General features: G+C 37.5%; 2 protein-coding genes across 2 annotated transcripts; both read right to left on the reverse strand.

Moving 5' to 3' along the window:
- Positions 1 to 16,326: 16,326 nt before the first annotated feature.
- Positions 16,327 to 70,607, reverse strand: LOC127631314 (TBC1 domain family member 22B-like). The gene is made up of 12 exons (XM_052109403.1): positions 70,364 to 70,607; positions 62,032 to 62,387; positions 61,381 to 61,548; positions 55,735 to 55,805; positions 51,787 to 51,915; positions 46,725 to 46,790; positions 45,485 to 45,599; positions 36,647 to 36,753; positions 34,301 to 34,376; positions 27,960 to 28,087; positions 20,847 to 20,942; positions 16,327 to 17,477 (listed from the first exon to the last, which is right to left on the reverse strand). Exons 1-12 carry the CDS (start codon positions 70,417 to 70,419, stop codon positions 17,349 to 17,351), a joined length of 1,497 nt encoding a protein of 498 aa, XP_051965363.1. The 5' UTR covers positions 70,420 to 70,607; the 3' UTR covers positions 16,327 to 17,348.
- Positions 70,608 to 95,161: 24,554 nt separating this feature from the next.
- On the reverse strand, positions 95,162 to 98,826 carry LOC127630738 (serine/threonine-protein kinase pim-1-like). The gene is made up of 6 exons (XM_052108476.1): positions 98,464 to 98,826; positions 98,201 to 98,307; positions 97,971 to 98,021; positions 97,512 to 97,878; positions 96,444 to 96,620; positions 95,162 to 96,329 (listed from the first exon to the last, which is right to left on the reverse strand). The coding sequence occupies exons 1-6, from the start codon at positions 98,534 to 98,536 to the stop codon at positions 96,142 to 96,144; spliced, it is 963 nt and encodes a 320-aa protein (XP_051964436.1). The 5' UTR covers positions 98,537 to 98,826; the 3' UTR covers positions 95,162 to 96,141.
- Positions 98,827 to 144,179: the final 45,353 nt, after the last annotated feature.

Raw genomic sequence — 144,179 nt, forward strand, 5'->3', positions numbered from 1 at the left:
GATCTGCAAAGCTGTCATTGCTGCACGTGGAGTTTATATATATATATATATATATATATATATATATATATATATATATATATATATATATATATATATATATTTTTTTTTTTTTTAAATTAGAACTCTTTGAAGTAGTTTAAGAAGATCTTATTTTTTTTTTTTAATTAATAGTAATTTTTCATGTTATCAATGTCCAGACTATGCATTGTGATCAGTTGAATGCAACTTTGTTGATTAATAGTACCAATTTCTTTCCATAAGAGCAAAATCTGTACATTATTCCAAACTTGTGGCCGCCAGTGTGCATGCAAGTATTACTGAATACAAATGAATCTAACATTCTTAATATAAAACAGAATAATAATAAGAAAGCAATCCTTAGTTCAAAATAGATTTCCTCTAAAAACCTTTTCAAGTTTTGACTTCAGTCTTACAGAGAGCTATCACCATCACAAACTTTCAAAAAGGTCTCCAAAGACTGTTTGAAGAACGCTTGTGGTGCAAAAACGGCATCTTCAGAGCGCAGATGGTGAAGAGCGAGATGACCACTTGTTTGCTTATGCGCCTGATGCCAGCGCTGCTTGAAGAAAGAAAATCAATCAGTGTGGCTGACTCATCCACCTCTCAAACACTCCAGCTCACTCGAACCTGTCACGTCATTTATCTAAACACAACCGACAGGGCCAGCCACACACATTTACACACCTGATACCACACTCACTCCGTTCAGCCTCTCTCTTCAAACCATTTATCAGCACATTAAGCCTTTTTTTAGGAAAAAGAAAATGTTTGACTAGTACTCGCTTTGAAACTCAAGCAAGCCTGGATGGGCTTAAAAGAATGCAGAAAACAGAAAATATGGAAAGTGCTTTAAAAGTGAGACTCCAAAATGCAAATACATACACAAAGTTGTTAAAATACACATTTAAATACAAAGGCACATTCTTTTTATATTCAATAGTCTGATTAAATATGCATTCAAGTTCCTCTGCTGCCTTTCTCATGTTTTATGGAGAGATTTGGGCCATGTGGGGGGGTTGGAAGGAAACTATCCAATTTTGAATTATGTTTAAAGCAGCAAAATCATCTTCATCGTAACTTGAGACAAAACTGCTTTGTTATAACCTTACATTACATTCATAAAGCATGTACAGAACTGGCCATAATCAATCAATGAGTAATCAATGAGATCAGAAAATATTCACTAACTATTCAAGCAGGGATGTGTTAAAGGTTAAAGGATAATTCACCAAAAATGTCAATTCTGTCGTCATTTACTGACCCTCATTTGTTCCAAACCTGGATGATTTTCTATCTTCATACAAAATATGTTATTTTTAAAAAGTGATTTTAGAAAAAGTGAATGGGGACTGGGGCTGTAATGCTCCAAATTTTACAAATAAGCACCATAAAATGCAGTACATTGGACTTGTGCACTGTAATCCAAGTCTTAAAGCCATAAAATAGCTTTGTGTGAGGAACAGGTCAAAACTTAGATGGTGAAGGGCCATTTTTGAATTTGTGCACTACAAAACAATCAAAGGTCTGCTTTGGCATACATTGTCATACTTTTGTTGTTGCTTAAAAATGGTTGGACTATTATGTGCAAACTATCACATCTCTGAAGGTGTGTTCAACATATGCGGACGACAAACTAAGTGTGAAAAATATCAACCCATCTGTGAGAACAAAGAAAAAACATATTGCAGATAACCCATATAACGCTTGCATAATAACTCTGGATCCATATGAAAACTGGTAGGAAGATTGTGGGCTTCTATAATATTTGCATAACATAAATAAACACCCAACTACCCTGTCTTGTCACATGACCTGACAGTGAGTTCATGAATAAGAGGTTGCATTCATGATATTTATTCAAGCTGAATGTGTGTTTGATGTTTGTTTGTTGAGCTGTGTGCATTGCGTGACATCTTCCAAATGGCACGGCCTCAGAGACTCTTCTGGAGAAAATCTTTGTATTATTTTGATTCATAAGGTAACACTTGTCATCAACATAGGGACTGTATGAGTCTAAAAGGTGACTGTTACACATTAAAAGGTATAGTTCACCCAAAAATGACAATTCTGTCATTATTTACTCACCCTCATGTTGTTACAAACAAGTACGACTTTCCTTTCCTCTGTGGAACACAAAAGGAGATGTTAGGCAGAATGTGAACCTCAGTGACTACTAGACAATTTGCATACTGTACTACTGTATATACTGCAGCAATAGCTTGCAGGGCCGTCGCCAAAATTCAAGGGGCTGGGACAAAATTGTTATGGGTGGGCCTCCCTGTTCCAATGAATAGTCTATACCTAAGAAACACAATGACTTTCACTTGAAGACATAATTTTCAGACTCTGTAAAGAACAGAGGACATTATTCTGTTAATAGCTCTGTTTCTTAATGTTCCTCGTCCTTTCAGACATGCTCAGTGACTACTCAAAGGCAACAATCAGACCATTATCCCCCATCTGCAGATAAGAGTAAAACAGAGCAAGAGACATGGCTGGAGAGAGAGAATGAGAGAGAGAGAGAGAGAGAGAGAGAGAGAGAGAGAGAGAGAGAGAGAGAGAGAACGTGGGCGGAACTGTCAGTCACTGATTAGCTACTGGATGGGAACAGGGAGGAAATGAGGATAGAGAGAGTGAAGCACAGAACCATCAATGACCTTTCAGTTTTTGCTTTTACTCTTCCTCAGAGAACGAGAGCACATACTCCATCCATTATTGATTCCCTGAATCAGCTTCCCTGAATAACAGCACTCTTTGGAAGGCACACAATAAAGGATCTGGAAGTATTGATGGGTCATTCCTGTTATGAAGAACCTTTATAAAAGTTACAGTACCAGCTCTGTACCTTAAAAAGTGAATGTGCTTATAATTTATGGGCATGTTTCAATGAAAGGTTATACTATAGACTTCCAGAAATTAGGGGTAGGAAAAAAACCTATTCTGTTACAAAGTCTCCCTGATGACAAATCAGTTTTCAATTAAAAATTAATAAATACACATTTGATACACATTAGATTAATGCTAATATAATGATTGATAGATTAATACTGGAAGCTATATTTTTGCAGAGCTCCACATTAACGGTTTGCTCATTTCTCGTTTTCATCTCTTTAATTCTTTAAAATTAGACCTTTAATTCTGCTGCTACTGCTATCAAAGTGCAACTTGTTCACTGTCAGACGTCAAATTATCTACTTTGGGTAATGTTCCTGTTAATATTCATAATCCACAGGTTTATTTGTGAGGTGTTGTGGATAGTATTACTATGAAATCATTCTGTAGATTCTATCTGACACTGCTTTAGTAAATAGTTTAGCAGTAAAAAGGCTCATCAAACTGTTGGATGCAGTGAACTACATGTTGCACCCCCATATTTATAAACTAACAGCTGTGCACTTTTGCAGAACCGATCACCACGTGAATTCAAGAGCTCTAGTTACATTGAAGTTTTATATGTCCGGGATGCGCATAAGCAGTTTTGTGCCCCTCTGTATTTGAGGGGCACAAATACAGAGGGTATTTGTGCCCCTCAAATTTTTTGTGCTTCTTACATTTCTTAGTTTAACAGTTTTGTGGGATAAGAGGTTTTAGTTATTTAGCCGTTAAATATCCATTAGGTACCCTGTTAAATGGCTGCGCTTATCATCCATATGTCCCTATGAAACAAGTCTGAATGGTAACATGGACATACAATGCAGCCTAATTATACTGAACATGGGTTCCATAACACTGACCGACCGGTCAACTAAAAAGTTGACTAATCAACTTGTAGTTTTAATTGTTAATTTTGCACACACCTACTTTTTACTTGCAAATTTTTTGCAGCCTAGGGAAACAATTGTCAATTCAGACACAACTGCGCGATTCAAGACAATCTAGGCGGCACGCTGCAAAGCAATTTGCATCACATATTCTGTGCGCGGAGCGATCCACAACGTGCACACCCAAAGTAAACTTTGGCCTTAACATGAAATCGCAGCACTTACAGAATTGCAATACTTTAAAAATTGCAATACAGTTCGAATCGTCATAAATGTTTTTATATTTGAATATTCTATTATTTAAATGAAGGTAATTAATGAGAAAGAGACGTTGTAAAATATATTTTTTAGTCATAAATGTTGCGTCGCCATGAAAAAAAAACAAGCTTCTATCATGTCCTGTGTTTTATATATATATATATATATATATAAACAAGCAATGCATGAAAACAAAATAGAATAGAATGAAAGCATTTAAGCTCATGCAAAGCGAAGAAAAAGAAACTGCTAATGAAGAAAGCTTACGCAGTTAACGTACAGGATACTCAACATATAATAGTTATAATTTTTATATTGTATCTCATGTCATGTTTTTGTACATATCCACATGCACATTAAACTATACTCATTTATACACACCAGTTTAAATGACGGAATGTCCCTTACCTCAGCAAGCATAGTCTTTCTCGGATGCAATGTTTGTTGTTTACAGAATAATGTAGCAGAGATTACATTGCAACGGGGATGCTGCCTTCTGATGAGCTGCACATATATGAGAGTAAAGTGGTATTTTTACTATTCAAATAATTATTGCAGAATGAATATTCGACTACTCGTGAACATTCCTAGTAAATATCATTGCGATATTGAATCGGGAGGCCTGTGGCAGTTCCCAGCCCTACCAGAAATATGCTCTGGTCAAGCTCAGGGAATTCAAATGTATAACTTATTATTATGTACAATATGACATGAAGATTAACAGAATGCATAACTGGATGGAACTTAATAGGAGGGAAATAAAGAAAATGAGATGGAACCTAACTGGATAGGAACAAAGAAATTAGAAGGGTGCATAACAGTATGAAACCAAACTAAATGGAAATAAAGAAGTTAACAGGATGGAAATAAACAAATTAACAGGATTAAACCTAACAGTATGGAAATAAATAAATTAGCACAATGGAAATAAATAAATGAACAGGATAGAACCTAATAGGATAGAAATAGGGGAATTAACTGGATGGAAACACAGAAATTAACAGAATGTAACCTAACTGGATAGATAAAGTAACAAGATGGAACCTAACAGGGTGGGTAAAGAAATAACAGGATGGAAATAAAGAAATTAACAGGGTGGAACCTAACAGGGTGGGTAAAGAAATAACAGGATGGAAATAAAGAAATTAACAGGGTGGAACCTAACAGGGTGGGTAAAGGACTAACAGGTTGGAAATAAAGAAATTAACAGGTTGGAAATAAAGAAAGTAACAAGATGGAACCTAACAGGGTGGGTAAAGGACTAACAGGTTGGAAATAAAGAAATTAACAGGGTGGAACCTAACAGGGTGGGTAAAGGACTAACAGGTTGGAAATAAAGAAATTAACAGGGTGGAACCTAACAGGGTGGGTAAAGAAATAACAGGTTGGAAATAAAGAAATTAACAGGGTGGAACCTAACAGGGTGGGTAAAGGACTAACAGGTTGGAAATAAAGAAATTAACAGGGTGGAACCTAACAGGGTGGGTAAAGGACTAACAGGTTGGAAATAAAGAAATTAACAGGATGGAACCTAACAGGGTGGGTAAAGAAATAACAGGTTGGAAATAAAAAAATTAACAGGGTGGAACCTAACAGGGTGGGTAAAGAAATAACAGGATGGAAATAAAGAAAAATTGTATGGATGCTAAAACAATAAAGACATTAACAGTATTAAAACAAACAGGAAGGAAATGAAGACATTTAAAAGTATGGAATCTAACAGGAGGGAAAAAAACAACATTGAAATAAAGAAATGAACAGGATCAAACATAACAATATGAAACCTAAGAGGATATAAAGAAATTAACAGGATGGAACCTAAAAGGATGGATTAAAAATTAACAGGATTTTTAACAGAATGGAAATGAAGACCTTAACAGGGTGGAATCTAACAGGATGGAAATAAAGAAATTAACAGTATAGAACCCAACACAATAGAAATAAATACTTTTCTTTCCCATTTCAGCACACGAGACAGAAAAAGCCATAAGTACCTCTGGCAATACCTAATCACTCAAAATCATTATTTGCACAATGACCCAGGTCCTGTCAAAGCCTTTTGGGTGGCAGTTCTTGAGCACTCTCCATGGGCAGCAATAATCAATATTTCAGCTGTAGATGTATCCATGAAGAGGCCTCCTGCTGATGAATAAGTGAATAGAAGAGCTACTCCTGCCTCCAGTTTCTCGCCATCACCGCTGACGGATGAGAGCTCCAGGGCCCGCAGAGCACAGGGGACGCAGGAGAGGTAATATTTAGACAGATCACAACGGTCCACCTGCAAATAGGGTTGTGTACGAGAGCAAACCAAGAGGAAAGACAGAAAGATGGAGAGTGACATGATGTAGAAAGCTTGTTTGCTTGCTTGGGGGAAAGTGGTGGGGAATTAAGCAGAACTAGTTTAGCAGATGGGAGAACTTTAACTTTTTACTTTCAAAAATATATACAAATCTGTAACGAAGCAAGAAGCAGGTCCACACACGCAATCCGTGGCTGCAGCTCTCCACATAAAGTTATACATATTAGTTATTACTGTATTTTGACTTCAAGCATAACTGGAATGCTATATTAACATCACCCAGGATTGGAACAATCTGTTTTATAGAAAGTTAATAAAATATAGTTTTATTAAACTAACCGTTCTAAAATAAGATTGGATGATCCACATTCAATGCAGATGTTAAAAAACCAATAAACAACCATAAACAGTCAACCGTTAAATTAATTAACTAAATGGCTTGTTGGGAGAATTGTTTAGTGTGGTTTATCATTGTAAATGATAAACAAAACAATAAGCAATGAGTACCTTGATTCACTGTCAAGGGGGTTAACTGCCTCCAATGATGCCTAGCAACACCCATTACTTATTGCGTTATTCTGTCATTGGGTGTGTTTGGTTGCGTGCCGTTGCCTTCCGTATGTTCTAAAATAGAGTCCCCTTAAGAAAAAGCAGCAGTTGACATCCAAAGGCCAAAACATTTCTCATAATTTAAAATGACTCATTTAAAAAACTTCCCTCGTCATTTCTCATGATGACAGCATACCAGAGGCCCAAAACACTTACCCTGTCATTCTGTCCGTGTCTAACCTCCACGTACTAGCACTCAGTAGACTGGACCAGGTTGTCTCTGTAGATTACTTGTCACCCAATATTGGGGTGTTGCTGAAATCACCTTTTTGTCCTTCGGTTTCCCCTACAAGGGTTCCGATGTTTGACAGGATGGCTAAAAATAATGTTTAAGTAAAGTTCAATACATTGTAAAACAGAAAATGTTCAGGAATGGTGACACAATATTGCCTATAAAATATTTGTTGAGAACAGGACATTGTATTTTATGACATAAAGGAATATTACGGGTTTAATGCAAGTTAAGCGCAATCAACAGCACTTGTGGTATAATGTTGTTTCCAACAAACATTAAATCGGTCATGAAGTGCTATTTTGTATAATTTTATTATCTTCCCTGAGGTCCACTGATAATGTAAGTTGTTTGCACCAAAACTGTTATAGTTTTGTAATAAATTATAATTTTCCACCCTGTCTGTGTCCCTTTGACTGAAACACATGGTTTTGGCCTCAGCGTCTCCTTTAAACTTCAATGTAAACGCCCACTGTTCTGAATGGTTATCGTCATGCAGCCCCTCAAATTCCGCCATATTTGAAACTCAATCGGAAAGTCATGACATATTAATTATTCATGAATGAAACTGTTTACTCACGGTTTTGCTGTCAAGTCCAAGTGTTTTTAACGGCCCCTTTCTTAAATAACAGTTCAACTGCAAAGTTTGATTCGTATTATGAATGGTTCACAAGCAGTCCACGCTGACATTAGCCGCACAAACACAGTCCATACATAGCACAGGGAAATGTGATGCACACACATAGGTGCACTGAGGCACAAATCACCAGAAACACATCCAAACGGTCAAAGATGTCCAGCTAGTGCTTGCTTATGTATACTGACAATTAAAAATAGTGCAGATGGGTGCAAGAAGAGCAAGATGCAGAGCTAACATTACTAAGATACTAACATTTTCTGTATAGTTATATCCAATTTTACAACTTCATTGAAATGGTAAAACAATCCTTGACGATTTAAACTTACAACTCAAATGATACTTAAGTTTTAACAGAAGAATAAATTACTACTTTTATAAAATTTGAAGCTTAAAGTTTTTGCCTTTAAACCTCCAAAAATTGGCGCCATTCACTTCTATTGTAAGTGCCTCACTGTAAACTCGATTTTTGAAAGAAAAGGTCAAGTCTAAATACATTTTGGTGGTAGTGCTGTTGATTGAGCTTAAATTGTACTGTATTAAACATCAAATACTCCTTTAGCTAAGAAGGTTATTTTCAGTTCATTAATTACTGTGCCGCATCAACCTCTTAAATTATCACAAAAAATCTATAGTTGCATAGATGTCGAATCTAACGGACATGCACAAGAGTAAAGAAATGTAGTCATTTTTAGATGCAACCAGTCAAAAAAAGACTGGTTGACTGGAGAGGCCTCATTTTTTTTACCCACTCTAGTAGGTGAATTGAACTACCGGTACCATGTCATACATACAAAAAGTAAGCATATGACAGTGTACTTATTATATACATACATGTTGTTAACCCTAAACCCAACCCGTAACGCAGTAATAACATCACATACATTGTATCAAATGTTTCATTTGTTTTTGTTTGGACATAATAGTTAAAGACACCTTAATTTAAAGAGGGAATTTTTTAACAGTGCATATTTGAAGACAGAAGTTTACATACACCTTAGCCAAATACATTCAACTAATACGTTTTTCACAGTATCTGACTAATCATAGAAAACATTCCCTGACTTTGGTCAGTTAGGATCACTACTTTATTTTAAGAATGTGAAATGTCAGAATAATAGTAGAGAGAATTATTTATTTCAGCTTTTATTCCTTTCATCCCATTCCCAGTGGGTAAGAAGTTTACATACACTTTGTTATTATTTGGTATAATTCCCTTTAAATTGTTTAACTTGGCTCATTCTTGGACAGACAGAACTGATGTAACGGAGTCAGGTTTGTAGGCCTCCTTACTTGTGCACACTTTTTCAGTTCTGCCAACACATTTTCTATCGGATTGAGGTCAGGGCTTTGTGATGGCCACTCAAATACCTTGACTTTGTTGTCCTTAAGCTTTTTTGCCACAACTTCAATGGTATGCTTGGGTTCACATAAGGAAGACCCATTTGTCACCAAGCTTTAACTTCCTGGCTGATGTCTTTGAAATGTTGCTTCAATATGTCCACATCATTTTCCTTCTTCATGACCCCATCTATTTTGTGAAGTGCACCAGTCCCTCCTGCAGCAAAGCACCCCCAAACGTGATGCTGACACATTTTTTATGGTGGTTTTGGAGCATTGGCTTCTTCCTTGCTGATCAGCCTTTCAGGGAATGTTGATATATTACTCATTTCACTGTGGATATAGATACTTGTCTACCTGTTTCCTCCAGCATCTTCACAAGGTCCTTTGCTGTTGTTCTGGGATTGATTTGCACTTTTTGCACCAAACTACGTTCATCTCTATGAGACAGAATGCATCTCCTTCCTGAGTGGTATGATGGCTGCCTGGTGCCATGGTGTTTATACTTGCGCACTATTGTTTGTACAGGTGAATGTGGTACCTTCAGGCATTTTGCTCCCAAGGATGAACCAGACTCGTGGAGGTCCACGTTTTTTTTCTGAGGTCTTGGATGATTTCTTTTGATTTTCACATGATGTCAAGCAAAGAGGCACTGAGTTTGAAGATAGGCCTTAAAATACATCCATAGGTACACCTCCCATTCAGTTTCTCCTATCAAATGCTAATTGTCTAAAGGCTTGACAGACATTTTCTGGGATTTTCCAAGCTGCTTAAAGGCACAGTTAACTTCGTGCATGTAAAATTCAAACCCACTGGAATTGTGATATAGTCCATTAAAAGTGAAACAATCTGTCTGTATACATTTGGTGGAAAAATTACTCATGTCATGCAAAAAGCAGATGTCCTAACCGACTTCCCAAAACTATAGTTTGCTCATATTAAATCCGTGGTGTGGTCAAAAAAATGAGTTTTCATGACTTCAACCTAAGTGTATATAAACTTCTGACCTCAACTGTAGCTTCAAAACTGTCTATTATGACATATCTTCCAAATTTTCACAGCATCCTGGCATGCACATCAGCAGTTCAAACTGAATAATATTTTTTTTAATGCTGCTTTGGTCAATCAACAGTCAACAGAATGTGAGCAGGAGACAACGAGGTCATTAACCCTGCCATTTGCTTAACAAGCGCTAATTACAGCTGACATTTCCACAGGGCATTTCTGAGAGTCAGCTGCCTGGACACATCGAGAGGACACGGTCATTCTTCATGTACACACACACACGCAGAAACCTGTGCATATATGTACATTTAAAGCTAAACATGATTTGGCTAATTTATGAGCCTTTTTTTTTTACTAGTGAGGACCACCTAAAATGTCCTCATTAATGGGGTTTCAACCAGTTTCTCTATATTAGTGAGTACATTTAAAAAAATGTGTCACTCACAAGCATAGACAAACCTGTACACACCACACACACACACGTTGGTGCGGCTATCCTTATGAGGACTCTCCATAGACATAATTATATTTAAAATGTATGAAAAATAGATTCTATCCCCTAAACCTATCATAACCCCTAACCCTTGTAAATGCCAGTTTGTAACTTAAAAAAAAAGTCCTCATAAACCACCCACACCCACACCCCCACACACAATATAAGTGGTTTTACACATTGTAGAGAAAGTCTAACCCACAGACATGCACTCAAACATACACAGACAGAAAAAAATCTAATTAAAACAGAGTACCATTTCTTTAATAGTATCCAAAAATCAAATATACAGCAAAAAAACTAACATTTCCTCTTTGTTTTAAGGCTAAAAGCATTGTGGACTACAGAAGCACTGATTAAGCAGAACAATCCAACGTAATGTCTGGAGGATTTTGGCATTTTTTCACAGAGAGGAAAACAAAGCAACAAAAAAAAAAAAATAAAAGATCAGATCTGGCAAGGGGATGCACCATGAAGCTGTTACAGCGAGTCATTTGCATTGCAAACTGGGAACACAATCAGGATGCCATGAGCCGCATAAACCACAGCATTGTTCTTCAACACTACACGACTACATTATCATAAAACTGCAACCCCCCTGAAAGAAATATTCTTCAGATGAAACTCGCCACATGTACAATGACTTACACAGAGAAAAGCGCCATTTCTATTTGCAGACTAAAGGCAAATATTTGATCCTAAAATCATAGAGTACTTTTAGAAAAATCAGAGGAGGAGGAGGAGGGCATATCTTCCAAACACAGCACTGATGGATGGAATGTATAAATTAAGACGGAATAATGCCAAGCAGACAGCAAAAAAAAAAAAAAAAAAAAGGAAGAAGGACAGTGGAAGGAGTAGGTTAGAAAAAAAAAAAAGAGGAAATCCCAAGACAAGTCATGGGAAGGAGACAAATAACTTAAGACATAGAGGACATGTCTATAAATAGACATGGAGCCTGTACCAGCAGGGCACATACTTTTCCTTCTCTTTCTTTTTCTTAAAAAAAGCAAAAGGAAACAAATGAAACAGCCAAACAAAAGCACTGAATACCTTTCGAATAACAAGCCCATCAATGACAGATGACTTGTTTTCTGTATCTCAACCAAAAGGGAAGAAAAAAGCAAAAGCAAAACAACAATTATTTGAATCCATGAATATAAAAAAGCTTTCGTGTTCTTGTTGAGAAGCCAAAAGCTTTAGCAATATAATAGTCAATCATATAATTTAGCTAATTATTTAAAAAAGGGAAATGTTAGGTGTAATAATGAAAAAAAACGCAGTACGACTGCACACACAGGAATCGGCATAATTAATAAATTGATGAAATACAATCAGATGTATTCCAGAAATCCAAACTTTTCAAAACTTTCATGTGAAATGATGCCCAGAACTGTTAAAATCAACATGAAATATGTATTTGCATCCAATTTTACTTCCGTAATGTAATATTTTTCCAGGAGAAACTGAATATTTAAGAAAAAAAGAATGTAGGATTGGACTTTATCCATCAGGAATGGATTGGACCGAGAAAGCAGGCATTAAATTGGTAACAATTAATTTTCAAATCTATCATTATTATTGCAGCAGACTTTTTTCAGACAGGCTGCAGTACCTACAACAGTAGCCTTAAATAATGACTAAAATGCCATTTCACTGTTGGTTAAAGATATATTCCAGGTTCAGTACAAGTTAAGCTCAATTGACAGCATTTGCAGCCTAATGATGATTACAATAAAAATGATTTCAACTTGCCCCACCTTAATAATAATATAAAAAAATTATTACAGCGTTTAGTGGTTGTGGCAACAAGGTTGTTATTTTTGATTTAAAGGAATATTTCGGGGTCCACACAAGTTAAGCTCAATTGACAGCATTCGTGGCATAATATTGACGACTACAAAAATGTATTTTGACTTGCCCCTTATTTTCAAAAAAAAAAAAAAAAATGGGTTAACATGAGGCACTTACAATGGAAGTGAATGGGGGCAAATTTTTGAATGTTAAAATACTCACTGTTTTAAAAGTATAGCCACAATATGCGTATAAACAACTTTTTCTGTGTAAAGTTATAGTCAATTTTACAACTTCGCTACCATGATGATGTAATGTCAATAAAGCCTAAAACCATAAAGTCTTTAAACCCTCCAAAGATTCCATTGTAAGTGCCTCACTCTCACCTTTTTTTAAAGAAATGGATGGATGTTGAAATGCAATTTTTGTGGTAATCAACATTATGCCAAAAATGCTGTCAATTGAGCTAAACTATCGAACCTAGAATACACAGATAAGATAACTACTTGACTACATTACACTAAATTCATGTAAACGTATTATGTTAAATATACGTTTACATGTTTACAAATTTGATTAAATCCAAATTTATTGCCTATGACCCAGATCCCGACTACAATAAACAAATGCTATCAATCGGCCCCAATATAATAGACGCTGTTGACCCCATCACCTACTTGGGCAGCCTGATAACAGTAAACGGGCAAGTTGCCTGCGAGGCCAACAGCCGAATACGTAAAGCCATGGCCAATTTTGTAGGCTTAAAATGCCTATGGAACCGCAAGGATATCAGAAACATAAGCAAGCGGCGGGTATACATGGCAACAGTACGTGCAACGTTGCTGTATGTATCGAAACATGGAGCATCAAGAAACAGGACCTCAAAAAAGAAATATTTCACCACCGCTGCCTGCGGTCTATCACGAAAGTTCGCCTTATAGACAGAATCACCAATGAGGAAATTCGGCGAAGATGCGGAATCCATCTACCACTATCAGAACTAATAACCAAACGGCGTTGGAAATGGCTTGGCCACGTGCTAAGAATGCCTGAGGATAGGCCAATCACAAAAAGCTTTCCCAAGCACAAACGACCCTCATTGGAAAACGGCCTCGAGGTGGCGTACTAACAACCACCAAACGCCATTTCCAAAGATCAGCAGAACAGTTTATTATGAAGCCGTTTAACTTTAGCAGGAAAGCATATGGAAGCACTTGGACCGAATATCACCATCAATGGAAGGAAATCACTCGTGAAGCGACACATATCCACCTCGGATGAAGCCGTCATTAAGCATAAGCATGTTTACGTCTTGTCGCTATACTTTGAAATGGTGTGTACTTTAACATTTATGGACTGGCCCTATTCACTTCCAATATAAGTGCCTTGCTGTAACCAAATTTGTTGCGAGTCTAAATTATTATTATCATTTTTGTGGAAATCATCATTATGCAGCAAATGCTATAAATTGAGCTTAAATTGTTTTGAACCTGAAATGTTCCTTTATCATTATTTTTCTCTCTCACACAATCTAGGTAAAAAGGACAATCGTTTCAGTGGCGAAGCAAGTTATTTTTGAAGAATGATTACAAAGACCTCTTTTTTTCCTTTGAAATAAAAGTGTTTGGAATTTCATGTTGATGCAGGCAGGAATAGGCGACAAATGTAATACAATCAATTGTGCTTGGAGAAGAAATCGAGACTTTATATAACATTTATAAAACTTTGAAATAAAGATGACCATAATCGTTCAAATGTTTGATGCATACATTCACTCCTAATTAAAAAGTACCCAACTCGGAGCTGTAACTAATTTGTAACTTTTACTCAAGATATGCCACATCACAAGGAGGTAAAATAAGAACATCTCATGAATAATTACTTCCATCTCTTCACCAGGGTCAGCGATTTCAACCCTCTAAAATAAGTCGCCCTTTAATTACCGCACTTTGAAAGGATGACGAGAGAGCCAATTATCATCTCTGGAGTGAACATCAGCTCATTAAATTCTGCAAAGACAAACTTAAGATATAAGAAAAGAAATACATTACAGTTCACTTCAAAAATAGAGTGCATTGTAACAGCAGGACTGTATGGTGCAGGTGGTTTCAAATGCCACTGACAGATGAACAGAGACAGCGAGCTGACAAATGTACATTATTCAAGCGTTTAACATCAGCAAACTAAGATAAAACAGTTCAATAGAATCACTTTTAACTGATTCTGATACCTCTTTCTAATCAACACACTCCATTTGCTTCAATAATTAAAGCAGAAAGACATTAATTTGTTATTCAGATTATCCGTGTGGGGTTTTGGTCCTTGCTGATTGCCAAGTTATAAGAAATGATTAGAGATTTTAATACAAAATATTTTCTTTTGTTAACTCATCAATTTATAAATGTCTCACTTTGGAAAGGAATGATGCAGAAGATTCAGATGAACTTTAACCAAAATGTATCAGCTGGAGTTACTAAATATACCGAGAGATGAAATGTAGGTTCAAAGGAAAGGGGAAGATTATCAGATCATCTACATCTGATTAGCATAAACATCTGCATACATCGGTCGCTGTGGGAGACTGAATGGACGTGCAGATTGCAGATGCCTTTTCACAGTGATCCGAGAGTATGTGTACTGTTCCTTCAACAAGATTTTAATTTGGGTTTGGACCAGAAATGAGATGCTCAAGAGTGCATTTGTTAGATATACATTAAACTCTGCCTACATTTTAGTACCACACAGAAAAATAAACAAAAATGTTCAGGTTATATATATATATATTATATATATATTAAAGGGATATTTCTCCCAAAAATGAAAATTCTCTCATCATTTACTCACCCTCATGACATCCCAGATGTGTATGGTTTTACTTTCTTCTGCAAAACACAAAAAAAGATTTTAAAAAAATATTTCAGCTCTTTAGGTTCATACAATGCAAGTGAATGGTGACCAAAACTTTGAAGGTCCAAAATGCAGTATAAAAGTAATCCATATCCCTCAAGTGGTTAAATCCATGTCCAGCGATATGATAGGTGTGGTTGAGAAACAGATCAATATTAAAGCCCTTTTTTTTTTTTTTTTCAAAATCTACACTTTCACTTTCACATTCACCCACCTACTGGTTAGGGCTGGTCAAAGGTGCCGATTGATAGTTAAAAAAAGGACTTAAAAATGGATCTGGTTCTCACCTACACCTACTGTTTCATATTGCTTCAGAAGATATGGATTTAACCACTGGAGTCATATGGATTGATTTTATGCCTCCTTTATGTCATTTCTTTTGACCTTATAAGTATGGTCACCATTCATTTGGATTGTGAGGAACAACAGAGCAGAGATATTCTTCTAAAACAATCTTAATTTGTGCTCTGCAAAAGAAAGAATGTCATACACATCTGAGATTGCAAGAGAGTGAGTAAACAATGAGAGAACACACATTTTTGGGTGAACTATCCCTTTAAGTCAGTAGTAGGTTTCCATTTTTAACACAGTTAAATGAAACTCCATTCCTGTGGTCTCAGCATGATGAACTCATCATTCTTAATGAGAGTAAACCTCAGGAAACTTGTCAAATAACATGTCTGGGTCATATTACACAACAATATAAAAAAAGAAATAAGAAATTATATTTGGGTTAAAGATCAAGAAGACTTTAAGATTCTTGGTGACAATTAATAACAATTAAGAATATTTCTCAAAGTGTATTATTTTTACATTGTTAACTGTAAATTGTAGTTTTACATCATGGTAGTATTTGTTGTATTGCCTTAATTATATGTTGATTTAAAAATATGAATTTATTACAGTAACCTTTTACTGTAATGCAACATTTAATGAGAATAATCGTTTTAAAAACGAACGGCCAAATGTATTATGGTAATGAGAATGTCATGAAACAATCTTCATTTTAAGTATTAATTGTCTTTAAACAAAGTTTCATTTCTTATTTGTTTCTTTTGATTTGGGGTTGGAATGTGACCTAGGCATGTCTTTAGGAGTTCGACTTAAAAACTAATATTAATATTTCATCACAGTTTGATTCAGCTGTCTGTGCTGAAACATTACGTCAGTAGTTGTCAAGCACCAAAGTTAAAACTCTTAAAAGTACCCACTTTCTAAGAAATAATTGTGCAACAGGTTCGAATGCATATAACACCACTTTAAAAGATTAGATTCTCATCTAAGATTGTTAAAAATTCACATTCTTTTGATTCTAATAAGCATAAAAACCCCAAAGAAAACCAAAACACATCGCTCAGGCTGTGCCGTATTGATTATTCGGATTGGTCCGACTGAAACGCTCAGTCTCTTGAGAATTGACCCTTTAAAGCTGCCATAGCTTCAATAATACAGTCTCTGAGTGATTACAGGTGGGAATCGACCCGTGTACCTACCTGTGGTACAATCAATGTTGCAATGAGCAAAGAGGCCAAGGAGATCACATTATGGTGTAATAACCCAAAACATGAGAGGGTTCCACCACATCAGAGGCAAAAAAAAAACAAACAAATGGGAAACTATGAGGGAAAAACAACCTACTATTAGATTTGAAGGATATTTTCTGTTTTTAGGTTCATACTTTTATATGTTCCTATAAAAGCTCTCTTTTCCTCGCCATCTCATTGTCAGATATCTCCCGAAATAATCTAAAATCAGATTATATGGAGTTCAAAATATCCAATTTGTTCGTGGTCATTTATTTGTCTCATCCTTGATCGTGAATTGTAACAGACGATGAAACAAATTTGAAGTCCTTGGAGAAAATTGTTGACCTCTGTCTTTGCCGTGTCAGATTAACCAGAGCAAAGAGGAAAGTTTTGACTGATTCCATTGTTTGGTCAGAACATTGTCTGGATTTGTAGAGTCACGGTGAGATCCAGTTAGGGATCTCATCTCTTGTAGTGGCTCGGAGCGTCAGCAAACATGTATTTGAGTCTGTAGGCCTCAGCCAGCAGCAAACCCACCTCTTCATTCCCCCAGTGGATTGTGGGAAGGTTCTGCAAGAGGATCAGCAAGTTCTGGAACAGCAAAAATGTACAGTATTTAAAAAGAATCATCTAGAGAATCATCTAGAGACTTGAGGCCACGTCCACACTAATACAGCACAGTTTTGGTTGCAATTGCATTGATTTTGCTGTTTACACCTTTCATCCAGACTTTTTCATCAAACGGATTAATTATAACAAACTAATTTGAGATAAACAGTATATTATGCCATTTGAAATCTTTTAACCCTGCTTTTCTTCAACATAAAAATGCCATTAGTGACTTTTAGACCAAATGATTGTTTTCTTTTGAAAACGCACTGATTTGAATGTTTATGCCTCTCATCTACAACACCCAAAACTGAGATTTCAAATGAAAACGTACTATTGTGAACGTCGCCTTATACCCTGTCTACACCGGATGCGTCAAAGTGTATGTTCTAAACCGTTAATTTGTCTTGTTGACAGGAGTAGCGCCAGTGTGTGCAGCGCAAAGTGGAACGGGGCATCCATCTACTGTCTGCAATGTGAGACACAACATGATGCGACGCATCCAGTGTAGATAGCATCATTGATTATAATTTATTTTGACTCAATGCACCACTCGCGTTCAGTGTGGACAGGGTGTTAGTCTTACCGTTTTAAACAGTTCTGTGCAGTGTCATTACCGTTAACGGTAACTGTTATAAAAACTCACATAACCCCAAAACAAATCAAAAACCAAAATAAGATTTATAACTTAAAAACTAAATATATGAATTTGAATTTTAGTTATTAGCAGTATATTATAGCATTTTACACCGTTTCACTCCACTTTTATTAAACATAAAAATAATATCACATGGCGATAACACCAAATATAACGGCGTTAGCGCATACACTTTAGCAACCCTAAAATGCTAGACCTACAATAGAAATACAAATATTAAGAAAAGAAATAACCCAGAGAGGCTGCAGGTAGCCGCCTACCACCTCAGAAAATACCGCGTGTCCTGGCGAATTTCTGTTCTTTGACATGCATTTTACTGTTCTCACTTAAAATTGTAGTAATCATGGCATGATTACAATGTTAGTATAATGTGATTCATGATTGGCACCCCTCTGGGGTCTATGTAAGTGGGTATTTTATGTAAGAGACTGTGATGTGTGTGTGTGGGGGGGGGCTGTTACCACCTACAGCTGCAGTAAGTGCACAATACCAGATCTATTGTAATCAGCTTTATTCTGTGTAAGATCAGATCTCAGGATCTTCAGTCGAGGAATTTGGTGCAGTATCATGTGAGCTGAAAAATCTATGATTTTCAAGTTGCTAACCAGAGTGCCTATTGAGCTCCTTTGAAAAACGGCACCACATATACAGTGCATACATATACACCAGCCTACACATATGGACCTATATTCAGCGTTGTGTGATTTTTAAAGACATTGAATGTGACTGAATAATCTATATATTTCCCAAGACATACACATATTTCATTACATTTAATACAAATTCTTAATCCATTCTCTGCTTGTACTTCTCTGAGCAAATCTGAAACTTTTGTACTGCAGCTCATATTACAGCCTCTTTAGGAAGAATCACTTCAGCTGTATTCCTCATTTGTAATTCGCTTTGGATTAAAGTGTTTTCTAAATTAACAAATGTAAAAGGCGGCGTAGTTTTGTTGCTATGTGGTTGCTAGGGAGCTCATTGCTAACTGGTCCAAGTAAAAAAATACAAATAAAAATAAACCACTATTATGTTCCTTGATATGGCTCAGGTCCCTCCTTCAATGTAAGTCTATGGGTTTCTTTTCACCCGTTTTTTGTGAAAATCATCAATCAGACTGCTTACAAAAGCATTTGCCCTTCTCTTCTCAACAAGTCACATGATCTGAGGTATCATTCAAGTCCATAGCAAAAATGGTGTTGGATAAGCTAAGCGCCAAATTTAATACTTAAAGGAATATTCCGGGTTCAATATGAGAAAATGGTTACAGTGAGGCACTTACAATGGAAGTGAATGGGGCTAATTTTTTGAAGGGTTTAAAAAGGCAGAAGTGTGAAGCTTGTAATTGTATAATGGCATTACATTAATTCTTTTGGTAAAACTTGTCTATGATTTGAGCTGTAAATTTAAATAGTAGTTTTTGTGAGATTACAGGCATTTTAAGTGTTAAGTCATCATGGAAACGAAGTTGCAAAATGTTACTTGACACAGGAAAGGTTAGTAAGCAATTTTATCAAACAAAGCATTTTAGCACATTTTGTTCATGTCTTGTTGCTGTATATTTGAAACAGTGAGTATTGTAACGTTTACAGACTGGGCCCATTCACTTCCATTGTGCTTCACTGTAACCCAGATATTCGTTTGTTTTTTTAAGGAAAAGAGGGACAAGTCAAAATACTTTTTTTTTGTAATCAAGACGGTCACAAATGCTGTCGATTAAGCTCAACTTAAATTGAACCCAAAATATGTCTTTGAGGCTAGGTGTTTTTTCAATTCCTTTGTTAAAAAACCCCTATGAATGAGCAAAAGCAACACTGATACTTTCCTTAGCAAACAAAAATAGTAGCCATCACAGATTAAGATGTCTGAAATATCCCCTGCATGTAAAACACCATAAATGGTACTAATGTTAATGAGTTGCGCACCAGAAGACAGCAACGACATCAACCAACATTCATGATGTTTGCAGAAAAACTCATGTACTCAATTAAAAAAAAAAAAATAAATATTCAACATAAGAAATGCATCATGCTAATGAAAAATAAATAAATAAATCAGTGATCTGATTTGCAATGCATAATGCATTGACAGCCCCAGTATAAATACAAGCTCTCAAATAATTATCCTTTGAACCAGGGGGGGCTGGGAATAGAAATCGGCCCTGGATTTTACATAGAAACCTCTTCAGCCAGTCGCGGCCCGTTCGGCAAAACACGGCAGCCCGTTTCTGCTTATCGCCGCACGTTTGGCCCCGTTTCACGGCTGGCCCACAGGGAAAAGTCCCTATTGCCAGTCCACCCCTGCATCGAACTACCCAATGTCCAACCTGATGAAGAAGCAAAAAATAAATGAGAGAATGAGAGATGGAGTTGAGCTTTAAAGATCCTTTGAAAGTCAGAGTGGGAGAAGTGAGAGAATGGGGGTGAATAACAGAACGTTCTCGTTTGGAGGGCGCTGAGGTGTGGTGAATCCACTGGCCTGTGAAATTCAGTTACAGAAGAGCCTGCTGCACTGGAGGGACAATTATTCTGATCGCCCCCGAGTAAGTGACGGCCCGCCACTTTCCAGTGATGCATGCATGTGTGGAAAGCGTCCAGCACACATGCACATGATCACATGTAACCCACATACGATTTTTCAGGTACAAAGCTCAGTGACCGTGTCGCACAAAACACATAGGGACATATCAGTACCTGAAAGTCCGACATGGAGAGGATCTCTTTGCGCCATTTGATGAGGAAGGCGGCGCACACGTAGAGGTGGAAATGGGAGAAGCCTTCTGACTCCGCCTAAAGATGCACAGAACAAACAGTGTTGAAAACATATCCTAGCATATTTAATTAAGTTAGCAGTTATTCAGCTTCAGCATTTTGTTTCAGAAACCAGATTTTACATGGACATCAAGTGGTGACCCAACACACAACAAAATTGTTTATTTGGTATATAAAGTAAAGCTAAAAAGTCCTAAAGTTATTGAAATGTGTGGAAAGTTCTATGAGCTGAAAATTAAAAATGTTGGTTTCTAAATGCCTCTTGAATCCTGGGAACATGTAAGATATTTGTTTCTATGACATCACTCATAACCGCAAAACTGCTTTGTTGTTGACAACACCAAATTATTTGAAAAAAATAATGAATTAATTCACCTCTTTACGTTGTCGCAAAAAGTTTAAGTACAAAGAAAACTCTTGAGGTGAACACACTATGAAAAACCCAACATAATGTTCATAACTTTGAGCTTATTAAGGATTTCAAGGACATACTACTCCATTGGCATACTGTATTGAAGGGACATTTGGATATTCGGATGTATCGCTGGTGCTACATTGACGGAATCTTTGTGATTTGAAATTCCAACTGTCAAACCGTTCAAACGCACCCACAAAAAGACATTTAAGCTGCTATCCCTCCCTCCCTCCATCTATCTATCTGATGTTCTTTCAGTCTGACTGTTGGGCTTGTAAATCCTTCAAACTTCAATCTTTTAAACCAATTGTACATTTTCAAGTCAACATAAAAGCTTGTAGTCTAGTTGGCATTTATGTGCATTTATTGGTTATTACAATAATGAAAGGCAGTAACATATTTTGAGGGTAGGCAGGGGATGATAACAGGACATGTCCAGGCCAAATTTGAACCTGCATTCTTGCAGTAGCAATGCAGCTCATAGTAGTCAAAGCGTTGTGCTCTACCGCAGCACCACGGCTCTGCAAAGCAAAACTGTTTACTTCCACCATGACAAATAAGTGTTTTAAGACAACACATTTTATTCATTAAATTATTCAGCTAACTCAGAGTCGAGTGCCCACACAGTAAACTCCTAATGTAGTTTTACCATCCATGTAATTTATAGGATTGGGAATTAGGTCATGTTAGTTTTTCCCAACGTTTCTAAATAAGACACCCATTCCGCCTCTCCGCTCCTTATCTGTCCTCTCCTCTCTGTTTACTTCCGCCATGACAAATAAGGGTTTTAAGACAACACATTTTATTCATTAAATTATTCAGCAAGCTCAGAGTTGAGCACCTACACAATAAGCTCCTAATGTAGTTTTACCATCCATGTAATTTATAGGATTGGGAATTAGGTAAAGTTAGTTATTCCCAACGTTTCTAAATAAGACACCACCCATTCTGCCTCTCTGCTCTTTATTTGTCCTCTCCTCTCTTCTGCATCCTTCTCTACTTCAGTACAATTTGGTACATTCAGCCACTTGAGAGAGGCAATGAGTGGTTATAAATAGGTTTGTTTACTTTTTTTGTTGGTCCCCCGTGAAGCATGGGGGGGGGGGTTAAAAAAAGGGAGAAGTTGGATTTTATAAGGACACAAAGAGACAGCAAAAACAAAGAAAAGGCAAGAAATGGAAAAAAACAGTTTTAGTCAATGTTGCTATGTTGGGTTCATCAGGAGGCTCAAAAAACAGAGCAACATTTTGATCGCACAAAAGACCCAGTGTTAACACTTTTCAACGTAATCAATCTACAAATGGATAACCATCTTTAAAGGAATAGTTTACACATTAAAGAAATAGTTTACTCAAGATTCAAAGCGCTAATAAATATGCAGTGGGCACCATATGCCTTCAGAAGAATTAGAAGTCGCTCACAAGGAAGGAAGAAAGAAATAAGGGGAAAAAAAAGGAATGAACAAACAAAAGAAAAAGATAGACCAATGTGTCAAAGGAGGGACAAAAGACAAGTAAGAAAGGAAGGAGGAAGGAAGGAGAAATGAATTAAGGAAGGACAAGAAATAAACAAACAAAGGAAGGAACATAGGAAGGAAAGAAAGAAATGAACAGAAGAAAGAAAGATCATAAGAGGAGTGAAGAGTTGGCAACAAAGCAGCAGAAGACAGAAGCAGCTCTGCTGAGAGCACATTGGACATGGAGTTCTACACAGCCAAGTGTTCCTCCTTCAGCTCTCAACAAAACCCATCACATTAATGGAGAGCATGTGAGATGCAGATGCTTTAGAACATCAGCCAGACATTAACATGACTTTCCTTTTTGTCTTGACGGCTCTCTCTTTCTTAATTTTTCATCTTCATCTCTCTCTCTTTCTGGCCAGAGCTCTTTGTGAAACTCTAACTGATCTAAAGTCTTTGTGCCAAACGTGCTATTACTGGAGAAACCAGATAAAAGAGCTCCAGCAGATGTTGGGGCTCTTTTCTCTCCCTTCAGCCTCATAAAAGGGGACAAAAAGTCTAATCTAATCATGCTCCTCTGACCCGCTGAATGCTGCCTTTCATTGGACATGCAACATGTGTTTGGTCACATCGTAACTCCAATGAATGTATTCATTAACAATTCCTCAGGAATATATTATTTAATATTTCAAGCTCAAAATGCAATCCTAATAGGAGTTTAATGCAAAATGACAATAAAAAGAACAGCAGTAATTTCAATATGAAATCAGTTCACCCAAAAAATAGAAAATCATGTTGTTCCTAAGTCATATTTTGTTATTTTTTACAAGGGAACACAAAAGGAGACCAAGTTGACCAACGCCACCACTACAGCTCCAAAAAGGGCAAAAAAAGCACAACAGAAAGAGCTGTGGAAAGATTCTTAAAAACGTAATACTTTTGTGTTCCACATAAAAATATAAAAACAGATTTGGAACAACATGCGGGTCAGTAAATAATGACCAAATGTTACTTTTTGAGTGAACTATTCCTTTAATGAATGTCCTTGGTCTTATTGTGCCTAAGGGGGTGGTCACACTAAGCTTTGAGCATGCACAGTTTTTTAAGACAACATAATGGACCAGGATATGATGTCATGCAGGGCGGCTTCTGGTGTAAATGTAAATAATACATTATAAACATTTAGAATTTTCTCCCATGAGGGTGCATTTCCAGTATCCCATGTTTGAATGAGAGTGAATGGAGCGTGAAGTCTAGTGTGACCACCCCTTATTTCATTAGTGCAAATTATTCTAAAAAAGATAAACTATTTGTTCTCAAAATATTTTATCAAAACTTTATCTGTCCCTAAAACAGGGGATTGGACAGACAATTTATGATGTCATGACATGGTGAAGGCTTATCTACTGAATATTAATTAGGTCATGCTCACATTGCAACCTTCATGATGCTGCCCAGGCAGTCACATAAACAAATTATTATTCATGAGCCAGTCATGTTCAGATATGACAACCCTTGCCAACCTGGCATTGAGATGTATTATACAAGGAGCTTCATGTTTGCTTACATTTATTTACATGACCTTTAAGTGTTTTGGTAAATATTTGAGAGCACACATTTCCTGACTTGCACACTAGAAATGTATAGATCTGGAGATCGGGCCTATTACAGTATTTGCTCATGTCTGAGACATCAAAACTCTAATCCTAACAATTTAAGATCAAATTTTTTTTAGAAGTCAAAGGTGAAAATTAGTTTAAAGAATGAACATTGGCTTTATACATTTAACATTAACCACTAACACAGCCAGTTTTTTACAATTCAATCAGATCCTGATGGATAAAATGAACCCCCACCCTACATTATTTTTCATAATACTGTGCATATTCAGTTTTTATCAGAGATGCATCCCATTACTGAAGTTTGCATTTAATATGCTCATTCAATAAATAAACACAATTAATAAACACAAGTCTAGGATTTAAGCCCTCTCCAACAATTTATATTAATCAAACTAAAGATATGCATCTCTGTCTCTGTAATCCATTGTTAAATTTGCATACGAAGAGCGGAGATGGCAGGACAGGTTTCATGTGGAAAAGCGTGGAGTTTAACCTTCAAAAAACGTGTCATTCCTCAGCTTCTCTTTCTGTGTTCAAATGACCTCATTCACAACTTCACCTCCTCTACCTCAGCTAGATGGACAAACGCTGCTTTTACTGCCTGCTCCGACCCTGTTGTGAAACGGCCTCAGGAAATTAAGACCCCAAAAAAATTGAGAATGGGGAAAGCAGTTAGAAGTTCACTGTCTACTGTTGTATGTCTTGAAAAGGATGGGTTACCCAAAAATGAAAATTCTGTCATCATTTACTCATCCTTCTGTTGTTCCAAACCTGTATGACTTTCTTTCATGGAGCACAATACGGGGCATACGATTTTCCATAGAATGCCCCTTTTATAATTGCTTAAAGGGGTAGTTGTGTAGGGTCACAGGACTGAAAATGCCCATCACCAACATCTGGCAGAAACTGACTGCTGACTCATAACAAACAGAAGCAAATTGCATGCAGTGGGGATCGCCACTCGCCATTTTCTCTCTCGGATTGCGGTTGTCATCTGACAACCAATCCCCTTTATCCAATAAAACCTAACCTGTGGGAATGGATCCATGTCAACCTGGCAAGAATGAGAGATGGAGTAGCATATAGACGGAGGCAGATATAAAGGACAAAGACATGGGCAAGGAGATATATCAAAGGAAGCCTCAGACATTGAGAGGACATGCAGACAGGACACGAAAGGAAATCAGCAGAAGGAAACATTTCAAAGGAATATTAATAAATGACAGGCATACGAGCTGCTCAGATCTTTTTTTTTTTTTTGCATTTTAACAGGAATAAAAAATGAAGTAGGAATGAAGCATATAACCTTCAAAAGACATGTTTCTCATAACTATAATGTTTTTTTTTTAAGTGTTTCATAATGCAACACATGTGAACAAGACAACAATGAATGTACAGTGGCCCAAAAATGATTTGTACACTTAAGACACAATTAAAAATGTATGAATTTCATTGCATTAAATAAAGAAATATCAAAAGTGGAAACAAATTATGCACTTTTTTCATAATTAACCAATTTTCTGAGACATTTTCTTTATCATGCTTTTTTTGCAATTACTGGATGTATGAAATCAGTCCCCCATTATCACACAGTTGTCCTAGCAGAGCAACCACAGGTGAACAATATAATTTTTTAATTTTTTATGTAAATTCATTGCTGGGTAAGATCCTCAAAAAAGTTATCCTCAAAAATTTATTAATTCTTCTTTTTCTTAGAACTTTTTCCGCAAGCGGCTCTCCATTTCCTGCAATCCAGAGCAACTTCCGGGTCAACTCAGATGGCAAGTGTGTCATCTTTAATACAGCCCATCCAATGTTTCATGGGACGGCCATGGTGACGCTTTTTTACTACTAATTACTTCTCTAAAATTGTAATCAGATTACTGACTTTACTGATGACTTCATTGAAAAAAGGAATTGCATTCCTAATTAATTTGAAGTTATTTTCTTAAAACACTTTATAATAGAATTATGTTAATATTATAATTTAATTAATACTATTATATTTTTTTTTTCACTCAACAAATTCAAATAATGTCAATATTTCCTCCTTGTTCATTGTCACACACAAGTTGTACACTTAGCACCCCACTCTTCAGCTATCAAAGAAGCACAAATAGATGCATATTTGAACATATTTGTTAATGTAGTATACATGTAAAATAAGTTTTACCTAAACAATATTATTTTAGAAATATGTGTAACCCAAGTAGTGTACTTAAGTAGTTACCTTAATTGAAAGTCAGTAACTGTAATCCGATTTATTTCAAATGTAATGTTTTACACTACTTCACTACTAAAACATAATAAGATTACAGTAATTCATTACTTTGAAATATTACACCCAACACTGTTGAAAAAAAAATTAAAAATACTTTTTGTGAAATATTTAGCATGAACAGTGTGTTTGTGCTATATTCCTTTAAAGAGTGTAACTTTTTCCATGGTAAAATACTTTCTCCTCACCTAGATTAATATGAAGAGACAACTACAAGTAAGCTTTTCAAAATTAAAGTTTGAGGGACCTATCTGAAGAGACACAACAACATTGACTCTACCAATGGTGTGAGCTTGGGGTGGGGCTCTATGTTTTCTTTTATTGACGGCAGACCGGGCGTATTCAGAAATCTGTTTTGACTTGTTTTAAATAAAATTTAGCAATACCATTTGGTGGCACAGAAATTACACTTCAGTTATAAAATTTAGATTTTGATATATAATGCAAAGTCTTTAATAAATGATCAAGTATGGCTTAAGTGCTAAACACTTTTTGGTTTATCCGTATACACTGAATACCGTCACAGCTGATAACACATCATCACAGTAACTTCTTAAAAGCCCTTATTTAGCCCCTGCAAGGGTTGATCCATGAACTATCACCATTGTGTCCAAGTTACTATGGATAAAAGCTTCAGAAAAATATATATTTTTTTACAAAGAAGCACATGCAAAGGCTTTTCTTAAAGGGATAGTCGACCCAAAAATGAAGAAAAACTATTTTCCTCATGTTGTTTCAAACCTATATGACTTACTTTCTTCTATAGAACACAAATGGAGATTGTAACAGGTAAAAGTTGGGCAAGGAGGGGGCGGGAACCGGCTGAATAAACAACATAAACCTTTTAATGCATAAATGAACATAAACAATGAACTTAAATATAAACACAGATACACATGCAACGCAGCTGCGTGCATCGCTCTCTCTTTCGAACCGGCTTCTCCGGCTGCCCCTTATCTCACTCTTCCACTGATCAGCTTATTCAGCACCGGCCATACTCGATCATCCTCCTCCTCCTCCTCACAGATATGTTGAACGGAATGTTAGGCTCAGTCACAATTCACTTTCATTGTATGGAAAAAAAGATTCAATGAAAGTGAAACTGAGATCTCCTCTTGTGTTCCACAGAAGTCAGTCATACAGGTTTGCAACAACAAGAGGGTGAGTAAACAATGACAGAATTATTTTTTTTGGATGGAATATCCCTTTAAATGGCTATGTTTTAATCATAACCCACTGGCTGAATTAGGCACAACAGTACCTGGTAGGTGTCCCACAGTCTAATGGTACAGCGTAATGGCAGCTCCCTCATCAGCAAATTGTTCATCCAGCGGAACGCAAATTGCAGGTACTCCACTTCACATTTCTGAAAGTGCACATGGACGTCCTCTGTGGATGTAGAGAAGAAGGGGGGTTTATATACATTTGATGGTTGTTTCTACAAAGTACAGTACAGTGAATAGCCTTTTGTAACCCATGCATGGCCCGACATTGTTTAAATAAGCATGCAGGACCCAAACTAAGACCATCAGGCTATTGTTAAATTCTCTGCACACCTGTTTCACTGAATTAACATTTTAGACCCCAACACGCGTGTAATTATATTCGATTGAAAGGAGAGAGAGAAAGTGAGAGAGATTTGCAGGGAAAGGAAAAGAAGGTCTGGCGTTGAGTTCATTGAGAGACAGATTTCTCTGATAAGCTCTCGTACGGTCTTTGAGCAATATGAATGCCGCTCTCAAAAACAGTCGTATTGACTAGACTGCTGATAGATATTTATGGAAAAACAGTGACAGCTCTCTGAAAGTACAGAAAACTGAACGCAAATTTATCCAAAAGGAAACCCTTACTGAGGCCATCAATAAAAGAAGCAAGAATACCATTTAAAAAAATGGTTTTAATAATGAATGATTTTCGCAATGTTTCAAAAGGGTTGCATCATAATGGATTGGGCTAAAGTCATCGGTGTGGTTTTTAACATTATTAGAATTTAATATTCTCTTTGCAATCCCAGTTCTTCAAAAACAATGTCAGTAAATAATTTCTCATTCAATTTTGTCACACCAAACAATTTACAACAATTCTACTGTTGAATTTTTGGCTTTCTCTTATAGGAATATTCTGCGTTCAATACAAGTTAAGCTCAATCAACAGCATTTGTTGCATAATGTTGATTACCACAAGAAATAATTGAAAAAACAAAAATACAAATGTGGTTACAGTACTATGAGAATGTACATTACAGTAGCAAAGCAAATGAGGCAAGTCCACAAATTTGAAAATACACACTAGTTGTCTGGAAAAACAGAAAAAAGACATTTTATCATAGGACAATATTCCATACAGATGTATGATTTTGTTTAAAAACTGTTTATGTTCACCAAAACGTATGCCTAAAATTCAGAATTGTTTGTAAAAAGTCTTAATGCTGCTTTATTCTCACTGCTTTTCTAGCTATAATCATGTTTTGTATATTAAGAGAAAACTGGCACACATTAGCAAAACAATAAAAGGGACTTTGCACAAAAAAAATTAAATAATAAAATCCTTAAGCACAGAGGAATTTAATAGCTAGTGGCAGTCGGCACATGGTGAAATGGTTCCGAGGTCAAATGTCCACTGTGAGGTGCTAAAAGCGAGTTAAATGCTCTCACAATGCAAGTGAAGTGTAGCCAGAACTTTGAAGGTCCAAAAGGGACATAAAGGCAGCGTAAAGGTAATCCATACAACTCCAGCGAATAAATCAATGTCTTCTGAAGTGATACAATAGGTGAGTGTGTGAGAAACAGATAAATATTAAAAAAAAGTCCTTTTTCACTGAAAATCTACACTTTCACTTTCTCATTCAGCCACAACTTGGTTAGGGCAAATCAAAGGTGGAGATTTATTGTAAAAAAAAAAAAAAAAAAAAATTTAATATGGATCTGTTTCCCAACATCACCAATTATATTGCATCTGAATATATGGATTTAACCACTTGAATTTGAAAGTTCTGGGCTGCATTTAAGAAAAGCATTGCAAGCTTAAGTTGAACATAGAGACCATTGGCACCGAATGGCACTTAGGCTCAAGTCCTGGCCATCATTCATTCACATTGTGAGGACCAGCAGTGCAGAGACTTCCTTCTGAAAATCTGTGTTTCTGTTTAGCAGAAGAAAGAATGTCATAAGCATCTAGGATGGCATGAGGGTGATTAAATGGTGGAAGAATTGTAATTTTTGGGTGAAAAACTTATAAATCCAGCACGGGCAAATCCACAGGTTTATTATGTTTAGGCTATGGTTAGATTTATGCTGCCAATCTAACATCTGTTCAGTTTTTTTAGTCTGAACAGAAAAAAAAAAAAACAAACAAAAAAAACACTTGAAATCTAATTTTATGTAGGTTAAAAATCAGATTTTTGTTAATGGGTCTCAGTCTGAACGGTCAAATTGGATCCAAAATAGTCTGAAATGGCCCTGTTAAACCTAACGTAACCGATAGTGTCAGAAAAACACAACTGCTGAAGCAAACACTTAATTTATGGTCCTTCTGTGACACTTTCGGCTCACATGTTGACACGCGTGACAAGTGAAGCCCTCGATCAGCTGCCACGCAATTTGTTCACACACGAATAAGCTTGTAAATGTATTTGGTGTCATAAGATAGCATTGTGTGAGGAACAAAGAGAAAAGTAAGTGTTCATAAACTGATAATCTGCTCAAATGTTTTACTCTGGATTTGTGTGATAGGTAATACAAGTCGTTGTTTTAACACCTCTAGTGTTATGAACAAGGCACATGAAAATTATTTTGTAAAAATCTGGGTAAATTATTGTGATTCTTTGAGACAGATTGCATATTTAAATTTAGTCTGTGGCTAATTTCCTTTAACCTTACATAGTGTTATCCATGTTGGCATCTATGTAATTTGGCTAGCGTTTAGCTTTTAGCTAGTGACAGTGGAACTCTTACAAAAATGCGTAGAGTTCAACTGGATGCACAGACTTTGAGGTCAACAACAAAAGATTTGGAAAGTGTTTTCTCCTCCCTTTTAAAAGGTGATCAGCATATTTATTTTCCTTAGATAACAATGCACAATTACGTGCTTAGTTGCATTTTATTATTCACATTCAGCATTGTGTTTCCCAATTGTTCCCAAACCTATCATAATAGACCTGGGGTCCAATATCGGGTGCGACCCACCAGTTGAGCACCACTGTGCTGGAGTATTTGTCTCACTTTCTTGTCCTCTGAAATCACAATTTGTCTCCCTACTCTCCGGTCACCCCATTCTTCTCTCTTCTCAGCTCACTTCCATTTGCTTTTACTCCATAATTGCAGTGGCTTATGGGGAACTGACTTCTCTCCTGCACTCCCTGGTGAGACTGTGGTCTCTGCTATTGCTCACGGTGCTTGAAGATGCTGATGGATGGGAGAGAGGGGCTGGGCAGCACACACTGAGATGCTAAATATGGGCTGTTCAGCTTATCACACCAAACACTCCGAACAGGGGATGAGACATCCAGATGGTATAAACACTGGCACAGAAAAACAAAGGCAGACTAGAGGCATAACACAAACGTGTGATTCCAGGAAACAGAAACGGCCAACACCTACAGGAAAAGTATTTTCCAAGGGGACAAACAGAACAATCACCCCCCAGCCAGAAAAACTATTCCTTGTCTTGAAAACGATTATTGTTTTGAAGGTTTTAAACCACTATTCATCATTCTGAACAACTAGTTTACCTGGTTTTGGAGGTAAAAAGTTAATTATCATTTAAGGAAATGGTTCTCGATTGGTGGGTCATGTGATTCATAACCCAACAATGGGCTGCAGGTTTGTTCTGGTAGGGTCACGGACAACAGGGATGAAAATAAGAACTTTAAATGCAAATAACAAAATTATTGTGCTTTGTTAGGATTGTAAAAAGGGTCATCAAAAAATGCATCCATATCTCTTTTTTTTTTTGTCTTTTGTTTTTGAGCATTTTCATTTATTGCTTGGAAGAAGCTAGCCTAATTACCCTGAAAAACAATAAACAAAACTATTCAACATAAAACAACCATGACAGCAATAAATATACTGTAGGTTCATTGCAACAAGGATAAAAATGGTTTGTGCCTATCACAATGTGTTTGTGCAGTGAATTATTGTCTGGTGGAACATGAAATCAGTGGAGACATTAGAGACAATTATGCATATTGTATATAGTTTAATACATTTCAATTTATGATTTTAAGGACATTTTTGCTTACTTTTGTGTATAAACAAGCTTATTCCAAAATCTGGCAACGTAACAAACCTGTGATTACATGACTTATTATTCGCTGCTTTTGACGTTGAAATGTAAACTGATATTAGCACAACACTTGCACACATGTTATATGCTGGTAATTACGACGGTAATGTTTACATGCAAAGTGAAACTGAGGGAAGAGGCTAAAACAATTCTGTGTGCTGTGTATTTGCTCAATTCGCTAAATAATACTGGATTATGTACATATATCGTAAAACCAGAGGTCAGGTTCGTCTTGAATTTTTTTTCCACCACTAAATAACATGGAAAGGAGTTTTGTCCTTGCCACAGTCGCTTTAGCTTGATCACTTCATCATCAGACATTGGCAGAATTTTCTAAAAAGCTGCTTTGAAACAGTGTGTATGAGCGAAACATAAAAACAAAAAAAAATCGTACAATCATATTGTGAAATTTGTGTATAACTACACACCTAGTAGGACTGTCCCGATACAGAAACTGGTATCGGAATGGGGTCCGATACCGTGCCCATTTACTTGTATTCTTGATTGTAAAAATGTGCCGTTACCAAAAAACGATACCAGATGACATACAAATGTAATTCCGTAAACATTCATCACAAAAAGATTATAATTATTATGTCATCGTGTGATTATTAAATCGCAAAGGTTGCAATTTAATGAGACAAATACATAGTTTGCATGTGCTGCACACCTTAAAGTTGAAGTATGTAATTCCTGCGTCACTAGTGCCACTAAACAGAATTGCAAAACTAAACAGTGTTCAAAACAACTTTCTGAATATGCCCCACGTCTGCTCCTATTCGAACTGTCAGACAGTCCTACCCCCAACTCACGACATTTGTTGAGTAACGTTGTTGGGGTTGGGCTTGGTCTAAGCGGTTCGCTCTAAACAAATAGAGGAATTTTATAATGCCACAGAAACACAGCGTTTAAAATGTACCTCTGAATGACTTGCTTATAGATGTTTCTTCATATTAAGCTGGGATAGAAGTATTTTAACACTGAGAACAGTGCTGCTTACATACAGTAAGACTCTTTATTTATTATTTAATTAAATCGCAGCCCTTGCTGTTTGACAATCGCTCTATCTCATATTGTGATTTCGCTTTTATTTCGAATAACCTTTTAAACCTAGAACGACCAGGCACCGGGCCCTCTAGGGGGTGGTGATCATGAAAAACAAAAATATGATGGTGCTTGCTTGATCTGCACAAATTAGGTGTCGATTTAACGCTTAGACTCTGATCTTTACACTGAATGTAGCTGATCTGACCAATTATAAATACAGTTTTTAAATTTGCAGATAAATTAGAAATGTTACATTTTTAAAAAATGTGCAAATTTGCGAGCACAACAATCATTAACAAAAACAGTAAAAAAAAACAGATAAAAAAAAAATACAAAAAATCACAGAGCCATGTGTCATATATGTTTGGAAAGGTCTTGCTTAGTAAAATATAAAGAGCAAATTTGATTCATTCAGAGACCAAACTACAGTGAGTATTAGCATGTGAAATCCACATTAATTTATACCAAAAATTACATTATATAATTTATACCACATTTTGGTTTATTGCTTCATGAAAAATACACATCGTAAAAGAAAACAACATATTGGAGCTGGCAATCCTGAATCAATCAAGCCCTCACTCGATGCCATACGATGTGTAAATCTAGAGATATAACTCAAAGTGTCTTGAGAGCTACCCTGGTTAGCGGCGATCACTATACCAACGGTGTTCTCTGGGAGCGTCTCACTGAAACAGGAACCTTCACCTCATAGAAGTGTCAGATCGTTCTCATTGGATCATTGAAAAAGTGTGTCAGATTTACTGATCTATACATATATATATATATATATAGATCAGTGGTCAGATTCCATATTTTGGCAATCCACGTGTCACGTTCAGCGGGCCCTCAACGCACATTTTTGGGGTTATGGCATATGGTATGGTAAAAGAAGCCTAAGTGCTCTGAAATGTATCATTTTGGACTAATTATTTTTACATTTTATCATTCATAGTTTTCAGTTATTCTGTTTTAATGAGCAATAAAACAATGGTTTGGAGAGATTTTAATCAGTCAAAATGTCTTTAGGGTGTAATGGGTAAATCGTCCAGCCTTATGTCACACCTGCATATATTCTAACTTGACATCAGTGACACTAGATGCCATTGGTTCATGAGCATCTCATCACATCAAGTTTGAAAAATGTAGAAGCACAAAATCAGTGAGTAAATAATTACAATTCATATTTTTGGGTGAACTACCACTTTCATTTAACAGCAAGTGAGAGAAAAGAATTGGTAACAATGGTGTTTGTGAACATGATCATCTTACCATCTATTCTGCTGACGAGCTCTTCCAGCGCCTTGACTTTAATCTGAATGCCAGGTTGGGCGAATGTGTAGTTGTCCTGATGAGACAAAACAAATGTGGTTTTTAGAAAACAGAATCATTTTTCTGTAACTCATTAAATGGGTCATATTGTACTTTTTTTTTTTTTTTTTACTCTTCAAATATTTTTCCCTGAGGTCCAAGAGGTTTAGCTCAGTTTTATTACAACCATGAGTTAAATTGGCCAGGAACGATTCAGAACATTGTTCCGACGTCTTTGTTTGTCAATCCATTCCATTTGAATTCAATGTCATATCGTAATTGTGAGATTCCGACTTGAAAAATGTACACTTCTTCATCGAACATGTATAAGAACATGTAGAAAATAGAACCAAATGGCAGCGGCCTCAACAGTTAAAATTAGTTTACACAATTTTCCTGTATAAAATGCCATTTTATTAAAGCAAGTTAACTGGTGCGCTTTCTATGTTCCTAATCATTGTTGGACAGATGAACAGTAGAATAAATATAGTGAGTAAATATTTTACTTAACTAACTACAAAGCCACACGTGGATCCATTTTGGTGTAACGAGCACTGTTATAGAAACAAATCATTTCTAAATTCCGAGGACATGAACAGTTCAGACACTAGTTGATCTACGAGTAAGTCATCTGATCAATACAGTAATTTCGTGATAACAGCATTGATCTAGTGAGCACGTTCCATCTGCATTTACAGTAGCTAGTATGGTCACTTAAAACAAAACCCTTAAAGGCTTTAAAACCCTTAAAATGATTGTTTTTTCATCTAGTAAATGCAAAGAAAGTGTGCCCTTGTTTAAGATATACATCCACTGATATGTAGAGACAATTTTTTTTTCATTATTATTAGACCTCTGCCGACTGGAAAGAGACTGCATATGTTAAAACAATATTAATAATACTAAATATAACATACTGAAATCTATGTTATTTATACAATATCTAAATATAATTTTAAATGTGTTTATGTGTATATAGCAATAGTTGTTTCTAATCTGCTTTCTCTGGGATGGTTAAGTCTTGGGTGGTCTTTCTGAGACCACTAGATCTTTTGATTTCCTCACATCCAGAATCCCAGTTTAACCCTTGTTACAACTCTGGATCTGTTTGTAATGAGACATCAGGTGCAAAGCTTGATGCGTCGCTAAATAGAATTCAATGCATTAGGGCATGTTTACGTGTGTGAAGGGGTCATTAGAGATTTGCTATCTTGGTGCCAGTTGATTAACTCCAGGAACAGGGGACGCCGTAATGTCATGTTATTTCATAATAATGTAGTTGTTTCTTTCCATCTCTTCTGTTGTGGGTCATTAAGAACCAGCGGCCGTCTGCTGTGTTTCAACTCGTGTTTAGCCCGAGGGGATGACTTCATGGAAAGACACATTCTGTGTTCTGATCTGTGCATGTTTTCTGGCTTCCAGCCCAGTTCTGTTCAGCCAATGAACACAGCACAGTGCAGCCCACGGGACAACCTGACGCTGGCCTGTGTCTGACCCTTGCTCCCGCCAGCAGACGAATGCCCCGACATGCTCGCCTCACTCTAATAGAATGTCTTTATCAAGGGAACGCCAGCTGAATCCCTCAAGCTTAAGCGTCCTAGCTTCAACTTCCTGTCTCAAAAGTTCTTTATGTCTCTGGCGGGACATTGTCTTGTCCTTCAGCACAAAAAAAGCAGTATTCATCTTACTTTTTAATTTTTTTGCATTGTTTTCAACTTTGCCGGCATCTACCAAAAAGGACAGAATGACCACTGTAGGGTTTAGTTTGACTAAAAAGACACAAAGAGAGAAATTGGCTTTAGGCTTCAAATCCTTGAGAGCTGCATTACATGTCTACTTTTCTATGTGTTTAATCCATGTTTATTTTATTCTCACATTTTTTTAATTCCATCTTTTTTCTTCTTTCAAACTGACGGACAGCATTTGAAATTATCCATACATTTTATATATATATCTGCAGTATATATATATATATATATATATATATATATATATATATATATATATATATACACACTCTATAATAATTTTCAGTTAATGTAATTGGCCAATTTAAAGCTTTAAAAGTGACCGAGACTATCATACTGCTTGATGTGTTCCATAAAAGACAGAAAGTCATACTGGTTTGGAACAACATGAGGGTAAGTAAAATATGACAGATTTTTCAATTTGGGGTGAACGGTTCCTTTTTTGGAACAGCCTTAGTATCTGGAACACCTTTGGTGCCTTAAAATGCTGCCTATGGAGGTAGCATACAAGGGTTTGGAACAGAGTGACTGTCTTTAGGGAACAAACACACACACAAACCTGTATGCCGTCCAGCAATTTGCTCATGCACCAAAAGCTGTCAGCTTCGATGTTTCGTTGCGTATCCAGGGGTAAGCTTGCCATTTCAAAATTTTCCACATCCTCCTCTGTGGAAAGAAACACACACATACACGGTCAGTCGTCATCAGATAAAACAAACACGCATGCCGCAGGTGCGCACAGCAGTCATCTCATATGCACAGACAACACAAAGCCATTAGATCATTAGCCGGCAAACTGCGTTCTTTATTCGCGCTCTTTCTCTGCAGGCATTTCCCTTGCAGCTATGACCTTTCTTGAGTCTTTAAACAGTATGTACTAAATGATGCTTATATGCATATAATGCCCAAGAGAGCCAGACCTGGCTGGGAGAGCCTAAACTGTACCACTCACCATAGGACTAACGTAGTCCTCACTTTCTCAATCTCTCTTTCTCTCGTCCTCTTTTCTTAATAAGGATGGAAGGAGGGATTGGGGAGGGGAGGGAAGGACAAGGAGCTATTTTGAAGACGCATTGAGTAAAGAGAGAGAGTGCTCTAGGCATGTTTGTATGCAGCTTGCACATTGCCAAAGCAATTCAGTCAATCACGCATCTGTTATTGCTGTACATGGGAGCAGAAATGTAGATAATAAGGTCAGGTGGAAGGTTGAAGACGCAATGAAGTAAACATGCTCACGAACAACAGAAGATACTGAACTGAAGAAGCCACTCAACACGTGCTGATGGGCACCTTGGCAACCACCAGCAAAGTCTGTTTTTAAGAATACAAAACTGAGGTTTTGGGAGGGTGATGCAGTCGTAGACAGAATAAGGCTGCATTTTACACACTTCTATGCATGTAATTCTCTATAATTTGCTTGAGTATGTAGTAAGTAGAGGTAAACTAATATATCAGTTTTACCAATTAATCCTGCCGACAGTTCGATGTATATGTTGTTATATTCTTCATATCTGGTGAACAATTTAAATATAGAGCCAGTTCTCCATCAATTCAAAATTAGAGTCCACGGTGTATTACGAGCTGGTTTACAGCGAAAAGTCTCGCATTATACACAAAATCTTATTTTTGTCTGATTATTGTTGGGATTTTGGTTGAGCAATCAACTACATCTGGGATTTTATTCATTTCTGACTTTTGTAGCCACTGTGTCTGTGCCCATCATAGTCAAGTAATTTTTATTTGTATAGTGCTTTTCACAACACACGAAGACTTAGAGTGATCATTGTGTAGTTTGATTAAATATGATTGTCAATTGTGTATAAAAATGTAATCAAATAATAATTTTAATTAGAGCCCCAGTGAGCAAGCCGAAGGTGACTGTGGCAAGGAACACTAAACTCCAGAAGATGTTGTTATTAATGAAGAAAAAAAATTACCTTGGGAGAAACCAGGCTCACTGTGGGGGCCAGTTCCCCTCTGGCTAACAGCATGAATATAATGCCAATATTAGTTATTTATGTGCAGTGCAAGTCATGGTTTAAAACGAATAAACTAAGTAAGTGTTAAGGGTCAGTGTTTAAACAAAGATTTTGCATGAACTGTAAGATTAATGACTAATGTCTTGTCTTGAAGTTAAGCCTGGATTAACTGCAGAAGTTCACATATATGCATTGTCCTTGTTAATTGGCTGATTAAGTGTTTTGTTGGCAAATAACTGATAGACCATGTATTCCATTATAAGAGTGTATTCCATCTTTAGACCAAGGTGATGCAGGCAGAAATCAGTGAGGTGCATCGCAGTTCAACCGGCAGGTCATTTCGGTGAGGTCTATCCTAAATCCAAGGTTCAGGCAATGGCATATGAAGTATCCCATGTCTTACGGTTGGAGTTGGCATCAGTTCATCCTCTGAAGTCCATTGTAATAGACTGAAGTGATGTCTGGCTGGCACCTGCTGCATTTACTCATCATAACTCAAGAGATACATAGCAGTCCGACACCAAGCAGGTTCAAAGCTTTGTACGTAGTTAACAAAAATGTTAAATAAATACTAAATTTAACAGTTATCCAATGCACTGATTATAAAATGGGGCTAATATGATCACAGTACAAAAGTACTTTTTAAAAACTATCGGCCGATTAATCGGTTATCGGCCTTTTCCACCACATTAGTTATCGTATCGGCAAAATCCACTACCAGTCGACCTCTGGAAGTAAGACAGTATGCCAGTATTGGGAAACATTACAACGTCATAAAATTGCTTCTGTCACATACTGTTTGCATTTACACACAAGCTTTACCACCTTAAAAATTTATTTTTATTTAAAAGCGATGTGTGTAATTTATTAGACGTAAAAATATTTTCTATTATCTCATTTTAATATGTCACACAACTATACGTAAGCTATTGGTAGATTGATTCCCCACAAAAGCTTAAATACTGGTGCTATCAAAACATTGCTCTGTTTGTTTAAGCATCCGATTCAGATTCCTCAATGGTTTCATTAATGATCTTTTGAGGAAGACATATTTTGAAATAAGAAATCCTCCTTAGAAACAGACTCCTAAGTGTTATTTGTTTGAGAATTGTACTACACTGGTCACAGTGTATGTTTCACACAGCTAATTTTGTAGTATTGTTGCAGCTGCACTGAATGGTAGTGCAGAAAACAATGTTAAGAGTATTTTAGTAAAGTTTTCCATCCGCATCAGTGGTAGAATGCACTTTCGAGAACCCTTCACAGAAATTAAAGTAATGCAAATCATTCCATCATTTGGTTAAAATTGGAAACGGTTCTGAATAAGAAATGGTTCTTGGTTCCCAACCCTAGGTGTTTGCTCACCAATGGCAAATGGGGGAGGAGTTTGGGAAACCAGTTTGAAAACGGTTTGCAGTTCTGTTCTTTGCAACAATGCTCTTCTACAGTATAGCGCAAGAGGTTTCAGGCAGTATTAGGTCAATATTACAGATGCACTTCTCAATCAGATATAGGATGCCATCTGAGCAAATACTACTTTAATGTATTAGGATTTGGGACATATCCAAATCTCCCATACTTTATCATACAGATAGAATACAAATTGGAATGTAGCACCAATCTCAGAATGACAATCTGAATCACATCAGCAAAACGACTCAAGTCATAATCAGATTCACTCAGTACATTTACACATTTGCACTTCAAAGTTTAATTTTAGAGGGACTAAAGCAACCATTCATCTTCTTAAAATCTCATGTAAAAGATTTAGTCTGACTGAAATCACACCAGTCCGATTTTTGTCAGACTAACAGACCTAGAAAACATCATTATAGCTAAGCAACTTACAGCATTGTATACACATTGATCGGACCACAATTGGCTTCCACATTGTGCATATGAACGGGCTGTAGCTCAATTATAATTGTTTATGTAAACTTACTGATTGAAACTATGAATCAGAGGGTAGTGGGCGAGGAAACGCTCTGCTCAAACTCTTCGAGGGGGAACTGCCAGTAAACCTCTGCATTGCAGTAGGAAGAACAGCTGATGTGGGAACGAGTGAGAGCCGGGATGGGATTCGAGAAGAAAAGACAGATGAAGAATGACAGGAAGAAAAAACGAAAAAGCAGAATAAATTGCCCTTTTTGACCACAAATGAAGCGTGGCATGCCCTGGTGGTCATGGGCCAGGCTGTATGTCACTGGCCACCGCACTTGAGAGACTCCTGATCCATTTAGCGCTCCACATTTCAACATCACTCCAAAGCTTTGCGCACACACACACACACACACACACACACACACACACACACACACACACACACACACACACACACACACACACACACACACACACACACACACACACACACACACACACACAAACACAAACACAGAATGCTGCTGTATAAAGCAGCTTTGGAGAATGAAGGGGAAATCCTGTTTGTGCCACAAAGAGAGGATTTGCCACCCTGTTCTCCAACCTGTAGGGAAAAAGGGGTCATTGTGCAGTGTCTGAGAGAGAAGTCCATTTCTACTAGATGACCTGAGAGAACATTCAATAAGTGACTTGTGGAACAAGGTCATACCTCTCTGTCCCTCATTGTCTTCCTATATGATCTGTAAAACCCTAATGGATGAGCCATATTTAAAGTCATATTTAAAATATCCATACAATTGTAAGCACAAATCTATTGACGCCTATATTATTGCAACAAAAGTGACCTTTTCCTTATTCATTCACACACATTTTAACCTAAAATCTTGAAAAAGAAGTCCATGGGCATGTTATGCATTAACTTATATATATATATAATATAAATATAGCAGAAAAGATTAAGTAATTTCAACACTGACTACGTTAGTTTAAGCATGAACTTAAATATATTAGGTAAATTCAAGATTTGTTTTTAATTCAAACATGTAAAATGAATGCTTTAGCTTTTAAGTAAATATTATGTACAACCCCAATTCCGAAAAAGCTGGGACAGTATGAAAATGCTAATAAAAACTAAAAGCAGTGATTTGTAAATTATACCCTTTGCAATATTGATAGCGCTACAACTACACATTATATGATGTTTTATCTTGTGAATTCAATTATGATTTTTTTTTTATAAAATGTACAGTAATTTCAGATCAGATGATTGCGAAAACTCCAAAAACGCTGGGTCAGTCGAGTGTTTACCACTGTGAAAGATCACCATTTCTTCTAATATCACTTATTAAGCATTTTGGCAGTGAGGAAACACGATTGTTAAGTTTAGAAAGTGGAATGTTCTCCCATTCATCCATTATACAGTTCTTCAACTGCACAATTGCATGGGGTATTTGTTGCCGAATGGTGTGCTACATAATGCGCCACACGTTCTCAATTGGAAACCAGTCAGGACTCCAGGCAGGCCAATCTAACACCCACACTCTCTGCTTACACAGCCAAGCTCTTGAAATCTGGACAGTCAGTGGTTTGAAGTTGTCCTGCTGGAAAATGCAGGGACGTCCCTGAAAAAGATGGTGCTGGCAGTATATGTTGCCCCAAAATTTTTGCATTAATGGTGCCCTCACAGATGTGCGAGTTACCCATGCCATGGGCACTGACACTGGCGCATGCAGACACTGGCTTTTGGACCTGACGCTAATAACAGCTTGGATGGTCCTTTTCCTCTTTGGCCTGGATAACACAATGGCTTTGTTTTTCAAAACCTATTTGAAACGTGGACTCAGACCAAAAAATTCAGTTCCACTGTTCTACTTTCCATCTATGATGCGACTGAGACCAGAGAAGTCAGCAGCTTCCATTTTTTAAAACAATGACATCTGAGGGATCAGAGATCACGAGCATTAAGAAATGGTTTTCGTCTTGCCCTTTACGCACAGAGATTTGACCAGATTCCTTGAATCTTTTAACTATATTGTGCACTGTAGAGGGTGAAATCCAGAACCCTTCCATTTGTCTTTGGGGAACATGGTTCTCAAAGTGCTGGATTATTTGCTGAAGCATCTGTTGGCAAATTGACAAGTCTCAAATGATGCTTGCTCTTGAAGGACTAGGCTGTTTTTGGAGGCTCCCTATATACTATGAGACGATTCCCTAACCTGTTTAACATCTCCCGTTTCATATCACCTTGTTAGTTCAACTCATCAAATGGTTATTAGTCTTAAATTGCCCGTCTCAAATTTTTGGAGCATGTTGCAATCAACTGATTTGAAATTACTGTACATTTTCAAAAAACTATGAAATTCACATGGAAAAAATTAATATAATGTGTAGTTGTAGTGCTTTCGATATAACAATAGGTGACTATAATGTACAAACTATCATGGCTTATTAATCAAATACAACACTAAACTACAATAAACTCCAGACTATCCTTCTAGCCAGACTGTCCACATAATCCTAAAACTGCACTGTAACGGCACAAATAATAGCCCATAAATCTAGGAAGGCAAAAAATAAAAAGGTGAGAATATCACACACCCTCTTCAGTCATAAAAATGAATGTGTGTGTGTGTGTGGGAGACAGATAGGGCATTGATGCTTTACAGAAGAGATTTCCCTGCTGTCCTCTTTGCCTGTCAGGGTAAATGTGATGATTTACCCTTTGAGAATTTTCTCTCTCTCTCACCATCTTTACTTCCAATCCTTCGGTGCATCAATACCAACACTTTAAACCGAAGGGCGCCATGACTCTCCTTCCTGCCGGCTACTCTTTAAAACACTACTCGCTGATATTGAGCTTTGTGTGAAGCGTTAATACTCTCTCTTCCGCTCTCTCTCTCTCTGAGGACGGCCTTTGCAGAAAGCTAAAAAGCTTGCAGAGGAGTCCTAGAAAGCTACTGAGCCATGCCGTTTAAGAGAAACAGCAAACGGAGTAAAAGTTGCAGAAACTGGCAAAAATGTCAGCTTTGAGAACAATCCTATTCCAGAATGTATATTACCTTGCTACACAGTATGCAAAAAGCAGTACATCGAATGAGTAGGATGTCCATATCCTCAGTATTCATGATAAATAGTCTAAACAGAATTGTAAAACACATTTCATCATTAATTGTAGCTAATAGGCCAAGTTTACGTCAATAACCTGAAAAGTATATTTTTATTCAATGTTAAATTTCACCAATCCCAGTTTACTGTAATATGCACTGGCAGAAATGACAAAACTCACCTTCAAACAATATAGCTACGAAACCATAAAGGTCCTTGAATATGAATCAATTCTTACAATCTCTCAATACTTATTTTGATTTTCATATTAATTTGGGTCAATTTCAGTAATAACGTCCATTTTGCTTACATACTAAAGCAATTGAATGATTCCCGATAAAAATTTCGATATCACAACAAAACGCTAACTAATTTGAGCAACACTGTTTCAAGTTCTCATGTAATTATTCAAGACAATTCAGTAATAAGAACAAAGAAACGAATTTGAAAGCAACAGAACAAATAAAAACAATAGAACAAAGATTCAAATTAATAACAGTGCTTTGAAGTTTTAAATGTTCAAGTAAACATTCAGAAATTGAAAATAGTAATGAAATGTTTGACCAACTGTTTACGTTGACTTTAGACAAAGTCGGTGTTTACATTTTCATGGGTTTTGAAGTGTATTTTATCATGAGTGCAAAACCGTTTTATCAACAAGCGCAAACGCAGTCATTCAAACAGCGCACAGATGCCGAAATGAGAAAATAGTCATCTTCAAGATTCTTGTCATTTATGTAGTTTCTCTCTCTACTCTCTTTTCCTTTTGGCTTGTTAATGAAATCAGCCAGTGGTTGCCTTGCAATCGACTGGTTGATCGTGATCGTCATGAGTAAAAGATCGTTCTTGCGATTTTGAGAACCGATACTGGGATCTTTAAAATGAATTTTGCAATTTATCTGAAAATCTTTTTTTAACCAGCCCAAGAGTCATGTAAATCATTTTGAGGCTGGTGATGTTACATTGATCTGTGCTCAGGTGCTTTACAGTTTCGCAATTGTCGTCAGTAAGCCGATTTGGGAATGTAACTATGCTACACACCTACAAAACATACTTTCAACATCAACAGTCGAAATATTGTTCACGAAAATAGTACATGCTATGGAAGTACTGGAATTCGGATGCAGCCCAGGTTAAGCCATTATCACATTAAACCCAGCGCATATTCTACAGCAGGGTGAAACTCGCAGTAGGGGAGATCACATTGCAGGCATGCACTTCTCTCTTTTATCTCCCGTTGACAGCATGTATGGATCATGAGTTCAGTTCAGATGCATTGATTGGCGGGTCGAGCCCCCACTGTGTGCTTGGCGCCCTCCACAAGCCTCTATAAACACTTAAATCCCACCGATCAATGCGGCTCATTCAACCTGCTGCATTGAATCGCTCACTCACTCTCACAGTGAATCGTAAACACATATTCTCACTGGCAAACAAATTAGAGGCAGACAGGCCCACAGAATGAGACGAAAGCTTCAATGTGAAAAATCTGCTTTTCAGTAAATGAGCTTAGCGAAGAACAGAGGGATTGGGAGAAGAAAGAGAGAACTGAAGGTAAGGTAAACAGCAAGCGAGGGAGAGACAGACAGAGAAGAGAAAGAGAAATCGATTGGTGATCCAGATAATCTGTGGGTATGTCCCGATGTTTGGACTGGTGACATTGCAGCAGCAGCGGCAGCACGGCAGAGAGATCGATGAGCCTCCTTTTGTTCTTCTGTAATCCTTAACTATCCATAAGTAATTAACCTTCAGATGAGAGGACAGGAAATAAATAAGGAAGGGAGGGAAAGACTGCTGGGAGGTGGGAGAATAGCAATGAGGACGAGAGCTGGAGAGTCTATTTGCCTCTCTGGTTGTTTGTCTCCTCCTCTCTCTTTGTCTGTCCATCTCCAAATTCCTTCTCTCACAGTTTGTCTTTCTCCTTTTCCCATCTAGCTCCTTTTCTATCTGCACTGCATGTCTGTATGTCTGCCTCTCCATCTGAGTCCCACGTGTTTTTTTACTTCGTCTCCCTCTCCATCTGTCTCTCTTTGTCTGTGTGTCTTTTCCTCTCCCTGTCTGTCACTCTCTCACCTTTGTCGGTTTCTCCCTTCTCTCCTTCCCCTAGTCTGTCTCCCTAACTCAGTTTTTGTAGCTTCTTTCAAATATAATCAATACTCTCTGTATTTTTGTGTCTGCATTTTTAGAATACATATTAATTTCACCTGATAGCATATTGTCAAGTTTGTTTACATCTATATAACCATTTTCCACCTCTGTCTGTCAGTTACAGGCCTGACTACTTGTCAAGTCATAGACATCAACACACTATTAGCTGAACAAACAGAACTTGTGTGCCCAAAGAAAAATCAAAACGATGAGAAATTTGTGTCAATTGGACTGATTGATACCAATGGAGCCAATGAAACACTGGCAGAATTTGTTTTCCTTACCTACGAATTCTGAGAGGAAGACCACAAAAAAGGGTGTGACTAGGTCATTAATGCCCTGCACGTATCCACTAGCGGGGTGACGGATAGCCCAGATGAACAGAATCCTCTCAAAGACCTGAAAAACAAGACAATCCCTCTGAATGTCTGCAAAATGATTTATTTTCCAATAGAACTGTAATTGTTGTTAATTCCTTTCAAGAATTACTGTTGTTGAATTCAGACTCTTGGCAAACCAACAGGTCCACTCATTCTGATGCGTGCATCTTCACACGCAGCTGCATTTCAAGTGTGTTTCTTCACTTTTATGGGCTACAAGTGCTCTGCAGAGACTTCTATGTGTTAAAAACACCACAGCACCCTCTGCTGGTAAGCATGCAATAACAAAAAGCTCTTTATATGTGCGTGTGTATATTTATATATATATACATACATACACATACACACACAACACACACACACACACACACACACACACACACAAACACACAAACATGCATATAATTATTAAATCATATTTCACTCGCATGAATATGAAGCAAGTTTTTAAGGACTATAGAAATATTTTACATTGAAATTATTTTCATGAGGATTGAAAAAAATGACATTACCTCCCAATTCAAATTACTGTAATGTGGGAAAAAATTATGATATATTATTTACATTATATAGTATTTATACACCATAGAAATATTTGCTGCACTGCCATTATTTTATGTTGAAACAATTATAAATGGTTGCATTATAGTATTTTATACTGTGGAAAAAATACCAGTATTACAATAAGTACTGTACATCAATAATGATAATCTAATGAGAAAATGGGAATTCTAAAAACTTAAGTAAATGTTAAAAGGAAACATTTTGATAATTTAACTTTGGGGGGAAATTAGCGTAATTGTCATGAAAATAATGTCACAATCTTAATAGCCCTAGGCTATTCTATGTTCTTTATGCTAAATCATTTTCCCCCTTGTGATTTTGGGGTGAAATATGACCTAGACATGTTAAGAGATTCAACCTCTAGCTTTGTAAACAAATTAAGTGCTTGGTGTGTGTGTGCATGTGTGTGTGCGTCGTGCGTGCATGCGTGCGTGACGTGAGTGAGTTAGAGATAGAGAGGGAGGGAGAGAGAGAGAGAGAGAGAGATCAGTCCTTTTGTATGATGCTGGTGGGTATCTGACACAGGTGCAGTGTGATGCAAGACTCAGGTGTTGACGAAAAGGAAGATATCATCACCCACCTCCTGCACCAGTGGCTGCTGGAACAAAGGAATCAAAGGGTTTGTCCTCGGGATATCGATGTGAATCTGCCCAAAAACACACACAAAAACACAACTGAACTCAAATACACACCCACACAAACACAATCCAGTTACCGACACGGTGTGTCAGAAACACAGGTGATCTGGGTGAAAAATAAGAGATTAAATCAATATGTCCCGCAGCACTAAATTGAGTTACATGTGCCTTTTCCCTTCCAGTAAATGGAGGAAAACCATCAGGGCCCAAACTGCACATGTATCGATCTGGTTTCGTAACAAGCTATACATGAAACCGGCAGGAATTCTCTTTGAAAATGAACAATGCTGCATCCACACAGGAGGCAACCCTTCCCTTTCATCTGGTTTACTCTTATTTTCTTTTGTCCTCGCTCCCTTGAACGTACACTGCAAGGTTTTCTTATTCTATATTTTTGTCTTGTTTTACAGTAAAAAATATCTAGACATCATTCAAACAAGATAGAATTACTTGAGAAGCAAAATAACATATGCTATGATATTAAGAGTTGTTTTTTTAGAGAAATCGATAAACATTTGGTGAGATCTATGCTTCAAACTAGAAAATGTATTTGCCTATGGGGTAAGAAGAGAAACACTGCAAAAAATGATTTTCAAGACAAGTATTTTTGTATTGTTTTCCAGTAAAAATATAAAAACATTCTTAAACGTGATTTATGTACTTGACAATAAACTGGCATAAGATTATAAGTCTTGTTTTGAGAGAAATGTAACTGAATTTAGTGAGATTTATGCTTAAAACAAGAAAAAACTGTTTGCTAATGCGGTAAGAAAAATAAAATTCACAAAATGTTGTCAGATTTCTCTTAGAACAAGCAAATAAATCACGTTTTAAGAAAGTTAAGATCATTTTACAGGAAAAAAAGACAATATATTTGAAAATTATTGAAAATATATTTTTTGCAGTGAACTTAATTTAAAGAGAAAATTCACTGTTTTTATTTTCTTAATACATGTCAAACAGATTTTTCTTGTTTAAAGTAGGACAGTCAATCGATTCAAATTTTTAATCGAATTAATTACATGATGTCCCGATCGCATTTAATCACATATACAAATATTTGCTGAGAAAGCCCCTCAAATAACAATAATTCAATACATAATGATGAAATAATTATACATAGTTATCTTTAAATATTTAGAATTATATATATATATATATATATATATATATATATATATATATATATATATATATATATATATATATATATATATATATATATATATATTCAGATAATTAAAATGCATTACATTCTTGTAGCAGAAGAGTTAATCATTAATAAGACAATACAAAAAGTGGCTTTAGAATACAATGTATTGTTTACTACCATATTATTGATCATAAGTCAATCATTGACATACAGTTCACAGCAATCCATTTCACAAGTGAATTTATCAATCAGTTTGAGATTTATTATGAGGGCTTGTTTAAGAACCTGTCAATTTACACCTGCGTCAGACATGCTTGTGTAGCATATCGGGTGCGTTGCGTCATAAACATGAAATGTTTAGGTCACTGTGTCAAGTTAAATATAGCTTAATACTTAGAACGCATATTGAGATCCCTTAGTTCGAATTTGCACTCCATCAAGTGTTTAGAACGCAAGAACGTAACAAATGTTTGTTTTGTGCTGTCTGGTTGTTTTCTTCACTGTATAAACTGCGCATTGCCACACAGCTGAAATTTCAATTACTGCCCTCTGGAGAAAACAGGTGGTACTACAAGCTTGCATTTCTCTGGAATATTCCTTATTAAAATCCGGGGACATTGCGATTAATTGCGTACATTTGTTTCATGCGTTATTTTTATTAAAATCAATCGCACTGAATTAACGTATTAAATCGACAGCCTTAGTTTAAAGTTATAAGCTCACTTTATATTAGTTAGATTTCTCTAAAAACAAGACTTAATATCTGATGTCATTTTGCTGCTCTATTAAATGTATCTTGATTTAAAGGGATAATGACCCAAAAATGTAAATTGTGTAATAATTGACACCCTCATATTGTTCCAAATGCAACTTTCTTTCTTATGTGGAACACAAAAGGGAATGTTTTATAGCTTAGTCTGTCTTATCAATACAATGGCAGGGGATGGTGCCTCACTTAAAATTTTAAAAAAGGACCCAAACGTATCTATGCGCCTTATGCAAAAATCTAAATATTCGTTAATCATGCAATTTCAAGCTTTTTCGCATAGTTCTCGGACGTCAAGATTTTGGCTGAAACGTGACTTAAATTTCACTTTGTTTCTCACCAAAACCTATCTTATGCCTTAAGAAGATTTGGAATATGACACACGAGTCAAATTGGCTACTTTTAGGATACTTTTGGGTCCTTTAAGCTTTAACGTGAGTTTCTATCAACTGTCTATGTGTTGAAATGATGGGCCGCAATGTTTGTTAAAACATCTCCTTTTGTATACTGCATAAAGAAACTTATACGGTTTGGAAAGATATGAGGGTGAGTAAATGATGACAATGTTCATTTAGGGCTAAACTATTACTTTAGAACAAGAAAATAAATGTCAATGGGTTAAGAAAAAAAACAAAAAACAATTCAATTCAGAGGGAAGTTTTCCTAACCTTTTCGGAATAAATAGTGTTTTCTTGTTTTACGCATGACCCTAACTTTTTTGAGTTCTCAACAAGAAAGCAAGACTTAATATCTATCCTTCAAGTAAAGTGTTTTCAGATAAAACAAGACAAAAATACGGAGTAAGACAATGATATTTGCAGTAATCTGGTTGCCTTTATCATCTTTCCTCTATTTCTAATTGTATCATATCCTCACAGAAATGGCTCTGCAGTAATGCAGGTCACTTGACGGCCACCGAAATGTAGTTCACTTGTATTCACTGCCGATCTGTGCCTTCTCAGATGTGACCAAACTAAAAGGTCATTTGGAGTTTTCCCGCAGACAGCTAGGGGCCAGTCCAATGGCTCTGTACAACCATATAAATCCTTATAAAGGTCTGTGTCCATTTTGTATTTCAGTAGACGAAATAAGGGGCTGGGAGCCAGCGAGCCTTGAGGAACATGACGAGAGGAGAGGATGTAAGGAATAGCAATTGACTACCAGCCCTGCACCATTAACCTGAGTTTTACAGCCCATATGAATATTGATTCCATCCCCCCCATTAATAACACGCAGTCCAAAATCTGGGTGTATTACTAAAGCATTCAGGTGTTACCTTAACTGCAGAAATGGGTGCTTGGGTTTTTCCAAATGAGTGTGGTGTGGTGCAGCCAGTGGTGAAAGAGTTGGGCTTTTGTTGCTTCATAGTTCATAGGTTCAAAATAAGGCTGCACGATTTGGCGAAAAGTAACAAAAGCACATTGCAATTATATTGACAAATACTGCAATTGTGATTAGAGCTGTGATATCATAAACATTAAACATCTTGTATAACTGTTTCTTAAAATATAATGTGGTACATACATAGGCATTAGACTGAAAATAACTCCTTTAAAACTCCAAACTACTGAGCAAAACCCATTCATAAAACACTCTACAGTAACTCAAACCTAACATATGCTCAGTGCTCCATGTACGTTCATGTTGACCTTAAAGATAATCAGTCATGATTAATAATTGACTATGTTGTTCCATTACAGATTCAGGTCACGGCAAACTTCCTTTATTATCCTGAACCAAAACAACACCTAAGCCTATTCTTTGAATATGTAATTGCGTAAATTAGTTCACACTCAAATACTAAATTGCATTACCAGTCAATGCAATCATTACCAGTCATGCATTAATGTAATTTTTCACCTGTTCCACTGAGTCTAAATATAGCTCATCCTTACAGCTGTTTATGCAGAACATTTTTCCTCTAGGATCAAAATTGTGTATATAGCTATCTACCTGCAAGTCAGAAAGATATCCAGTATTTGGCTGTGGGCTGTTGAGGATTAGAAATGGTTTCATTTAAAGAAGGTGATAAGATCAAACTGTAGCCAGACTTTTGACTATAGGCATAAAGTCTGGTCCACTTTGCAGTGTATTGTGGCAAAGAATCGCACAATTAGAAAGGAAGTGGCTGCCTAACTAACACGTAAAATGACCAATAACAGTTGTAGAGAAGTTAAGGGTAAATCTGCAATTGATGATACCACAATTATACACTGGTGTGCAACAAAGCAATAGATCATTCAAAAAATATATATGCAGCAGTCTTTGCAATAGCAAAAGAAAATAGTAGAAAGCGTGTGCACACTGGCCAGAATTTGCATTCATCAAAAAGTAATGAGTACTGATTATAACATGGATATAACTGTTAAATAAAGGCAGAAATAAATATCTTTCAAACATCTGATTCCATGAACTGTGCTAATTTTGTCAAAACTGGCGACTAGTTCTTCCTCATGAACAGTACATTTGCATGCACTTAAAAGTTCAATTCCAGTCAAACTAAAACAATAATTAGTCTATTTAAAATTTAAACGAAGAACTTATCATTAGCTCTTTTTATATTCAATTAAGAATCCACAATCGATCCCAGGGTTTGCTGAGTGACTCCAGCCAGGTTTCCTAAGAAACCAAATTGGCCCGTTGCTAGGGAGGTGAGTCACATGGGGTAAACTCCTCGTAGTCGCTATAATGTGGTTCGTTCCTTTTTGCAGTGTATTTTTAAGTTGAGCATAACAGAAAATAAGGAAAACAAGTTGTTATTTGTTTTTAAATATTGGATTTCTTGATGAATATGAAAGCAATTTTTTAATTTTTCCGACATTGGATTTAAAATTTTATATGAAAAGCAACAATGACTACACAAAATACCCACTGTAGCTTGATTAGAACTGTGCATATGAACGTACTGATTGTAGCAGTCTGGTGCCCAGCAAATAAGACTTTGTTTCCAAGCAGACTGATACAGAAATGTAGGCCATTTTTGTGTGCAATATTCGTCATACTGTCCTTGCTCCATGGGCGGTGAGTTGGCGCACCATCTGAGAAGGAAACTACTCTACTAGGAAAATGCAAAGCTGAGTGTTACCTGTCTGTATGTGTCCCTGTGGTTCTCATCTGTTCTGGAGTGGTAATACTGCTCAATGAAGCCAAAATACTCCTCCCTCTTTCTCTGGAGAACCAGATCCCGTCGTTCCTTATTAGCTGGAAGATAGCCCTGAGAAAAAGTACCGGAAAATAGGAAATCAGAAGGAAAATTAATTCAACATAATTAATTAATTTAACATAAGAAGTCTCAAAAGTGTGTCATTTTGCCCTATAAGCAAAACATTACCAATAAAAAAAGCAAACTAGAGATAAAAAAAAACAGTAATAAGTAAATATTGTCCAATTAATGCAAGAAAATGTACCGTGCTGTAGTTTCGATCTGTTTTGGCAGTGTATTTCATATATCCTCACTAATTTCATGCTATTTGCTTGTTTTTGTGCTGCTCATATAATGCACATTTAAAAAAGCATATAATAGGAGACAATCAAACTACAATTACTGTCCTTAGAAGATGTTTTCCATTCATGTTTGTAGCACCAACAATGTGTGGCGAGTTAAACGCTAAAATGTAATACTTAGGTTTAGGAGTTCCTTAAAAAAATTAGCAAAAGTAATAGTGCTGCTTGCCTTTGCAACTAAGGAACAGACAAAAATACAGAACATGAAGAAATCGCGAGTCTGGAACATTACACTTCCAATCATGTACTGAACTAACACGCAGGCAGGAAGTTACTGTGCAAGTACATAGAAAATAACATCAGACAAGACAGCAAGTTCAGGGTATTTGTTAAGCAGACGTGAAGGCGTGAATGCTGTCACAGAGATTTGTCATTATACTCCATTAGGTTTCTGAAAACTGTGTTTTTAAAATGTCTTCCCCTCTTATTCTTTCTAAACTCAATATAATGAGCATGCACACGGAGCTGCAAACTGCTTGAAATACATTAATAATAATGTACATTATGAATCCGCCTCTCCATTCCGTTCACGCCTGTTGCTTTAGGCGAGTAATAAGTGCAAGATCTTGCAGTCCATCCGCTCTTCTCCCCATAATCAGCTTTTCAAACTTTTCTAAGAGCACTGAATATTCCACACTGAAAAAAAAAAAAAAAAGTGTGATTCTGAGAAGGTCATGGAAGGTACGCATTCTGTAAATCCTGGATCGTAATTTGGAAATGTACAAACAGACTGCATGACAAGTGCAATCCGATTTGCAAACAAATGACTCATTTGAGCTGCTATCTTTATGATAAATCGGTCAAAACGGCTCACAAAAGAGTCTCAAGCCCATCTGTCTAAAGACGGCGTCTCGCTAGCGGATTTGTTTTCTCCGATTTTTAGTCTTTAGTCTTAAGCTTCATTTAAATACATAAATGCATTAAATCGCCTCACAGACATAGTCGGGGAAGTTAAAGAAATTAACATTTTACTCTAAATAAAGGCAGGTGCACGCTGTACAATTTTGGCCACAATTCCACCGTCTGAGACAAATTTCGGGAATCATAAAGGATTTCTCTCATCACATGGCAAAATCGGCAATCTCAGCCGATTAATAGCCTTTGCAATGATCTTCAGCCTCCAACGAAGTTTGAGCAGTGTCTGAAATTTAGCATCGCAGCCGTATAGTGTGACTGCTATTACGATGGCCAGATGAGATATTCCGCTCCTCTCTCGCACCCTAATTCAATTGGAAAGAAACCTGCTCCGCATCTGCACCATAGCAACATTTGTGCCATGTTATCACTCTACTCAAGCACTTTCAATGTTTTGTCTTCTTTTCATTTTATATACACATTTTTTTTTATAAATAAAAAAGCAGAAAATACTTGGAGAAAAGTGTAACACGTCAGCAATATGAAAGCATTATTCTCTGATTTAAATAAATACAGAGCTTAGGCTACAAAATGAAAATAAATAAATGGTCTGCAATTATATAGCACCTATTTAAGCCTTAACGGTATTCAAAGCGCTTTACACTGTGTCTCATTCACCCATTCACACACACACACACACATTCATACACCATTGGCAGCAGAGCTGCTATGTAAGGCGCTAGCCTGCCATCGGGAGCAACTTGGGATTCAGTGTCTTGCCCAAGGACACTTCGGCATGTGGAGTCGTGTGGGCCGGGATTCGAACCACCAACCCTGCGATTAGTGGCCGACCTGCTCTACCAACTGAGCCACAGCCGCCCCCATAAATGATTGCATAATTAATTTAAAATTAAAGATTCACTCCAAATTTCAGAAAGACTGAACAATTTATAATGGTAAGTATTTATGGGACGTTTTAATCCAAATCAGCAAATACAGTTGGATACAATGATAGAAATATATTTTATGTTCGTGCATTATAGGGTATTTGCAAGCGTGATGTATTATCAGCCTTTATGAATTTTCGCAATTTTGCGTGGCCGATAGGTTACTAATCTAAAAGCGGAGAAAGATGTACTATACCCCACCTTTTTTGTTTTCTCCAATGTGAACGGAGAAGTTTGTAATTTTTCAGGCCACAAGTCTTTTTATTTCCATAATGAATATTTGCTTGTGGAAGCTCATTATTACTGTAGGCTGCCTCCCGCCCTCACATTCATTCTCAACATCTGTCATTTTCTGTATTTGTGATCGGGCTGTCTTATTATAGGCCTATTTGACAAAATCCATATTTCTTGTAAATGTTAGCCTATGCTCATGATGGAGTGGTTTTGGAGCAATGAAAATGCTGATGTCCCGACTTCTAGAGAGAGAAAAAAATGCTCCTATGTAGTTTCACTTCTATTCCGCAACACTCCCTTAACATGAGTCACGTTCACTGATCGGGACGATTGGGACCACGGTCAGCTAAGATGTGCATTGTGCAGTCTGACATGACGTCGCACAGTGTGCCATGGCGATATCAATGCGTTCATATCGTACAGTCTGACAAGCAACAATCGTAAAGGACCTGTGTAAATCGTACAGTGTGCACCCGCCTAAAACAAGAAATGTTACTGTGTTATGTTGTCAAAATAGTGTGAGACTTAAATCAGAGTAATTACTAACTGATAGTTAATATGACAACACAGAGTTAAAGATACACACTTGGAACAGAGTTTTGATATAATTTGCTCTTAAAAAAAATTAAAATATATTAGCAAATAGAATTGTTTTAGGATCAATTATTGGTGCTTCCTCAAAAGAACTAACATAATCATTTATTGGATCATGATGGAACCGTAATCTTTAAGTGGAATCAGAACCACAACTAGAATTGTTAAATTCCTTGTGAATCAAAATCCAACAGCTGGTGACATAACATGAACATGATACATGCCTACAACTCCAAGCCCCAAAATCCCAAAATCCTAAACCTTATACATATGGAATTATTCCATTTAATCCCCCAGCAAACATAGCATGAAGCAGTAAAAGCTTTGAGGAGTGGGCTGGGGTGAAGATTTGCTTGTACAGCTTAGCCTGAAGGTGTGTGTTATTGCCTGTGTAAGCATGCGGCAGAAATGCAAATGAGGCTTGTAAAGCGTTCTCCGAACATCCACACAGATACTGCCATCACCGCAGCCCGCTATGACCCTTCTATGATGACGGTCACATTTCTGCTGATGTCAAGTGCTTGCCAAGGGCAATAATGCAAAACAAATCAATAATGCACATTAAACTGAGAGCACCCCGGAAGTTTTATGTTTATGATAAGCATAAAAAAAAAAAAATATTGCACATTCTATGGAGAACTAAATCGGAACGTAATAGAGTTAGTGATGCTTGCTTACTATAAATACAAATTTTTTTTTTTTTTTTTTTTAGATGATTTGCTTCATGGTTACTGATTACAACAGCTGCCATGATGTACTGAATTTGAACAGTTTTGTTGCATTTCGACTTAAAGAGTAATTTTAAGATGACATTTAAAATCCCAACCCAACATGGCGATTTATCTTCTAGTTAAAATGAAAATCAGAGAAAAAAAAAAATACCCCTTTTAGCCACTTACCGATAAAAGTCTCCATGTGATTGGGCGAACTTCACGTGGGATTCCTGACCAGCTATGCTTCCGTAACTCCTCTGTATGAATTTTAAAAAGCACACACACATTAGTGGAGCATTGTTAATGTACACAACATATATAATCAATCAGGGCTAAATCCTTAATTACCTCTAAAATTCATACATCAAATGCTCATCTGTATAATGTGATCATGCCAAACGTACATTAAATAAACAGTCATCATCCGTCACAGGACTGGTGAAAATGTAATTTATAGTTCTATCATCAAAGTCAATAAACAATTATTTTTTAATTAGCAAATGCAATCTCACTTTTCACAACTATGCTACCTTTATTTACTGTAACTGCAAAAAGATAGTTACGCCATAACTGCATATTGATTTAAAAATGTATGGCTGTATAATTTATGTATGTACGATATTGGCATAATGTTTGGAGAGCATATTTAGTAGGGCTGCACGATTTGGGGAAAAAAGTCATATTGCGATTATTGAGGTTAATATTGCGATTGCGATATAATAAACAAATGGTATCATGAGTCAACTTGCTTGGTTATCAAGGAAAAAGCACAAATAGATTTCTGATAATGCTAAAATGTGTATTTTTCAACTCAAACATACAAACTAGCAACAACAACAACTATAAATGCAGTGTTAAAATTAAATATCTTTGCATTACTGCAAACTTGTTATTTTCTCAATATTACACCTAAATAAAATAGAACAATAAATAAGAACATACGAATTTTCACGAAAATAAGATTGTACAAACAAAGAGGGACATTTAAGCAGGATGTAACATGTAATTTGTATAAACTTTTTTGAAAAGTAAACTAGATATAAAAGTGTGGTTACCTCAATCAAACCACTAAAACTGTTGTTGTTGTTGTTGTGTGTGTATATATATATATATATATATATACACACACACACACACACACACTTTATTGTTGTTGTAATTTTAGTGTTATTTTTAACATAAGATTGATCTTATGATGATGCCATCATTGATGCAACAGACAGCGGGGGTGAGGAAATAAAGACATATCGCCAAGCTGTGATCAGTGTTTGTGTTATTTTTTCTGGCTACCAGTTCAGTGTCGGTCTGCTCGGCATGCATCCTCACCTGATTTCCACGCTGAACACCGGAAACTCACATAACATGACCACACGTGCCACTTCCTAAACGGAGACTGACTAGTCATCTTTATATTAGCGGTGTAGAAAATCGACAAACAGCTCTCAGAGAGAATGGGCTGTCACGTCCACACATGCACTTATTTATTTAATAAAATAGCAGCATTTGCCGTCATATAATCGCACAGGCTGACATCGCGATTGCGATATGACTAATCGTGCAGCACTAATATATAGACATGAAAAGATTTTGCAGCCATGGCCTAACAGTACTCATAAGTTCGAGTCTGGCACATTTGATTTGTGTCAAAACATTTCCTATTGCCTCTACAGTATGCCAATCAATATAAGTGGCAAAAGACCAAATATAAAATAAAATATAAAAAAATACATAAAGAAGCTGGCCAATAATTAAAACACTTTAAATTCTTTGGAAAAGTATAACCAGACTGTATTCAAGTAAAATGTCATATAAAATAAATATGTTGAAAATATTTATATTTTAATAGATTCTTTATTTATTTATTTTTAGAAAAAGCTTGCTGCTGCGATTGGTAGATGGTTGTGAGTGGTTTATATGCAGTTTCAGGAGTGTTTGGTGTGGTTGCTACAGCATTGCCAAGTGGTTGCTAGGGTGTTCTGGATTACTAGCCAAATGAAAAGAGCCCACCTCCAAGGCTCTATGATATTTAGGTCCCAATATGTGGCTTGGGTCCCTCTTATAATGTAATTCAAATGTTTCCAACTGTTTTACCGGCTACCAGGTGAGAATTGTATTATTATCAGTTGGGAGAATGAAACCATATTTTTTTTTTTTTTTCAGCCTATATCACCAGGGACGGATTACCGACCGGGCCAATGGGGCCAGTGCCCAGGGGCTCTTGACTACCAGGGGGACCTTGACTGCCGGGAGGGCCCTGAGCGTTAAGGTTGCGCATTCTAGTTTGGTGACCCCCCATCAACAACATTTGGGCATGAATAACGAACACCATACCACCACCCCCCTAATAATGTAAGTCATAATCTGTCCCTGTATATCACATCAATCATTTTGCATGTGGTTTATGGTAAAATCAATACAGTTCGACGTTTGATTTAAAGGACAACGGATTCCTTCTACAAATGTTTGCTACCGTGTTGGGTCACCCCAGAATGTCTTAAATTAAATCTGGCTCCTGAAGCAAAGCCAAGTGAGAATCACTGCTTTAAAAGACTTTTTGAGGATTTTGCCTTAACGCACTCCTACCGAGCCCCTCTGGGTCATCATACTAAATGAGCATAAAACCAGTTTTCACAATGTCCATGAAAACTTAAGAAAACTTAAAAACTCCTAAAATACTAATGGTGTTGGACACCTGCCAACCGCTATACGATGGCAGAATGATGAAAGATCGCAGAAGACATTATAAACCCAGAATTCTGAGCAATGAATCCCCTCCAACTTTATCACAGGCACATTTTTCATAAGGCACTGTGAAAAAAGTGCATAAGCATTATTTCCCTTCAATGACTGATGGGTCTCATTTCTCTAGTGATTTCTGCCTGTCGCTCAGAAAGCTCAGAGCAGAGGCTCAAACTTAGTTATAAAGTGTGGAAGAGTGAATTTCTTAAATAAGATCATTATAATATAAGCAACATAAACAAGCAAACTTGTTTTTGTTCTGGGAGCTTGCAGGTATGCTCAAAGAGAAGACCGTTGGAGAACACGGAGAGAACAGAAGGGCCTCTCAGCGTGAACTCAGGAAGACTAGGATAACATCATGGACAGGATTCATCCATCCTGCCATCTAAAACTGTCTTACCTTGCAGAGAGATTTAGCAAGAGTCGGAAATACAGGCGAGGTGCAAACACATGCAAAGTGTTTGTGGCTTTCTGCTCTAAGATAGTCCAAACACTAATGGGCTTTAAAGAGTTATTCACCCAAAAACGTCCCTGGTTTAAACCTCAGTAGCAGAAATTACATTAGAGTTGGTAAAATCGATCCACTTCTGTGACTAAGTTCATAATCTCAGTTGTAATTAATCGATTGGGAACTTGAAACTCCCGATTTTTCTAACCACATGTACTTTGAACATGCAGAATGTGCATGCGCCTAGAAGTATTTGCACTAATTAGTGTGACCACAAGGTGGCAACCCTCACAATTGAGCCTTTGTTGTCACAAGAAGCTAAAAATCAAGAGCTGCTAAACATCAGGAAACGACATACAAACAACAACAGTGGATGTTGCATGTCAAGAGCATGTATGTGAGGAGGTAAGGAGATACCTGCATTTGAAAAACACAAGTCTGAAGAAATATAAAGTAGAGACTAAAACCGGTTCAAGGAACAAAAACTGAAAACGGACCAAATGTTTTGCCGAATGTAACCGAAAAGTGATTTTCAATTGTTTCAGAGTGAAAACTGTATCTTTAGATGCTGGTAACAGGTAATAAAAGGCCAAAGGGTTTATCACAGTAACATTTTTGGAACTACACCACTTCATGTTGCCTGAAAAATTAAACATGTGCTTAGATCCTAAAGGGAACAGCTGCATCCCACAGTTCTTTGCCTAATTGCCCATTGTGGACCTTTTAAACAACTATGTATCTAACGTTATTAGAGGTAAAAAGCATACAGTATTTCTCAGTTGTTTCCAAGTCTTCACTGAATTATTGTAGAATAAATTTGGGCTTGTTTTTCCAGACCAGGTTGCTTGTTTCTCTTGTGAGATCTGACAGTACTGCAATTGGTATTTAATCCACCCTTTAGTGCGGAGTACTGTCACTTAAAAAAAGCATGTTATTAACCATTCTTTTATTTTGTTCTACCCAATAACCATTTGTAAATGAGGCTCCGGAACTTCCTAACCGGAACAAAAAAATACAGTTTGTTCAGAACGAACCAAAAATCAAAAACATTTAGCTTTTAGTCTCTGAAATAAAGACATCTTTATAGGTCTAAACTCCTTAAGAAAAATAATACAGTATCTCTTAGCAGTCATAGTGTGCATGCGCTACCCGCTTTGAATACTGCCTTGGTTATTTTTATCTTGATTTTGTTTTACTGTATTTTACTTCTTGCATTAAAATATTATATAGAATCTTCCTGGAAACAATAGTTTTTTGGTTAAAATGATGGTTCCTCTGATTAAATAAATCCTTTTAAGCGATTTCAAAGCGAACACATATACACTCACCTAAAGGATTATTAGGAACACCATAGTAATACTGTGTTTGACCCCCTTTCACCTTCAGAACTGCCTTAATTCTACGTGGCATTGATTCAACAAGGTGCTGAAAGCATTCTTTAGAAATGTTGGCCCATATTGATAGGATAGCATCTTGCAGTTGATGGAGATTTGTGGGATGCACATCCAGGGCACGAAGCTCCCGTTCCACCACATCCCAAAGATGCTCTATTGGGTTGAGATCTGGTGACTGTGGGGGCCATTTTAGTACAGTGAACTCATTGTCATGTTCAAGTAACCAATTTGAAATGATTCGGGCTTTGTGACTTGGTGCATTATCCTGCTGGAAGTAGCCATCAGAGGATGGGTACATGGTGGCCATAAAGGGATGGACATGGTCAGAAACAATGCTCAGGTAGGCTGTGGCATTTAAACGATGCCCAATTGGCACTAAGGGGCCTAAAGTGTGCCAAGAAAACATCCCCCACACCATTACACCACCACCACCAGCCTGAACAGTGGTAACAGGGCATGATGGATCCATGTTCTCATTCTGTTTACGCCAAATTCTGACTCTACCATCTGAATGTCTCAACAGAAATCGAGACTCATCAGACCAGGCAACATTTTTCCAGTCTTCAACTGTCCAATTTTGGTGAGCTCTTGCAAATTGTAGCCTCTTTTTCCTATTTGTAGTGGAGATGAGTGGTACCCGGTGGGGTCTTCTGCTGTTGTAGCCCATCCGCCTCAAGGTTGTGCGTGTTGTGGCTTCACAAATGCTTTGCTGCATACCTCGGTTGTAACGAGTGGTTATTTCAGGCAAAGTTGCTCTTCTATCAGCTTGAATCAGTCGGCCCATTCTCCTCTGACCTCTAGCATCAACAAGGCATTTTCGCCCACAGGACTGCCGCATACTGGATGTTTTTCCCTTTTCACACCATTCTTTGTAAACCCTAGAAATAGTTGTGCGTGAAAATCCCAGTAACTGAGCAGATTGTGAAATATTCAGACTGGCCCATCTGGCACCAACAACCATGCCACGCTCAAAATTGCTTAAATCACCTTTCTTTCCCATTCTGACATTCAGTTTGGAGTTCAGGAGATTGTCTTGACCAGGACCACACCCCTAAATGCATTGAAGCAACTGCCATGTGATTGGTTGATTAGATAATTGCATAATGAGAAACTGAACAGGTGTTCCTAATAATCCTTTAGGTGAGTGTATATCAAGATTTTTATTGAATATCGTCAAAAGGCTGAAATTATCAAGATGTCTTTTTTCAGCTATATCATCCAGCCCTACAACAAACTTTGTTTATAACTCACCTAAGTCTGTGTTGGGGCTGGCGAGCAGTTGCTTGAATTTGTCCAATCGCGTCTTCTCTCTCACCGTCATGGGCGGAGCTCCAGATGCGTTCTGGTCTGAAATGCGAGCAACCAATGGAATGACAGGCCGTACTGGAAGTGACTGCTGTTTCTGCAGGATATTGCGTGCTGGACAGAAATGGTGAGATGGCTGAACATTACATTACATTACATTACATTAAAGCATTACATTTTAGTTGCCCACTGTTACATGTTAAAAATTATACTTTGCAGTTTAGACGATTACAACGAATTTACTATCCTCAAGCTTGCTTTCATTAAAATTCACCTAGGAAGTATTAATAAAATGTTACCATTTCAAACGTGTAATAATGTATTCTGATATGTCCCACTCGAGTTGCAGAATATTACTTAGTCACCATTCATTTTACTTCCATCTATACAATGAAAGTAACATTTTGCCTAACATCTCCTTTTGTGTTTTAAGGAAGAATGTAATATGGGTTTGGAACAAAATGGGGTAAGTGAATGATGCCAGAATAATTTTTTTGTGTGCACTAATACTATAAAACACATAATGAGTTCAGGTGTAATTTGAACAATTTCTTACAATAGTTAAGCTTTTAAGTAGTAAAGAAGCTACCACCCTACCTGCATTAACATTCAGCTGGGCGTCACTACAGGACTTCACTACCCTGCCATTGGCTGGACCGCTCTCCACTGCCAGTTCATCTTGATCGAGTTGTGTGCCGATTGGCTCCTGCCTGTCTAGTGGGCGTGGCTGTGGCTCTGTGTCCTCTGGGGCTTTGAAGAGTTTAAGGCGAGGCGTTTGAGGTGTGGGCCGTGATTGAACAGGTGAGGACAAGGGCTGTTTGAGACCAAACATACCGTCATCCTCTTCATCATCAATGTCCCATGCGTCATTGGTGCTCCGTGCAAATTCGTGGAATGTTGATGGCTTTTTTGATTTGGTGTTTACAGTGCTGGCCTTAGGGGTGTCTTTGAATCTGAAAAATGTTATAAAACAAATGTATATTTTTAAAAAGCTGCTACAATGCACAGATCAGTGGTTCTAAAATAATTTTCATCAGGATGCATTTCAACAGGATGGATTTCAGGTGACCCAAGACAACACACCATGATTGCTTATCATACAAAATTAAACTAAAAATGACCTTAAAATCAAACTGAAAAAATAAATACTGTAAATATATGTACACATTTTACCATATAGGTCCAACCATATGTAAATCTAACATTTAACATCGATTTCATCTTCTCTTGAATTTCAATGGTTTCACACTCTTGGCAGCCATAGGGTTGGGAACCCAGATGCGGTTCTTGTTTAGAACCTAAACAGTTTCAGTTCCGTTAACCGTTCTCCAGCGTGACAATTTCCACAGATGTGGCTGGAACACCATCCTCAAATACTCTGACAGTGTTTCCAGCAGCCCATCTCTGCAGCAGTGCTGCCCTTTACTGACACTACAGTGTAAAAACACACAGTTCTACCAGAGTATTTGATTCCCAATCGAACGGGTCTCGAGCCGGCTCTTTTTACAGCGCAAAACATATGCGCTTCTGCATAGTCCAATCATGAAAGAACCATTTTAATGAGCCGGTTCTTTTGAATTTACAATTTGGAATTACAAATTACATTCAGTGCTTCCCGTATACAAGTAAACTAATACTGATGTGCAAGTAATGAATGTCCAACTCGAAATTAAATAAGAACTGTTGAAGTCTCACAAGCCTGAATTACATTAGGCAACAAAACACAGTCTAAACTATCTCTGGAACTGTTACGGTTTATTTAATGATGACTTGCTGTGCCTCTATTAAATCAATCAGTGCAGTTACTGACTGGTTGTTCATATGACAATGTATAATTGAAGTGGAATTTTATAAAATAATAAATGAATCAATGAAATATGACATCACATTTCAAGTTGGTTTAGATTTCTTTATTTAAAATAGAATAAGGATCTATTATTGGATTGTAGTTATGTCTCTAAAAAGTCTGCAAACGCAGAGAACTGTATTCAATTTATTTCTGATTTGTTATGAAATTGATTTTGCTCTTTACAAATCTCATTATTTGGTAACAGGCAGCAGAGGGTAGTAAATGCAATAAGAATTGCATTTCTCCAAGGCCATAGCAAAGATTTCTGGGCCCCCTGACTGTATATTGCTCTGGGCCCTTTACCTATTAAGAAATATAGTTTTGAATTTGTTGTGGGCCCCCCCTGGACCTTTGGGCCCCTAGAATCATTACCACCTTTCACCCAACTAGCTACGGTCCTGCATCTCTTATTTCTAAATAATTCTTAAGAAAAAAAAAAAAAGAAAAAAAATAACTGGAATCATTACTGGAACTGTTAAGGAACCAGAATCGTAAAATTCCTAATGATTCCCAACTCTAATTAAGCGCAACAAATTGTGGTCAGCACAAACCTTATTTTTACATTTTGACAGAATATCAAGCAACCTGTCCACATTGACATCATGTGAATTTGTGCTAAGCTACAGTAGAGTTTGAGTGGACACACAATAAGAGATGTGGTAAGCATTTTCTCTTCTATTTTAAAAATGTAAAAGACCAGTTAGTTATCTTGCTACAGAAACTATGCATGATTATATGGTTATTTGCATTTTATAATGTACATTTAGCATTGTATTTCCATGCTGTCCGCAACATTTTTAGGATGCAACTAATTTTAGGGTGCAACCCACCAGCTGAGACCACTAATATAGAACACATTGAATAACATATAGTTTGGTAACATTAACAGAGAAAAATGCAGGACAAGTAAACTCTAAAACAGTTTGAATAAAATAAAAAAACGTTAAGACGTTTAAGACAATCTTGCATTGAACTAGTTCACCATTAAAATGAACAAAAAGTTTAGATGGATTTGGGCCACAATGAAATGGTAGAAAGCACGAATAAAGAGAATGAAGGGAAAAATAACTGAAAGATCAATGGTTTATGTGACAAGCAGACAGTCGACAGCTAGCAGTACTTACGGACGGTGTCTCCGTGGGTCCAGAGGTGGGTGCTGTGCTCCATATACTGGCTGTAAGCTAAGAGAGAGAAAAACTGAAGTGTGCTATGAGGGTTAATCTATGGAGGCCCATAGAGGACAGGAAGGGAATTTATTTTCTGACCGTAAGTTTCATGCGTCTATGAGAAACATATAAACAAATCAGAAATGCATCTGATTACAATAATAAAAAAATAAAAAAAACACTTCAGATCGATCACAATCTTGCTCTAAGAAAGGCTTGACACAGCGCAACAAATACAGTTTAACAGAAAGCAGGTGTCTCAATATGCTTTTAAAGTTCTTTTTAATTAGATTAAAAAAACAGCACTCCTGCACAAGACGCTGAATAAACAAAAACAAATGGAAACAAAGATGTCTAGCGCGCGTTTTACATAGAAAAACAAATGGATGGCTGCAAACGTGTTCGGTGTGAACAGCCCCTTACAGTTTGTGGAGGTACTTGGCCGTTGCATCTTGCTCGCTTATAAGCGTTTCTTAGATTAAGCAATGAGTTGTTTTGTGAGGAAAGATGTTCAACTTTGAAATTCGGTTCCAGTCTGTTGTGCTTCATCTGTTTGAACAGCCCCTCGCCCGGGCTCATAGTCTGAGCCGCTTCACCAACAAGTTCATACCACTGCTATCTGTGAATATTGCTACTTTACATACAATTGTACTGAATAAAAACAATGTGGTGTTCCGCTGTTATTATGAAGATTGAGTCTGGAGTAGTAGGAATCAGTGCAAGTGTAACACCATATGAACTGTCTATTGAAGCGTTTTCCCCCCTCATTTTACTTTTGACTTAACATTTGAGAATCTGGACCAACTAAAAAATAATATATTTATTTTATGTACATGAAAATGAAATGCTCTTTTTTAACAGCCAGGACAGAAATGTTCTATGCAATAATATAACGGTGCTGAATGGTTTATTTATTTAAATATTGTGGACTAAGGAAACAACATCAATTTAAAACTCTGACTTTAAAATTCAAATATTAGTTCATATATTAATATGTACATATTTATTTCATTTAAAAAAGCACATTACATTTTTATGGTTCAGTCAGTACTGTTTATTTTTGTAATAAAGTTCAGCACTATTTTACTTTGAGTGTTATTTTTTCAATTTTAAAAACTATCAGTTGATTAATCGGTCATAGGCAGGTACTGCCAAACTTAGTTATTGTATCGGTAAAATCCACTATCAGTTGACCTCTAGTTAGAGCAGTGTTAATAAGGCGAAATCATGGTTCATGTTAATAAGGGCATGTTTTTTGCTGGAAACCATGGTTTTGGAACTACGGAATATGTACCACATTTTAACCATGGTATATTAAATGTAACTATGCTATTTTAGGCAGATTTTATACATAGTTTTGTTATTTCTATATTATGGTTTTATCACAAACATAATATTTAAAAAAAGGTTACTTTAGCAAAACTATGATAATTGTTGTGGTTTTACTACAAATACCACAATTCAACTATGGGTACTGTAGTAAATCTATGGTCAATGTTCAAAGGGGATGGATAAATCTATTGCAAGGCAATGCAAAACTTTTGTGAGGGAACACAAAAACTATTTCAGACAATGAATTCCCATCCTTTTCCTTTAAGGGGATCCGTATGAATCCTATTTCACTCCAAAGTAAAAAAAAATAAAATATATATATATATTCTTTTTTTTTTTTTTTTTATGGCTTTGTGCCATTATTTCTGCAATGTACAATCAAAATCTAATTTTCATTATTGTAATGAAGCAATAAGCATGAAAGATACAGTGTGTATACAGTACATTTTATTCAGACTTTGTGATCTTATCCCCCCAATTCTCTTTACATTAATTTACAATGCAAAATATGCTCCAATAGGATTCATTTTCTTTATGCAAAAAACTAATTTATGTCAGTTTTTGGGTCCTCCACATTACTAAAAAAATTATGAAAGTATAAATCACCAGAATATAAGTGCTATTGTGAGTTATTGTACAATTTACAGCAGAATTGCAAGATAAGACTCAACACTGCAGTGGTGAGCAGAATTTTCAGGGTAACATAGGGCAATAGGTGCAGTCACATTGTTGAAAGGAAAATTTACAGTATGGTTTTACAAGGCCTCTTTCTGTTGATAACACTTCCACTGAAAACAACACAATATTAAATGTATTATATGCAAATGGGAGCACATGATTTGGCAAAAGGAAGTACAATGCCCCTGAAACACGGCTCATCAATTTTTATGCGAGCAGAAAATAAAAGGTAAATTACTTCCAGATATGCAATCAAGCTGCCTGAATTTGCATTAAATATTGGATTGAGAGCGAGAAGCATATTTGAGTAACCAAGCGGTTTGCCAGAGGGCAGTGTTATCTTAGACACATAGTGTTTCTTCTGCTACACACACACACACACACACACCTTTTTCACACCATAATCTAGGCTGCATATAAAAGCTAAAAAGTAAAAGACAAAAACCCAGAGGGATAACAATGCAATTAAATTCCTTTGAGAATTAAATCAACATAAAATTATAGTGTATTAACCAGGGTTTAAAGCTGAATTGTGTAATATCTGCACTACTGTTGTCACCAAATGGAACTGCAAACAGGTTTCCTGAACAACAGTATTAATCTGTCAACAAAATTATTGACAACGTTCTTTTTTTATTTTGTCAACCCTAACAAAAAGATTTTAAAAGATGTATAAGATGAGAAAATAAATAATACTGCAAGATATTAACTATACACAAACAATCAAAGAAAAATCGAGTCTCAAACAAACAGAGCAATGTTTTGATAGTGCTAGAATCACAGTGAACTCAAATCTGAAATGGCACACTTATACAGTATTTGTCTTTGTATATTCAATTGAGATTTGAGAAAGAATTTTATGACTGAAAAAAAAAATTGCTTTAAGGTCATAACTCGTAACTTTGCTTAGTCTGCTGCCACCGCGACCCGGTGATGGATGGTGGATGGTGGTCATAATTCAGTTATCAACTGACATGAAGACACATTCATTCAGTCTATCAGTTTTGCATGCTTTGTCTACTCTGTTGAATGTGATACGTTGGGGGAATTTGGACACACCTATCATTCACTCATGTTACAGCAGTATCAAGTCCACTGTGTGCCCTCATACTGCTGCGGATTCGTCTGAACAAGCAACTCAAATCTGAAATCACAACCACGCCCCAATAACGACCACATGCATTAATCTAGTCTTCCCTTTGTCAGCATTGTTTTTTGTTTGTTTTTTAAGCCTTATGTCTATCTGTACTGACTGTGAGACCACATCCTCACCGTTTAAATACATTTTGTAAGCTACGACAGATTGCTGGATATTTTGTTCATCTTCAGAACCACAGACCACAGATGAAAACACAGCTGAATAGGTGCAATGCACAAATGGGCCCATTTCACAGAAAGACAACATGTCTTATACATAACTTTTTAAATTTTTTTGTTATTTTATATGCATTTATGACATTACTGTTTGTGTTATATTACCCTGCCATTAATAATAATAAAAACAAAATACAGCTGCTGAGGGAGTGTATTGGAGTGCCCAATAATCTGGCATCTTCTCTCTTCTGACTTTTGTAATTAATTTAATAATTAATTTAATTTAATTTAATTTAATTTAATTTAATTTGACCAATTGTCACACATTATACATACATTTCTGCATATACATGGTGAAATTATTTATTTTTCACATATCCCAGCTAAGCTGGGGTCAGAGTGCAGGGTCAGCCATGATACGGCTCCTGGAGCAGAATAGGTTCAAGGGCCTTGCTCAAGGGCCCAACAGTGGTGTCTTGGTGGTGTTGGGGCTTGAACCCACGACCTTCTGATCAGTAACCCAGAGCCTTAACCACTGAGCCACCACTGCCCTACGCTATTTAATTTAACTTAACCTACGCTAAATTATAATTTTTCCTCTTTTAGAAAGTCACGGAAACATAAGAAGTGTGTTTATATTTTGCTGCTAGAGCAAATAGGAATGCAAAACTAATATTTGCTGTGGTCTCCCAATCACCGCTATATAAATTTACCCTGCCAAAGTTGAATTGTGCATTCCAAACCCTATGTGAAAAGGGTCCATTGACAATGTTAGAATTGCAGAGCCTACAATGAAAGAAATGACGAGTAAGATTTTCTTAATTTTAATTTTGCAAGTTTATGCACACAGTTTTTCTAAGTATATTTTTATGGAATTTAAGTTAAATCTACTACATTTGAATGAACTTTCATAATTAAAATGTTTTAAAATTAAAAAATGCACCACATGACATATGGAAGCTTTCCACAGGAAAGCTTGATGCATGCAATATAGTTTATGCGATAATATAACCTTGCATTACTGGCAAATTGGAGCTGCACATGCAGACCTCAACACCAAGTGCGCAAAACATGGTGGTGGTAACAATTAACAGATTTTTATTTGATTTTTTTTATCAAGCACATGTAATTGTGAATAGAAAATTAACTTAAGACTTCACAAGGCAAGAAGTTATCAAATGTAAAAAAAAAAATCTACTTTAAACATTGTTAATAAACTTGCAACAGTGAAACCATGCAAGCACATCAATTATTCAAGCCCAATGCATACTGGGTAAATTTAAGTAAAAGTGAAATTAACTTATTTTATTTACCAGTGAAATGTAATCAAATTAGCAAATAAATATGACAAGGTACATGATACGTTGTAAAAAAACTAAATAAAAAAAATTATTAGAAATAATATCTACTGAAGCATGCTAATGCATTAATTTTTACATGTTTGCATTAAAAACCAATGTAACATTTACGTAATATTTTCAAGGTCACATTTAAACTACCTTATTCAACGTAGAAAGTACTTACTCTTTTCTGCTATATTTATTTTAACACAATTTTTATAGTGTAGATTGTGTGTATAAGTTTGAGTATGCGTTGTAAAAAAAAAGCAGTCCTCTCCAATCGTCCTTAAGACAGTTTAGCAGGAGCTCCGAACAAAAACTAGATCTAGGAACACTTAGGTCAAGGTTAGGTTAACATCCTAATCAAAAGCTATTTACAATGACACTAAACTTATAGTGAGATAATGATGAGATAAGAGCATAAATGACCTCAGAGATTTTGTGTATCTTTAATGAAGCCATCATATAACAAATAAAATCAATGCTAACGTTTTAGAGTCATTAATATTCAGTATACTTGTACACCCATGGTAGCTGGACTAATAGCACCAAATCATCTGACATCACTGCAAACAAGTTCCTCCTTAGGTTGATTACGCAACTGCTTAGTAAATATCTGCTCTACAGAGCTAAAACTGTGCAGTCATCACAACCTCTCTGTTGCAAGTCACCATTCATTCACAGAGTGAAATAAACTGATTCACAGTAAGGGAACAACACTGTGAGCAAACCTACAACCTACACTAGAGCAAACACAAAAAGGCCTATCAATGCACAGTAACGACACACAGTAACACTTGCAGTAAATATCAAAACCTAATAGGCTGACTTTTTTTTTTTTTTTTACCCAAATAAATTGGAACCTAAAACATTGCATTAATACATAATTGTTTCCCTTATAAACAATTACTATGGAAACTGTAGATCCCATGAGTGAACTTTTGTAAGGGTTGGTATGAATCAACGATGATATGGCCATGAATGGAGGTCACAACAACAGTACCATGCCCCAATCTCTTTTCAAGCACAACAAGCGCTTCCGGGTGTCTGTTATGTCCAAATATGCTGTTGGCGCTTAATGATGCACAATATGCTGTCTAGATGGGCAATACATTCGATTTTGAGACACAGCCATGGTGTCTTGTATACACACCAGCTCGTCTGAGAGGAAACAAAATATATAATAACCCCAGAGCATAAAGTAACACAGTTAAACTATTTTAAAGAGCAAAATAGATTATTAAATTCACCTTCCGGGAACCTTTGCGTTTCTCCTCCAGAAATGAATCCTGTTTTCGGTGGCCATGGCGAGATTGCGCCCAATATCTCTCTCAAACAGCCATGAAACCGGACACTACGCCTTCTGCCCACATGAGCGGATGTCCAACGGCGAAAACGATGTTATTCTTTGTGTTAACGAGTGTATCTGGCTTTGTTTTGGTGAGTTATTGCGGGTATTTTGTCAACACAGACAGAGCACACATCTGTTCGGGATGGACGTCGCCATCTTGGAGATGTTTGAGGTCGAGCCGTGATTGGCTGACATGAAGAACAGGTGTATAGGAGCGGACCAATAGATTTTGAGATTTATTGGACGGAGTCGCAGTTCAAGCATTTGCTTATTCTTTCAGTTTTCATGCTATTTATTTTATTTTATTTTATTTTTTGCTATATCTGATGATGGTTTATTGAATCAGACGGCCCCAGGCGAAAATGGGGCCCCTGGTGTTAAAATATAAAATAATAATTTTAAAACATCCATAGAACCACTGCAAACATGATGAGCAGATTGTTTTTTAATGGAAAGCACTAAAAGAGACGCACTATACTGTATAGCTCAGTAGATGACAAATGACGTGTCCAATAGCTTTTTTTTACCCAACGTGAAGATGTTAGGTTAAAATGTATAAATGCATGCATAAGGGAATATTTTTATGTTCATATTTTAGATGCTGTGACAAGTCACCATTTTATCGCCTTATTTTGATCACCTTTCAACTTTCTTCTAGAAGTACAAATAAACTACTGTCTTTTAAAATGAGGTCATGGAAACTACAAGTATGATAATTACTGGGTATCATTTTATAATAAGGTTTGCATTATGTTACATCATTAATTATGTATAATACAATTTCCAGCATTTATTAATCTATGCTACTGTTAATTTATAAAAAAAAAAAAAAATACAACTGTTTATTGTTTGTACATGTTAGTTTTTATCAACTAATTTAACATATAATTTTTTATGTTAAAAATGGACTAATATATGTACAAATTACCATTAACCAAGATTATTAAGTATTGTTTATTATTAGTTAATGTTAACTAACATAGTTAACTAATGTTAACAAATACAACCATTCGTGTTGCCCATTAAAGTAAAACAAAATAAGAAAATGCAGTTTAAAATAGTTTTAGATGGTTTTACTAGTATAGGACACTGCTGACAATGCTTGAAATTCAATTTCAACTACCCGCATAATGTTTATTTAGAGCAACAAAATCAATGAAAACAAAAAGTTGGCCAGAATGTGTGCAAAAGTGAATAAAAGTTCAAACATCAGGGGAATAATGTACTGCAATGGGGTGGGGGGTTAATTATGTATAAATAAGATTACTTATTTGTGTTTATAGGGCCTATAAATACAACACCTCAAAATATATATTTGTAAACAAAGAGAGCAGAGATCTTTGCAGATAGGACGGTTTGGTTATTTTCCAGATGAATTGCTCATATGTTCACTCTATGTGAGTTTATTTGCATCTTTATATTGCAGTGTCTGAATAATGTGTCTAATAATACTGTTATAAGCCGCGCTCCAGTTCCCAGCAATGCTTTGTGTTACGAATAAATTATGCAGATTAGTGTGTACTGCTTAGCAGATTTGAGATATACTGCTGTTATTTTATTAGTTGTAACTTTCAGATATTTGTCTTTTTGTGATTATTCAGAGCTCATTTTATACTTAATATGTTGTTTTTAGTTTTCACCGTTATTGTGATTTTAAGTTAAATTATCACGTCCACACACATTGCCCACTCTATTGAATGTCTGTGAAATAGAATCCAATAGACTGCAGAGAATTACTTACAACTTACTCAGGCATGTTGGGGCCCTAGGCGGCTACCTGTATTGCTTGTAGGGCGGGTCGGCCCTGCATAGCATGGCCAAACGTGTTTACATTACTAGAGTATACACACGCACATATTACCAGAGCCATATCCATGTTACTACAGTTATTGTTCCCGATATAAAACTGTGATAACTTGATATTAGCCACCACTGTCATCAAAAATAAATTAAACACAATAATGTGGAGTGGTGGTGGTGTAGTGGGCTAAAGCACATAACTGTTAATCAGCACATAACAGTTAATCAGAAGGTCGCTGGTTCGATCCCCACAGCCACCACCACCACCATTGTGTCCTTGAGCAAGGCACTTAACTCCAGGTTGCTCCGGGGGCATTGTCCCTGTAATAAGTGCACTGTAAGTTGCTTTGGATAAAAGCTTCTGCCAAATGAATAAATGTAAATAACAGAAAGAGTCTTCCTGTCTGAAGGCTATATTACATTTGTTTTGATTGCCCCGTCATATACACATATCAAAGGTATCACAATTTTTGTTCAAATAAGAGTAGATAAGAGAAGAGTAAAATGTCTTTTACTTTTTTTTCCAGTGTTGCAGCAGCATTAATTGAAATGTAGCAGACATGTAAAACAAATATAAGCCTACAACCTACAGAAATATCCAAAAAACAGAGAATAACATCAAAAACAGGATAAAAAAAACATGGTAACATTTTATGAACATAAATACAACATACAAATAAACATATGGACATATATAAATATACAGGGTAACATGATGAATGCATGTTGTAAAGCAAACAATGTAACGATAAATGCAAATGAGCATATTATTGCACAGTCGGCGCTGTGCATGCTTTTTATCTTTATTTATTAACTGTATTCCTAAGTGGAAAAACACACACAATAATATTAATAATAATAACCCTATTGGCACAGAAAAGTCATTATCATGGACAGAGCCTCTTAAACTTCATAAAAACCATCAAGCTTTACCTAAAGTTTTCAGTCTTACAATTTTGAAGTAAATGCTGATATAATGCACAACAAAGTACATGTAAAGTACTTTGTTCATGTAGTTTGTTTTATATTCATTATTATTTAAACAATAACTTTATAACATGATTAGAACTATTTGCTTCCATGATTAACCAATAAAAAATACAATAACTGTATCATAGTTATACAGCTATTATTGCCTTTCTGCAGTAGTCTCTGTAAATAATAAGGACATTGCATTGTTTCCTTCTGTGAACACTAGATGGCACTAGTCGCACATAAAAATGAAGACACGTCAACCCACCCACAGCTCCAGGCTGATTGATATTTTATAATATGTGTCCCATATGAAACCAAATCATTGCTGCAAATATTCATCTCTTACAGCTGATTTATTATTAGTTATTTTTAACCCTCAAATTCTGTTGAAACTGACTATGCATTCTATATGTTTAAAATGCAATATGTGTGAAATAATGAGCAATAAATATGTGCAATACCCAACTTAGTCTATTTATATTTATCTAATATATCCTACCTCTTCTGCATATTACATTCCCTTGCACTATCTCTATAAAACACATTTGTATTTGTACAAAACTGAAAAAAATCACTTGCCATTATATCAAAAACAGTTGAAAGCTATTTGGTTTGTTAAATGAAGCTTAACATTGTCTTTGTGTTTGTTTTTGAGTTGCCACAGTATGCAATAGACTGGCATGTCTAAAGGTCAATATTAGGTCAAACATGGCAAAAAGAAACAGCTTTCTCTAGAAACTCATCAGTCAATCATTGTTTTGAGGACTGAAGGCGACACAATGCTTGAAATGACACTATACAGTACACTAAATTACATATAGTGTACACTACATTCTTCAAAGACAAAGGACAACTGGCTCTAACAAGGACAGAAAGAGATGTAGAAGGCCAGATGTACAACTAAACAAGAGGATAAGTACATCAGAGTCTCTAGTTTGAGAAATAGATGCCTCACATGTCCTCAGCTGACAGCTTCATTGAATTACATCCACTCAACACCAGTTTCATGTACAACAGTAAAGAGAAGACTCAGGGGTGCAGGACTCATGGGAAGAATTGCAAAGAAAACACTTTTGAAACAGAAAAACAAAAAGGAAAGGTTAGAGTGGGCAAAGAAACACAGACATTGGACAACAGATAATTAGAAAATAGTGTTATGGATCTTAACCCCATTGAGCTTTAGTGGGATCAGGTAGACTGTAAGGTGCGTGAGAAGTGCCCGACAAGACAGTCACATCTATGGCAAGTGCTACAGGAAGTGTGGGGTGAAATGTCACCTGAGTATCTGACAAACTGACACCTAGAATGCCAAAGATCTGCATAACTGTCATTGGTGCACGTGGAGTTTTTTTTGATGAGAACTCTTTGAAGTAGTTTAAGAAGTTATGAAAAAAAAAACATTCAAATTGTAATAGTCATTTTTCACAATGTTATTCAATGTCCTGCCTGTGATCAGTTGAATACAACTTTGGTGATTAAAAGTATCACTTTATTTCCATAAGTCCAAAATCTGTACATTATTTCAAACTTTTGGCTGCCAGTGTACATAATATATATTGTCTTATTGTGTATTTTATATATACTTTATATTTATATGTTTTCTATTCACTTGTGTTTATTTGTATAACATTTTCATAGATTTTTTTTTCCTGTTGTATTGTTTGTATTGGAAGCTCCTGTCACCAAGACAAGTTCCTTGTATGTGTAAGCATACTTGACAATAAAGCTCATACTGATAACATTAATGTAAATATTAACGTTTTATTTTCTCCTCGGTTTATTTTATTATGTTCCTCTGGCCAAATCAAATCCCATGTCAGCAGTGTGCCGCTTCAAAATCCTAGCAAGTGAAAAATCATTGCATTTACTCATTGTGTGGGTGTGCACCTCCCCGCCCGGCCACGCCCTCCTCCTGGTCACACACATGTTTTAAACCAAAACAGATGTAATGATGCATGTAACCAAGTTATTAACCTAATCTTAATATCAGGATAAATCATTAAATGAATGTTCTGGGTTAAAAAAAATAAATATGGGTTCCAGTGAGGCACTTGGAACACACTGGAAATGAATGGGGGCCAATCTGTGAATGTTGTTACTCACTGTTTTAAACGTATAGCCACAAGACGTAAACGATATGCATGTAAACATGATTTTAGCGTGATAAATCACTTACTAACCTCTTCTGTGTAAAGTTATATCTAATTTAACAACTTCGTTGCCATGACGATGTAATGTCAACAAACTCTAAAACACTCAAACAGCCATAAAAACAACATTTTAAACAAATTTAAGGCTCAAATAATACGCAAGTTTTAACAGAATAATTATTGTAAGTGCTTTTATAAAATTATAAGCTTCACATTTTTGCCTTTAAACCCTCCAAAAATGTACCCCATTCACTTCCATTGTAAGTGCTTCATTGTAACCTAATGTTTTTTTTTTTTTTTTTTTTAAGAAAAACGAGAAGACTAATTTATTTGTAATTGTATTAATTATATACAAATGCTGCCAACTGAGCTTAACTTGTATTGATCCAGGAACATTCCTTTAAGTATCAACCTTCGCGCTGCGCTACGAACCTGGTGACCTGAGTTCGATTCCCGCTCATGGCCAACACCAGTGACGATTATCTGAACCGGTCCCGGGCCTCCCCTAGGTCGACTCAGCCTAAAATGTGTACATGGTGCGGTGTGTAAAACATCGCCACTGGGGAGACAAAGGCGGTCTGGCGTGGTGCTGGCCACCCACCCCTTTGTGTACCGTTCCGGCCTTCATAGGTGCTCGCTAACAGCACTTGCCCCTACAGTCTGTTAAGGCTAAATGGGGGATCTTTGTCTGTGTGCGTGCGTGCGTGTGTGGGCAGGTTTATGTGGTTAACAAGGACTGTTTTATGTTAAAAACTAGTATTTACAAGGTATTATGATGTAATTGTGGTTTATGAGGACATTTCTAGTGTCCCCATGATTCATTTCTAGTGTGTGTGTGTGTGTGTGTGTGTGTGTGTGTGTGTGTGTGTTAAAATATTATGAATTTGTTATGAAATGATCTACTGTAGTACACCAACAGTATTATTCCAAAAATCGAAGTGCATGCAATAGCAAAGAAAGTTTCTATTAGAATGATGAATTAAAACCAAACAAAAATAAACACTTTAAAATAACAATGGCTGCGGATGTGTGAATGAGTAAATGTGCCCAGGCAAAGCAATTTTGTAAACATCCTTAGAGGAAAGTTGGAAATGATACTTCCTATTAACTGAAGAAGTGAAATTCATTCTTAGAACCTGTTGACTCAAATAGCTTTTGCTATTATTATTCTACAAAGGCCCTTGAAAGGGAAGAGCTTCCTCAACATTCACACTGTAACATTATTCTCCGGACACTCGAGTTTATCGAAGTTCATTGCCTGTTGCCACTAATGTGATGTTTGCCTAAAACAATCAGCATATTTTACTATTAACAATGATTTAAGGAGCTGAAAGGGAACTCTGAGGTGTATTTATTATGTTTGTGTCCCTAATGGATGTGGGAATGTTACGGGGTGTGAATGAGTTCACTCCACTCCTGTGTTTGCATTTGAGACCCTCCTGGTTGAAGAGTTGCCCCCATTACCACGCTTTCTTTGAGTTCATTTAGACCTGAGAAACACACTACACATGAAACAAAGAGATGAAAGGTCACACTGCATGCATCCTTCAGGAAAATCATGACATTTCTGGAATTCCCCTTTATTTTCAATTACCCTGTGTTTGTGTTTTTTGAAGAGTATGTGTGAATGTGTGTGAATGTGTTGTTGATTCCGGTGACACACACTCTTCCAGAGTGAGGTTATCAAGTACATGCAGCAGTCCTTTAGGCTCACGAGTCAGCAGCATGCTGACAGGAAAGCTTATTTGGCAGACAAGCCTCTTGTTCATAGGGAAAGGAGGAAGCAGGAACCAGGTTAACAACCAAAAATACTTTTAATAAAGAAAACACAACATAAAACGACTTTCCAGCATAACACAAAAGTGCACATACACAAACGTTGCTGAGTGCGTCTCTCTCCCTAATTCAATTTGGCGTCCCCGGCTCCTCTTTATCCCTCTCCCGGATGATTGGGTCGATTCAGTCCATCATTAAGACCTACTCACATTCATGTTGTTCTAAACCTATATGACTTCATTGCTTCTATGACAAAAAAAGACATGTTTTGAAGGATTTATATGCTGTTCCTTACAATAAAAGTAGTGGGGCTGTCAAACTCCCAAAACAAAGCACATACAAATAGTCCATAGCACAATGAATGCACAATTTTGACGTATAACATCATTGATGTTTGAATGATCATGAATGAAATTTTGAGATTTTATTTAAAAAAAAATATTTCACACAAAAATTCTAAATATTTTTTATAAAAGCAAACAAATAATAATGTATTTTAAATTATATATTTTTTCTTTGATTCTTTTTTTTTCTTTACCAGAGCATTTGTGTTTGATTTGTGTCTGTTCCTAACACAAACCTATTGAATGGCTTTAAAGACTTCAGCACAATATAGTTAAATAGAGTAATATAGTCATATAGATTACTTTTAGGATACTTTATGTCCTTTATGTAGCTTGACAGTGCATGGTCACTTTACACTTTCGCCGTATGAAAAAAGCAGTGAGAATATTCAAAATTTCTTCTTTTGTGTTCGACAGATATTAAATCATATGGTTTTGGTCACATGAGGATGGGTAAATAATGTCAGAATTTAACTTTTCAGGTGAATTATCTGTTTATGTAAAAAGCTGGTATTCCATTTGCTCAATTGTTAGAGCAAAAACACTTGCAATGCCAAGGTCATGAATTAAACCCAAGGATTTAATGAGGCGTATACTAATAAAATTGTCACGATTCACTGTTGTCTGCCCTGTGTTTTGCCTCTGTCATCTTTTCCCCATGGACTACACTTCCCATAATTCCCTGCCCTCATCACTGCCAGCTGTCTTCCATTGTCCTCACCTGTGTTTCGTCTACTCATTAGTCTTTTTGTATATTATGCCCTGTTGGTTGCTTGTTCTTGGTCAGTTTTTGAATGTATGTACTTGAATGTATCCTGACCTACCATGTTTTGCCCTTCGTGGATGTTTTACCCTTCGTGGATGCCCAGTCCCCGTCCTGTGGCCACCTCCCAGGCCTCCTGACCCAGTCCCCGTCCTGACCCAGTCCCTGTCCTGCGGCAATCGCCCAGGCCTCCAGACCCGGTCCCCACCTTGATGTCATCCCCTTGATCTACAGACTATCCCTAGATCTGCTCTGGTCACCTTGGTCCCCGGCTCCATCTTGGCCCTTCCTCCCTGTCTTTGCCCTATTCCCCTCATCCCCTTGCCCCTTGTGCCCACCTTGGACTGCCTGTGCTCCCCTTGGACTGCCTGTTTGCCCTTCATGGATGTCTTCTCCTGTCTATGTTTTTGTCTCCCCTCGTGGATGTTTTATTTTGTTCCTGTGTCTCCCAGTTAATTGTATTTATTTATTTTTTTAATTAAAATCCTTCACTGCACCTAGATCCAGCTCTCTTGACTTCTTCCCTGCGTTACAAAAATATAGCTTCAATGTACTGTAAGTTGCTTTGGATAAAAACATCTACCAAATGTCAATGGAAAATAATTGCAGACTAAAATAATTCTCGCATCTCACTGAGTTCTTTCACACCAGTCTTTGCTATTCACTCTGATCTGATGTCTAAAATATATCAAATGTCTGGAATGTATATACAACCTTCAGCATGTTCATTTTACATTCGCCTCAATGAAAATGTCTGAATGAATGCAGATTCTTTACTTCTCATGCAGTGCCATCTTGTTCTGCCTCAAGGTCTGACACAGTGATATCGTCCTCCATAATGAGTGCGAACACAATAGCTCCATGCCAAGGACATGTACTATCTGTCTCCACCGCCCACAGAGAACAGAGAGCGTTAGTCACTGACTCCAGCTTGAGTGTGTCTGTATCACATCTTAAGACTGTAGGCAGTATAACCGGAATCATAGGCGGCAGGTTATACAAGAGGCTTGGTTGAGACTGGCACCGCCAGCGAATACAAATGTTAGGTCAGCGTTGAAGCACAGGAAGTGGGTCACGGAAGGGAGGAAGTAGGTCGGCAGTGCCCTGACTGAAAGTGTGGAGGATATGAGGGAAAACTAAAGTGCCCCCACCACTATATAAATGTTCTATATTTAAAGCAGTCATGCGTGAGTAAATGTACTGTAGATTTTCTCTAAAGCTTGGGACATTGCATCCTTTAGGAAAGAAATAATCACTGTGTTTCTAATAGACAGCGATGAGATTAAATGGAGATATTTTAGGGAGGTGGAAATAGGGGGAGAGTCTCATTCTACAAGCCTAAGTCTGAAAAAGTAATGCTAATAAAAACAATAAATTATTTGATGCTTTACCTTGTGAATTTAATAGTGTTTTTGAAATATATACCATCCATCCATCCATCTTCAACCGCTTATCCGAAGTCGGGTCACGGGGGCAGCTGCTCCAGCAGGGGGCCCCAAACTTCCCTATCCCGAGCCACATTAACCAGCTCTGACTGGGGGACCCCGAGGTGTTCCCAGGCCAGTGTGGAGATATAATCTCTCCACCTAATCCTGTATAACGTCACCATTTCTTCTAATAACACTTATTAAGCGTTTGGACACTGAAGACACAAGTTCACTAAGTTTAGCAAGCAGGATTTTCCCCCTTTAATGGGCATGCGTCTATAATAGATATCATGACATGGGTTCAGGAATATCTTGTGCTAAAGACAGTAAACATTTGTTAGTCAACACCATTCGCTGCTGCATCCACAGATGCAAGTTAAGCCTTTACTATACAAAGCAGAGGCCATACATCAACACTGTCCAGAAGTGCCGTCGAATTCTCTGGGGTTGTTCTCATCTGAGATGGAAAGTAAAACAGTGTAGAATCATGTTTTGTGGTCTGACGAGTCAACATTTAAAAAAGTTTAAAAAAAAAAAAAAAAAAAAAGAACAGCAGTAATTCCTCTTGCAAAACTTAACAAACTTGTGTATTCACTGCTCAAACACTAAATAAGTGTTATTGGAAGAAATGATGATGTTACACAGTGTTAAACACTAGACTGTCCCAACTTTATTGCAGTGTGATGCAATAATCTGATTTGAAATTAGTGTATATAATTTTTTTTTACGTTTGAGCAATCCATTGCCCTCTGGGCATTGCGGTGTGTACAAATCCTGTTTTGTAGCTCTGACATAATTAGTTCAAGGGAACACAGTTCAGAGGGAACACCTCACATTGCACCGTTACCGCAGTTTGCTAATTCTGTTGGCTAAAACAGTTCTCAAAGTACTCGGTACAGGGAATTATGTTTTGGGTTATGGTGTAATAATGGGAAGATTGATGGGTGCATGAAAATTTGATTGTGCAAGTTCATTAATACTTTAGGCATCATCTGAAAACACGGCCCCAGGGTAAAAAAAAAAGCACATGCCGATCTGATGGCTCAAAATTGTACATGGTCTAGTCACGTATCTTGCATCGGTTGAACAAAGTGTAACTATCCAATCATATAAGTGTAAATGCCCTCCAAGATGTTTTCGAGATGTGTACCAATCTGATCACTGAGCATACATGCACAGCTTACATGCACAACAGTACGCTGATTACTATCAATAATTAACATATTCAAAAAACAGACATCTCGCATTTGCTCGATGATTGAAATAATCAGATTATTGTCTTCTTTTGACATCAAAATGTAAACAGGCATGCTCTCAACATTGTTAGATACGATGCATTAATGAACCAAATATGTTGTGTGAAAGCTTTCAGGAGCACCTTAGCTTATTTATGGTCTCAAAGCTAACAAACATGGCCTAAAAGCCATGACACTTAATTTAATTAGTTTAATGTTAATTTTCATTTAAACAAATAAGAGAACTCAATTTACTCTCCTGAGCTATGAAAGAGCAATGTTTGAGAAATGCATTGCCCTTTGGTCTTTGCAGTGTAAAAATCCTGTTTTGTAGCTCTGGCATAGTTAATGTAGGTCACCGTTACCACAGCTGATGCTGTTGGCTAAATTTGTTCTCAAAGTACTATGGTGTAATAATGGGCAGATTGAAATGTGCATGAAAATATGATTGTGCAAGATCATAAATTCTTTAGGCATCGTGTGAAAACTCGCCCCCCGGAATCAAACAAAGCACATGCCGATCTGATGGCTCAATACTGTACACGGTGTAGTCATGGATCCTGCATTACGGTTGAACAGAGGGGGAATGGGGGGTGGGGGGGGGGGTGTATTAATTTGTTAGATACGATGCATTAATGAACCAAATATGATGTGTAAAATCACCGCTGGTGTGTTCGCTTATGTTCTTGCTGGTACAACAGAAAAAAAGCGCTTTTGTCATCATTTATCCTGTGTTTGTTTTAGTTTGGCTAAATTTATATTCCGTTTCCAACTTGAAGGTGTGACACGTCTTAATAACGAATGCTCAAATCAGACGTAGGTGCTTCCCATCTGCACTAGACATATTAAATACAACTTGGCCTAGTAAAAATGCATCTGAATGGTCAGGCCTGATTCGTAAACTACCTTTCTTAAATTGAATTACGTCATAATATGAACATTTGGGAGTCCAAAGACGACAACACATAATAGCTGTCAGCAATAGCAATCAGTAAAGCAATTTTAACCATTTTAGCTGCCTCCTGTTTTTAATGTTTAAGTGCCACATTAAAGGTGCTGTAAGCGATTTTATCCGCACTGGACCTTCCACCTGACAAGCCGTTAATTTAGCCACACCCACCCTTTCTAAAACCCTGCACTCCACAGACAGACGCACACAAATAAACACATTAGAGATTGTTGTTTTGGAGCAGATGGAGGTTGGGAGGTTCTCTCTGAGCATTTCGCCATCAGACCCTGAGCGTTTCACGGGAGCAGTTCACTGTACAGGCACTTACAGTAAATGAGCATACATGGGCTTCCCTGTAAACGCACTTAATGATTGACTGCCAGAAAGTCTTCTGATTGGCTAAGCAAACTATCTGATGACGGCCCGCAGATATCTTTTTCCCCGTTGTTTACCAAGCCTAGGACTGTTACAGAGATTATTTCATTGATATCTGGCAGGTAAAAGAGCCGTTTTCTGCATGCCATTTCATAAAATATCAATTGCAGCACCTTTAAGTGCAGCAAAATTTATATCAGTTTTGCAGAGACAAATTTACTGTATGCTAACAAGTGTAAATGAAATGTACATTCTCAATTGGATAGCAATCCAATCAATTAAGATGCATGAATGACTAAAGTTAGGTTCAAAACAGCATACTACACTTGCTATATCAGCAGTATATACATTTCTATCGGGAAGACACGCAGGCTTGAGTGAAGTTTAAGATGCCATTTATTTGATAATGTAAAACAGAAAGTAATGTCTCTCTCTTTGGCATAGGCCCCGTCCGGTGGTCCGAGGGAGTTGTACCCAGAACCGTCATGTCCTGTCGGATATAGGAGGCAGGGGCGAGGAGCCTACCCCCGTGCGGGACAGGGCTCAACTGGTGGTGGTGGGGTGGTGGAGGTTGCCGTGTTAGCACACTGAAACAGCAATGTGATAGATTGTGAGCAGACTTATAAAGCAATGGCTTACATGCGATTGGCTAGGAATTACCCAGCTAATGATGTGATGATGTACAGCTGCTAGTCTTCCCGCTAGAACTACGCTGCGCTTCCATATCATTTATAATGCAGAAATAGTAATAGAAGCATTGTATTATGCTATTTCAAACAGAGTCTCAGTGTAAACAGTCCCAACGATCTACACTGGTTAAAGTCCAGGATGGCGAGATATCAGGTTGGCCAATATTCAAATAGTAGGTCTGCAGCTAACTATTATTTACAAAAATCGATTAATCTGTGAGTATTTCTTCGATTAATCGGTTTGATTGACGCGGATGCATGTGCGCTGGATTGCTCTGTGAAGACAGAGTCTCACTTGTGGTAAAGACAAATGGTTTTGCGCAAGTGGAAATACACTCTCATAATATTTATGAATGAGAAAACACAGAAAATAACAGTAATATTTACAGTAAGCTATTTGCAGCAACTTAACAACACAAGCACTCTGTGTCAACACAAGACTTATTTCAGTCTTACTGTTTACTTTAATGTGGGATGACATGATATCGCCCAATTTTAATAAAACTGCATGATCACGACTGCTGCCTTTCAGTTGCTATCGATGTGTTTTCTCACAGTGGGTCTTAGATGGTGTTTTGGTTTAAGACTGACCACAATCCAGCAGCACGTGCCCTACTTGTGAAGCTTTCGATGTACCAGTGTTGCAACACAATGCGTCAAGAACAAATGGTGCCAGTGCTGAAGTAACAGCAACAGTGTGTCCTTTGCCACATAATGCCAGTAAAGGAAGTGTGGCCTTATTTCGGCCCCTTTACAGCACCTTTGTTGCAAAAGCTTTGATGCCACAGAATCCATGACATTTCATCATGTGTTTACATAAGCACTTTGTCATGTAATGTTCAGAAAATTCTGAATATTTTGTCATCTAAGCTGAATTTGAATTTAATTGAAAATGTTTCTCTTCAGGTTCACATGCTCAACGTCAAGTAAATATAGAATGTATCTAATATAATGCATGATCATTTATTTTGTATTTTGTACAATGACAACATATAAGCCAATTATTAAATTTACCAAACAAGAAGCCTTTATAATATCACGTTTATATGTACACTCTTCTCACACAGGTGGTCATCATATTTAGGGATTCTTAGCAGCTAACAGTTTTAAAACCCATGATCTAATGCAATGACATTTGTACATCTTGTACAAGTTTGGCTTACAGTAAATACATTTTGCTGCCTCTATTTATGACTTCACATCAAATTAACTCAGTCACCTGCTGTATGCATATTTATATATCAGTTTTCTTTCTCTGTGTGTACTACAAAAACGTGCAACATTTTTCCTAGAAACATTTGTATCATCTTGTACCCACAACAGTTATGAACTGTTGATGCATCATAAAGCCACAGTTAATCCTTTTCCTCCATGAAAGGGAATACGCACCAAGTAGTCTGTGAGCCCTGCGAAATTAATGCACTTAGTGTATAATTTGGGTAAGAGGGCACCTATGATGTGGGAGTGAGATGTGCAGAGTTCAGAAAAGAGGAAGATGTGGCAAGCACTCACTTGTCCTGACTAATCACTGGCTGAGCAATGAGGAAGTGATGCATAGCTTTACAGGAAACCTGTTAGGAGGGGCTTATGGGAAGGCATGGTATGTAGGAGGTGATAAGACAAATGTGTGAAGGGAACAGTTCTGTTTGTATACTCAAGTTTTTTTTTTTTTTTAGACATTTTTGAAATTCTTAAAGCAATTGTGATATTTGTAGGTTTCACTGTTGGATAATAGAAGTTATTGGATAATTGGAGTTTCGAAATACACAAGGACTACACACACACACACACAAAAATAACCATTTGGTCTAACTAGATAGGTAAAGTTTGTCAAGACTTGATGTTAGCTTGACAAAGTCTTGTATGAAAGTTTACAGTAGTTTTAGAGTTAGATGGTTTAGGCATCTCAAAGACAAATAGCCAGCCAGCTATCTTGATAATCATACAAACCGTCAGATATTTATAAAAGACAGACTGACTGTCACGAACCCCGCTCCCTCGCTCCGCCCCCTCGAGCTTCCTCGCTCGTTTTGCTCCCTCGGGCTTCCACGCCCGTTTTGCTCGCTCGAGCTTGCACGCTCGTTTTTGCTCCTACGAGCTCACATGCTCGTACACTTTCTCCCCCCTCGGGCTCACATGCCCGCTCCCAATCGCCAGAACATTATGTACACCTGCACTCGCGTCATCTGCACTCCTGTTCATTGTATACACCTGCACTCGTCCCTATCACCTGTCATTGTTTACACCTGCACTCGTATCTATAAATATCACAGCACATTCGTCTCCCGCTTGTTGGTTATTGTATTTAGTTTCCCGTGTCCTTGCCCCCCGCTAGTCTCGTCTAGTTTTGAACTCCTCTTGTCTTCCTCTTAGCTTGCCAGCTCCCCTTGTTCCCCTGTCTTTTGCTCCCACTAGTCTCGTCATTCTCATCTACTGATTCCCCGGCTTCGACCTCACGCTCCCTTTGACTACTCTTCACTGGATTTGCCCTTTTTGTGTACTTTGCACGCTTTGTTCTCTAATAAAGCTGTTTGAATTCGACATTGTGACTGTCTCATCTTGTGTGGGTTACACTGACTGACTGATTGATTGATTGATTGATTGATTGATTCTATGGGATTTTTATGATGTTTGATCATGTGCTGTATGTAACAGTCTATTCTGAAAAGTTAGAAAAGTCCTAGCCACCTGAGTCAGAACAGTCTGAAAGTCTGTACCAAGTTTGGTGGGCGTAGAAATCTCTAAGAAGGATTTCGGAAAACCCCTAAACCAAGTCTGTCGAATAGCAATACAGAGGAGAGATGTTTATGTCTATGGGATGTTTTAGATGTTTGATCATCTGCTGTACAAAGACCATAATTCCAAGAAGTTAGAGAGTCATAGCAACCAGAGTCAGAACAGTCTAAATGTCTGTGCCAAGTTTGGAGGATGTTGAAAGCTCATATGTATAACAGTATGTACGTCATCAAGCCAATATAACAACAGAATTTTTATAGGCTTTGAAAAAAATGGGAGTGGTGCTTGCTGTGCAAAAGTTGCCGCCAAGATGCTATGGTTTCGTGAATGGTTGCCAGGGTGTTGCTATGCATTATCTGGGGTGGTTGCTAGGTAGTTGCTCACTGGTACAAGGTTCAGGTCCCCTCTATCAATGCAGTGTGTGGTTAGGGGTTTGTGCAAATCCCTTGGCTTAGAAAATGGCACTAATAGTTGTGAAAAGTTGTCTAACAATGGCAAACTTTTTTACAACATTTAATAAAAAAATACACCAACATGACACATTTCCATTCATTATAATGCATATATGAGTGTATCTTTACTTTAAACAGATACCTCCCAAAACAAGTCATTCTCCACCATGGGAACTGACTCCAATGGAGTTCTCAAGTCACTCAAACACTGAGAAATTCTGTTTGGGAGGAGGAATCCCGGAACTGTCCTGAAAACTACACAAGCTTGTCCCGTCCCTCATATTTGTCCAAACTTGACTGCAGCCACATAGCTATTTACAGAAGAATGAATCACAGGGGGTTTGTCAACAGCCATGTGTTTGCCGTGGCAGGTCAGCACATCGATTCCAGTGCCCTCCCAGTGTGGATGGACGGGAATGTTGCGAAGGCTGGCACGCCCTTGCAAAACGTCTGTTGGCTCTTGGGCTGATGACCTTTAGTGTTAATGATCAGGGCGCCACATTTTATTACTGAGAGTTGTATGAGTCACAAAGAAATGAATGCTGGGTATGGTATTGTTAATGTTAACAAAAACTAAAGCGAAAGTATTTTCGTTAACTGAATGTAATTGTGTTTACTTTTTTTGTGTTTACAACATTTCCAAGACACTGAAATGAACTTAATACTAAACTTAATTATATGAATGTATTTGTTTATGCACATTTTACAACTTTTACAACCACATTCATTTAACATCACAATTCCACTAGAGAACGATAACACTAAAGTGCCCAGAAAAAAAATGTATGGTATTAAATGCATTTATTTAAATAATTTAAGTTATTTAAGTTTAAACATTGAATCAATAAGTTGAAATAATAAGTTTAAACATTGAATCAGTCATGAAGTCATAAAATGAAAACGAAACCAAATTTGAAGTACAAAAATAGCAATAAAACAAAAAAAAACAGACAAACAAAAACCTAAACAACAATAACCCTGACTGGGTAGCTGAAGGACACGCTTACGCAGGCCTGGGAGAAAAAACATTAACAGGTAGAAACAGACTGCGATGAGAGAGAAAGCCAAGGTCACTCTCAGCAGCACATTCCGATTCGAGCAGCTTCGAAATGTCGTGGAAACACAGGAAGAGCTTTCTGAAAGCAAACATTGATCTCAGTCCCACAGTTCATTCAGTGCACACACACACACACACACACACACACACACACACACACACACACACACACACACACACACACACACACACACACACACACACTCCTTCTACTTCAGAGACTCACTGTGCATGTTAATCTTATGTATACCATTGCACACCACAACACTGAAAAAGGCCTTTTGAATTGACTAAATCATAGGTAAGTGATTAAACGAAATTAATTTATCTATATTTGACACAGTTGAGTTTAAAATACATTTTTGCTTAAAACAGTTCAGTTATATTGAGTAAAGTTATATTGAGTAAAGTGAGTAAATCCAACAAATAAATTCAAATATGTTTGAATTGTCTCACTATTTTCCCAATTCAGTCCATTTTTCCCAGCAAAGAACAGCTGTAGCAGAACAAAAATGTTACTTCGGAAATATGTATTTCCATTCTTTTCGCACAAATTTTTATAGACTGTGTTTATCAACACTGAACATACTGTATATTCATTAAAACAACATATTTATTTTGGGAACATGGGTTATATCAGTTAGAAGGCACACTAATCTTGATAATGGTGATTTCAAATAAAACACCACAATTTACCTTTGCCCCAATGAAAAATTCAGGTGCTACTCCTCCAAACACATGTCAGTGGAAACAACTCTTGACTATAAAAAATTGAAAGTTTGTTCGAAACACAGCCAATACACTGAAAACTATTTCTTATTGTTAAGTAAAAGAGAACGTCTCCCGTCGACGTTCTCGGGAGGGAGCGTCTGTGTTCTGCGGGAGACACTGATGTAAACACAGAGAGGGTGCACAACTGCTAAACCCTGTCTGTGTATCTCGTGATAACATTCCGCTCCCCCCGTCCTGATGACTGGCAGGGTCCAAGAGAAATGGTAAGCCCCGAGACCCCGGGACCCCAGGGCCCTGGAACACCTTAATGCGGCCCTGCTCATTGGGACAAATTATACAGGTGCACCATATGTAAACCAAACAGAGACACACCTGCAGCTCCAAGAGAGATTTGAAACTGTTAATATTGGTTAAAAAATATAATAGAACAATCTTATGAATATTCTCACTCTCGGTTTCCTCCAACTGCAGTGTTTCAGTTTTGTTCCAACAGTTGGTGTGTGTGTGTGTGTGTGTGTGTGTGTGTGTGTGTGTGTGTGTGTGTGTGTGTGTGTGTGTGTGTGTGCGTGTGCGCGCGTTTGTGTGTGAATGTGGGAAGATTACTCAACAGATCCGGTTTTTTGAAAGGGAGTACGAATGCACTTTGAGCCAGATGATTTTCTCATTCTATTTCCCAGCAGAGAGAAAGGGAGGGAGGAGGGTATGAGTGAGTGGAATAGCAACAAGAACTCTGAACTCAAGTAAGAGAAAGTTCAGGGTCAGTTGAGTTAATGTGCTATTGATGTTTTGTCCAATTATGACAAAACTGCATTTTTCCATTCATTCAGCTTTAAAGGCTGCGAAATGGTGACTGATATTTTTGTGGAAATCTTTTTCAAACACGTTTAACTTTTTTCATAGGAAGTGTATATCAAAATGAGATATCCGGAATATTCCAGGTTCAACTAAGCTCATTCGACTGCATTTGTGATATAATGCTGATCACAACAAAAATTATTAAACTGGTATCTCCTTTTCTTAAAAAAAAGGGTTACAGTGAGGAACCTAAAATGGAAGTGAATAGGGCCAATAAAATATTCACTGTTTCAAAAGTATAGCCACAAGAGGTAAACAACATGCATGCTAAGCTATAAAATCGATTACTACATTTTTTGAGTAAAGTTATATCCAATTTTGTTGCAATGGCACAATCCCACAAAAACAACTAACAACTGTTTTAAAAGACTAAAACAACTTTACAGCTCAATTAACATGCATGTTTTAACAGAAGAATTCATGTAACAGCATTTACATGTTTCCATTGATCATCTCTCATCAAAATGCTATAACTTTCTGATAGATAAAATCCCTATATTTGTATTTATTGAATATTCTGTTTAACTCAGAAATATGCCACATTACAGAAGTTAAATGGGTTATGAATATCGTGTCATGTTGACTTCAAGTCTCCTGAGAAAAAGATGGGTGATCTCATTAGTGTCTACTTTCATTTCTACCAGAAAGACTTGCAATAATTTGGAATGAATAAAAAATATACAGATTGAATAATTCCTTCGTCCTAGGGTTCAGCACTCAGATTCTCGAGAGGATGACGGCAGGGGAGAAGAACTTACCCCTACAACAGGATGGGACTTAGACTGGTGGCAAAGGTGTGGAGGGGGGAGAAAACTGTGGAGCTTAGTATATAACAGAGGCTGCATTCTGATTGGAAGAGATACCTGAAATGAATGAAAGGCATAGTGCTGCTACGAGTGTTCCCGACAGAACTACTGAACCATTTAAATTATAAATCTCCTAAGCTATGAAAAAGCAACCTCTGAGCAATTACATTTTCCACTGGGTTTATTGCGAAAAGATGAAAATACAAATGACACTATGAGCACTGCCCCATTTTAAAAATAGGACAAAAGTTACACAGCACATCAAACAATGCTAATAATAGTACACTACAGGTCAACCATAAACTCATTTGCAGTGCGTATGTTGATATCTCTGATGTCACACTGGCAGTAGCACAGCTTTTTCGCTTGAATTGTACAACAGACGAGATTTTCGGCTTACATTTTTAAACAGTCGGAGCACTTGTTCGGAAACTTGCTTTTTGACAAAATTGTTTTGTGATTATGCAACAGCAACAGTGATGATTCAGCAGTCAAATTATTTCCATAGCTGTAGAAAATAACTCAAAGATACCAGCCATGCAAATACTCACTATTTGACTCTCAAACCAGTTTGCATGAAAGGCTCACGCTTATTCTAGAGGAGAGGTGCCGTCCATTGACTCCCATTGATCAAATCTCCAAACTTGAACCCAAGCTGTCTTTCAGCACCGTCACAAGTGGGAGTTTTTCTCTGGAAAGATTCCAGTGAGCACCAAAAAGGGTTTTACAACTTGATGCTCTAGAATTACTTCTTTTGATTGACTACTCTGATGAAGACTGACTACTTTTATGGTGCTTTTACGTCATGTTTTTTTCTCTGGTAACTACCCAACTTAATCTCGATGGACACAATCAAGTCTCATCTCGCCCTGTATATTTTTTATTTATTGAACGAATATCATATTTCACTCTGAAATACGGCATAAATATTACAGACGTACAATGTTGCAGAAGTTTACTTCAAATGAATAGTTCAACCAAAACTAATACAAATTCATACAACATATCGCCGTGAGGTTTCAGTCACAAGGTTTAGTCACAAGACTCACAAGAATCAAATGAGAATTCATGTTGCCGCCATATTGGACTTCAGAACTGTTGTATTGTTGTATGTAATTTTACTTATTTGATGTGATAGTGAAAAACAACTTAAAGCTGCACTACGTAACTTTGTGCTCTCTAGTGACATCTGTGGTTGAAACTTTAAATTGTAAGCAATTTGTGGAAGAATACATTACGTCTGTGGTGTTCTGGCACTGCTCTTCTGGCAGATGAATCTCATGTTTTTGAGCTTACCTGGACATCACCTGTGTGTGATCATGACTGGATCTGGAGTCATTATGTGCTATTTTTATTTTGATATTATGTTATATGATTAAACATTTGAAACGGAAATATTACTTGCTTTGATGAAAGTAAACAACACTCTTATTTACATATTTGAACAAATTTCACATTTCTGACACTAAACTCTAAGCACTTATAAATAGAGCACAGACTCTCCTCAGCCACCACCAGTAGATCTTAATATGATTATTCAAGTGTTTTATCACTTACTATCAATGTTTTAATTGTACTACAATTTTCAAAATAAGAGGTTAAAATTGTGATATGTCAGTAATGATGGTGATAAAGTGTACTTTATTAAAAGTAAAAATAATATGCTTAAATATGCAATATAACAATTACAAGAAGTCAATTTCAGAAGTCGTCCATATTAAATGTGTCATAGTAACTGAATCGGAAATAGTAGTTACATCGTGATCGGTTTACACACTCGATTCATACAATATAAGCAATATAAGCTTCAACAACCCTACCAGACAACATATCCAAGCATTACAGCAGGTAAACAACTTCGCCAAATGGATGAACAGATAAACATCCATCTAGAATGTAACGATGTTGTCCTGAACTGAGCTGAACAGCATAGTTCATTTCTCCAGCCGGAACATGAGATAGCCGGTGTCCAGAAAATATATGCTAACTATCAGGATGTGCTACCAACGCTATTTATTCGCATAGTTTTAGGGTTGGGGTTAGGCCTTAGTTCAGCCACACATTACATCACACTATCCTGATAGGTGTTATCTGCCTGACAAGATGTGCTAACTAGGTTTTTTGCACATCTCGTGCCTCCCGACATGTGCTACCCATGTTTTTACTGCAGGTAGCACAGATTGTCAGAACACAGGCACTTCTTTCCTGTGTGCGCGGATGGGACCTAATGACGCAAGGATGAACATCATAAGCCAGTGATTTGAGCCAAATCGAATCCGACAGCTCAAAATACAAATCATTTTTATAGGCTTACATTAGTGAATTATGGTAAAGTAAGGACATTGTTTTGAACACCGATTGTGTATGTACTCAATCAATAATGGCAATTTGTTCATTTGAGACCAAAATATCTTACGTAGCTTTAAATTATGGTCTGTTCATCATACAAAGTGAAATGAAGCATGAATGGACTATTTTATGACTTTTTAGGTGCATTATTAAGCATTAAAGTGAGTCCCCATGTTTACATGTCTCCAATTTATACTCAATCGTGTATAATAATAAGCTCAATCGTGGGCATAATGTTGATTAAAAAAAAATATTTTAACTTGTCCTTTAACTTTTCCTTAAAAAAGCTCAAATCTGGGTTACACTGATGCATTTACAATGAAAGTGAATGTGGGGCCAATCCGCAAATGCTATACTTGTTCAACAGTATAGCCACAATACGTAAACAATATGCGTGTTAACATGATTTTAGTGTAATAAAATCACTTACTAGCCTATTCTGTGTAAAGTTATATCCAATTTTAACATTTTGTTGCCATGATGATGCAATAAACCCTGAGCCTAGAACAGTAGTAGTAGATTAAACAACTTTACAGCTCAATTGACACAAATTTTAACAGAAGAATGAATGTAAGTGCTTTTATAAAATTATATTTTCAATTTTAATGATACTTCAAATTTCTGCCTTTAAACTCTACAAAAATTGGCCCCATTCACCACATTGTAAGTGCCTCACTGCAACCTCAAATGTTTTATTATTTTTTGTGGTTATCAACATTATGCCTATAAATTGTATTAAAACCAGAATATTCCTTAATATATATTCCCAATACACTGATCTAAAGAACCTATAATGAAACAAGAACTGTTTCCATCTCCAAAGAACCATAAAGCCAACTCAAGTGAAAAATGTTTCTTGATAAAATTTTTACAAAAAAAGTAAAAACAAAGGCTGAATCCGAGTACACTTTGCCAAGAAATTATCCATGTGCTTGCTTTCACACAACGAAGAATGTTCAGCACACTTTGTATCCACTAATTAGGAGACTTTGGCTGTTAATTTGTCAAAGCTCAAGACACAGGATGTGTGAATGAATCAGACTTTGTTTCTCTCTTAAAAAGCCCTACACCAGACTTAGTTACGTACTCCTGTGGATGCCAACCAGATCCAAACTAATAATCGCCCTATGATACGGTGCACCTCAGGTTATATGCACACACTGTAACTCATTCAGAGCTGTGGTGTACATTCTGAGAAGGTTTTGTGAAAGGATTAATGAAAGGCTTAAAGGCAACATTCCCTGCTCAGATTGTGTTGTGTGTCCTCACAGAGAGGGCAGCCGTTTTGGGCATAGTATAGTGATCAGGTCAGGACGCCCCATGCTGAGGCCATGCTGTCCTGGGTTATAACGATTTGAACATATCAGGTTAACTTCTTTGGTCAGGTTCAGAAGGGGTAAAGGTACTTTTAGGGATTCTGAGAACATTGTAAGTGTATGCTTATTGTTTGCTAGCATTCAGCCAGGGCCGTTTCAGACCATTCTGGCACCCTAGGTGAGATGCCTATTGGGCCCCCATTGTTGTATGGCAGAGGCCTATTTTTTGGAGCCCTCCAAGCATTTGGCAACCTAAGCGACTGCCTAGTTCGTCTATGCCTAGAAATGGCCCTGCGTTCAGCAGCAGATCCCTTATGTTTTGGAGCGAAAGCATGTCAAGCTTTGGCATTTCAAAAATCATCTAATGCATTGTTAAATTAATATAAAAGTGGCAGATCACAAAACAAGGCCAGCTAATTTCCTAATATCTATGTGCAATGCAAAGCCATAAGCATATAAGGCCATAGTGGCTTCCTATTTCTGTGGTTAGGTCAATGTAGCTAGTCTTTCTAAAAATAAATTATAGTATTTATGAATATAATAGTAGCCTAAACACTTTAAAAACTTTATTTATAACAAGTTTCCATACACAAAATTATAATAGATTTCACCTAAAAGGTACGCATATTTAATATTTTAGTAACATTTTTGTCAAAACACCTGTTAATGTTACTACTGTAAAATCATACTAAATTTCAGTAAGGGAGGGTGATTATGTGTAAAACATGATAACTGCTCCTTCTAAGGGACTGCAGTTGAATTCCTAGACCAATTTGGCAAAATATTTTCCCCATCACCATAATACTAATGTGGAAAAATGTAAATAATAATATCGATGCAGTATCACAGGGAAAAATATTATGAAACTTTAACATAACGATATTCCCTACACTCTCAAACTACTTATTTTTTGTACAGATTTGAATATTTTACAATAAATGCAATTTATAAAAATTTTACTAAGTCAGTAATTTTATTTTGGTACTGCTGTGCCTGATTCGATTCAGTCATTCACAATGCTTCATATTCATTCCCTCTGTCTTGTACTTTTGTCAATTTTTCCCCAGTTTTCATTCTTTTTTCGGCTTCAACTTAAAAATGTGTAATGTGATTAATCTCAGAGTTGGATGAATTGGTTCAAGGATTAGAATTCTTTATTGAAGAACTTCTTGAAATGCCCATAGAGAAAATGCATTGGGAAAACTATAGTCATAAGTCATATCTTGTTATTTCCAGGGAACGGTATTTTTACAATGCTATAAAAACACATTTTATGCTATATAGATAAAGTTTATGCTGTTACAAGTGGTTTATCGAGAATTTTCAGTTCAAAAGTCCAGCAATGTGATCCCCCACAGTCGTAATTGCCCTGGATTAAAGATACACTATCAATATAAAACGATAAGGGTATTATTTAAATTAGTTAAATGGATTTACAACTAATACCAATGCAATCTGTCCATGTCTACTTCTGACATCTGCTTATTGTCTGTTTATAACCCATTTAGAAGGCCACCTACTGATATTTGCCTAATAATGATGAAGGTGGGTTTAACTTTGTCTAACAAAGAGATTAATACCAGGGAAACCAGAGTGAACATTAAAAAAATATTTATTGACAATTGTGTAAAAAATAAAATGAAAATAAAATAGCTTTCTAAACATAATTTACATGGCTAAATCAAAAACATGACGAAAACTTGCAGTCATGCATACTAACGGTGAAAACATAGAATGTAAAATCACTCGCTCCTCAAACATTCATGAGGTCATTACCTCCAACATATGCACAACAGACTGTTTAAATTAGTTGACAAGACTTCAGACTGGTATTCTTTACCATCAGTAGATGTTCTGTACTCCATGCATTGATAAAACAAGTGCTTTCAAGTATTATTTACAACATATGTACATATATTTTCACACAAAAAAGGCTTTAAATATATTAAAAATAAATGTAAATAATTTGTGGGCCCTTCTGTGGTGGAATGAGAAAAAAAAAAAACAGCAAAATTGCTTCTCTATTAATAAATTAAATAAATAACTCCTCTTCCATCTCGATGTATTAAGAAACTCAAATAAATATTATTTACATGCAAGCCTCGTCATGGAATTGAGAGATAGCTGACCTAAGCAATTACAATATTTACAGTATAAACAAAAATAAAATATACAGAAAATGTAGTCTTTACGTTGCAGCTGCATTGCTGTGTGCATCTGTGGTGATGAGTGGTAGTTGCTAAGGTTACTCAGTACAAAGTGAGAAACCAGAAGGATATGATAGAGTGAGGTAAGACTTTTCATTCTTTCATGAGGTCATTTTGGTTACTCTTGACATATCAGAGTAAGACCGACAGATACCTGCTAACAACAAGTGGAAGCAAATAGGTAAAAAAATAAAATAACAAAAAGACATCGGATTAAGGAGTAGAGTGTTACAGTGGCTATTACTCAATTCAAGTATTTCCACAAAATAAAAACAATCCCTTGATGTTGCACAGAAGGCACTACAATTATTAAGCTCAACAGATCTGCATCCTAAAGGAACAGCCCTGACTGAACCAAACTGCCCCCTTGTAGTAGATTGATGGCAGGCCCTCATCACAAGCACAACTTTTCTTGGCCCGCCCTTAAAAGTGGCACTCAGTGCTTCCACCCTAGACCTTCTGAGGTGGTCTACCTGTGTCTGACTGCAGTGTTGACGGTCATTTGGTTCCTGCAAGCCAGACCTCTGGGACCCTGAGCCAAAGGTTTGCCAGAGAACAGCACCCCTCCCACACAGTGGCAATGCTCAAAACAAAAGAAAAACATGTTTTTGCATCGCTCAGTCCAGGGGTCCCCTGGGTGGTTTTTCTGTTGTAATGGAAAGTCTCAGTGTATGTATTTCACAGTCATTTGCACACAGTGACGGCAGGAAAAGCAGCAGGTTGATGCTCGTGGCTGATGCTGTGCAGTCTGATCTCCGTGCTGTCTGTAGGGGGCGCCGTGTTCTGCATCCAGGGATGGTTGATTATGTCCTCGAAAGACGGGCGTTCTGCTGGGCGTAGGGCCAAGCACCACTTGATAAGCTGCTGACATTCTGCGAATACAACCGGATGCATGGTTATAGCAGTGCAATAAATAAATAAAGCTCTCTAGTAATAAATAACATCTGTCCTTGAAGATAGGGTTTCACGTGATAATTATGTCCTACCTGTTGAGATTCTCCGCCTGAACAGCACCTGCCCACGTACAATTTCTTCGTCTTGCTCGAACGGGATGTCCCCGCAGACCATGTCGTACAGTAGAATGCCCAGAGACCACACGGTGGCGGAACGTCCGTGGTAACGGTGAAATTTAATCCATTCTGGTGGACTGTAAACACGAGTACCTAAAGGGAGAATAAAAAAAAGAGAGAGAAAATTTATATTTTTGCAATACTTAAAACATGAATGTAAATGTTTCTGCATCAAGCCCTTCATGTAAATTTAGGACCTGAGAAACATCCACAAAAGCAAATGCACAGTAGTAGTAATAAGGTGCAGCATAAAAGGGAGTGTCCTGTTTGAACAGGAGTACTATGGCGCAATACTGCAGGTTAACATGCGCGGTCATGTGCCAGGGTGCGTGACGGTAGGCGTGTGCATGAGTGGAAACTGGTTGCCATGTGACTTGTGTTTACAAACTTTGAGTTGTAATAATTCCGATTCTCACCAGTGGGGGCGCCAAAACCACAACCTATTGCATCTCGTTTCCCCCAATGCAACTTTATAAAATATAATCAAATAATCACTCTGGCGGGTTTGTTTACGTTGACATATGCAGTCAACAATGATACGGGGTTATTGCAGATATTTATAAATCAATCAATGTCAGATCTGTTTGACAGAACGTAGGAATCGTTGCTATTTATATATAAAAAATAAATAAAAAAATACACCCTCTCTTACGCTCCTTTTACCAACGATCTTCCATGACCATTCCAGTCGTTCGTGATTACTTGGGATTATTAAATCGCTTTATATAAAAAGGTTTTTAATCATTATATAGTGATCGCGCTCAAAAACAGCAGTTTCTACCTGATGAAATATTTTACAGCTGAGCATACTTATGGTAAAAAGCATATTAGCTACAAAAATTTCCATTAAATTACCTTTTAAGATTTTATTAGTCCTTAAACATTCCCAATCCTGGAAAAACATATTCTGAAAAATTCCTAATACTACAACGTTTATTGTGAACGCGGGAAACCTGGTTTAGAGGTCATAAAAATGGCTCTTACCGTCGAAATCGGTGTAAACAGTGTCTTTGAGCAATGCCCCCGATCCGAAGTCGATGAGCTTCAAGTCGCCCGTTCGCAAATCGATGAGGATGTTCTCGTCTTTGATGTCCCGGTGAACTACGCCACTGTTGTGGCAATGACGCACCGCTTCCAAAACCTGACGGAAAAAGTTCCCGGCCAGCTCCTCCGGTAAAGCGCCCTTCTCCGTGATGAAATCAAACAGGTCCTTGACGGCCTCCGGTCTTTCCATGACGATAATGAAGCTGTCCGGTCGCTCGTACCAGTCCAGCATCTTGATAACGCCACGGAATCCGGTGGCGACTTTCTTTAAGAGGACGATCTCCATGGGGACACGGGCGCCATTGGGCTGGAAAGGGGGGAACGTGTTTGATTTAAATACGATTTTTTTTTTTTTAAAGTAGAGCAATATAAATATGATCTATTCAAATAAATACTCACCAATTCTCCCCATTCGGTCACTCGATCTTTTGCGACATGCTTTATGGCAACCTAAAAATTGTAAATAAATGTACAGTTAAACCGTGAACTGATATTTCATGTAATTTAAAATGCTTTTTTTGTATTACATACATGTTTTAAACCTTGAACATTGCGGTAAACAACAACAAAAACGTCAGCTCTTTCGACTCTATGTAAATGAGGTGGGGAGGAAAAAAATGGAAACCTACCGGCGCGCCATCAGCGATCCTTAAACCCGCATAGACCGTGCCAAAACCACCGCTTCCCAGCACAGAGCCGACCTGATAAATCTTCTCGAATGGCTCCTTCTCTTTAACTGTCGATAAAAGACACGATATATTCATAAGAGCAATTATAACACATATAATTATATAATAATGACTGGCGTTATAACGAGCACTCAGTCTGCTGACGTGAACGAGCACGAGAGCACGAGACCACAACACACACACGCGAATAAATGTCCTCTAACCTTGAAGCTGGATCTTCGCTGGCATATCCACGGTGGAAATGTGAGCAAACGTGTTGAATTTGGACAGAAGCATTTTATAATCCGAAATGCGAGTTGCTCTCGGTAGGAATTCCAATTTTGGGAGTCGAAAATCCGTCGTGTGTGTCTATGTCAAGGATCCACGTTGCTGGGTCGCTCTAGAAGGCTGTATAAATCACTTCTCATCGAGACCCTGTGGGTTTTGATTCTCAAGACTAGGCAAAGCCCTATTCCAGTTCGGGAATCGATATCAAATTTCCACGAAATCAAAATAAAAACAAACGCTTGAGATCGATTTGTAAATAAATATTTATTTCAGAAGTCCGACACGAACACAAAACCGGCTTTCTAAATCGCTAAGGAGGGGCGAGGGCGACTATATACGAGTAGTAAAAGGGAGGGGCAGCTGAGTGTACGTCAGATCTAGCACCGCCCACACACACGATTCAGCCAATGACTAATGCGCCTGCCTCTGCAGAAAAAAATCAATCAAATATGAAAATAAAGGAAAACGTAGCAGGGCTAGACAACGTGGCGGGAATCAAAACGCGCCAAATAGTCAACCTTTTTTTTTTTTCAAAACCGGCTTGGGACAGACTAATTGATTCACATGGCTAATAGTTTTTACAAAAGCACATATCGCAGACATATATTTTTAATAAAACTATGACAAGCGTTATGAAAATATTATTTATGCATCATATAAAACATTGTACAATGGATCCATCTTATATTTTTTTATCATGCTAGTTTGACATAATTTGTGGATTCTGCAAGTGCTAATTTCCACATGCATCTTAACTCACAAGTTTCCACTAGAAAGCTTGCAATTGCTAATGGTCAGGACCGTAGGATGGAGAGGCAATATTAGTTTAAAAAGTTCTAATTCAACTCACTCTTTGCAGAAAACTTGCGTTATTGTCCCACTGGGCAATTCATTTGTTTTGTTTTAGTAATAGGACGTAGGTCTACAATGTGTATATGAAGACAGCGCATACTATTACCTCATTAATCTCAAATTAGCGCGCGAAGTCTCTCTCTCTCCCTGTCTCTCCTCCCCCCCGGCGGGTAACAGGCTTTATTTAGATAACGACCAATGCCGGTCGCTATGGAAATTAAACTCGGCCGCAGGATTTGGGATACTCGAGATAAAAGACTCGCAGTCCCATCCCCCACTTCTCTTGTACTTTCCCGCGCAGATTATTGTTTCAATCGCACTTGCTCTCCTGTCCTGGGCTTTCCCCCCACCCTTTTGATTTTTCGATGTAAACATAAAAAACCAACATGTAATCCCGATGAATGCCTAATTATATCATTCTGAATTTGTAATTAAATCAATTGCTCAAACAACTAACATTCCCTGTTTATTTAAAAAAAGCTATATTCCATATATTTTCCCTTCTGTACCAGTTATGATTAGATTGGTCTCCTTAAACAGCCTCTGCTTATGTTCAGAATATCATATGATCATAGTATTCGTACTATGTACTCCATTATGTATACTGTGTACAGTAAATACTGTATGAATTTTCTTTATGCATAGAATATCTCTCTCTCTCTCTCTCTCTCTCTCTCTCTCTCTCTCTCTCTCTCTCTCTCTCTCTCTCTCTCTCTCTATCTATCTATCTATCTATCTATATATATATATATATATATATATATATATATATACACACACAGTATGTTTATATGTTTATACTGGGTTATTTTGGCAGCCCAGAAAATAGCTGCGTTCAATGGGCCTTCCGCACAAATTGAGCTGAAAATGCCCCCAAAAATGTTGTTGGACCTGTTTTTTCCATATCTATATACAGCAGAAAAGAGTAGTATGGTAGTGTGCAATTCTGAACTCTGGGTACTGTATACAACAATGCAATGCACTTAACTTGTACACTTGACCTCCTTTTCCAATGTGACAAATTAACTGGAAATACTCAAAAGTAATTTCTTGACTCACAATTTGGTTAGTCTTGCCAAAGTTTAAGATATTTAGTAAAAAACTGGAGTAATAATAATAATATATTATAATAATAATTATTATATTAAATATAATAATTATATAATATATTATAATATATATATATATATATATATATATATATATATATATATATATATATATATATATATATATATATACCGATCAGCCACAACATTAAAACTGCATAATGTTGTGTAGGTCCCCCTCGTGCCACCAAAATAGCACCAACCCACATCTCAGAATAGCATTGTGAGATGATATTCTTCTCAACACAATTGTACAGAGCGGTTATCTGAGTTTCCGTAGACTTTGTCAGTTCGAACCAGTCTGGCCATTCTCTGTTGACCTCTCTCATCAACAAGACATGTCTGTCTACAGAACAGCCCCTCACTGGATGTTTTTTTGTTTTTTGCACATTACATATAGCAGGTCGGCTGACTCGATTTACTTCTCATACATTCCCGAAGCGTCAGTGCATTTCCCTGTTGAAGCCGAGCGTCCATTGACTTCAATGGGGCTGCTCTGAACAGTTTTTTTCAGTGCTCCGAAAATAGACGGTCATTGGATAAATGCTGCGATTATGTCCCGCCCACGGACGCTCAGCGTCTCTGGGGGTGAATGAGGAGTGGGCTGGCCCGGACTCCGGGCTTCCGCGTGATGATTGGAGGATCTGTCGAAAGACTGCATCTCCTTTTGATTGACAGCGAATCTGTACTATAAGAAGTCACTGAAGCTATTTCACGCTCAGTCCCATCGCGGATTTCTCAAGTGTAGTCGAAAGACAAACTGCTGCAACCTATTTCTTTATATTTGTTTGGCGAAATTGCTAGTCAATTTGCATAATACATTTCACACAATTATACACCACATTCCTTGTTTCAGTTTTACCAAGTTTAATATATTTGGTTTTAGAGCGTTCGTTCGTTCGTTCGTTCGTTCGTTCATTCATTCATTCATTCATACAGTAGGCTAGGCTAGCGTTGTACGGGTGAAACTGCGCACGATGGCAGACGGTGCTAATATTGTCGACCTGATTTTGGCGAAGCCGTTTGAAAGTCTTCCTTACGAGGAAAAAAATAGAATTAAACAGCAGGGCAGATCAACACCTAAGATTGATTTAGTGCAAAAAATAGGGTAAATAAGTTTATAATGTAGGCCGAAAATGAGCTTCCCCTCTTTGAAAGACCAGCAGCCGCCCCTGGTTCACATCAACCATCAGAAAGGGAAAAAATGTGATCTCAATGATTTGGACCGTGGCAAGATTGCTGGTGCCAGACGGGCTGGTTTGAGTATTTCTGTAACTGCTGATCTCCTGGGATTGTCATGCACAACAGTCTGTTTTAATTTACTCAGAATGGTGCCAAAAACCAATAACATCCAGTGAGTGGCAGTTCTGTGGCAGAAACGCCTTATTGATGAGAGAGATCAACAGAGAATGGCCAGATTGGTTTGAACTGACAAAGCCTACGGTAACTCAGAGAACTGCTCTGTACAATGTTACTGAGAAGAACATCATATCAGAATGCTATTCTGAGATGTGGGTTGGTGCTGTTTTGGCGGCACGAGGGGGACTTACACAATACGTTTTAATGTTGTGGGTGATCAGTGTGTGAGCTGTATATATATATATATATATATATATATATATATATATATATATAATAATACACAGCTCTAATATACAGTATATTAGAACTGTCAAAATGCATTAATTTCCTTTGGAAAGAAAAACACAATAGAACAAAACAATATGTAACAGTAATGCTTAATTAACATTTTCCAAACTCCACAGTACAAAGACAGAAAGTCACTAAAATAGCACCAATTCAAGTATCATTAAACATTTACCAAAGTTTAAGTGGGACGTTGATTGATTGATTGAACAACATTTCATTCCAATGCACATTCAATCTCTTAAACCCTCGTTCTCCACAATATTTATCATCAACAAATTGTCTTTTCACTTTGTATATGGAATGCACATGATTTTTTTCACGGCAACAAGCGCCACATTGAGCTCCATATGAAAAGCGTTGTATATGAGTGTAATGTCCCCCAGTGGCAGATTTAAACATGGTGGCAACTTTGGGGCCGTTCACATTTAGAATCACCACCACACACCCACCTCCCGGTCAACAACTTTGGGCTTCTCATTTAGAATATACTGTATATACTGCAGTGCATATGTTTATATACCGGGTTCAACGGGCGCTTCACACAAATTGAGCTGAAATTGTACTCCCAAAAATGTTGTTTGTGGGTTTGAAACACCCCATTTTCGAAAGAATATTAAGATTTGGGCTTCTTTACATTTTGATAATAATTGCTGGGTCAGGGTTAAAAAATAAAAAAAAAACAGGATTTGACATAAATCATGATGTTTTACAGATCACTATCTTTGTTACCACATCTGCTCTATTAGACCCAATTGATCCATACGCTATTGATGGATATTAACTTTTAACAAAGAAATTGCACAACCTTTGATCACAAACGGATGTTTTTATTTTCCAAAGTGCAACAGCTGAGACAGATTTTAGACCAAATATGATCTAGCCATGATCTTATGTGAACAAAACATACTGGGAAAAAATTGGACCACCATTGCAACTCATAGGCATCTGTTTGAGAAAAAAGATGCGAATAACAATTACGTCAAACTGCTAAAATGTTGTATTTGCATTTACAGAGTTTTGAATGCATTAACAAACTATTGTTAAATCAAAAATGGGTGTTATAAATTCTGAACATAGCATATGATCATTTTGAAGTCAAATATTATTTACTGTTATTCAGGGTTATATATACTGTGGGTTAATAATTTAAGCAGTCAAGATGTGTATTGGTGGTTGTTTTCATTTTCATATGCCACGTTTCTCAGGCTTTAGAAATTTGTTAAACATGTGAAGATGCATATTTATCAACCTGTTACATGTCCAAAATAGTCATACAGGCTTATGACTATTAACTTAGTTTAAACTTGTTTTTCCAAAAAAACATACATAATTTCTTCACTGTAACATAGATATCCCTTCATAATAAGCCTAATTAACATCAACAAACATTATTACACTATATGATGCTTAAAAGATTATTAAAACTGCAGTGCTTGTCATATCCACTATTGAAATCTGCTGTTTAAAAGAACCCGGAAGCACAGTTGCCTGCGATGTGATGTCAAAGTAATTTAATCTATATAGTATATTGTGCAGTAAGCAGTATGCTAGTCCTCCATTCCAAACATAGCCAGTGAGTCATCTGCAGATTAATCAGAGTGATTCATAAATGTAGTTTTTGTATGGGGCCTCTTTTTTACCCAGAATCCTGTTTTTATTCAGCATAATCATAAAGCGTGCTCTCCTCTTTGATGACTCATAGGTCTTTACTCTGTTCTAAACAGAGCTTTGTAACTCTCCTGGAAAGATTACATTTTTTTTTTTTAAAGTAATTTCATGTTTCACGAGCCCCAGAAAAAATACTAAATTAAATCCATAAATAAAACTTCAAGGAATGGTGGACAAGAACATTTTGATTACAGTAGTTCAAGCTGCTGTCTTTTCAGTGCACAAATTAGAGTGTTTTATGCCTGTCAGAACAGTTCTATATCTTCACATCTGCATTAAGTCTTGTACATTATCTTCTTATAATACACGTTATCTCCCAGCGGGACTCACTCTGGCTGATTTAATGGAGGTGGTTTAACGTCTGGTACCCCCTATAATGAGTCACCTACTCTCTGCACTACAGTACTGATTTTGGCTTAAGTAAGAGCGAGAGGAGCTCTGGAATGGAGACACAGTGGGGATCTAAGTAATATAAAGCTGTATGTGGATATGACAGCACTGACGTCTGTGGCTGCCTGCTCAGCAATGGAGAGAGTGACAGCCGCCCGGTGCCTTGGTTCATTTGACACAGAGTGCGCTCGCTCTTTTATTAGCCTTGGGATGATAAAGACGACTCAGGTGCCAGCATGAAACTATAGACTGTATTACACCCATGTCTTTAAAGGGACAGTTTACCCAAAAATGAAACGTCTGTCATTGTTTATTTAAACATCTTTTGTGTTCCATGGAAGAAATAAAGTCATACAGGTTTGGAACACAATAAAGGAAAGTAAATGGTGATAGAAGTTACATTTCTGGGTGAACTATCCTTTAAGTGTGCATACCTCCAGTCACCATCCTAGATTCTGATTGGGGGTAGGGGGCCATGGGAAAAATCAAAGCGGGGGTGGGGGGGTAGTGGGGGGTTCATATGGGAAAGGCTACTGCAAAGCAAGCTTTCATGTCAGGAGAAGCATGGGGTCAGAGGTCACTGACATACCTGTTCAGCATTCCACGGTTCTCCTTCAGGAAATTACCGTCACTTGTCTCAATTTGGGGGGCCTCTTAAAAGCAGAGCTTTTCTCAGGAGAACTCTCAGTAAGTTAAAAGATTCAATCATTCTCTCTGTCAGGAGGGCAGGGTGGTAATTAAATGAGATGCCTCCTCTTCCTGAAATGTTTGTGTGGTGTGTCTGGGTTTGACCCTAGGCAAATAACATTAGTAACAGCAGAACATAACAGATACAATTAATTACATATCAAAACTCTACAACTTTATGACTCACAAAGAATGTTGTGGGTGGTTGCTAGGGCATTGCTAGGAGACTGATAAGGTGTTTTAGGAGGTTATTCAATCCCTCTTAATAAGATTTACTGGTCCTATGCCTAAATCTATGGGAAGTCTGATCACTTACAAAGCTAACACCTCACTTTTCCTCAATACACCGCATGATTTGAGATTTCATTCATGTCTGTAGCATAAACAGTGCAGGATAGGTTAAGCGCCAATGTTTAATACTTAAGGTTAAGGGTTTCTGTGAAGAGGAGGAGGGCGTGGCCGTAACGATGGACTGATAAAGAAGAGCTGGGGATGCCAGTTCGAGTGAGAGACTCACACGGCTGCTGTGTGTGTGTGTGTGTGTGTGTGTCTGTGTGTTTAAGTTGATTTATGTAATTAAAGTTATGTTGACTGTTCTGCCGGTTCCCACCTCCTCCTTGCCAATCCTTTACTCATTACATTGGTGGCGAAACCCGGGAAGGAGGAGGGATGCGCTGTCGTGGAGTCCTTGCCACTGCCGTCTGCCTTCTGCCTTCTGCCAGGAAGGGGAGGAGCCATTCTGTCCGCCAGGGGTCGGAGGACTCGTTGCTGTCCACCAGGGGAAGAGTGGCTATCGTCCGCCAGAGGACGGAGGAATGACTGAAGACCAGGCGACGGTGTGTCCAGGGACCTGCAAGGGAGTTTTTCTCTCTCTCTCTGTCTCTCCCCTCACTCTCTCACTCCCCTCTCCCAGGGCTCCAGAGAGGCGGGGAAGACTTGCCGGCAGAAGGACGGCCAGAAGGGTAACACCTCCCATCCAAGAAGGGAGGGGAGTATGGAATGCTGAGGTTTCCCCGGCATGAATTGTGCGGTGCTGGAGTGTGATGAGGAGGAGGCCATGGCCGGGACACCCAGTGCTGAATCAGCCCAATCAGCAGAAGAGCTGGGTACGCCAGTTCGAGAGAAAGGGATTCACACTATCGCTGTGTGTGTGTGTCTGTGTTTCTGTGCATTTAAGTTGATTTACGTCATTAAAGTTATGCTGACTGTTCTGCCGGTTCCCGCCTTCTCCTTGCCCATCCTTTACTTGTTACAGTTTCGAAAAATCCCTCACCCAAAATATGAGCCATTAGTAATACTGACGCTTGGCTTAGCAAGCACCACTAAAAAGCTTAAAGGAATAATCAGGGTTCAATACTAGTTAAGCGCAATTGACAGCATTTTTGGCATAATGTTGATTGCCATCAAAAATAATTTTGACTCATCCTTCCTTTTATAAAAAAAAAAAAAAAAAAAGAAGAAGCACAAATCTAGGTTACAGTGAGGCATTTCTAATCTAAATTAATTTGTGGAGGGTTTAAAGCAGAAATGTGAATGCTTATAATCTTACAAAAGTTTTTCTGTTAAATTTTTTTTTTAAATCGTGGTTTTTACTGTCGTTTTAGGGTTTTAAGGATTAGGCCAAGATGTTATTATGTCAACAAAATTGTCAAATTTGATACAGAAAATGTTAGTTAATGATATTATTACACTAAAATCATGTTAACATGCAAATGGTTTATGTTTTCTGGCTATACTTTTGAAACACTTGCCTTAAGGAACTTTGCTCAAAATTGGCATTAGTCGATGGAAAATATGGAATATCTGCTGTTGATAAGGTGAGAGATGTCACTTATTGCTTTGTATCATAGACAGTTTCTTATCATTTAAGTACTGGTTGGCTGGCTTTCCTGACCCCCCTCCCGGTTCAGAGGCAAAAGCAGATGTAGTGATAGCCCCTCACTACTGTAATGCTTTTAAAGGTCACAGAGTGGCAAATTGTCCTCTGGAATGCGATTCTGTTTGGGATGGCCAGGAATTTGCTGAAGCAGGGAATTGGACTAGCGTATGTCACTTCACTAGCAGTAAGTGGATTTGATTGTATATAAGAATAAAGCTGTCACGTTTAGCTGGACACCATAGACATGTTTTCATAATTCCAGACAATAATCTTTTAAAATACTTTTTGTTTTTAAAGCTATCGCAGGTCAAGGAGGACATATTTGTCTTATTTTGTATGTTCAACTATAGTGTTGGGTCACCACTTGTTATTCAATGTGAGATTTGGGTCCTGAAGCAAATCCATTTGAAAACCACTGTTATGAAGTACCCATCTGTTGGTATAATCAACATCACATGCTAATCTCCATGTGTTTTTGCCTCATTTTGTTTTGTATTCTCATATTTAGACCAAGGGGATTTTTTTTCAAGTCATTTCCTCGTGTTGACTGTGGGACCACTGAATCAAAACAGAAAGTTCCTGTTCCGTCACCGTTACTTAACATAACCCTCATGGTAAAACCCCACATGGTCTGGGGCAGCTCTGTACACTTCCTTGTCATTTGCATTGTGAATGATTCCAACTGTTTAACTGCCTTGCCAAGCAACAGCCAATCACGTTGTTAGGCAACAGGAAGCCCTGTGACCTCACCATAGACAATCAGTGTCAAAATTCAATGTCTGCTCCAAGGTGGAAAAAAATAGAAGTAGAGTCTGAACTAGATTCATGCTTGCTGTTTTTTCCCTTTGACCTGATTATGTGGTTTAAATTTAATGTTTTGGAGTTTCTGACTGTTTCGACAAAGTGCAAAGCAGGACTGTCTTCAGTTATTTTCCATTTAGACCTCAGATGATGTGTGACTTCTAAAGAAATCATCTCATGATTTATCAGAAATCTATTTGAACAATAACCCTGCTAAACCCAGTCTGGATGACCAGCTTAAACATGCTTGGTTTAAGACTAGCCAACCATCTTATGGGGGTTATGAGTTCTATGAAGACGTGAACGCTACAAGTCAGAATCTCATAACTACAGTAATTTTGACATGATGTGAATGCACTAATTTCTGATGTATACACCATTTTTAACATAGATTTGTGCATCTAATTTCACATTTTTATGTTCTGCAATGAAGTATGACTGTTGGCAGTTGTTGGCAATGTTGGCAGTTCGCAAGCTGTGTGTTGTTACAACCGTAGTGATCAAAGTCCGAACACCAAAAGTTTACTCCGCCCTTTTAAAAAAGTGGCAAAAACTGACAACGAGGCGATTGACAACAAAGAAAACAGGTGAGATTTTATCTGTTTGCCCTAAAGTAAGCATCTATTCTAGATGCTTGATTTAATGAAGGCAAGCTGTACGAGTAACCAGCCTGACAGAGCTCCAAACTCTTTTAGACAGATGGGAGAAGTTTACGATCAAATTCCACAAATATCGTATATCAATGTGTTTGACATGGACTGTAAAATTTGCATATGAGCAGTTATTGAGGTAACTGTCTGCTACCTCAATAACTGCTATGTGCATAGAACAATATCTCATAGTATGTTATGTTTACATTTTTAGAAACTGTCATCTTTTTGCACTACTGAGTACTGGTCGGCGCTGCACTGTCTATTGTCCTGTTCATTGTCAGTAATTTGTTGTACTGTCCCGTACTTTTTGCACATGTTTGCACGTGCACTTTATATAGATATATATAGGTTTTTTATATAGGTATTTTATTTTGTTGTGTTGTCTCATGTGGTCCTGTGTTGGTCCTTTGTTGTGTTTATGTAGCACCATGGTCCTGGAGGAACGTTGTCTCGTTTTGCTGTGTACTGTACTAACTGTATATGGTTGAAACGACAATAAAAACCACTTGACTTGACTTGATATGAGCACATACTACAACTATATTGCAATCATTTGTAAATATTATTATTGTGGTGTATGTATGAAAAATTTGACAATCACTTTCTTAAATGAGTATACTAACTAGATGTTTAAAGGGTTAGTTCACCCAAAAATCAAGATTTACTAAACTTTAAGTCCAGATGTGTGTCTTTCCTTCTTCAGCAGAACTGAAGTGAAGCAGGTTTCAGCTCAGTTTGTCCATGCAATGTATGTAAATGGGTGCCATCAGGTAGCATATGTAATCCACTCGACTCCAGTCGATCAATTAATGTCTTCTATAGAAAACCGATAGGCTGGTGTAAGAAACAAATTGATAGTTAAAACGTTTTTAACTTTAAATGATTGCTTCACCCCAGTGCTGTATTGAGATTATGAGGACTCTCCATAGACATAATGATTTTTATGCTGTATGAACTATAGATTATATCCCCTAACCCTACCCCTAAACCCCAAAAAACTTTCTGCAAAAAAACTTTAAAAAGTAAATTGAATTATGGGGACACTAGAAATGACCTCATAAACCACATTTATAGCATAATACCCTTGAAATGACCAGTTTGTAACCTAAAAAATAAATGTCCTCATAAACCACTTAAACCTGCCCAGTGCCCGCACGCACTCACACACACACACACACACACACATTAACATTTTTCATCATATATATATTTATTTTATACTTCGTCTCAAATAATTTGTAAGAAATTTGTTAGTTATCATTTCTTTTAATAATTGAAATATGTATGTAAAACAAATTTTTTTATTAGTTTTAATTTGTTTATTTTTTTATATAAAACATATTTGGGATGAGGAGGAGGGTGTGGCCGGGCCAGGCCATGAGGACACACGCCTGGCACTGAGTTGCCTAATCAGTGGGCGGGAGATAAGGGAAGATCTAGAGACACCAGAGAGAGAGAGAGAGAGAGAGAGAGAGAGACGTGGCCGCACTGTGTGTGTGTTTATGTTGCTATGTTTTCAGTTTGATGTTCTGTTTGTTTTAGGTTTTGTTGTTTGTTACTCTTGTTCACCCATCCTCCTTTCGTGAACTGTCACACTGGTGCCGAAACCCGGGAAAGGAAGATGGGCACGATGTCCGGTAGAAATCACTGCTACCGTCTGCCAGGAAGTGGAGCAGCCGCTGCTGTCCACCAGGGGATGGAAGAGCCGTTGCCGTCCACCAGGGGATGGAGGACTCGCTGCCTTCCTCCGAGAGTCTGAGGAACCTCTGCCGTCTGCCAGGGGGCAGAGGAGCGGCTGAAGACCGGGTGCCCGCGGGAGCTGTAATCTTACCTTCTCACCTTCTCAACTATATATACTGTTTATTAAACCTCAGATTAATGGGTTATCAGCTGTCTTCAGCTTTCTATCTTGTTTCTGAACAACAATCTAAATCAAACAATTCTGTGTTTTGGCGACTAAACAGCCATTTGGCTCCTTAATGTTTCCATTTGAGTTGAGTTGCTAATCAGTGGGAGGGTAATAAGGGAAGAGCTGGGGACGCCAGAGAGAGAGAGAGAGAGAGAGAGAGAGACACGTGGCCCTCTGTGTGTGTATTTATGTTGCTATATTTTCAGTTTGATGTTCAGCTTGATTCAAGTTTTGTTGTTTGCTACTCCAGTTCCCGCATCCTCCTTTCCTGAACTATTACAATTTCATTTATTTAAAATCTCAAAACTATTATTTTCTCTGACCGTCGTTGCCGAAAAATCACCCCCAACCTAATTGAAGCCTGTAAGGCTGAGTAGCCTGCCAGAAACTTGGGACACCTCTTTCTTATTGCACGAAATTTCCGGAAGTACCAAAAAATGGATTCGGCATTACTACTTTTTAATGCATGAAACAAAAAATATTAATCACAGAATTAAACAAGCAAAATTTCCCAGCCCTGATGTATACTGTATATACTTATATAATGCTATTCAGAATTTGAGTAAATAATATTTTATTAAATAATCACTAACTTTTTTGGGTGAACTGTTCCTTTAAGAAAATTTTTACAAAGCATTCATTTCTATCTGGGAGGGTAGATGCAGCTATTGGAGTTGCAGATATAAATGCTACAAATCTTCTATTGGAAGACACAAGCCTTCATGATGCACAATTGATCAGTCTCTTCTCAGATATAGGGTGGTATGGAGCTCTGGAGATGTTTACGATATTGATTAGTACAACTGGAATCCATATGCCTCATCTTTGGCTTCCTTTTGGGAATCGTATTTTCTTTAGAGCCGTATTGACCAGGATGCTTTCTCTCTTGTGTGCAAGTGAATGAGAACAGAAGCACAAAGGCCTACTGTAGGTAATGAACCATAAACACCTTAAAAACTGATGCAGGGTCTGTTCACACCAATAATTGCAGATGAAGGATCTATTCACTCGATGAGCATCATTCCCATGCTTCAGTATAAGATACAACAGCTTACAATTCACCATTGGTGATAGCATGACATAGAAATATATTGCAGTGTAATAAAAATAATGGGAGTGTACCAGGGGCAGAATTTATTTGACCTAAATTATTATTATTACTGCATTTGTATTGTTGTTGTTGATACATTACATGCATTTCATAGGCTACATTGTGCTTAAATAGAACTGATCAGTCCAGATCCATCATGACACACTGATGTAATTGATGACTCGTTGAAATTGTTATAATACATAACATACACATCTCTGGATTTTCTTTTGGATGCTTATCGTTATGCAAGAGCTGTATGGCTAGAGGTCTTCACGGGTCCATTTGGATCCGAAAACCCAAGGTCCAATCGGCCTGTTAGCGGCACACCAGCCCACAGAGAAAAGTCCTGCCCCTCCCAATGGCCAATCTATGACTTGAAGTCTAGTGTCAGAAATAATAGTACAAAATATCACAAAAGTATTGTTTATAGTTAAAATTAACTCTTAGGCCTGTAAGGACCCATTGAAATAGTTTGTTAAGTGCTGGTATATAGAATGTTTCAACCCCTTTTTATAAAGAAATAGCCAATGGGCTTTAGTTAAATCACAACCATAAACCATGATTGGCTACTTGATATAGCTAGCAAGTACTAGAGGGAGGGACATACTCATTCTAGAGAGCATTTGTTTGGACAAAAATCTGTTTAGTACAAAATGAGTCATCAAATATTTTGGTGCATTTTCACAAATGAGACAGACTGTACATTTTAAAAGCTTAAAAGGATAGTTCACCCAAAAATGAAAATTCTCTCATTATTTACTCACGCTCATGATATCCCAGGTCTGTATGACTTTATTTCTTCATATTTGAAGAAAAATATCTCAGCTCAGTGGGTCCTAAAAATGCAAGTGGATAGCGATATGATTTTAAAGCTTTAAAAATCACTGACAGTCAGCATAAACGTCATAGATAAGACTCCAGCGATTAAATGAATGTCTTCTAAAGTGATACCAGGGCTGCAGACTAAAATAATGACATAGGAGCCATTGGCACTTAAACGTAAACATTAGGGAGCCAAATGGCTGTTTAGTCCCCAAAACACAGAATTGCTTGATTTCGATTGGTGTTTAGAAACAGAAAAGCTGAAGAAATGACAGCTGATAATCCATTAATCTGAGGTTTAATAAACAGTATATATAGTTGAGAAGGTAAGTTAACAGTCCCTTTTGTCTCATAAATGTTCACACCCCTTTCATAAAAATCTCTTATTAATAATTAATGCTTTTTGGGGGCTGCTGTGGCTCAGGTGGTAGAGCGGGTTGTCCTCTGATCACAGGGTTGGTGGTTCGATTCCAGCCCACATGACTCCACATGCCGAAGTATCCTTGGGCAAGACACCCCAAGTTGCTCCCAATGACAGGCTAGCGCCTTGCATGGCAGCTCTGCCATCATTGGTGTATGAATGTGTGTGTGAATGGGGCACAGTGTAAAGTGCTTTGGTAACTGCTAAGGTTTAAAAAGGTGCTTTATAAGTGCAGACCATTTACCATTTCATTATGAGAATTAAAAATACGAGAGATAAAATATTTCTATATTTAGTACTGCTCTTCAGAATCTACATTACAGCTATTTACATAAATTATAGTATGCATAGTCCCTCAAGTGTCTATATATATATATATATATATATATATATATATATATATATATATATATATATATATATATATATATAGATCAAGCTTTTAATATACACTCACCTAATGGATTATTAGGAACACCATAGTAATACTGTGTTTGACCCCCTTTCGCCTTCAGAACTGCCTTAATTCTACGTGGCATTGATTCAACAAGGTGCTGAAAGCATTCTTTAGAAATGTTGGCCCATATTGATAGGATAGCATCTTGCAGTTGATGGAGATTTGTGGGATGCACATCCAGGGCACGAAGCTCCCGTTCCACCACATCCCAAAGATGCTCTATTGGGTTGAGATCTGGTGACTGTGGGGGCCATTTTAGTACAGTGAACTCATTGTCATGTTCAAGAAACCAATTTGAAATGATTCGAGCTTTGTGACATGGTGCATTATCCTGCTGGAAGTATGCCATCAGAGGATGGGTACATGGTGGCCATAAAGGGGATGGACATGGTCAGAAACAATGCTCAGGTAGGCTGTGGCATTTAAAAGATGCCCAATTGGCACTAAGGGGCCTAAAGTGTGCCAAGAAAACATCCCCACACCATTACACCACCACCACCAGCCTGGAAACAAGGCATGATGGATCCATGTTCTCATTCTGTTTACGCCAAATTCTGACTCTACCATCTGAATGTCTCAGCAGAAATCGAGACTCATCAGACCAGGCAACATTTTTCCAGTCTTCAACTGTCCAATTTTGGTGAGCTCTTGCAAATTGTAGCCTCTTTTTCCTATTTGTAGTGGAGATGAGTGGTACCCGGTGGGGTCTTCTGCTGTTGTAGCCCATCCGCCTCAAGGTTGTGCGTGTTGTGGCTTCACAAATGCTTTGCTGCATACCTCGGTTGTAACGAGTGGTTATTTCAGGAAAAGTTGCTCTTCTATCAGCTTGAATCAGTCGGCCCATTCTCCTCTGACCTCTAGCATCAACAAGGCATTTTAAGCCCACAGGACTGCCGCATACTGGATGTTTTTCCCTTTTCACACCATTCTTTGTAAACCCTAGAAATGGTTGTGCGTGAAAATCCCAGTAACTGAGTAGATTGTGAAATACTCAGACCGGCTCGTCTGGCACCAACAACCATGCCACGCTCAAAATTGCTTAAATCACCTTTCTTTCCCATTCTGACATTCAGTTTGGAGTTCAGGAGATTGTCTTGACCAGGACCACACCCCTAAATGCATTGAAGCAACTGCCATGTGATTGGTTGATTGGATAATTGCATTAATGAGAAATTTAACAGGTGTTCCTAATAATCCTTTAGGTGAGTGTATTGCCTTAGTCTTTGTTTACTATTATCGGATGGCCCAGACACAGAGACTACAAGAGTGCAAACTGAATGAAATCCCAGATTCAGTTTATTGTGTTCTCTAATCTTAAACAATAACTAACAGAATCAAAAAAGTGGTACACAATACGTGACTTTTAATCATAAAGAAGCCCCAAATACACATGGGACTCTTATTTTGAAATGTCTGCACTCCCAGATGTGAGCACACTGACAGCTGATTCACCGAGAAAGTGAATCTGATTCAAACTGCTAATCTGAGCTCCTGAGTTCAAACCCTCAATTCTTTTCGAGAGATTCAAGATAAAGACCCGGTACAAAAGAGACATTTGTTCACAACTCTCTCGCTGGTTTTGTTGTTGCGTGAGGGTGCAGCGAGCTCATCATCACAACAGAACTCACAAGATGATATCTGATGAAACCGCAATTGAACGCACACAACCCGAATGTCGCCAATGGCGACTAGATTACATTTTTTTGTAACAATCAAATGTTTTGGTTGCATTTGTGACCATTTTAGCCGCAGTCTGGAGCCCTGGATACGATCACTTTTGGTGCGAACATAATCAATATTTAAATTATTTTAAACAATAATCCAATGCTTCAGGAGAGGGTGGAATCCAAGCGGTCTCTCGTGTGACGTAATCACATTGCTATGATACAGACGTAATCTCACATTCTCCACTCGGTTGAGACATCCAGGATAAGCCCACAAATGCACCATTGTGAGTATAGAAACAGATAATAACAGATCTAAACCAAAACCAACCAAGCCTCTGTACAGCATTCCTCCTCACTTGTAAACAGCGCTGCTCCTCCGGCTGTGACTCACGTGTGTCAGTTCTCGCATGTTTCAATGCCAATGTGACTACCTCACGCGCTATACCGCTCATGAACAGAAGCATGATTTAAAGTTTAAAAAAGTACTCAAATATTAATATTTTTCTCACCAAAAGCGATTGTGTCACTTAAGAAGACATTGATTAACAGCTGGCATCGTATCGATAACATTTATGCTGACTGTCTGTGATTTTTGGAGCTTCAAAAGAGAAATCGCCATTCACTTGCATTTTAAGGACCTACTGAGCTAAGATATCTTTCTAGTTTTATTCAAATGTGTTCTGGTGAAGAAAGAAAGTCATACACACCTGGGAAATCATGAGGGTGAATAAATAATGAAAGAATTTGTATTTTGTGTGAACTATCCCTTTAAATCTGCTTCAAGTCAGTTTTTAGGAGTACACTTGCATATTGATGACTTCAAAGCTAACAGACATGGAATAACAACCACAAAAATCTAAATGTGATTTCATGGGGTCTTTAAGATGAGAGAGCTAGCAAATAAACAGTCATCAGTAGGAACCTTTGCCAAATGATTTCAGTTGTTGCAGGATTGCACGTGCACAGCTCCTCTTATAGTTCAGAACCTGTCATCTGATGTGACACAGATGCTAACACTCTGAGTGTCAGAGGCATTGTGTTTGGATTCAGGCTAAAGTTTATGACAGGGTCATTGAGATCAGACAGCCACGGTTCCACATGTGCCGGGCTCATATGCCTCCCTGACACACTGGGCATGTCATTGGAGAGGTGAACTTCCAACTATGTTCATCTGTTTCAAAGAGCTGCACAGAGAGTTTTTGGACATTAGCTTAAAATAAAGTGTTGGATAGGAGGCTAGGTAAAATTGAATGCTTGTATTGTATTGAGTAAAAAGCATACCTTAATACAAAGTGGTGTGATATCTTACGATTTTTTCATCTTCTACACATTATTACAGGTCTTGTTGACTTAATTTAACAATTTTCACAAAAATCAATTGTCAAACGTGCCTTGTCCATTTAAAGGAATATAAAAACATCCACAGCATTGTTCTATCAATAGCACGTCTATTACATACACAAATACGGATTTAGAAGTTCCCATTTTTCCTGTCAAGCACAAATCGCTTTCCCCTCCCACCCATTCGCTTTCCTACGTAACAGCAGCACAATCTTTCGTAGAAAACAAAAGCGCTTGGAAAGGAACATAGACGTAGGAGAGATGGAAATTAAGCCCTGGCCATGTTTACATTCATGACTGTGGACGTCAGCACTGGGACAGGCCACACAGAAAGTGATTGACAGCTTCTGTTTTCTTATTAGTTGCATGGAGGATGCAGATTAATCGAAGGGGGGGGTGGAGGAGGGGGTTAACTGTACTGGAAAAAAACACATTGTTGACAGGACCTTGGCATTGACTGGGATGGAGATGGAGTAATTTGATCTGTTGGCAAACGTCATGGGTGTCCGCTGCTGGATGTCTATGCTCATTTAATCTATCTGCAACACCTTCGTCATCTTTGTTCTACCACTGACCTCACTGCTAAATATAACAGAGAAAAAACACACAACGGACATAATTGAAAAAAAAAAAACAGCTTCTCCTTTGTGATGTCATTGTGACTGTCATCTTTTACCCTTTATTACATTCACTTATAGTTTTTTCTTTTGCGTACTTAAGTGTAAAAAGTTAATTATTTAAAAAGTTGATGCTAGGGTCACAATCTGGGTTGTGCGAGTATAAATTCCTGGTAACACTTTACAGTTAAGGTTATTTTTTTAACAGTTAATGTAATTAATGAACTACATTAGTTAAGATGAACTAACAATGAATATGAATGAAAGTTGTCTATAGAAATTATGGTTCCATCCATCCATGTTCACGGGTACTTCTGGAGCTGTCCTGGGCTGAAGGTGGGGAAACACCATGGACAGGTGGCAGTCACTCACAGGGCCAACACACACAGACAAACACATTCACACTCTCTTTAAACTTACAGGCAATTTAGAGTCTCCAATTCACTTAACCGGCATGTGTTTGGATTGTGGGGGACACCCGAGCACCTGGAGGAAACCCTCGCGAACACAGGGAGAACATGCACAGAAAGGCCCAGGTTGAGCCGGGACTCAAACCGGTGACCTTCTTGCTGTGAAGCGACAGTGCTATTCATTATAATTCGTGACCCATTTTGAGAGTGGACAAGGTTTTCAGAAACAGCTGTGCACTGTGGATTTTTTATGAGCTAGTTTTACTGCAGGTACTTGCGAGTTCGTATTTGTGGTTCTGTGAAACCGCTGCTGGAGAGAGGGAGGGATTTTTGGCCTTTGTTCTGGGGAATGTTCTTTTCTGCCTTTTGTACACTAACAGCAAGTTTGATCAGATTTCACATTCCAACACTATGCAGAGCAGCATAGAGAGCAAAAGAGGAGCATATTTATCACAATAAAAGATTATTTAATTACAGATAATTCATGTTCCCTTAATGCAACCACTGTTAACATTGCTAAATAATGTTTAGGATTTTCTGAGTACCAATGTCAGTCGGTTTTAACCGTGCATCACAGCGTTTAGTCTAAACAGATGTGACTAATAACCAGCGTGCTAAAGAGGTGAGTACATAGAGCGATCATTTTTGAGTTGATGCAGACAGATGTTTGGATTAGGATCATTGAACATCATGTTTTATGTCCCTGAAAAACTTCTCCCCGGTTCAGAAGGTACCAGACCAAAAGTAGTAACAGTAGGATTATTGCTTTTTGGTGTTAACACGCATCTATCTGGGAGCCATGGTGTGTTTTATTATAATTACAGCTTAAAATAGGACAATGCGATCTATTTCAGTTAATTTGGCTACCCTAACCTAAGATGTTTTTTTTTCAAGTTTGACCTTAATGAAAAATATTCTAAATTATTTAGTGAGGGGTTTGTGTTTGGTAGATCAGGGAACAGACACAGTCTCTGTATGATATCTAGGTGATACAGTCTCTATGTGTTATAGTTTATGTGATGGGTGTGACGTCTCAAGGCAGCTAGCAGATGTTCAGAATAGCCAGCTTGTCTGCTTCCTGACCTGGGCCCCAGATAGTCAAATACTATCACTATTAAGACTATGAGCCAAATTACTAGATAGGAGAGCGGAATCTTCCTTGGAAGGATGGAGTCCATCTCTATTTAGCAGGTAAGGTCAACCCCAAATACTCTTCCAATTGTCTATAAATCCTATGCTATTCTCCAGACACCACTCAGACATCCAGCCATTCAGTGACACTAATCTACTATAAACCTAATCACCACGATGAGCAGGGAGAGGGCCAGAGCATATTACAGTGTCTGATATCGTTTTTGCAAGTTCACACACCTCTTTAACATTTTCTCTAGTTATATCCAACTGGCGAAGCAGTACATCTTTAGTGCCAACATGAATAACAATTTTAGAAAATCTATGTTTGTTATTGGCCAGCACTTGTAAATTTGATCTGATGTCAGATGCTCTGGCACCCGAAATGCATTTACCGATGGTGGCTGGAGTCTCAATTTCCACATTCCTTACAATAGAATCACCTATGACCAAGGCTCTTGCAACATGATTCTCAGTGGGTGCATCACTGAGTAGGGAGAATTGATTGGAAACCCTAACAGGAACGGGAGAGTGGTGTCGCTTTGCTGAGAGAGTATGCCACCAAGACGTCACCCCAACACCCTGCTGCGGGGTCTCTACAGCCGGAACCAAAGTTTGTGTGTGGTGTGGTGATACTAACCACATCTGAAACAGTGTCTACCAGCTTCTCTTTTTCACTGACCTCCACTAGCGTTCTGATGCAGGTTGCTAACTCATTTACCTTCTCTATCAGCCTGACTAATTCATTACATTTATCAAATGTGAATCCCTCACTGCTAACGGAAGAAGCTATAGTAAGCATGTGGCATGTAATGCAGGAAACAATAACATGAGTGGAACAAGAAGTGAGGTCAAGGCCAGTGTAGAAGCGATATGATGAAAAGAACCGGCTCATAAGAGTAATTTGTTTGGAAACCGCACAATACTGTAACAGGTTGCGGTGTTTGTTTTGTGCTCTAAATTCCAAAGAACTGGCTCATAAGAGTCATTCGTTCGTTTGGGAATTAGACTACATAAGTTGCACTGTTCGTTTTGTGCTCTAAATTAAAAAAAACGGCTCAAAGGAGTCATTCATTCGGGAATCAGACCACACTGATCGCTACTTTTGAATTTCTTTATCCATAGAACACAAAAGGAGATGGCACACAGAATGACAGCCTCAGCCACCATTCACTTTCATTGTATGGGAATTTTTTTTATGTAATGCAATTTGGATGGTGACTGAGGCTAACGTTCTTCCTAACATCACATGTTCTAAGATTTTTGTCATTTTTATTTACCTTCTTGCCTTATCTAATTAATTAAAAATAGTTCTCTGGTGTGAAAATTTTTTTTTTTTTACGTAGTTTAAAAATTTTCATTTACATATACATTTATTCATTTGGCAGACGCTTTTATCCAAAGTGACTTACAACAGAGGAAAACATAAGCGAATCATCTTAAGGAGACAGTGGTACGAAAAGTGACATACTACAAAGTTTCACTATCATCAGAATAGTATACAAAACAGATTTAAGTGCAACAAGAATTGTAAATAATTTTTTTTAGTGACCGGTTAAGTGCTCTTGGAAAATATGTGTTTTTAGCCGTTTTTTTGAAGATAGAGAGTGAGTCAGCTTCACGGATTGAGTTGTGAAGGTCATTCCACCAACGTGGTATGATGAAACTGAGAGTCCAGGAAAGTGTTTTGGTATGACAAGGTGACGTTTACTTAGCTGACAGCATGCTTCTGGTGGGAACGTAGCTCTGCATAAATGTTTTTAGGTATGCTGTAGCAGATCCAGTGACTGTTTTGTATGTATTATTCCATATTGCTTCTTAATTAATGAGATCATAAAAAAACTACATGCATGCATTATAATTATAAAAAATGAGCAAAATGCTGTTTAAAATAATTTTATATCAAGTATAGCATGTCACCCCACAGGACATGCCAACTTCTTAAAAGTATTTCATATCAATTACCCATTCTCTCTCTCTCTCTCTCTCTCTCTCTCTCTCTCTCTCTCTCTCTCTCTCCTGTTCATGTTCACAGTGCTCCTTGTTCTCTTTTCACAAACAGGTGAATAACTGCACCACAATCCTCGTATGTCACGCCGCCCCCTGTCTCCAAGAAAGAGCTGGAGCTTAGCATGACACAAAGAGTACAAGAAAACGAGGTCAGTTAGGAACAGTTTGTCCCACTATCTTATACGGTCTTACATTACTTAAGAAGAAATGCAGGCAGCATTTTCAACACTTCAAGTATGGAGGGAACAGCGTGTGTACGTATGTTTTGTGCATACATTTAAACATGGTAACTTGAGCGCAAGTTAGCACCGTACTCAAGACTTAGTTGTATGAATCAGCAAGAATCAATGGTGGGATCAGCTGTATTGGGTGGGCAGTCATGCTGAAATGGACAACTGTAAATGAATACTTTATTGTGCTCTTTTCTAACTGTTACAAAATTTGACAATGCAAATCACTGCAAGTTTGCACCGCACTCAAGATTTTGCATGAATCAGTGATCAGCTGTATTAGTCTGAAATGTTTGCATAAATGGACAACTGAACATGAACTGTGTTTGTTTCAATAATAATAATAATAATAAAGTATACAGATGCTAAAACAAAGAAAATAGTGGGAAACAAATTAAACTCCAGAGAACAAAGAGAGTCACAGAGAGTCTTCGTTATTGTATAATGTGCTCGAAGCTCTATCTTCTTAAAGAGACACATACCATATTACTGAATATGAATCCTACACCAGCCCTGCGAAAAATAAGTATAACATCATATATTTGTAAAACATGATAATTTTCCTCCCTCACTCTGTCAGAAATGTTCCATTTGGTGCTGTTTCTCCTTTAAGACTTGTTATTACGCTTTTTGCTCTTGACTGACCTGCTCTTTCCTGCCATCTCACTTCTCACCAGAACTTTTCTAAGGAGAGCCAAGATGGTTAGCATAAAACAGTTTAATATGGCGGTCCCATAGAGCATTCTATGGTGGTGCACTGCAGAGGAGACAAAAGGCTGTTATTTTTTAATGGAGGTTTATGGAAGAGATGCTTCGGAGTGCTTAAAAACTGCTTTTGTGAGGAAACAGCTCATCACTTAATAAACTGACTGCCTTCCGCTAATCTTCAAATGTGTTTTATACTAAACAATCCTTTTGGAATGAACTATGTGATTAGTTTACTATGACACTTTCCCCATTTGTTTGTATGGTATCCACAAACGGAGACTTACTATTGTAACACGCTAGTTGACCGTTACAGTTTCTCCTATGATAGAACTGCATAGGTCGTTATCTCAGTAAATAAAAGAATCTCTGCTGCTCACTGCTACTGGGCAGGGCTACAGAAGTGATAAGGTAAAATAGACATTCATGTGTTGTTTTGCAGGCGGTCAGATGAAAATGTCTACCACAGTGTGACATCACAATGTGGAGGAAGTAGATAACGAGTCGTTTTGGCAGCTTGGTTTCAACATATGCTCTTTTTGCCGTGAGGAGGAAGTTTTGAGTTCTGAAACTTACAGTATGTTTTTATAGTACTGTGACCTTGTATATGTCAAAAGATCAAGGAAAATTTGATTCCTCTTGTCATAACCCCTTTAAGACTGTCTAAAGTGGATATCAATAAACCTAGAACCTTCTTAAACTAACTTTTATCTGGTTCAAACTTCATATTGTGTGTAACCCTCTGACAGCTGTAGCTGTGACGAAACAAAGAGCAAAATGCAACATCAGCGTAATCGCTGTGAGCAAAAGACCTTCACAAACCAGTATGTTGCTCTTCTCAATTTTCTTACTGTTCCTGTTCAATGGTAGCTTTTTTGCCCTTTGATTCATTAAGAAAAGAGTTAGTTTATTTAAAAGAAGGAAGTTTATTTGAGGCTTACCTCAAGATAAAAACAAAGGACCATGAGTGCCTTTGAAAGGATCTGTAAGATGATTCACATACAAGTAATTTTCCTATCTTTCTAATCACTCATCCTCCCTAATGTCTGACTGGAATGCTCCATAATGATACAATGTCCAGAGAAAACCTCCTTTAAATATCAACAGCATCACTCACTGTTACTCACTGTAATGGGAAAAGCATGTGTAATTGTTTCACAGCTGCCAGTAAACTGACAGCTTTCACTGCTCTGATTTTACTTATCCTTAAAGGAATTCCTCACCCACAAAAGAAAATTCAGACATAATTTTCTCACCCTGATGTCATTCCAGACCTGTATGACGTTCTTTCTTCCATGGAACACAAAAAGGAGAAGTCTTGAGGAATGACTCTTTTTCATTCATTATAAGTGAATGGGGACTCGAGTGGACAAGTTTCAAAATGACACTTGTGCGTTAAAACTGATATTGTGCAATATTCCAATTCTTCTGAACCAACACAATAGCATTTGTTGTGGAACAGACAGAAGTGCAAGTCATTTCTCATTGAAAATCTTCCCCTATGCTGTAGCTCTAAAATCAAATATGACGGCAAGTTTGGTGTCAACAATTGGGCATGTCGGACTTGATATTATAATGTCAGTTATAACATATTGCATGTAAAAGCACATTATTTACATGCGGAAGGAAGTGGAGGGCAAGAATGGCCAGAAATAGTGACTTAAATTTTGGTCTGTTTCACATGGCAGAGAAAGACTTGAAATATATGGGAATAGCACCAAAATACTCTTACTATTATAGCAGTATCTACTGTACATACTGCAGAAATAGTAAAAGTAGAATGCTATTCGAACATGCAATGTACTACTTTATGATCATTTTTGTGTGTTCTTTAAATGTTGGAGTGCAACAGCTCACTTTAATTGTATGTACAGTACATTGCATTCACATTTGATGATATAATTTTCATTGTTGGGTGAACTATTCCTTTAAAATGGCTGAAAAAAGAAAAACGCTCATCAGTTAAAGCACAGATTTCCATGTAACCTCTCCAGTAGCAATCTCCCTGTGCTTATCTCCGCAAAGAGATCCATTTAGACATACTCAAGGTGATATATCATCACTCCTCTTAAACCTGAACTGGCAGGTATGACTTACATAAATGTAAAGTTTTATGTGCTACAGAAGGGAGGACAGGTGAATGGGATGGGTGTCGCAGAAGTTATGCTATGCACTGGGGAGTTGATTACACAAAGCACATGTTCTCAGCGGTGCTGCAATCGGGCTTGGTGCATTAGCTATATCCAACACATGCCCTCTGACCTGTGCTGGAAGGTGGAACCCAGCAGGCCTGGAACGCAGCTATTGTTACCGTGGTATTCCATTGCAACAATTACGGGATTGGGGAAAGTGGTAAAATGCGGCCGTGCTGATTTATACGAATCAGAGGAAAGAGATGGTAATCAGGTCAGATCTGCAGCTCAACTGTGGAGTTTGTAGTATGGCTTGAACGACCCCCAACTGATAATTTTGACTAGTCAACTAGTCATCCATAAAAATAATTGAATAGTCGGAAGGTCACTTTTTACCTAATGCAAATTACTTGGTATGCGGCATGCAGGTTACTGCATGCATTGTCATAAACATTGCAAAAACAGTTATATTCCACTTGCTTAAAGTTTCCATCAGTCTTTGGGTGACACTTGATTAGTTTCAGGGCAATCTGCTAAAATTGTAGTAATTCTGAACTCAACTTATTTTAACTTCCGCATTCTAAATACATAGTGGCCCCAAAAAGTATTTGGCGATGCATTTGCATTAAATGACATAATATCAAACCAAATCATAATTACAGCACAAACACACTTTAAGCAAAACATTTCACAAAAAAAGCTTGTGACTTAAATCTGAAGTGTATTATTTCTGAGCCACTAGCATCACCAAACGGAATTACAAGAACGATCGGTTTTCAAACAGATTTCCGAAAACTACCACTTGTTTTCTATTGGCTGTGTCAACAGATAGTCCCACCCCAAACTCACACCATTGGCTGAGCCAATGGACGGGTCGCTCTAAATAACAGGAATGTTTTATACTTTTAGGTGAAATCAACCCTACAAACGGCTTACCTATAGTTTAGTCTGCATATTAACGGGATAGTTCACCCAAAATTTTTAATTATCTCATTATTTACCCTCTGGTGTGTATGACATTCTTTCTTCACCAGGACACATTTGAAGAAAAATAGAATACATCTAGGCTGTCATGTATATTCTGTTTTTTTTTTCTTCTTGTGTTCATGTCTTTTATTTTGAAAATCTAGTTCCTGTTGTTATGTCATGTGATTTAGAGTTCCCTCATGTGATCTTGTCATGTTTTTCCCCTGTTCATGTGGCTTGTTTTCATTTGGTCAATTGTTTGATTACTTTGTTATCAGTTCTAGTTTGGCATTGGTTTAGTTTAATAGTCTTGTTATCTTGTTTATATCTAGTTTATATTGTTCTGTCAGTTCATTGGTTGTCTTGTTCCCCATGTTTGTGTATTTTAGCCCTCATGTTTGCCATTGTCTCTTGTGAGATTTTGTAAATGTAACTTTGTTGTTTTGTTCTAGTCTAGCCAAGTCAAGTTTTAGACAAGTCATGTTTTGTTTATATCAAGACTATAGTCAAGTCATGTCATGTCGTTCTTGTTTATGTTTTGTTTTATTCATGTTTATATTTAGGGTTTCTGGTTATCACGATTTATGATAAACTGCACTTGGGTTCGTCACATCATCATCGTCATTATCGTCTTTGTCATTTCCAGCATCAGCATCGTTCCAGAATACCTCACCACCAACCATGAACCCAGCAGTCCAACTCCTGCGCCTACTTCAGGGGAATTGATCCCTGGAGGAATATGTGGGGGACTTCTGCTCTCTGGCAAGTGAAGTGGACTTATGAGGTAGCCCTCAAAGACTGTTTCCGTTTTGGTCGCAGCTCCCCAGACTCACTCAGTATATCGACCTAGCCCTGCAGATCACTGGTTCTATGTTCACTGTGGGGAGACGGATGCCGAGCCGGAGTCTCACGTCATGGTCGACGAGCCAGCGTCCCACGTAACGGTCGACGAGCCAGCGTCCCACGTCGCGGTCGACGAGCCAGCGTCCCACGTTGCGGTCGACGAGCCAGCGTCCCACGTCGCGGTCGACGAGCCAGCGTCCCACGTCGCGGTCGACGAGCCAACGGCCACGCATGCCAGGGCCAACGAGCCAATGACCACACCTGCCACGGCCAACGAGCCAATGACCACACCTGCCACGGCCAACGAGCCAATGACCACGCATGCCACGGCCAACGAGCCAACGCCCACGCCTGCCAAAACCAACGTGTTGCAAGCTTTGTCCTTCCCAGAGCCTGCGCTGCCAACTTTGGCCTCCCGGAGGAGGAGGAGGAGGAGGAGGAGGAGGAGGAGAAAGACATTTGTTTCCAAGTCTCTGCCCATGCACACGACCACGGAGGTCTTTTCCGAGTCTCACATACCGCTGCTGACCAGAACCGAGGATTTAGAGGTAAAAAAAGTACATACATATTTATTTTTGTCACACCAAAAGTGTTCGTGTCACTTTAGAAGACATTAATTTAACAGCTGGACTCATAAGGATGACTATTCTGACTGGTTTATGCTGACTAACTGAGATTTTTGGAGATTCAAAATCAGATATTTTTCTAATTTCTTTCAAATGTGTTCTGGTGAAGAAAAAAAGTCATACACACCTGGGATATAATGAGGGTGAGTAAATGATGAGAGAATTTACATGTTGGGGTGAACCATCCCTTTAAGCTGGGATACAAGAAAGAATTTTAACACAGAAAATTACACATAAACTTTATAGGAATATTCTGAGTTTAAAAAAATTTCATCTTAATCGACATCATTTGTGGCATAATGTTTTTTACCACAAAAAAAATACATAAATAAATAATATAATAATTGTCCCTCCTTTTCATAAAAAATTAGAGTAAAATTTTGGGTTACAGTGAGGCACTTACAATAACAGTTCATGAAGCCAATATGCAAACATTAAAATACTAACTTTTTCAAAATTATTTTACAACTTCGTTGCCATGACAAAGTAATGCCATAAACACTAAAATGACCATAAAAAAATTATAACTAAACTAACTAGTTAACTAAACATTAACTAAATAACATTTACCTTAAATAATACACATATTTTAACAAAATAATAAATTTATAAAAAAAATCATTAGCTTCACATTTCTGCATTTGAACCCTCCAAAAATTGACCCCTTTCCCTTCCATTGAAAATGTCTCATTGTAACCTTGATTTTTGCTCTTTTTATTTTTTTTCTTTTTTAAAAGGACGGACGAGTTGAACGTCATTTTTGAGGTGAGCAACATTATGCCAAAAATGCTGTTAATTGAGAAGAACCTGTAATATTTCTTTAAATTACCAAATAGTTTTTGAAGCCACTCTACAGAATATTTGGCTGTAACAGGATTTATTACACAAAACTAATGACACACAGCTACACTGGGGCACAGTTTGCGGGTTAAGGAATTTTCCTACTATCACATATATAGAAGAAGTGCAACTAAAGTCATGTGATCCACAATCACATCAGTCATCATTCAATTCAAAGTTTTGACAAAGATGCAATTAAATTGAAAGCTGATTGATTCGACTAGTGGTCGAACTAAAGGCTAGATTGTGCAACCCCTCGTGTATACATCAAAACCAACACAGCTTTCACGTGTGATGCAACTCGTTTATGCATGTGTGCAGTGTTCGTGGCAATGACGAAACAAAAAGTGGCATTAGTAAAATTGCCACAACACTTCAACAACTGCCTGGGAAAACTCTCACAAATGGCTGTTGAGATAGTTTTGAATTATTATTTTGAAAAATAAAAACAACATTTTAAAGAACAGAAAGCAGACAGAAAAAGGAAGAATGCGGTTCCCTTTTAAGGGAAATGGGGTGAGATAACTGAACTGGAATCTAGTGTGGGTTTGCGTCATGTCAAAGTTACATACTGACAAGCTCATTCACCAAAGTTTTGTCAGGGGATGTGACTTTATTATGGCCACGGAGGAGGGGGGAAAATCCTTAAATGACTCTGTAAACAGCAATGACTGTTCAACAGCTGCGAGGTGCACTTAGCAACAAACAAATGTTTTATCATTCTCAAAGATGCTTGCAGCAGCCAGGACTCTATTAAAAGACCATTATGGGTTAGATGCTGGGATGAGTCACCTGGGTCAATATGTATAGTAAACACACACAAACACACATCAGTGTATATCTCTGGTGGTGACGCACAGCTCCCTGCCATAGATACACCAAAACAAACAAAGCTGCAGAATGAAGTTTCTAATCATGAAAGTGTGTGTCAGTTAGATGACAGCACCTGCAAATACAGACATTTCGGAATTTGGGTGAATCTCATGAAAATTGTACAGACATGTTCAGGTCATAATTCCTTTTTATAAAGGAGGCCTGGTTTAAGACCTTTTTAAGATTTTTTGCATTGTGAGTTTATTTATATGACAATTACATCCACCCATTTTTTTCAATAGTCTACTGTAATGCTGATTTTTTTTTCTTATTCCCTTTACTGTAAAACAAATATCAATAAGTAAAGGATATATGTAAAATTATAATTGTACTTAATTTAATCTATGCTGATTTACATAAAAAAAAAAAAAAATATTTGTCTAGACAGTATTATTTTCATGAATGTACTTCAGTGATAAGAACAATTTTTTTTCATAATTAAAATCTTTAAATTTTGGGGTAAAATTGTCATGAAAATAATATCAAAATGCAAAAATAAATAAATAAATAAAATGCAAAAAACAAACTAACGGTATAACATACTGTATATAACTGTGACGAGAGGAGGGCGTGCGTCATCACGACTCGGCCACACCCTCCTCATTGTCACAATAACCAACATAAACTAATACTGGTTTATATTTAAAGTTGTAAATGTTCACATTAGTTAATACATTTTGAACTAACATGAAGTAATGATATTTGTACAATTGTATTTTTATGAATTAACATTAACTTCATAATTAAATGCTGTATATATATATATTTATATTTGTCATTGTTAGTTCATGAAACAGTACCTAATGCTTTTATAGATGTTAATAAACAACCTTATTTTTAGTGTTACCAAAAACAGTAACGGTCTTACTGTTTTCTTCTCTGCACAAGTATGCAAATGCAGATACTTCTAACTACGCAAGCTTGATTTAATGCATTGTTGCATGGGGGAATTATGTCCCGGACATTTCTTCATGAGATTCACCTACTTATGTGCATTGTTAATGAATTAATATTGTAGTTGTGAAAAACTGAGAAAAATGTGTGAAATGTGCTTGTGTTGGAAAGAGATTGCATGTGTGTGCATGCATGAGACAGCATGCACAGTTTCTGAACTGTGGTAAGAGTGGCTCCTGTAGCGAGGCTTCCTCTCCTGACCTGATAACAGAAAACACCCCTAGGCTCTGCTCCACCTCACACAACTATTTTTACTACTTACTATTCACAAAAGAGAGAGACAATATGTTCAGTCAAATTATAAAAAGAATGTGCACAAAGAGTACAAAGATAAGCACATGCTGATGCATGTAAAAATAAAACACCATAATGTAATTTCAAGCCTGAGAATGTACACAGTAAAATGAATCTATCATCATTGGCATGCAAGCTAATAAAAACCTCAAGGGTGAATACAGTCTTCAGATATGAGTCATCATCTCAGTTCCAGTCTTTTTAAAAGTGTGTTTATGTGTAAACATTTTTTGAAAATCCGCTATGAAGAAAATTATGGATATTGTTTATTCAACTCTGAGACATGGAGATGCCAAAAAAGGACACACAATGTGTTTCGTCACACCTGGAGGTGGTGTTAGGTGAATAGATGTTTCAGGGCGTTTGCATGGCTTTTGGTAGGTTATTACCTTTTAGAAATGATGTTGTTTATTAAAAATTCATAGATCAATTATTATTTTATTTTTTTAATTTAGTCAATTATTTTTAATTATCACTTTCTATTTAGTTTTTGTTAGTTTTCACTTTATATTAACACATTGACACTGGTCTTTTAGAGGGATCAACAGTAAATTGTCCCATACTAAAAGTCTGGCACATGGTGGCACAGATTCACCAGTGTGTGGTTTTAGTTGGATACACTAGAGCAGAATATAAACTACCATTATACAGATCCTAGTGCAATTGGCCAATACTAGAGTTCAAATGTGCTGATAATGTCTATAAACACACAGAAACGCACATGTATTTACACATCAAAATGGCCAGCCTCTCTTAGAAAGGATGTTCTAGTGTAACAGGTATATAAACACCTGTGATCCGTGTGGATAAAGGCATTGCACAATTTGACACACCCACGTTTTGTTCTGTGGTGGTGAGAGAGGATTTAGCTCATGAGCATTCCTGCTGTCACATCTTGGAAAAAAGAATTCCAAGTTCAGCATCTGAAATGTTGAAATGTTAATGTCATAACAATCAACAGGCCTAGTAGGCTTTTGTAAAATTAATGACCATCCCTTGTTGGTGGGTGGCTGAAAAAAAGCAACAAATAATAATAATATAAATTAATTAATTACAAATATAAGGTTTTTACAAATATGTATTCTATAGATTTTTCTAATATTTATTTACATAATACATGCTGTTACATTTTCTGTAATACTTTCATATCAAAATAAGTAACATTTTTATATAAATATATCTTGAAAAAGTATTTTACTAATATATACTCTATACATATTTTCAAATATACAGTATTTTTATGTAATACATTTAATTATTTACCTGATGTTTTCTGTTATGCTCTCATATGAATTCAAATCATTTAAAAAATATTTAATACTCAATCAGAATATAGTTTACAATGAAGGGCTAAATTCCTCAAAACTAAATCACTGAATAAATAATTAAACACCAAATAAAATCTGTAACAACTATAAAATCATTCAATAATTATTGAATCACTAAATAAATAAACAAATGTCCCTTGTATTTTATTTTAGCATTATTTTGCATCCATTTTCATTTTAGCGCTATCTTTGGGTTGACTTTTCATTCAAGCTCAAGATTTGTGTCTTTTCATTTTCAGGGTTACGGTGACCGGCATGTTCACTTGTATACAGAAAAAATTAAATACAAGGGATATATATTGATATATTCAGTGATTTAGTAATCAATTCAATAATTTATAGTTTTTACTGATCTCATTATGTACTGTATTTAAAAACTATTTAATGATTTATTTAATGAGTAATTTGTCCCTGCATAATATCCATTAATTCAATCCACTATCAATCAAAATATTTGCCACACGCTTCTAGATATCAACATGCCTATTGTACAATTAATGACCATGCCTTGTTAGTGGGTGGCTGAAAACTTAAATAAATTAAATAATATTTAAGTATTTTTTTATTATTATCATTCTAAAAAAATATTCAACTTCAAAATATGTTTTACACATTGCTATTTTTTATGGTTTTAAATACAGTATATTGTGTTAATATACAGTACTGTGCAAAAGTTTTGGCAGTTGTGAAAATTGTTTTGTAAGGTTGTTTTAAAAAATAATGCCATGAATAACATTTATTTATCAATTAATTTGCAGTAAACATAAAAAAATATATATTGGCCTTATGCCTTTAAAACAGCCCCAGTTCTCCTACATTTCTCACCTACTATTCTCCTATTTTCCTGTAGGTGCACAGTTTTTCAAAGTTGTTGGCAGATAGGTTGTTCCAAGCATCTTTGAAAACTTGCCACAGTTCCATGTTTCAGTAGTTCATATGTTAATGTAATCTTGTGTTGAAGGAGTAAACGTTTTTGGCTTGCTGTCCGTATACTGGAGGGCTCGGAGCTCGAGACTTGACTCGAGTCCTGATTACTCCCCCGGACTTTACTTATTTAGATAATGAATAGGTGGAGATGGGTTGTCAGGAGAGTTGTCACAGGAAGCAGGTAAGCAGCGGCTTATATACTCCTGCTTGTGGGCTGTGATTTGTCAGATTAAAATGAACATGCTCCTCCCAAACCTCTGTTAATTAACTCCATTTTTAGGATGTCTCAATTGCTTCTGTCTCTTTGTAATTTCAGACTGACTCAATGAGGTTTAGATCCGGGCTCTGTGGGGGCTATACCATCTGTTCCAGGACTCCTTGTTCTACTTCTATTCTATTTGCAAAAGGAATGTATGGAAATCTTAAATTGATATTTCCTATTGTATAGTAAAGAAAATAGAAACATCACTCATTCTTGTAATTTGTAATGCACACAATTTCTTTTCAAATGTATCATCACATGATTCCCATTTCTGTGTATAAAACATCAACATCGCACACTCTGTAACCTCTGTCCCTTTTTTATTGCCTGTAACCGAACCAGCACGTAAACATAAGCTGTGTCTATGGCAACAAAGCGAAAGATACTCATGCACCCAGAGCTTTGTTTACATCCCGGCACTTCCACTCACTCAACAGCCCAGCCGACACTTACAAAGAAATTCAGTGGAAGTCATAGCCTAGTGCTTATGTCACTATTTCTCTGTTTTCTCTTTTTCTCGCTTTCTGTATGTCTCAGTTCCAGAGAAGCAAGAAAACGTTATGAAAAGATAAAGCAGGGCAGGGAGGAGGGGTACTGTAACTGTTTCTCTGGTGTATTGACCATGTGTTCATGCACTTCGGCTTAAGGTGCCTGTTATCTCTGCTGCATTTCAGAGGAAATGCATGGGGCCTCATTTCTGTGCAGAGTTAGCATCTGAATACATTTACATGCTTGCTGGCAGGCACGTGAATGTGATGCAGTCTGGAGCAAATAGCTTGAACTGTTGTCATTTAGAGGTAAAAACCTCGAAAATATTTTCCCTTCAATCAATAGTGCAAACAGTCAAGGTTAACAGCAATTCAGAGAAACATTGCTGGAAAATGACAAAACCCCTATTAAAATAACCTATGTTTACTCAGGCTAGACTAAAAACTTTCCTTCACCTCTAGCTGTCCTCTCTTTTTAATTGACTTTCTATACCTCTCTGTGACAGTAGCCTACTTTGTCAGTAGCTTTGTCATTTTTTTATGTGTTTTCAGATACAATATGTTAACAAAGTAAAGGAATTGTATTCCAGTTGGATTGAGTGTAAAATAAAAAGTCTGGGTCGAAAGGGTTGTCTAGTGACTTAGCCCAGCTGTGCATGAATTTATTTAAACTAATAGACTAAGTTAGTGATGTGTGCCGGTGCCTAATTTGGTTATGGCTTACCTTGATAAAGATGCAAATATATGTGTCATGGCCAAAAGCAGACATTACTGTGCAAGCTGAGAGAAGAAAAAGGCCCAGTAACCACCTGAGCAAATAGCATTTTTAGAGAAAACTCTTGCAGCGCACTGCAGTAAAAAAACTGGCTTACTTTAAAACTTAGAAAACTAACTAAAACTAACTAATTTAAATGTTAGGCAGAGGGAGAGGGAGAGGGAGAGAGAGAGAGAGAGAGAGAGAGAGAGAGAGAGAGAGAGAGTACGCAAGTTGATTGGCTCCCAGATTACACCTCAAAGGACCTATCAGCTTATACTATGTGAGCTGATTGGCTTGACATATCACATGTGAGCAAACTGATTGGCTAACAGGTGACATTAAAAAAAAAAAACTATAAGCTTGCACCATTCAGAGTTTCCTGCCATAACTTATGCAAGTTCAGAATGGCATACAACCATACTTTTCTTACTATTTATGCCATAGACAGAGTAGTAGTATGCTAATCTGAAACTCAGCCTTAGTCATTGCTGGTTATTTGTGCTGTAATTGCAACTGTTTGGCAGAGAATTCTGCTTGGTCTTAAAATTATAATTTTATGTGACAAATTTTTTCTTTTATTTTGCCACCAAGCCTTTAAAAATAACAACAAAACTGTGTGCTTAAATTCTTTTATGAGGGAAGTAACTACTTGAAGTGACAAACGACGTAATTGAATCAGAAACGACTTAGTGATTGAGTTTATTTATATGCACACCAATAAGCTGATAACTAGAAAAAAATCTGTTTTGATTTTTAAATCATCAGGTTATTGTAACGGGGGTTAAGATGGGCAAGGAGGAGGCGAGAACCGGCTTGTCAATATAAATAATGTTTAATTAAACTCAAAACAAAAAGCACAAACAAAAACACACGACGGACATGCCCATAATTCTCTCTCTCTCTAACCATCGTCACCGGCTGCCTTTATCCCTCGCGTGCCCCATCAGGCCGATTGGTGACCGGGCATGCGACATTATAGCCCAGCCCTGCCCCCCTCCACAGATATTTTTTGCTTTTAATGCCAAAACATAAATGGACATGCGCAAAACACAAGATAGGCCAGTAAAACACGAGAAAATATGTTTATATTCAACGCAAAATCAAGGTAATGGGCAAAAATCTGTTTGCTTGTCAGTTTTTGCTTAAACTGTTTATGCCCAATAACCCAATAAAGGAAAGCTATTTAAGGCGTATGTGAATACACAAACGTTGTTGGCACATTAACCATACTGTAATTAGTGTAAGATTGTGCATGTACACACGCTCATTGATAATAAATATAAAAAAACTGTATTTTAAGCTGGATGTTCAGATATGCTGTATAGAAATGTATAAATTGTTTGAGAGTAGGCAGACTATTTGATTATGTCATTCGGAAATACTTTATTTTAATTTCCATGGTAACAGAAGCTTCTCTGATAAGTGGATCTCTCTTCAGGAATATGGGTGGAGTAGTTCTTCACTGGGAACTACACAATTTTTTTAAATACGAGATTAGCTGAAATCACACTGACTTGTGGCTTCTATAGAAGCATAGTCTATATCATTGTTTAACAACCTCTTCGCTCATGGTAGGTCTGTCTTGAAATGGCTTGTGTCGTGTTATCGCTAAAAAAAATCAATTTCTCTATGGCAAAAGTGAATGGGATTTTTATTTGTGGAACCCTCCTGTTGTGCTGTTGTCTTGTGTCTCACCTCTCCTCTCACTTTATAGCCATCAAATTCTCAGAGAATGGAGACACATTTGTGAGTTCTTAGAAACCATTGGTAGATGATTCCAATCATGAACTGGAACCACTAGCATTCCTTCTGAAAGACATCACTTTCCACATGGTGTCCTTCTCCTCTCTTTCCTATACTCCCTCACTCTCTCCAGGCCTTCTTTTGACCCTGCACGGCTGTCTCCACAACCAAACTTCAGATAAGCTGTGTTTTTTATCTTTCTGAAATATGCAGACTGAGTCACTGTCTCTGAATTCCAAGGTTTGGTGGAGCACAATGCACTCCACGTTCTGGCTTTTGGGTGTTGCCCAAGTAGAGTACATTAACTTAAGGGACTAATTAGTGAGTTTAAGTTTTGTATTCATTTAAAAACAAATGTGGGAAAGATTAGGCACATGAGATATTTGACCGATGCATTTTTAAATCTCACAGACAGAAATTAAATAATTTTTAAGGTGAGTTTTGGTCTGCTTTTGTAGCAGGACAGACATAACAATTGTCTGTAGTCCATGTGTTTGTAAACAACAGGGTGTCATGTTTGCATGCAGTGGCAAATTTGATTCTCTTAACCAGGTTAAGAAATCGGTGTTAACATTATGTACGACAACTATTTCCCAATGTATTTTAAAGGTGCTATATGTAATATTTTTACTGTACTAAGCAATAAAATTACCATAATATGTCATTAGAGAATTAGGCAACAGGCTATGTTAACAATGCTACAGCCAGTATATTCTACTCTGAAGTTTCCATTCCGGGCCGGTTTTTCTGTTTATGTTATGGCCTGTGTGATCCCACCCACTGCCTACTCACCAATAGTATTTCGACACAGCTGGGTTGCTAGATTTGAACAAGTTTGCAGGCAAACAACACTGCGTGCTGCAGCCATGGAAGCCATTGGATCAGAGATAACAGATTCCACCCGACATAAAAAGCCTTGCCATCTGTCTAAAAACACTATGACCAGTAGTATCAATAGTAAAACAAGGATAATATTGGAGATGCCTGTTTGAATTTGGACTGCAGTACCCATTTCAAATGCTTGTTATCAATCCTACATATAGTACTTTAAGTGCAATAAAGAGAGATCTCAGACCACCCCACCAAGTTTGGGATATCTGCGATTTACGGTCTCTGACCCAAACACCTCTGAAAATGGGTCAAATTTTACAATTTGCACATGGAGCCACACTGAAGGGCCTTAAATATAAAGACACAAAAAGGAAAGTTTGCTATGAACTAGAATCTAAGAAGTTTTGCTCCAAATCATAGGCGAATGTTTTTTTTTTGACCCCCTTTTACAAAATACTTCCTTCAGTTGTGCAGATCTAGTTAATACATGCCAAAAAAAGAAGAAAAAAAGAAAAATGATTTATGCGTACTGCTGTAGGGTTTCACCACTCTTGTCTTTTGGATCACTAGTAAAACAAAGGATTTGTATAAAGTAGGTTTTTCAATCAACACTTTCAATGTTGTTTAATTTAAAGGGACAGGAAATGGGCCAAGCTGCATCAGGCTTTCGAGTCTTCACCTGAAATAGCTTCTTATTGGCTTTCCTGTGGTGGTTCAGTTAGGAGTCTATATCTCGGTTTGTCTTGATCGCTCACTCTCAAGTGCTCTCTCGAGAGATCCTGCTGTGAATCCGCTTTGTATCTCTCTCCGTTTCTTAAATGCATTACCGATACCTCAACGTGTCCATCGCGGCAAAGAAAGAGGTCAAATCATAAGCGGAGATCTCTCGACGTTCTCAGAAGCCGTATCCTCAGCTCATGATTATCATATCAGGAGAAACCACACGGCAGCCCTAACCTCATCCTGTTTCTCACACACACACAAGAAAACCTCACTGCATATTTCATAACTGCAAACACTTTCAAAACAAAAACACCACCAACAGCGAGTTTCAAGTTGAACTACTTTAAAGCAGTGGTTCTCAACTGATGAGTCATTCCTCAAAATGGGTTGCAGATCTTTACTGATTGGGTCATGAGAATTTTAATAGTTCACCCAAAGAACGTTGTCACTCTGTGACCATGCACAACACGGACAGGTTAAGCCATTGTGCACCATCAGTGTCTCCAGTTTATGAGCTGTGACATTTTAACGGTCTGGGTTAGGGTGGCATTTGGGGTGGATGAGCTCATTTTTAGGGTGGCAGTTGCCACTTTCATTGCATATTTTTTTATACAGTGACAGTAAATGGTGACTAAGATTAACACTCTTTAACATCTCCTGTTGTGTTAGGCAGCAGAAAGAAATCATATGGGTTTGGAAAACAATTCGAGTGAGTAACTGTTTTTTATTATGAATAAAATAAATGTATAATTTTTATAAAGTAAAACCATTTATAAATGCCTGACTTTTTGTGTTCTGTGGATTGTGTTCCTTGGTCACCATTAATTTCCATTAAATACAATTTAATAAAATAAATTGTAATAAAATTAACATTTTACATATTGAAAACAATTGTAATAATATTAATGAGGAAAAAAAAACACACTTTCAATGTGTGTTTTATGGATTGTGTTCCTTAGTCTGCATTCACTTTCACTGTATAGAAAAAATATAAAACGGAATACTGTCAAACATCTCCTTTTTTCATTTTTGGGTAAACTATCACTTTAAAGCATATTGATGAGGTATGTGGCCTGTTAGTGTCAAATAGTCAAGACAACATGAGAAAGAGACAAATAACCTGTTGACCGAGACTTGATTTCCTGTTTTCCATTTTGATGTATTATTACAGACAAGGTGCAATATTTATCCTATCACATGCTAAACCATTTCAAAGTATCTTAAATAGCATAGAAGCTGTGGGAAATATTACTGATGAGCTTGTAAAAGCATCGTGACCTGGAGGTAAGGTGAATGCAAACGATCTGCAGACTCTTGCGATTTTATTGGCAAACGCCTGGAATGTGCTCAGGGCAAGGAGCCAGGCCACATTAACAGACGGACTGCTGACTTCCCAGAAAACTACCACTCTGCAAGTCCATTCTGGAAATGGCTCTTGCTCTATATATGTGCAGGGGATGAATTAAGTGCCGTGATGTGGTTTCTCCCTTTATCACTCACTCATCCTTCAAAGGCCTGGACATCCATCCTTTCCCCTGGAGCCAGATTTGTAGTGTTCTCAGTGGAGGACAGAGCCCTCTGTGCTCTAATTGGCTGGAGCGAAACCATGCGCCAGATCTTCAAATCCACCACAAACCTCATGTTGCATTTGCAGCAAACAAAATACTGTGTAGAACTGAAAGCAAGTGGGAATAGTTCCCAATGAGGCTGATGCCAGATCTTGCTGAGTTTATATTAGTTGGAATCATTAAAGCTGAAGTGCATTTCTGCACCACTATCATCACCAAACTAAACTGCAAAAATAACTAAAGAGGTAAATATTGTTATGACAAACTTTGATAAAGGTTTGACAAAGCCTGGCCTAACAGTGTAAAGAAAGGATGACTTTGCAACGTTTATGCCTCTTATCCACACCAGAACAGTATTTTCTGATTAAGAAAATGGATAGTAAATGGATTAGTGTGGACATGGCCAAAAATATATGATGGCTTTTTCACATTTTATAAATGTTTACCTGAACACCCTCCACCCCCACCCCTATTCCCATTAGTCAAAAAAGTAGTCCCGCCCGAAACTCACACAACTTGTTGAACCAATGTTGCAGTTTTGGGCTGGTCAGGATTCTCAAATGAACAATGCTGTGATATGCCGCAGAGCCCCTGTGTTTACACATTTTCATATTTGTGATTCCATTTCTCATTATTTAGCTGAATAACAATATTGCTGGCACACTTTAACAGTGCAAAACGTTGCTAAACAGAACAAGGCAGAGTGCCATTTGAGCTTGTAGCAGGCTAGGAGATGATCTAAATGTCTATACGCCCAAGGCTCATCTCTTGGTATTTTTGGGCTTGAAAGCTACATATACTCCCCTAAATATCGGTATGCAACAGACGCTGGGGGTTTGGCTAGGATGCTTGATAAGAAAATACAAAGTTTGAAGTTTGGACCTTCAGGCGGTTACATTATCAGGAAGGTATGCGCAGGTGGCAGAGCTCAGCCAACTGGACTCGGAGTGATGACTTGCTCCTTGTTCATTCTTTGGATCTTTCGTCTAGTAGGGAGCACTGCATTCCACAACAGAAAGAAGGAACAGTACGTAAGAAATTAGCTGTACAGGCACAATAACACCCAGCTGCTCTTCGGTCAAAGCTTGACTGTGATTCAGTGAAGAAGTGAGACACTGTCTCGTGGTTTAGGACTATGTCTGCTGCTTATGACACACTCTCACAATCAACCAGATGGGCAGGAAAATGAAAAACTGTGTTGAGACACATGATGAATGTAGGACAGGAAGGTCATAGCCAGACAAAACCATACACAGCTCAAAGAGAGATGCAGAGATTTGTTGCGTGTAGGCAAGAGACCTCAAGCTTTCAGCATGCAAACCATTGGCACAAACAGATCTTAGATGTTGTTCGCCGACAATGGGTTTTTCGTGACCCAGTCATTAAACCCTGTGTATTAAACATCCCTTCCTCTGTCTCGCCCTCCTGGCAACATTCAACCAAATACAAGCTGTAATTAAAAACATGTGGCGTTAGGAATGACTTGCCCGTGCACAGGGGCAAAAATTTCATCAAAATGTTGGGGGGGACAATAAACATAACAATTCTCAAAAGCAATTTTTGAAGGGGACACCAAGGTTTTTTTTGTTGTTGCCCCATTTGTATTTGTATCATTTTATTTCTTAAACAATTATTTTAAGAATATATCATTATATTATTTACAATACACATATTTTAATGATATTTTAGGGGGGGACAACCCTCAGATGGGGGGGTCCTGACCCCCCCGACGATTTCCAACTATGCCCGTGCAGATTGGGAAAGGGACATCAAGTTTAAACTTTGTGTAACAGGAAGCCATGAAGGTAACATTGTCTACTAGCTCAGGTAATTCTGTTTCCTTGCAATGGTTTTCCTCTTGTGAACCCAGTGCCCCAGTCTTGCGCATTGGGGGGAGAATTGGCAGCTTTCTGAGAGACTGTCTGCCTTTGTGAAATGCTACGAAGCACATTCCATCGCCTCTGTAGTCAGACACTTGTTTTAATCAGTATTTGGAGAATGAATGGTGGTGAATGGAGTTGTTTGGGTGGCTGAATATACCGGATCTGTAAATAGGGGACGGTTGAGACACTGTCAGGCACAGAATTTTTGAGACTCTCAATTCATCTGACATCACAAGTGGAGGCGCCATCAATAACAAGGGTTGTGAAATTTGGCACAACTGAAATAACTCAAATTAATTTTAGTATTTATTGTCTCGCAAAACAAATATCTATGGTATACTAAGTTTGTGGTGTGAGTAGGACACCCAGCTATTTACTATTTTTACATACACTAGACACTGAAAAGGATTATATAACAATTTAGTCCAAAACAACATTATTTTAGTTACAAAATTATATTATTACACTTTTGATGCAGTTTGCTGCAATTTCGACTTACTCTTACTCTCTCTTGCTAAACACATGTTTGTGAACTTCTTTGTTTGCTTCTTAAGTATGACACCAAGCTACTCGCTATAACTTACTTGGTTACATCAAAGACTACTGTGGCAGGGCGGAGGATGGGGCCGGGTCGTGATCCTACACACCCGGTCCCGTATTAGGCTAATCAAGCCTCCGAGAGGGATAAAGGTCGACTGCAGAGGATCGTGCGGGAGAGAGAGATAGTTTACGGACATGTCCGTCATATGTGTGTGTGTGTTTGTCTTTTTTTTAAGTTGTTAGTTTAAATATTATTTATATTGACAAGCCAGTTATCGTCTCCTCCTTTCCATTGACAGCTTTACAACTACATTTAAGTACACTTTGAAAAAATATTGCAGTTCTTATTTCTGTCAGGCAAAACAAATATCTGTGGTGTGCTAAGCTTGTACAGCCTCTTGTGTCAGTTGCTAGTGTACCTCTTGAGGCCAGGGAAGTGAAGTTTACATATACCGCACAGCTATCACGTACCATCTGGCTCCAGTTACAGACACATGTAAAATATTATTTTCTTTACAATTTTTCTATATTCTCTCTCGCAAATAAAATATTAATGGTGTGCCAAGTTTGCAACAAATTTATGACAGTAAGCTAATAGATATTTTTGTGTATAGGTATAACAACATAATTTTAGTAAACTTTAAGTACAAGTTTGTGCAATTTCTCTTTATTCTCTCTCTCAAAAAGTATTTGTGGTGTGCTAAGTTGATGACAAAGTTACAACTTATTTGCTCTTTTTGTACTTAGCTAACTAGCTTTCACTGTTCAAAACAACATTATGTCTATAAACTTTGAATGCAATTTTTATTTAATTATTCTTTGTTTTCTTTCGCAAATCAAATATTTGTAGTGTGCAGCAAAGTTACGAAAGCAAGATACTTGCTATTTTGCATATATAGCTCTTTTGTGGTCACAGCCCAAAGCACTGTTTTTGAAGTACACTTTAAATTGTAATGTAATTTTGATGCAGTGCATATGTAGTTATGATATTTTTCACTATAACAATAACCTTTCAAACCTAACACAACAATAATAACATCTGTCACTCTCTTAAGCCAAACTGTATAAACATTAGTTCCCTATCTGTCACTCACTCGACGTTGTGTTGATGTAGTGACACGAGAGTGCGCTCTTGGGAGCCCCAAACATCTCTGATCTTTGAGAAAAGGCCAATGGGAATTGGCGAGTGGAATTTGCACACCACTCCCCCGGACATATGGGTATAAAAGGAACTGGCTCGCAACCACTCATTCAGATTTTTTCTTCGGAGCCGAGCGGTTGATTCACAGATAGCAGAATTCCTGGTGGAATCGTCCGAGACTCCCGTCCAGGGCCAGTAAGCTCATGTTGTTCCTGACGACCAAGGCTTACAGTGCCGCTGGGCAGCTCCGCCCTGAACACCATGGCTCTCCTGCTGAGTGAGGTGCTGAGTGAACTGCATGTGGGTAGTCCTGACCTGGGATTGATGCAGGAGCTGTCAGCGACACCTGCCTCGAGTTTGGTTTGGCATACTCTCATGTGATCCTGAGAACCCAACCGGGCTATGTGACCAAGGTTCCCATGACCCCGTTTAGGGATCAGGTGGTGAACCTGCAATAGCTGCCCCAGGAGGAGGCAGACCCAGCCTTGTTGTTACTTTAGAAGCTCTGAGCAGCTCTTTGTCTGCTTCAGAGGACAGTGGAAAGGGTGGGCTGTCTCAAAACAGAGGATCGCCCACTGGATCATTGACACCATCATTTTGGCATACCAGGCCCAGGACGTGCCGCACCCTTGGGGCTTTGAGCACACTCCACTGGAGTGTGGGGCCTTCTGGGCCCTGACCAATCTGGGCGCCTCTTTCTGGGCGCCTCTTTAGCATACATCTGTAGAGCAGCGGGCTTGGCAACACCCAATACCTTCGTGAGATTCTACAATCTCTGGGTTGAGCCAGTTTTGTCTGGTGTGTTGTCAGATACGATCAGGTAAGTATACGGGGTAACTGGCCGCGTGTACCGCTTGGAGGGGAAGATGTGCGCTTCCCCCCCACCCCCAGCCGAGTTCAAAAGACTGTGTACCCTGGATGTCCTTCCTCTTTAGCCCTGTGGCAGGTAAATTTTGATGGCGGCCCAGTACGTGTTCTAGTAGCCCCTGTACTGGGGTAGGTGCTCCACATGTGCTGGTTGCCTATGAGTAACCCTGTGTGATGTTTGTAGAGCTCCATCCCCTACCATGGGGACTTCCTCCACATGCGCTACTGCCTTTCGGAAAGTCCATGTGATGTATTTCCACACAATTACCTCCCCCTTCGGGCAGGGTGTGGTGTCCGCCCAACCAACGTGGACGATTATGACCCCAGCTGAACGATTTCCACTTTATGGGGAGAAAAACGAAGAGAAGAGGCCATGGCTGGGGCGGCCTGTCCCCATTATGGGCAGTCGGCTTGTCCCAAGGTGCGGGGATCCATACAACGCTCATGGAGCATTGAGGGAGGTTACGTGTGGTCTGGATGCGCTTGCTACGAGGCACGCAGTGGCTTGCCCGCACCTGCACCATCAATCCACATAACACAGTTCAGCTAGCTGTGGCATTTCGTATAGGGACCCCTAGTGTCACTACATTAATGCAGAATCGAGGTAGTGACAGATAGGGAACATCTTGGTTACTGTTGTAACCTCCGTTCCCTGATGGAGGGAACAAGACATTGTGTCCCTCTTGCCACAATACTGAACTACCCGCTGAAATGGCCAGGACCCTATCTCGGCTCCTCAGCGCAAAACCTGAATGAGTGGTTGCAAGCCAGCTCCTTTTATACTTGTATGCATGGCATGCAAATTCCACTCGCCAATTCCCATTGACCTTTTCTCAAAAATCAGAGGTGTTTGGGGCTCCCAAGAGTGAACCCTAGTGTCACTACATTGACACAATGTCTCGTTCCCTAAATCAGGGAAAGGAGGTTATGACAGTAACCAAGACATTACCTCTAAGGTAATGGCAACACCAGGATTTAATACGCTGCAATCCTCTCTAGGGTTCCAACCAAAATAACACTCAAGCAAATCGGTATTGCTATCATCAACATTAACAACTTGTCAAAACAGAGCAGAGGAAACACTGTTGTCTCCTGTTCTCAAACAGTTAATTATATTTGTTTGTCTCCTTTCAATTGCAGGATTTGGCAGTAGGCCATGCACACGACTCTTGCAATGACCCATTTTCTCCTAACCTCAATTTCCTGCACAAAAACCCTGCACTAATGCAGTCACTCCTGGTTCGATGAAATGTTTTTTTTTATTTTTATATTACTTAACCTGGATTTAGTGTGACCTGTAAAAAGATGGATTGATGAATACATAAAGACAATGAAACCAAGTGAACTAATAACCCAAATGAGAAAATACAGAATGACCTTTTAGCATTTAACAGACACTCACAATGACATAATCAATCTCAAATTAAATGTGTTAAAACCAGGGTTGTTCACCATTCAGAATTGATTTGAGAACATCTTTTACATTCCAGTTTCATTCCTGCATGAGTTGAGGTTGATCTAAGGTTGTTAATATTTCTTTAATTTTATGGCTATACTCATGGTTGTAAATATTGCTTGCATGTCAGTGTCTTCATAATGTTGAAATCTCATCTGTAAAACTCATTACAATTGACCCCTTCCCCAACACACAATTACCTACATATCCAGCCCACCCCCCATGGCACACACACATACACTCTTACGTTGTGCCAGCATTCCTGTATGAAATATATATGGATGTTGACGGTACACTGACATTTACCACCTGCTTTGGCACTGATAAACCAAATCTTCCACATTTACCATCCTTCAGAAACTCTTTCAAGAACACACAACTCCCTTTAAGAACATGGAGCGTGTTAAATTAATTGACGCCTCTCATTTTGTGCCCTTTAACTCTTGCCAAATGAAAGCTATCACACTGAGCACATTGTGATGCCTGCAGTCTTAGTATATGCTCTTCATATTCTGACCTTTCTGCACAAAGATACTGAAATTTCCCAAACCAAAAAGAGAAAAAAAAAGATATATATATATTTTACATAAAGAAAATTAAGCCTATTTTATGGTTGTTGTGTTATGACATTATTTTCATGACAGTTAAATATTTCCCCCTCAAAATTCCTATTACTGTAATGCATTTGGATATTTTACCTTTGACCTTTATTTTTTTACTAAATGTTTTTTTATGTATGATTCTTCACAATGTAAATACATTTCTTATTGTAAAATTCATAGAATTATTTTGATTTTTATAAAATATTTTATTTTAATATTTTAATGTGTCTGTGTGTTGGGGCATAAATGTAATTGTTTTATCTATATTGAAATATAATCACTTAACTCCCATAAAAATATTATAGCAAAAAATAGCAATCACTATATATATACTGTATATATTCATATATATATATATATATATATATATATATATATATATATATATATATATATATATATATATATATGTTATATATATATATATATATATATATATATATATATATATATATATATATATATATATATATATAACAGATTTAGCTGTTTCTGAAGGAAAGTGG

The sequence above is a fragment of the Xyrauchen texanus genome, chromosome 37 (assembly GCF_025860055.1).
Source record: "Xyrauchen texanus isolate HMW12.3.18 chromosome 37, RBS_HiC_50CHRs, whole genome shotgun sequence".
NCBI classification, from domain to species: domain Eukaryota; kingdom Metazoa; phylum Chordata; class Actinopteri; order Cypriniformes; family Catostomidae; genus Xyrauchen; species Xyrauchen texanus.

Coding starts and splice junctions, on each gene's coding strand:
- LOC127631314 (XM_052109403.1), bottom strand. CDS start 70,419: ATGGCCACCGAAAACAGGATTCATTTCTGGAGGAGAAACGCAAAGGTT. Junction 61,549..62,031: donor CCAGCTGAATGTTAATGCAG/GTAGGGTGGTAG, acceptor ATTTCTGTCCAG/CACGCAATATCCTGCAGAAA. Junction 28,088..34,300: donor GCTCGTCAGCAGAATAGATG/GTAAGATGATCA, acceptor CTACATCCACAG/AGGACGTCCATGTGCACTTT.
- LOC127630738 (XM_052108476.1), bottom strand. CDS start 98,536: ATGCTTCTGTCCAAATTCAACACGTTTGCTCACATTTCCACCGTGGAT. Junction 98,022..98,200: donor GGATCGCTGATGGCGCGCCG/GTAGGTTTCCAT, acceptor TACAATTTTTAG/GTTGCCATAAAGCATGTCGC. Junction 97,879..97,970: donor TGACCGAATGGGGAGAATTG/GTGAGTATTTAT, acceptor CCCCCTTTCCAG/CCCAATGGCGCCCGTGTCCC.